Source organism: Cupressus sempervirens, chromosome 2, assembly GCF_028749045.1.
Source record: "Cupressus sempervirens isolate cs-2001-9-10 chromosome 2, ASM2874904v1, whole genome shotgun sequence".
In the NCBI taxonomy this organism is placed as follows: Eukaryota; Viridiplantae; Streptophyta; class Pinopsida; order Cupressales; family Cupressaceae; genus Cupressus; species Cupressus sempervirens.
This window is the reverse complement of record NC_143119.1, coordinates 197,910,165-198,054,343: the sequence shown is the minus strand read 5'-3', so window position 1 is coordinate 198,054,343 and position 144,179 is coordinate 197,910,165. Positions and strand designations below refer to the sequence as shown.

General features: G+C 36.1%; 1 protein-coding gene across 1 annotated transcript; it reads left to right on the top strand.

The window, feature by feature from the left end:
* The first annotated feature begins 38,650 nt into the window (after positions 1–38,650).
* On the top strand, positions 38,651–98,329 carry LOC149571761 (zinc finger protein BRUTUS-like). The gene is made up of 14 exons (XM_089813167.1): positions 38,651–39,131; positions 69,222–69,443; positions 85,960–86,154; positions 86,259–86,653; positions 86,775–87,012; positions 87,122–87,290; positions 87,892–89,157; positions 89,393–89,564; positions 89,656–89,874; positions 89,980–90,117; positions 94,537–94,771; positions 94,861–94,920; positions 97,486–97,557; positions 97,680–98,329. The coding sequence occupies exons 1-14, from the start codon at positions 38,844–38,846 to the stop codon at positions 97,779–97,781; spliced, it is 3,771 nt and encodes a 1,256-aa protein (XP_089669293.1). The 5' UTR covers positions 38,651–38,843; the 3' UTR covers positions 97,782–98,329.
* The last annotated feature ends 45,850 nt before the right edge of the window (positions 98,330–144,179 follow it).

The following is a 144,179-nucleotide window of genomic DNA, read 5'->3' as shown; positions in this document are numbered from 1 at the left end:
ATTTCTTGAGGAGATTTGTGCCTAATTTCTCTGAGATAGTTAAATGTATAGTTGATATGATGAAAGGCAATAAAACTTTCAAATGGAGTGATTTTGGGAAAAAGGCTTTTGAAGATATCAAGGATATCATTGCCAAAGCCCTTGTGCTTTTCCATCTTGACTACATTAAAGAATTCATCATTTACTGTTATGCCTCAGAACATAGTCTTATGCCTCAGAACATACTATGTTAGCCACATTGATGCAAGAAAACAAAGACAGAATACAAGCTCCAATTGCTTTCATGAGTATACCACTAAAGAATAAAAAATTGAGATATTCACAAATGGAGAAACATGAATATGCAATGGTGAGAGCCCTTAATAATTTTAGATTTTATGTATTGCATTCACATTCAATGATATATGTGCCAAATCCTATTGTAAAAATTATTTTGACACAACAAGATGTTGGTTGCAATAATAGAGGAGTTTGGATAGCAAAGGTCCAAGAATATGATATAGAAATTAAGCCAACTAAAATTGTGAGAGGAAATATACTTTGTAAAGCCTTGGTAGAAGATTGACAATGCAAAGAAGAAGATACTCCAAAAGTTCTTATGGCAAGTCTTCAAGATCCTTGGTTCTCAAACATTGCTTATTTTCTGACATATGGTGAATGCCCTAATGGATTAACTACTAAGAAAAGAAGGGATCTAAAAATAAAGGCCTTGAAGTATGTGATTCATGATGATGTCTTGTATAAGAGAGCAATTGATGGTACATTTCTAAGATGTACTGCATCAAGACATTTGTGGAACTATGTTTACCTAAACCAATGATTAACCTATGGGTAGATAGTATGTCATATTTTGCCAATATCATATATATGATGCAGTATTTCATATAATTATCAAAATGTGTGTTCTTATATTTGAATTTAATTTGAAAATGCTTATTTTAAATTATCTATGCATTATAACTAACCTATTAGCAATGAAGTTGAAGATGATTGGAAGAATTCAAAGATGAGCGAGAAGATAGCCAATAGCATTCAAGGAGAAAATAACGTTGAGGTGTAGCCACGGTGGAGGAAAGTCATAATAGTTTCAAAGGACACAACAACGAGTATGGAGGAGCTATGAAGACTTATTACATTCCCTACATTTATTCTTATGGCAAGCAGATGTTTAGACTTTATTATTCCCGCCTTAAGCCGTTATCTCTTCTTCTCGCCTTGAGTTGTTATTTTCCTTCTTTCTCTCTTGTGAATTTATAGCTAAGTTGTTTACTTTTCTATTTTGGAATAAGCATTGATCTCCTATACATAGGAGTTAGACCAAGTGTGTTAGTTTAGTTAGAAAAAGGAAAAGTTTATGGGAACAAACTGTTAACTTTTACAATGAGTTGTGTTTTTACAATTCTATGTGTTGTTTCCATGTAATGAATTTATGAAACGTAATGAAAGAGTTTTTGGCTTCTATCCTATGTTAGTAGTTTAGTTGAAGTTGACCAAGGGGGCCCACTTGGAAGGTGGATTAGATTAGAGTAGCATATATTTATTTTCGAGTATTTTTAGTATTGTAAGTAGAAGTTGTAAGTTCCTTCCTATAGCATCACACTTTGTGAATGTTCCTACAGCATCTGTGAGAACAATTATAGTGGATGAACTTAGTTGAAATATTTATTAGCCTTTCATTGTATTTCCAGTATTCATAGAGTTAAGTGTGTTAGTTTCTTGCAGCAATAGTGCAAGTTCTTTTCCTTACATTTTACTTTCCTGTAGCATAAGCATAGTGACTCATTAAGAGACCTAGTCCACATACTATGTCGACCATTTCAAGTATACATCCTTGGGTTGACAAGATTAAATGCATCTCATAGGGGGGAAAATAGTCCTTAGATTGAATACATTATTCCTAAGTATGGCCCAGAGCATGACTATGATACACCTATTGCGAGGCAGACCATTTTTGGCGTCGTTGCTGGGGATGGTGTCAAGCTAGGAGCATTTTTGAGTCATAGTTCTTAGATAAAGTTTTTTTAGAAATTTTTAGTTTTGAAGCTTCCTTCACCAGTGTGAAGAGTTTAATTGCATGCATCGAAGAGGAAGACAACAAGATGAAAATGGCAGATTTCTTCCACAGGAGTCTGTTAATTTGAATGAAGAAATTGAAGAAGAAGAAGTTGAGTTGCCTTTTGAAGATGCAAGCCCTATTTTTCCTACAACATCATCTTCAAGAGCTGAACCAATAGATACAAGTGGTTTTTAACCTTTTACTGAAGTTTTGGCCAGTTTTCTTGATAATATTGCTTTGAATCCACCAATTGTTAATCATCTAGTACCCAATGTGCATTTTCAACAACAACCTCATAATCTAATACCTCCAGTAATGGCACAACCTACTTTTCTATTTCCTCTTCCAAGTCTTATAAATACTGATAATCTCAAGAATATACCTACAGCTGCCCTTCCAAAGTTCTATGGCCTTGCAATCAAAGACCCTGATACTTTCTTGTTTGAATTTGACATACTTTGTCGTAGTTTTGACTACAACATTGATGCCCATAAGCTCAAATTGTTTCCAGCAACATTGAAAGAATCAGCTCTACAATGGTTCATGGGCTTAGGAGCTAATGCAGCAGGAACTTGGGATGAAATACAAACTTTGTTTCTAGATAAGTACAAAGAGTATTGCAAAGCATCTATTTCAAGAGGAGATGATGTCTTCAGGATATCACAGAAGGAGGAAGAAACATTGGAAAACTATGTTTCACGTTTCGTATATACACTGCAGAGGAACCCTCAGCATGTGTTGTTTGAGGATTCACAAAAGCTAGTTTTTCTAAGAGGTGTGAATGATAATTGTCTAGAAGCACTAGACCTTATGGCTGGTGGTGATGTATATAAAGCTTCCTAGGAAGACCTTAAGAACATCTGTCAAAACTATTCAAGGTCAACCATGAAGAAAGGTTGAGGACCTTGTTCTACAGTTACTAAAGAAATCAGTCAAGGTATTTCAAAGCTCAAGATATCTAACCTATTGTCAAACTTCATACAGGACATCATCAATGATGTCGCTACACATCTTCACACAATGACTGCAAAGAAGAAGTATGTAGAAGCTAAGGTACAACTAGTTGAATACTGCCCTCATTGTTGGAAGCAAAAGAAGGATTACCAATGTAAACCGGTTGCAAGCATGGAGAACCACCATCTTTCAACTGAGTACCTCAAGATAGATGGAGATGATGAGCAAGTATTTTTTGTTGCTCAATACCGACCATGGGACCAATGTCAAGGTATGCCTCGAGGCCCTTTGTAAAATTCTAATTCATATGGTAATCAATGGAAAAATCGCAATCCCCAAGGTCCTCCATAATATCAACCTAATTGGAATAATACTGGGCAAAACAACCCACAACAATCCCAATGGCCTCAGAATTCCCAACCACCTTGGCGTAACCAATAGAGTAACCAATGGCAGAACCAATAGAACTACTAGCAAAACTCGCAGAACCAATGGCAACCACCCCAAGGGAATTGGCAGTCTACAAATCAATGGAGGGGATCTCAATAGTGGCCTAACCAAAATACCAATACTCCACTATTACCACCTTCAATTCAACAACCTACTCTAATGCCACTACCTACAAATCCTAGACCTCAAAAGAAAGCATAATTACCTGCACAACCTCAGCCAAATCCAAATAACCAATAGCCACAGTAGCCCATGTATAGTGATGATGCTTAGCAATATCTTGCTTACGCTTTGAGTGTTGTAGATATATATATAAGATCTAGTACAACTTTACTAGTGCCTAAACTGCCTCTTATAACTAAAATACTAGATCCTCTTGTAGCATCAAAACCCTCAGTTGCTGAAATGGTTGACCCAACCAATGTCACCATGTCAACCCAAGTTCAACTAGTGGTGGAACCTCCTTTTCCATAAAAGTTTGTACAAAGAAAACCTATACAAGCATAGGAACAACCTTTTGATATTGTTGATTAGTTACAGAACATACATATCTGAATACCCCTATTCCAAGCCATTAAAGATGTTCCAATCTATGGAAAATCCATTAGAGATGCTTGCTTGAAGAAGCCTAGAAGGAAGAAAAAGGACCCCACCATAGTCCATGTTGTGGGACAATTGGCTGACATTATGTTAGGAAAATTGATCACACCAAAATATTCTGATCCAGGAAGTCCAGTAGTGAATGTCAGTAAAAATGGTCAGTTTGTTAAAAATGCTTTAATAAATATTTGTGCTATTATAAATTTCATGACCAAAGACACTATGAAGAAGTTGAAAATAGAAGGACTAAGGGCTACTCCAACAATTCTGCAACTTGCAGATAGTTCTACCATCACCCCTGAGGGGATGATAGAAAACATAGTTGTAACCTTAGATTCTCTAGAGTATCTTGCAGACTTCATGATTTTATCCCCCAAAGTTAATCTATATGGTTACCTTGTCATCTTAGGATGACCATGGTTAGTCATAGCTGATGCAAATATAAGTTGTAGATCAAGAAATATGACCATATCCAATGGCCAAGCAACAAAAAAATTTGATTTATATCCTCCAACACAATCATTACTAGATCTGAGCACATTTGTTTGGCCAAATTTAGGAGATGAAGAAGAAGAGTTAAATTCTATAGTATAGCTCATGATGTTGCATAGACAATCCTTTCTAAAGTTGCAAGAGGAAGATTTAGTACTTCAGAGTATCCTTACTAACAGTTATGTGGTAGAAAAAGATGTATCCAAAAGTTTTGTGTTGGAATTAATCACATATGAAGAATGTGATGAGAGTTACACTCTGCTCAAAGAACCTGACATTGTTCATCCACTCTTACTGTGTGAAATAGAAACAAGTTCAATATCTAAAGCTACTATGATAGAGTTTACCACTATAGTTGAACTGTCTAAAGGTCATAATCTCCATGTTAATCCCAAATTAACACCCACACAGATGGAACAGTTAAAAGAGTTACTTCAAAGGCATGAAAAGACCTTTGCATGGGACTATAGTGATATGAAAGGATTGATTCCTACATTGTGCACCCATAGGATGTACATCAATGAAGGTTTTCTACCACTTCGTCAACCCCAGAGAAGGATAAATCCATGCCTTAGAGAGATAGTTAAAATTGAATTGCAAAAATTGCTTGATATTAGTTTTATTTATCCTATATTTGATAGTAGATGGGTGTCACCCCTGGTCATAGTGCCTAAAAAGGGAGGAAAATGGAGAATTTGTGTAGATTATAGAGAATTGAATAAGGCCACCAAAAAGGATCACTTTCCTTTACCATTTATAGACCAAGTTCTAGACACTCTAGTTGGAAAGAAGTATTTCTCTTTTCTAAATGGGTATAGTGGTTATAATCAAATAAGTATTGCTCCTGAAGATCAAGAAAAAACCACATTTACATGCCCATGAAGTACTTTTGCATACTTTGTTTTATCATTTGGTCTATGTAATGTTCTTGCAACGTTCCAACAAGTCGTTATTAGCATCTTTACTAATATATCACATGATTGTATGGAAATATATATGGATGATTTCACAACATTTGGAGTCACTTTTGAGGAAGCAATGATGAATCTTGAAAAGGTTTTGGTAAGGTGTTAAGAACATAATTTGGCACTTAATAATGAAAAATGTTTCATGCTCATGCAGTAAGGTGTAGTACTGCAGGAATACAAGCAGATCCAGCTAGATAGAGGTAATTCAAACATTGCCCATACCTACAAAATTGAAATATCTAAGATCTTTTCTAGGTCATGTTGGATATTACAGACATTTTATAAGAGATTTCAGCAAAATAGCTAGTCCCTTGTATAAGTTACTCAGAAAAGAAGTTGAATTTAGTTGGACATCTGAATGTGATGAAGTCTTCCCGCAGCTTCAAAAACTTCTGACTATAGCCCCAATTTTACAAGGCCCTGATTGAAATTTACCTTTTCATATATATACAGATGCCTCTGATTATGCCATAGGTGTAGTTCTAGCACAACAATCTCAAAATCTTGAAAATGTAATCTATTATATTAGCAAGAGCCTTCATGGACCAGAAACTTTTGACTACAGCCCCAATTTTACAAGGCCCTGATTGCAATTTACCTTTTCATATATATACAGATGCCTCTGATTATGCCATAGGTGCAATTCTAGCACAACAATCTCAAAATCTTGAAAATGTAATCTATTATATTAGCAAGAGCCTTCATGGACCATAATTAAACTACATAGTGATATAAAAAGAATTGCTAGCAATAGTTTATGCCCTAAACAAATTTTGGCATTACATAACTAGCTATTCCATATTTTTTCATACTGATCATGAAACAATTAAATATCTTATGAATAAACTGGCTATAACCAACAAGTTAGCAAGATGGTTACTGTTGTTGCAAGAATTTGATATAACTATTGTTGATAAGCCTGGAAAAGCCAATGTTGTAGCTAATTATTTATCAAGAATCCATCATAATGATACTGACACTACTTTGGTAGATGATGCATTTCTAGATGAGCATTTATTTCATATTTTTGTTCAAACTCCATGGTATGCAGAAATTGCTAATTACATTGCAGTTAATAAAATACCAGAACATTTTTCTTACAAGGAAAATAAGCTACTTGTAGAGAAAAGCTTCTATTTTTCTTACATAGATAATCTCTTGTTTTACACTGGACCTAATCAAGTTATGAGAAGATGCGTGAGAGAGGATAAGACATATGACATTCTACATGCATGTCATAATGAACCATGTAGAGGACACTTTACGGAAAAAAGAATAGCCTTGAAAATCTTGACAACTAGTTATTATTGGCCTACACTTTACAAAGATGCAGCCAACTATACACAAAAGTGTGATAAGTGTCAAAGGATGGGCTGACCAACAAGAATAGATGAAATGCCTCTTAACCCACAGATGGCATTAACACCATTTAACAAATGGGGCATGGACTTCATTGGTCCAATTGATCCTCCATCCAATGGGAAATCCTATTTTCTTGTGTGCACTAATTACCTAAAAAAATGGGTTGAAGTCAAAGCCATGAAGCATGCTCGTGATGAAAAAGTTGCAAAATTTCTGTATGAAGGAATTTTTACTCGCTATGGTGCACCCAAAGAGCTATCACTGACTAAGGTGCACAATTTACCTCTAATCTAATCTCAAAAGTAATGAAATAGTATAACATCAGGCACTAGAAATCCAGTCCTTATCACCCTCAAGCTAATGGACAAGTAGAGGTCACAAACCATGAGTTGGAGAACATCCTAACAAAAATGGTTCATCTATGCTGTAGGGATTGGACCAGTAGATTACAAGAATTTGTTTGGGCTTGCAAAACAACATGGAAGACTACTACAGGATTCACACCATTTAAGCTCCTGTATGGAAAGGTAGCAATGCTCCCCATTGAATTTGAACATAAAACTTTGAGAACTGCATTGGAGCTAGACATTGAACTTCCTTTAGCACAAAGAGAACATCTTTTGCATCTTAACTCTTTGGATGAAATGCACAAAACTGCTTTGGAATGTAATGAAATTATACAGAAATAAAGGAAACAATGGCATGACTCTCATATTATCAATAAACAATTTCAAGTTGGTGACTGGGCACTACTATATGATTCCAGATTTAAAGATATGCCATGAAAGCTGCAGATAAGATGGTTGGGTCCATATGAAATTAGTCATGTCTTTGATAATGGAGCTATTCAATTAATTACTATTGATCCACTACCTTTCAAATTATTAGTCAATGGTCACAGACTCAAATTATACAAACAACCCCAAATAAAAGAGGACTTCTTACTGTAGTTCTAGTGGCCAAATTCAAATACAAACAAGGTAACTTTTCCTACAGCCCAAGGTGTCAACCTTCCACCTACCGCTCTTCAACACTAATTTCTTTGTGCATGCTCATAAAAAAAACTTTATGCCCACATAAAGTTCCAAATTTCTCCATTCACTTTCTCATTCCATCTCATTTCTTTATCTTCCACCCATCCACCTCATCTCATTTCTTTACCTTCCATCCACCCACTTTCCACATCATCAATTTATAATGCTTTCAATAAACCCAACGAGATGCTGATGGATGTTGTAACTGCTGATATCACCTCCACTATCTTTTGGTATGTGCGACGATCAATTAAAAAATATAAAGTTTTCAAATAATAATTCATTTATAGTCCACAGATTTCGTCAATTATATTTAATACTGCATTCTTTATATTATGGTGTCATTATGTTAGTTTTCTACCCCGTACTAAGTCTGACAAGTGTGGACACTTGTCCTTATTTCATAGGGGATAGGGAAGGTTACTAAAACCCAATGACTACATTTATTCATAAAGAATTGAAAAATTCTTCATATTTCCTTAAGTACACAAGTGGCTAGGTGTTGTACCCCTTATTTTTGAATGATTTTATTGTTAGGCTATGATGTGACTTGTGTTTAAATTTTAAGTGATTTGAACCCCATTTTCGGACAATTTTTACACACTTCCATGATTTACTCTCATTAAAGAAATATTATTGCTCATAACGAATCGTTATGACATTAATTACCTATCAAATGAAATGTGAAATGGTTTGTAAAAAAATAGAAGAAGCCTAACTTTGTAAGGGAGAAACAGTGAAAGTGTTAAAGAAGAATGGGTGGACAATTGCAGAGGCGAGAACTAGTGGAGCATACCATTTTTCTCTCAGGTGCAAAAATTGTGAGGAGGTTTAATGCATGCGACTAGTTAGAGTACTTTTTAAGTTTAACTGCATATGATGAAGAAGTAGCCACAAAATTCACAAGGACATTTGATGAAGGGGAAGCTTCTATATGGGGCTTAATAGTGGTTGCTACAAAGGAACGTATAGCAGAAGTTACTGGGTTACCAGCAATAGGAGAACATTATCCCAACACTCATGATGCAAGGTTAGCCAGAGCTTAGTTTGTCATACCAACTGACCCTCAGATGGATATTACCAAGCAAGGTTGTAAAAGAATGTCTCTTCTACTGCCATACAATGAACTAGCCATGCACATTATTAGGTACCTCACATGAGAAGGTAGATTTTCATATTTACATGCACATCATTTTGAATTACTCAATTGTATAAGGCATAATCATCCAGTTAATGTTCCTAGTTTCTTGTTCAATATGTTGTGTATTAGTGTGCAAGAAACTCAAAAAGGAAAAGAAAATTTTGTCACCCATCATGCCCTAATTAAATTACTCTTAGAAAGGTCACTTAAGGATGTTTCTCCCTTGTCATGGGTAGAATTTGTCCAAGCCAAAACCTTACAACCCCAAGCTACCCTTCATGAATAGCCTAGTGAGGAGAATGTAGCTCCCACTAATGAACCTGTTGAACAAAGAACTCAAGAGGTTGAAATCAAAAATGTGCAAAGAAATGTACAAGAAAATGTGCAAGACACTATGCCTTCACCTATTCAAGAAACCTAGAAACCTACCTCTAGTCGAACAAAGAGAAAAAAAAAAATTGCAAGAAGAAATCTCTATTCTAGGAAAAAAAAGAGCCAAACCCCACAATTGTGAGGCAAAAGAGAACTAAGAAGGGTCCTACAACAGTTACTCCTACAACAGAGACACTAAAAGGAAGAGGTAAGCATAAGGTTGTGATATTAGAAGAAACTCCTATAAGAAGAAGTCCCAGAATGAGAGGACAAATTTCCAAAGAATCCCCCTCATCCAAGCTATCTACTAAAGAATCCCCTATACAGATTGTTGTTGGTCACTCTCCTCCTCACCCTGAAACTGAAAATATTCCTGAAAACCCTAACGAGGAATGTAGGGTTGAGGTTAATAAAAATCCAAATGATACCCCAGCAGGCCATCCAGGTACTTCAAGCTATAGGGATGAAATAGTTTTTGAACAAGTTTATCTAAACACTGACCTAGTTCCTTATAAATCAACATGGTTTATTGATATTGTAAAACAATTATGGAGGGAACAAAGAAAGAGGAAAAGAAACTATGAGGAAGACAACAATTCCATTACCCTGCAAAAACTCCTTTTTTAGTTGTTTGGACAACATATGTTTGCTAAGGCCTTATAGGAAGAGGAGAGGAAAAGAATGAAGAAAGACATCGTGTCTCTGAATGTAGAAATTATAGATTTGAAAGAGCAATTGGTGAATCAAAAACAAAGGATGGATCATGTCCTCAAATTGGTTGATCAAGCACTTGCCTATAGACCACCACCACAAATTTATGCTTTTTGTTTAAAAGAACAAATTCTCTTATTCCAGCTCATGCTAACCCTTGAGAATATAAATGAAGAGTTTAAATCAACTCAAGAATTTTATGGTTTATATCAAACTCTACCATCCTCGTAGCAGAATTTGCTTTGTGAATTATATGTGCATAATTTTGTTATCCCTTCAGAAACCCAATGGAACCCTTTACTTTATATAGGGGATATACATTTAGGAGCTTTGATGTCCTGGATGTCTAATGAAGCAAACTATGATAGGCAACTCAATAATTACAGAGACGAGGAAAGGACAAAACCCTTGCCATTAAGAGTTGAAAGCAACAAACCAGAAGAAGTTCTTAGGGACTGGTTCAAGTTAACTTATGGGGATAAGAACAAGGGAGTAAGGGATAGAATATTCACTACTAGAGCCAAGGCCTATGCTGATTATGAGAACTTGCCCTACTTTTCTTTCCAGAGAGCTATGGCTAGTGCTAGAAGTAGATGGGCCAGATTACCTGAGTCAATTAAAAGGTCAGAGCTACATAGTCCCATCAACTTGGAAGTTTCCCTTCACCAAGCTCCAAAGTATCTAGAGCTAGGGAAATAGGCTAGACCCAAATTATGGTGCCCACTCACTATGAAACCTCCAATGCTCATGTGGCCTTTATATGACATTAATGCTAACAGACTTGACAAGCTGTAGGAGGACAACAAAAGAGAGGTCTAGGAAAGAACAAAAGGATTCTATTACACCTTCAAGAGCAGCAGGAAAGAAAGGGCAGAAGTGGGGGGATTCAGGTCACTAACTAGGAAATGCCATGCTTGAGGACAAGCATCAGTTTACCAAGATGTAGATGTGTTAGTCTTAGATTGGTCTTGACATTTGAGTGTTAACACACTTAACCAAATTATCAAGACAATGCTGAGTATAATACGGAAGCTAAGCTACAATGTATGCTGAGCCATAGAATTCAACAAGTGCCGAGTGAACTTTATGTGCTAAGAAATCTTTAGGTGTCAAGTAAAGTTCAAGTGCCGAGCAAAGTATAGGTGCCAAGTCACTATAGATGCCGAGTGAAATAGAATTGCTATAGGAGCTGAGTGAGCTAGTTTTCTATATGTGTCGAGCATCAACAACTAGTATGTGCTGAGTAACACAAAAATTAGCATATGAGTTTGTGTCTTCACAAACTTAGATGTAAACTATTTTTGGAACCAACATGGGATGAATCTTGAAGGATCTTGAAGATAAGATCGAATCTTTTGCATTACCTATGCAATTAGCATGTAACCAATAAGAAAAATGGAGAAGGCATGCAACCAATAAGAAAAGTGCAAGTAATGAGCGAGAAATGAAGATTTAATATTGATCGTAGATTCATATCTATTCATATCTAATCCTAAGTCTTCAAAATCTTTAAAAGGAGGATGAAACCCCATTGTATGTGTGGAAGAGAGAAGTCTATGGGTGAACTATAGAGAAATTTAGAAGGGTAAAAGACTTAGTGGAGAACAGAGCAGCATAACAGAATCCAATTATTAAAGAACAAAGTACTAGAACATCACAGAGTGGCATATCAGATCAAGCAAGGATCAAATCAGCAAGAGCAGAACAAGGATCTACAATCAGCAATTGAAGATTGCAAAGCTATCAGGTCAAAGGTTTTTCTAATACTCTCTAGCAATTGTATTAGATATGGAAATCCTATGGACTTAAGTTGGCCTACCAACCATTTGTAAATCTTTTAACAAGCTGGCATTCCAAGTGAATGTACAAAAATCCTTTAACCAGACCTAGTTTTAGCAGAGTAGTAAAATCCTTTAACCATGTCACTTTTGACAGAGTGTAAAGTCTTTAACAGGATAGGCCTTTCACAGGGCAAACCATTGGAAGTGGTCAAACATTGTAAACTTGAATAGTTACACATTGCTGTAGTGATATTTTATGAGTGTCATTCCCACCCCAATTTTACCTTCTCATTTTGGAGGGTTTATAGGTTACTAAATTTGTGTGTTGTCTATTTTCATGCTTGTCTTTACTTTCAAGTTCATTAGATAGATTGGATGCATGTGAATGGTTTTAGTTAAGAAGAATTTGAAAAGGTTAAAATTAGTTATTTTTTATTCACCCTCTGGCGCCGCACCCCCCCCCCCCCCCCCCCCAGAATTCCCACTTGTTAATTCCAACAATTGGTATTAGATCCAAGTTCTCATAAGAAGGAGCCTTACAACTTGGAGAAAAGATATGAAAATGGAAGTCTACAAACTTGAAGATCATAGAGAATCAGGGAATTGATATACAACTTGCTTTACATGCTTTGAAAGAAGCTAGAGGAGAACTGAGGAAATCCTTAAAAAGAAGAAAAGAGATTGCCATAGCTGAGAATGACACATAGTACAAGGAGATTGACACCTAAAATCTATTTTCAAATGGAGATTCCAAAGAGTTTGATGCAGCAATAGAAAATCAGATGGAGAAGAATAGAGCTCAAGCAGAAGAAATCAGAATACTCAAGCTTGAACAAGAATCACAAGCCATGATGCTTTGTAAAGTAACTGAACAAAAGAAAAGAGCCATTGAAGACAAGGCTATGCTAGAAGAAGAAAAGAGAAACCATGCCAACAGACTAGAAGAAAAATTAATTGAGCTTGCAAGAATCTCAAACATGCAGCTGGACACCTTAAGTCAGATGATGTATGCACATCATTAACTAAATGTCAAGGACATTGAGATCTCTACACTAAAGATGCAAAATGAACAACTACAAAATGATCTAAAAAGAGAAAAGGAGATTGTAGACAACTTCAACAAACCTAATGAGGCCATCAAATACTTTGAGCAACTATTGAAATCACCAAGGGCTAGCAATGATACTTCAGGACTAGGTTACATCAGCATTGAACAAGGAGAATCATCCAAGACTGCAAAAGAAATGAGTAACAAAGGTAAGAACACTAAACCTACTTGTAATTTATGTGGTAAAAAGGGACATACTTCTAATGTATGCAGGAGCAAGAATGCCCATCAACATGAGAATGCAAGTTATTGTCATAAGTGCAAAAAGTAAGGAAATCAAGCACATAACTGCAGGACTAGGACTATCAGTACACCAAAATTTGAAGGTCACTACTACAATTGCAAGAAGTATGGACATAGAGCTTTTGAGTGCAGATCAAAGCATATGTGGACATCAAATCAAGTAGCAAGGAAAGGTAACCATGGTCATCACTACAATTGGGACTACAACACCAGGTATAGTTGTCATTACTGTTAGGAATATGGACACATTCCTGAAAATTGCATAAGGACACATTTCAAAGGGAACTACAATAGATGGTTGAGCCAAACCACATGTTTCAGTTGCTTGAACACTAGTCATATTAGTAGGAGTTGCTCAATAAAGTCAAAGACACCCAACTCAAAGAATGGGAAAGGTAAAGAGAGGGTAGATGTTGAACACATCAGAGGAGAAATGAACAAAACATGGAAGAAGAAACATGAGGTTATCACATCAAATGAAGGGATCACTTCACCTAACAGGTCAAGTGGTCATACCTCATCCAACTAAGAAAGAGAAGACATAAGGGACTAATTTACAAAGTGTCATCATGCATCAGTTCCTAGAAAGAAAGTACTGAAAAAGAATAGATCAGCATGAGCAAAGATGCAAAGTTGAAAATTCAAGATTTCACAAGTGTTGCCAGGTTTTCCTCAAATGCTGAGTAAAATTCAGTATGAGCCAAGTTGATTGCCAAAGACTATACAAGTCAAATGATAGGTGGGAGTTGAGTTGGTAGAAGAAGTCAAGTAAAGAAGAAATCTCAATTGAAGCTGAGCAAATAATACTCCCATGGAAGCCGAGTGATGGAAAGACAATAGAAGTTGAGTAATGTAGAATTCTTTAGAAGCTGAGTGGACAGATGTAAACGTACTAAGCATTAAATGCAATGAAAATTGGGTATATTATCGTATTTTCATTCATTTTTCTTCATCGAGAATGCAAAGCAAAGACAAGAAAGAGCATAGAGCGAATCCAAGGCAAATAATCCAATGTATACAAAGATTCCAACAACATTCAATAATGATTCCATCATTTTTAAGGTATTTACGAGTGTGCCAAGCTATGTAGCTTCATGTTCTCATTATGTTGAAACCCTAGTTTGTGAAAAATGGCATCTAGCTCAAGAAAAGCTCAGGAAAGGAATACATTTGAAGTTCAATTAGTGTCTAAGGAGCTTAGGCAACCCAATTTTCATCCAATCCTAGAGGTTGCATACAAGAGCGATCCCATCGGAGCCCTTTCCATCATACCCCCAAAAGTTGTAATGGTTCAAGACTTAAGGAAATGTTATAATTGCAAGATAGGAGCCATAGGTGATATGGAAATGAGGGAGGAATATGAGAAATTGTGCAAAAATGGAGTGTTGAAGGAAGAGTACAAGATTGTTGAAAGGAAGGGTTTAACACGTACCCTAGATTTTCCCACAGTGTTTAAGACAAAATGGATTAGATTAGTATTGAACCGAGTGCATGATGACAGTTTATGGTTGGAGAATGGTCCTATCAAAATTGCTAAGAGGATAGTACATAAAGTGACAGGGTACCCAACCCTAGATCAATCGAAGACCCTTAGAAGTGATTCTAAGGAGACAATTGAGAAGAACACAAGTGCAAAATGGAATAAAAGAGGGATAACAATTGACACAATCCAAGACCCTCTAGTTGACTTTGCAATAAGGGTCATTGCACACAAATTCTACCAGTTTAGCAGACTCAACAGTGTCCCATGTATAGCAGTGGATGTTGGATATAAACTAGTAAAGAAGGATCACACATATGATCTTGTAGAGCTGCAACTACAATAGATCAATGAAAATTTGGCAGCAATCAAAAGAACAAAGGGAACATAGTGTAAATTTGGTGTAATTTTGATATGTATTTTCTTTTATGTACAGAATGAATTCCCTTCTTTTGGTAAAGTAGCATGGAAGAATGATAGGTCAATCATAGCTCAGGTAAATGAATACATAGAGCAGATGGGAGCTAATTTTGAAACCTTGATGACTAGTTATTTTGAAGATTTTAAGAAATCAATGAAGCAGAGGCTCAAAATTCCAGTACCCTTGGTAGAGAAACATGTAAATGAAGTTTATTTTCTTGTAGATATTGATTACACATACATACAAGCAACCATACCAAGAGTGAGATGGTTGAGACCTCTTGGATATGAGATAAATATAGATGAAGCATCTGCAGCAACAACTACTTTATTAGCAAAAGAAATTGACAAGGATACACCACATTTTGGAACATATGAAGTGGTGAGATCCAAAGTGGATATATAGTTGAAGACTACCTCCACTTTAAAGAAGAAAGACAAGCTTGTAAAGAAGTTGAAAGCAAAGTTTGGAGAAGGCACTACAGAAGAAGTAGAAGAAGAAGGTGAAGATGTCGAGGGAGATGAAGAGGAACAATATCAAGGGTCACTTGCCCTAACCCAAGGCATGGGAGAAGATGCAGATGAAGAAGAATGTGCTGAGCAGGAAACTCCAAAGGCCAAGTCACAGAAAAGGAAAGCTCAGAAGTAGCCAGTTGCCCAACCCAAAGGGAAGAAGAAGAAACCTGCAAAGCCAAGTCTAGCCAAACCAACTACAAGGGTTGACACTAGGGCAACTATACAAGGGGCAAAGGGGTAGGAAAAATAAAAGGCAATAGAACAAGTAGGACCTGCCGAGCAGAAAAAGAGGAGGAAGTATGTTGCACCTCTAGAATCAAATGAAGAGAGAACAGAGTCTGATGAAGATCAATTTAGATTGATAAGATGCTCCACCACATCTAAATTAGAAAATATTTGCAATAATATTAGAGATAATGTAGATTTATTTGGTCTAAAGACCATAGAATTTAATAAGTTGCCAAAAGAACAATAAAACATAGTGGAAGAATCCATTTACACTATGATGGCTAAGTTCAAGACAACCCCACTTGAACTAGACACTTCAATGCCTAAAGAGCTAAGTTCATTGGTTGAAAATAAGTAGCATTGTTGTCCTAAGATGGAGAAAGAAATAAGAGAGTCTACATTGGCTCATGTAATGCCAGACCTTACTAAAGGTCAAATAACTAAGGTTAGCAAAAAGCATGGGAGAAAATTTGCACCCAAATATAGAGCCTTTAGTATTTTGCAAAATCAAATTGAAGATGTTGTCCAAAAGTCCACACAAATGTGGAAATTAATCTATGGATTGACAACTGTAAAGGAAGGACAAGAAGACCCATTTGAGGGAAGGAATGATGAGGAAGAAGAAGAGAATGAGAAAGAAGATGAAAGAGAGAAAGAAAAGGATGAAGGAGAAAAAGAGATAGTGAAGACACATGGTGAAGAGGTAAAAAGTGTAGAGCAGTAGGTAGAACAGGGTGTCCAAGACACCCAATTGCCACCACCAAGTCCTCCACACACAACACCTGTAGTTATAGTCATTGTAAAGGATGTTCCTAACACTTTAGCTTATAACATCAATCCTTTAACTACAAAGGATCTTAAGAAGATCCTTCACCAATCAACATTGCAAACACAACTTTGCACAAATCCAGTATTGGTGAGTGTTGATCAGCTACAGAAAGCTTTAGTAGAAATAACAAGGGAGAAGGAAACCACACAAGAACAATCTACACAACCCCCCATAGCTATAGTAGAGCAACCTAAAGAGCAAGAAGAACATGAAAAAATTGCTAAGGTTGATTCTACAATAACGGTGACAGCAACTGTCAAGGAGGAAACAAAGGAACAAATAGGACAAGATGTTCCTACAGCACAAACCCAAGGTGCACCTCCACAAATTGTCATCATTGATCAAGGCAGTAGAGGAGAAGAGAAAGAAGTGGAGAAGACCCCTAAGGAGCAGGAGGCATTACAAATGTTGGTAAACTTGCCTACCTCAGGGACTCCTCATAAGAAGCTGAGCACTGATGCAGTACCATTGTAGATATCAACACCAGGCTTGAGCACTACCAAAGTTGCAAGGGTACTTCACTATGGAGACCCTACATTGACAAAGAAATAGTCATACCAAGCTATGACTCCAGAACCATGAACCTGAAATAGATAAATGAAGTGCAAGAGGCACTAGAGAGGAGAAAGAGACAGGAGATACTCATAAATGACTATAGGCAGAAGCAAGCACTAGTGGAGATCAAAGAAATATTTCTTGATGCCTTCAGCTTGTAGGTACTTGATGAAACTCAACCATAATGGAGCAACTGTCCAATATTGGGGACCAGGTATAGAATGAGGACCTAGGAACTAATGTTAAATTATTGGAATGGTCAAAAAAGAAATTTCAGATGAAAGTGAATGAGAAGATTTCAAGTGAAATAGTACTTTCACATGTTGAATTGGCGAAGAAGATTGAAAAAGTGAAAAAGGTACTTGAGAATGTATTCTCACTATACACCAAATTGTGTGATTCCTCATATTTCACGCAGGAAAAAAGCCAAAGGATACTGAGCTTGGAGTGAAATCTAAAGATTTCTAGCACTCAACTACCAAAAGATCCAGCTCAGAGTGAGAAGCATTTTGCAGCAACATTTCACACACAGAAAGAATTAGTTGTGTTAACAACAAAGAAGTCAATATTAAGGCAAAATTGATGCAGATTCAATCCTTCATAACTCCACATCTAGAAGTACTTCATAAGGAGCAGGCCTATGTAGAAAATGTACTAAAGAAAGACCCAAATCTTTTTACTTTAGAAGGCCTTGTTCATCTTGCAGTAGAGACAACAATCCATCACAAGTCATTGGAGATAGCTTTGAATAATTGGGATGCTTATCTCAAGATGATCATGGAGGTAAATAAAACATTTTTGGAAAAGTATTCTATTCATCCTTAGGACCCTTTGACATATGTGTCAAAAAGGGGGAGATATACTTAAAGGGGAGAATAAGAATATTCATTCATTATTTATTGCATCTAATAAAAGAGGGATTATAATTCATTGAATGGGGAGATGTGAATAAGAATGGTTACTTAATACATTCTTTGATGGAAGTAATAAAAAATATCCAAAGGGGAAGATATTAACATTCAAATTGCAAGAAGATGTGATAGGGAACAGATTCAAAAATAGGGTACACAGATATAACACAGGCAGTTAAGGCAAAGAGTAAGTAGATATATCAACATTAGACATATTTAGCACAAGAATTTTGGTTACAGGAATGGAAATGGCACATCAGCTCAGGGGGAGTTACAAGATTTTGAGGTATACAAAATTTTGAAAAGTTTTTGAAGTCTTGTACATATGCTGAATAGAATATGTAGCATACTCATAAAGATTAGAGTTATAATGTCTAGTTAAGTGTTTTTGCCACTCATGTCAAAGGGGGAAGATTGTTAGTCTCGGATTGGTTTTGACATTTGAGTGTCAACACACTTAACCAAATTCTCAAGACAATGCCGAGTATAATACAGAAGCCGAGCTACAATGTACGCTAAGCCAAAGAATTCAACAAGTGCCGAGTGAACTTCAGGTGCCGAGCAATCTTTAGGTGTCAAGTAAAGTTCAAGTGCCGAGCAAAGTATAGGTGCTGAGTCACTATAGATGTCGAGTGAAACATAATTGCTATAGGAGCTGAGTGAGCTAGTTTTTCTATATGTGTCGAGCATCAACAACTAGTATGTGCCGAGTAACACAAAAATTAGCATATGAGTTTGTGCCTTCACAAACTTAGATATAAACCATTTTTAGAGTCGACATGGGATGAATCTCGAAGGATCTTGAAGATAAGATTGAATATTTTTCATTACCTATGCAATCAACATGCAACCAATAAGAAAAATGGAGAAGACATGCAACCAATAAGAAAATTGCAAGTAATGACCAGGAAATTAAAATTTAATATTGATCGTAGATTCATACCTAATCCTAAGTCTTCAAAATCTTTAAAAGGAGGATGAAACCCCATTGTATGTGTGGAAGAGAGAAGTGTATGGGTGAACTATAACGAAATTCATAAGGGTAAAAGACTTAGTGGAGAATAGAGCAATATAGTAGAATCCAATTATTGAAGAACATAGTACCAGAACCTCGCAGAGTGGCATATCAAATCAAGCAAGGATCAAATCAGCAAGAGCAGAATAAGGATTTGGAATTAGCAATTGAAGATTGCAAAGCTATCAAGTCAAAGGTTTTTCTAATACTTTCAAGCAATTGTTTAGATATGGAAATCCTATGGACTTAGGTTGGCCTAGCAACCATTTGTAAATCCTTTAACAGGGTAGCATTCCAAGTGAATGTACAAAAGTCCTTTAACCAGGCCTACTTTTAGCAGGGTAGTAAAATCCTTTAACCAAGTCACTTTTGACAGATTGTAAAGTCTTTAACAGGATAGACCTTTCACAGGGTAGACCATTGGAAGTGGTCAAACATTGTAACCTTGAATAGTTACACATTGCTGCAATGATATTTTGTGGGTGTCATCCCCACCCTAGTTTTACCTTATCATTTTGGAGGATTTCTGGGTTACCAAATTTGTGTGTTGTCTATTTTCATGCATGTCTTTACTTTCAAGTTCATTAGATAGATAGGATGCATGTGAATGGTTTTAGTTAAGAAGAATTTGAAAAGGTTAAAGTTAGTTACTTCTAATTCACCCACCCCCTCTTAGAAGTAAATCTTCCCACTTATTAATTCCAAGAAGATGATGAGGCTAATTATTGCCTCTATTTCATGATAGTTTTTAAACACTTTGTTAATACTCTGTTTCATTTTCATCAAGACATTTGTGGAACTATGTTTACCTAAACCAATTATTAACCTATGGGTAGATAGTATGTCATCTTTTGCCAATATCATATATATGATGTCGTATTTCATATAATTATCAAAATGTGTGTTCTTATATTTGAATTTAATTTGAAAATGCTTATTTGCAATAATCTCTGCATTATAACTAACTTGTTAGCAATGAAGTTGAAGATGATTGGAAGAATTCAAAGATGAGCGAGAAGACAACCAATAGCATTCAAGGAGAAAAGAATGTTGAGGTGTAGCCATGGTGGAGGAAAGTCATAATGGTTCCAAAGGACATGAAAGTGAGTATGGAGGAGCTATGAATACTTACTGCATTCCCTGCATTTATTCTTATGGCAAGTGGATGTTTAGACTTTATCATTCCCACCTTGAGCCGTTATCTCTTCTTCCCGCCTTGAGTTGCTATTTTCCTTCTTTCTCTCCTGCAGATTTATAGCTAGGTTGTTTACTTTTCTATACTAGAATAAGCATTGATCTCCTATATATAGGAATCGAACCAAGTGTGGTTTAGTTAGAAGAAGGAAAATTTTATGGGAATAGACTATTAACTTTTACAATGAGTAGTTTTTTTATAGTTCTATGTGTTGTTTCCATGTAATGAATTTCTGAAATGTAATGAAATAGTTTTTGGCTTCTATCCTGTGTTAGTAGTTTAATTGAAGTCAACCAAGGGGGCCCACTTGGAAGGTGTATTAGATTAGGATAGTATAAATTTATTTCCAAGTATTTTTAGTATTGTAAGTAGAAGTTGTAAGTTCCTTCCTATAGCATCACACTTCGTGAATGTTCTTGTAGCATCTGTGAGAACAGTTATAGTGGATGAACTGAGTTGGAATATTTATTAGCCTTTCATTGTATTTCCAATATTCATAGAGTTAAGTGTGTTAGTTTCCTACAACAATAGTGTAAGTTCTTTTCCTTGCATTTTACTTTCCTGCAACATAAGCATAGTGACTCATTAAGAGACCTAGAGCACATATTGTGCCGACCATTTCAAGTATACATCCCTGGGTTGACAAGATTAAATGCACCTCATAGTGGGAAAAATAGTCCTTAGATTGAATACATTATTCCTAAGCATGGCCCAAAGCATGACTATGATACACCTATTGTGAGGCGGACCAACTGTCACTACATTCAAAATTTTGAGACAATGTTATTATTGGTCTAGTATGTTTAAAGATGCATATAAATGGGTTACTAATTGTGAGAAATGGAAGATGTTTGCTGGTAAACCTCGATTAGTTGCCTTACCTCTTAGACAAATGGTAATTGAAGCTCCTTTTCATCAATGGGTTTAGATTTTTTAGGCCCAATTAATCCTCCTTCCAATCAAGGACACTCTTATATACTGATTGCCATAGATTATTATAGTAAATGGGTTGAAGCCAAGCCAATGAAGAATACTTCATTAGAGGTGGTATGTGATTTTCTCAAATAGCATATTTTGATCAAATTTGGAGTCCCTATGAAGTTGATAATGGATAATGCATCTTATTTTTCTTCTTCAAAAACCATTGAGTTTTGCTATGATAATGCTATTCAAGTTGGGCATTCCTCTGATTATTTCCCTCAAGGAAATGGGTAGGATGAGTCTAGTAATAAGAATTTGATTAATATTTTGAAGAAATTGGTGATAATAAAAAAAATTGGCACAAGAAGATTCATGATGCTTTATGGGCTAATAGAACCACAACTAAGAGCCATAGGTATTTCACCTTTTGAATTAGCCAATGGAGTGGAAGCTAATTTTTCATTAACTCTAGAACTTGTTGCATGTAAATTAAAGACTATCATTAAAGAAGATATTTTCAAAGATGGATTAAAGAATAGTATCATGTATCTCGCCAAGCTACAAGAAGAAAGAGAATAGATGGTTGAAAAGATTATTGAACACCAAGGAAGGATAAAGAAGTTTTTTGATAGAAGAACAAGGCCTAGAAAATTTATGGAAGGTGACTTAGTATTGTTATGGGATAAAAGACATGAGCCAAGAGGTATGCATTTTAAGTTTCAATCTTTGTGGAAATGACTTTTTCAAATCATTCAAGTGAATCAAAATAATTCCTTTAAGTTGTCATATCCCATTGGAGAAACCCTACCATGTGCTTCTAATTGGAAAGATCGAAAGTTGTATCAAATGTAGAACTAAAAGTAGATAACCCCTACATAGTAGTTAGATAGGTAGGATTTCCTTTCCTGCTTTTTGCTTCAGCTTAATTGTTTCTTTCTAGGTAGTTTATTGTTATTTCCTAGTTTAGTCTATCCTTTTTGTTTTGAAGTTATCACCTTTTGTGTAGAACGAGAGATTGCTAAAATTATTTCAAGCATTATCATGTTTAAATCCCCAGACAGAGCTAGTTGTTGCCCAAGTTTCAGTTCATATGTTTTTGTTGGAAATGATTGAAATAATTATAAGAAAAGTTGAGGGAGATTGCTGGAATAAAATATGGAACTAGTAAAGAATGTCCTCAATCATTGTTTTGTCATTGATGTCAAACTTGCTACTTGCAGGGATGACAACTGCTTTAGTGATCCAAATACTATCAATTAGTTGATTGTCAAGATGGAGGCAATTAATAAGATGTAACCAAAATACCTAGAGAAAGGTTGAAGTTATGATGTTGGAATGAAGTACAAGGATCAGCTAAGCCATTGATGAAAGAATGTATTTGATGACATACTACAAAGAATGGGCACACTGGAACATATCAAAGATTTAAGGTTTTAACTAAGTCTTTTGTGAAGCTCAAACTAAGTTCATTAGAGAGAAGGAGTTGGGCAAGCTAGTAAGAGCCAAGCAAGTTCTAGTTAATGCCGAGTAAACTTCAGATGCCGAGTGGTGCCGAGTAAGTTCAAGTGCCGAGCAAGTTCAAGTGTCGAGCAAGTTCAAGTGCCAAGTAAGTTCAAGTGTCGAGCAAGTTCAAGTGCCGAGCTGGTATAGGTGCCGAGTAACACAGAGGTGTCGAGCACCAGTAACTCAATAATGCCGAGTTGTTGCATTATTTAGGAAATCGAAGATTCGCCAGATCTAAGCCGACAAGGTTGTTATCTAGAAATTTGTGAATTAAAAGGAAGATAAGAATGATGAGTTGGTGGCACAGAACACCATGTAGAACGTTTTTAAGATACAACTGGCAAAGTTTCAAGAAGAAAACAAGATATGAGGTAGATACATTGTATCCTACCTAATCAATTTTGAAACCCTAAAATTGAAGAGGGAAAATTGAGCGATAAAGGCAAATCAGACTTCTATATAAGAAGACATAAGTTGATGAATAAGAGAGAGAGAGAGAGAGAGAGCGAGAGGGGATAGAAGAAAAAGAGACAGTGGTCAAGCATAAAAGCATGAAATGCTGAAGAATGTGCCTAGGAGAAGATAGCGCAAAAATTTTATTTGTATAGACGACCACAAAGATGATTGCATTGGTAGAATGAGTGAGAAGACTCAAGAAGACAAAGCTTGAGAGGAAGACAAGCCGTCAGAGCTAAAGAGATTAAAGCCAAGCATAAGGATTGAACTGAAAGTGTGATCTGAAATCTGCAAAGTGTGTTGTAAGTTATATCAGATCAAAAGACCATTATTGTTACTTTCTAGCAATTGTAACTGTAAGTCTAAATCCTATGGACTTAGGTTGGTTTAACAACCATTAGAAAAATCCTTTAACAGGGTGACATTCCAAGTGAATGTTCTAAAGACCTTTAACCAGGCCCATTCCTAACAGTTTGGTGAAATCCTCTAACAAGGTCACATTTAACAGTGTGTTGTAAGCCTTTAATAGGGCAGGCTTTTAACAGGGCATCACTTCAGAAGAGTGAAAATCAAGTAGCATGTTAGTGGTGGTTTTTCCCAAATTGGGTTTCCACGTAAATCATTGTGTCATGTGTTGATCTTGAGTGTTTTATCTTTGCATGCTGATTTACTATAACTTGCTTATATGATTGATTTAAGTTTGATTAGATGAAGAGGATATGGTTTCATTAAAAGTAGTAAAAAGGTATTAATAGGGCATTTGGACCTTGAATAACTGATTCACCCCCCCCCCCCCCCCCCCCCCCCCCTCTTAGTTATTCTAAAGAATTCTAACAGTTTTGCCTTGGGGTTTTGAGTCAAGTAAAGTGTCAATGTCTTGAGATTGAGTCTAGACTATTTATAAGATGATCTTTCTTCTCATCATTCTTTTGAGTCAACCTAATGCGAGAATCATATGAGCAATGCATTAGTCCAAAGCTAGGTGATTAGGGTTTGGAGGGTTTTGTTATGCATCATCCTGATGAGAAGAAGGTTTGAATATTCTGCTCATTCTATTAATTTGTTTCTAATCATGTTGAAGATAAGGATTCATGTTGTAAAGTAGTTCTTCATGAAAACATTTATAAATCTCTGAGAGTTTCTAATTTGATGGTCAAAACTATGTATCTAAAAGAAGAATACACTTAAGAGATCATAGGCATATTCAAAGCAAACACAGTATAGAACATTGAAGACTAGGGCTAGAAGATTGATATACAGATAATGAGAATAAGTCAGAAGCAAGATCCGTTGAACTAAATACAGAGTGAGAACTCAAAAATGCAGAAATGGTGAAAGAACCAAGTCCAAGGTGGTATGACTCTTTTTGAAATGAAATCAACAGTTAATATGTAATCTGCGCGTATGCATGACAAAGTTGAAAAGTCAATTGAATGAAAGAACACATACTATTGGCTAGTTGAAAAGTCCAAATGCTTACCTGTCACATCGGGTCTCATTTAAATATTAAATGAAAGTTGGATGCCTTTAGTTGTCAAATCTTACAAGATCTACGATCATCATTATGTCGCTATAAAAATATACTCAATCCTTATTCGTAGCAACATAATGATGGATCAACACGTGTCTCAATGGCCCCATTATATTCCATAGGGTATAGATAGGCCAAAGTTAGATTCTTCAGTCAATAAAGTACTACCACATGTATGCCACGAGGTATATAACTGGAAGGTGGACCCACACTGCAAATAAAACATAAAGTTAATATCTTTTGTTGCCATTGTTGGATCAAAATGGATCTATATTTGTCACCATCTCACTATGTAAAGTTGTCAAAAGAAATGTCATAGCAACATAATGATGACTAGACACGTGGAATAAACAAACCCATGATCCAAAGGGAAATCAATGAGTTAAAATCTTTAAATGAACACCATCAGATTGGAGATCGATCTATGTCTATCACTATCTTGCTATGTAAAGTAGAAAGGAAAATAATCTACGTGACAAAATGATGGGAATACATGTATACATTGAGGGACCTGGGAACAAAGTTATAAAGGAAGCTCATAATGTTTTAATTGTGATCGTTAATTTAAGATTGACGACCATACATGAGTTTGGTGTGAAACAAAAAAATATGAAGAATAAAAGATTTTCTACAAGATTTTCTGAGATCACATGAAGAAGAACAGTCATCAGGTGTTTTCATAAATACCATGGATTTAGAATCGTCAATAGAAGAGATACCACATGCTCATATTATGATGTAGATTAGATAATTTCATATTTTATTCTTATTTTGTTTTCTATTATATGACTATTGCTCTCCCAGAATTAAGAAATGATAGAGAACTATAAATGTGACCTCATTTGACAATACAAAGGTCGACAAACTTGATGGTGAATTGGTCTGTGATTCCATTTACCTTATTTGTTTGTCATGTTTGGTTGCCCATTCTTAGATTAGTTTTTTTTGCATTAAGAGTAGAAGAACAATTATATGTGATCCTGTGATTATCAGGCATATTTCATTTCACTTTGATGTTTATAGTATAGGTGATTCCAGTTACTCTTTTCATGTATGATTCTACTTCTTCTCTAGTTGGTTTCATAATATGTTAGATAGTTTCATTGAGAAATGAAAGATAAATTTTTATGAATTTATTAGTTATTGGTTGGATTCCATTTCATTCAAGGCTAATAGTGAAAGCAATTCCATTTTCCCATCATGTGCATATCTATTCATTCCTCCTGTGCATTTAGATAGTTTTTTTTTCCCCTTTCTGCATGTAGAATAGAGATGAGAGTCATAAATCTCAAGATAGTCTATTTCAGTCATTCCATTGGGTGTGATAGGTTATTCACATATATTTTTCCTAAATTTTTTGTTCCTATAAACAATTTGGTTATCCTTTACTGCTCTCAGGTTAAGAGCTTATAATGTCAAAACTTTTGATCTCATAAAAAACATATTTGCATATCATTGCAAATCATAAGGAGTTGTACCTAGTCAATTTAGAGGGCAGTGATAGAATACATACATTGATCCATTTGTAGGTAAACATCCTTTTGCCTCTCCAAAACATTGGGTATCAAAGAGTTAGATTATAAAATATAATAGGAGGACAAACTGTTAACCAACACAAGTGAACTACTTTCCCAATAAAAGAGTGTAGTCAAGAGATCAAGATAACTTTTTTGACCAAAAATAAGGTCCTGGTATGCTAATATAGATCATGAAGATGAAAACACCAAGAGTGCTAAGACCAAAGATCCATTTTAAGCAAGTCCAAGCACTAGAGACATAGAAAAACAAAGTCAAATGATGAAACTCCCCCAAGCAAGAAAAAAGTTTTTACTTGGAGAAAAATGTTTTGAATTTTTTTTTTGAGTTTGTTTTATGTATTTGAAGTTTTATGATTTTTTTGAGATTTTTTGAAGGAAAACACATAATGAAAACATGAAAAATGGAAAAATTCCTAAGGCTTAATTTGATGGATGTGTCCCCTTTTGTTCCAAGTGAGGAGGATTTAAAACATTAAAGCACACCAAACACACCAACAACCTTTTTAGGTTTCTACAAGGATGCACAAGCTAAACTAGGGGATATCCTTGATATACACAAGGTACATGAGGCCCAAATCCATAGATGAAAGAGAATACTACCAAACAACTGGGAAGAAAAGGTAACCCAATCTCCACCTTCACTTCCCAAAGGTATAAAGTTATTTGGGGCTTAACTAAGAATGACATTGTTGCTACTCCCAAGAGACGTGTCTTTAGATTCAAACCCCACTATTTATACTCTGCCAGAACATGAGAGTTGAGGTCATCTCCTAAAATGATCACTTCTCTAGGCAGACCACCTAAAATAGAAAGCAAGACTCCCTGCTTATGTTCCTCTCAAACTCATTAACAACGATGCAAGAAAGAAAACACAAATAAGAAAACCTTGGTTGGGATTAAAAGACAAAGGGGTTTATTTTAAGCCCAAAATCTGAATGTGAATGGTGGATTTTAAGCCCTTTTTTCAATGATGGGAAGGCACACCAAACAAGTTGACAAAAATAAATAAAATGATTTTACAATGAAAAAGAAGACAATGATAACTTTTTACAATTCAAATAAGAACATTTGAATGTGCACCTTGATTTCACACTTTCCAATTTTTTTCCATTTTTTGCTCCTTTGACCTCCAAGTTGCCTTCACAAACTTCAATCAAGTACATACAATCAGAAGAAATAGGAAAATTCAAATAAAAGACATTGAATTATTTTATCCCAAATGAGGTGACAACTCATATCATGCATCAAAATTTGTGCAAATAAAAGTGTAAGCTAATCCCTAAAATATCTTCTTTTTTTTCTTCTTCTTTTTTTCGCTATTTGACCTAGTCAACAAGATTAGATTTGTACGCTATGATTTCAAAGCCAAAAAATGAAAATATAAAGAAGAGACCCTTGCTAAAAACTAGATAACTTTCCAAAAATGCAAGAATTTTGGGAATATCTTTAGATTTGTGCCCTAGGGACCCATTTTCTCAAAACAAATCAAATTTTGTAAATCAAGCTATTGAGCCCTTATATAACATCTACATTCAAAACACAAAGAACTAAACCCTGTATAATTCAGAGAACTTTCCAAAAATGAAAATTTGTCTAAACAATTTGTTGATATTCATCCAAAACTATTTTTTCATGAAAAATAAATAAACAATTATAACTCACGCAAATAAGCTCAAATAATCTAACATTTGTTCTGAGCCATCTCTAGTCCATCACCAACATACAAAAACAATTTTAGATCTAAAGCCCAAGCCGTTTGGAAGATATGATCAAATCTTTCAAAACCTAGGGTTTTGGCTTTCAACTTAACCTGCACAAGGGTTAGGCTTAAAAATCAAAGTAAGAATCCTACAAAACCACTTGATTAGATCCAATAAAATGCTATGAAAAACTAGAAGTGTGAAATACACTTAAAATACAAGCAAGTTAAACTACAAAACTAAAAATATATATAAGAAAATGGAGCTAGAGACCTGGTTCTAGTCCCGTGGTAGACGCTAACAAATATATGTCAACAATGTGGGCACACTTCTATAAACACTTATTCTTAAAGAATCTCATGAAAAGAGAGACTTGCAAGGTGACTTATAGCTTCCTATCTATGATGTACAAGAGCTATGATATGGTGGCTCTCAAATGAACCTAGCTTATGTAAACTCTTGTAAGGTGCACCATAGAATGGAAGATTCAAAGGCAAAAACAAGGATGCTACTATCCAAGAATCCACAATGGATGCAATGCAAATGCGAGATCTAAGCTAAATGAAATGTAATATGCAAGGTAAGCTAACAAGAATGAGAGTATTACAAATCCTCCTAGTTAAACTATGTGAGCTAATCTAGAGCATAATAGAAAGATTAAGCTAAGAATGGCATGATGCAACTATGAAAATACATGTGTGAAAGTGCAAGTGCAAGAATGCTCCAAGTCCTTCAAAGCTCCAAAGTCACCAAGAAAACTTGAAGCATAGCATTAGACTAAGAGTGCAAGTTTGAGAGAATGAGGAGAGAGCCTCCTTTTAAGGAAAAATGGATGGTATTGATTAAGAGGCAGAATAGGCATAATCAAGGGTGGAGAATGAACCTTGAGTGATTCATGTGCACACACATCTCACCTAAGCAAGATCAACGGTTGACTTTAAGAGGCAAAATATGTGTAGAGGAGAATTAAAGCTATTTTGAAAATAAAAATTCCTCTCACATAGAAAAGTGTGCCCCTCATGTGAGACAAAAAACCTTTATCTTTTAAATTTAAAAATAGGAATAATACTTTTCATGTGCACACTTAGGATAAGTGGGATTTTATTTAATTAAAAGACTTACAATAAAGTGTTGTGATGTGGAGCCTAATCAAACTCAAAGGTTAATTTTTCCCATTTTGTTCAGCATGTTTTTCCCCTAGATTTTACTATGGGTCTCTAGGGGTCAAGGGGTAACACCCTTTGCAGGTTCCTAGGTCTATGCCTCTTGTGGGGTCCTAGGGTTATGTAATGTCCCCTCTTTAGTTCGACATGGCATTGATCATGGATTTGCCTATTCGAGACTCTCGTAGGCAAATGGTGTGGAAAGAGAGTCAATTCTGCGGATCAGATAGTCATATCTTGCTCTTGAAGAAGTGTTAAGAGGTTATATTTTATCATTATGTGATATTGGGGCCCACATGTTATAATTTTAATTTGAGTTGCACTTTTTATTTTATAAAATTACTTTATTATAAAAAAGTGCATTATAATGAGAAATTATAAAGGATGTTTCTAGAAGTTCTAGCAACTTCTTAGAAAAGTGAATAAATAGAGGGCTGGGCCTCTCATTTGGACATGCTTGGATTGGAGAACTCTTCTACTTCTTCATTGTGAAGACATTTGTGGACTTTGGATCTGCAAATTATTCGATCTTTGGGAACGAATCACTCCCTTGGATTGGCGACTTTGAGGGTGTGAAATATCACCTGAATTGTTGCATAATTGGAGTTGGTATTCAACCATCTCATTGGAGCTTATTGAGAATTCATTGTTAGGGTTTGTTTTTGGTTGGAATAAGGATTTCAGATTTTCCCTATCATTGGAGAAGCATTTGACAAGAGTTTGAAGACAGAATAAGTGCATTTTCAGAATTGGCAAAGCAGGGTTCGGAACCACATAATTGCTCATATCTCCTCAACCCCTTGGAGTTATTTTTTATGGTTTTACAGGGTTACTACCTAACCCTAGGTGCCCATTTTCCTTGCATTTGGGGGTCCCAAAACCCTAATATTATTTTATTACAACAGTCGTACAGGTACAGCCTGGTACGGCCCTGCTAGTTTGGGCAGCAGCAGCAAATTAAGGACAGTTTGGGGGTGCGGTTGGAGGTCTTCATCAACGATCTGCAGCAAAACGTGGTGTTCTTCCATAGTTCTTCAAACCAGGTTCTTGCATTCTGAAATATATGTCAATTTTTGGGTAAATTTGCTGTCATACAGTCATTGTAATAATCAGTCCAGAATTGGTAATAAAATAATTTCAGAATTTATTGCATTGTAATTGAAATATAGTTCAATGGCTTAATATATATATATATATATATATATATATATATAAATTCTGTGATTATATTCTGAAAGTATCAAATCTGAAATTACCATATTCTGAATATTGTTACTGTTACACGCCAAGTGTTTGACAAAATTCCTAAGTTCATTTGAGGGTTTCTGTGGCCTTTATAGAGAAGGTCATTACAGTGGTATCAGAGCAATAAGTCCTGCCATCCTGTGGAGGTCTTATAGGGAATTTGGAACAGCTAGATAGGAGGGAAAGTGTTTGACGAAATGTCAAAACACTAAAATCAGAGCATGCGACAAAGGCCTTATAATTTCCGCAATACCAAAGCAAGACAAGATAGGATTTCTGACCTGCAGAGAGAACAGTCTAGCTCATCTATCCAGGTGGACATAGAATCCAGTCATACTGACACAGGGGAGGTATTCTTTGATCAAGACTACGACTACAATATGGATAGAGGTGGGAATATTGGTCCAGATCAGCGAGAGGAGAGATTTTTACAATTATTAGACACTTTGGCACAGGGACAGTGATTAGCAGAACTGAGAGCACAGGAACAGAACCAGAGAATGGAGCTTATGATGCAGATGATGGCTCGACAAATGGGGTTGAACGCTAACATAGGTGGAGGAAATAATCAAAATGGTCACAATCAGAATGAGAATAATCAGGATGAGATACATAATGGAGGCGAACGAATTGGGAACAATTTCGGTCATGCCCCCCAGCAAGCTAGGACAGTGAGTTCGAGGCCTATGATTCCTACGTTCCTTCCTAGAGCTCCAGAGCAGCCGGTACCAGAACCCCAGATCACTGACATACAGGATCAGCTAAGGAGAGATTGGGAAGCAGGAGGTCCAGATTTTACAGCTGCAATCACCTTTAGAGAGTATATGGATGTGCGGATGAAGCATATGCCCCGTGGACAAGACAGGACTCAGAACTATGAGCTACGAAAGAAAGTAGGCAAACTACAGTTACCATATTATGATGGCTCGGGGAAGTCTACAGAAAGAGCTTGGGTTCAAAAGCTTGACACATACTTTCAATTGAATCCTATGTCTGAGGAAGAAGCTATTAAGTATGCAACAATTCACCTGGATGGGTTAGCACACGAATGGTGGTATCATGGTATGATCACTATGGGTCATGCACACATTACCTCATATGTGGAGTTTACGGAGAGACTGATTGAACGTTTTGATAAGAAAGATCCAGAACTCCATTTCAAGGAATTAGCCCAGCTTAAACAGTGGGGCTCATTGGAAACATACATTTCAGAGTTTCAGAAACTTGCAGTGTTAGTAACAGATGTATCTGAACGAAGGCTATTGGTTTTATTTATGGATGGGTTAGTTGATCCGTTGAGAGGGTGGATTAAAGCTCTCAACCCTCCCACTTTGCAGGAAGCCATTAAGAAAGCTCGTGACATGGATTCCTCTTCAGCTTCTAAAAATAAATTTCAGGCAAAGAGTTTCCCTTCAGGAAAAGATAAGGACAGGAAACCCTTTCATAGAGAGGCACAGCTACCTAAGGAAGAAAGTAAGAGGCTGGACAAGGAGACACTTAATGACTTGCGTAGGAAGAAGCTATGCTTCTATTGCAAAGGCCCGTATGAGTACGGCCATGACTGTCCTATGAGGCCAAAAGGGAAGGCCAACCGGGCAATGTGGGCTTATTACGAAGGCTCAGATTCAGATGGTTCAGAATATCATGATGAGGATCCTGATGAAGCAGAGGGAGAGCAGGAGATAGACAGTGCAGGGCAAAGGCAGGAAACATAGCTACATTTACAGGAAGCACGACTATCTAGTATCCAAAGAGAGGGATCTTTCAGACTTCGGGGAGTCCTGGCTGGACAGAAGGTTATTACATTGTTGGACACAGGTGCCACGCATAATTTCATTGATGCACGATTTGTAGAGAAGCGTGGACTCATTACTGAGGAGTTCGAAGGACTAAGAGTCAAGGTAGCTGATGGATACACTCTTCGTTGTGACAGGATGGTACGAGACTTACCTTTGCGCTTGAACAACTATGAGTTTAAGGCGGATTATCATGTGGTCAACATGGGTGACATGGACATAGTACTTGGAATGCAGTGGCTACATTCATTGAAGGTGGTTACCCTAAGATTAGAGGATATGGAGATACAATTCGAAATGAATGGTAGGACTTATGTGCTAAAGGCTATCCGTAATGGAGACATCAGGACTATCTCATTTAGGCGGCTGGAGAGATTAACTAGGCATAATGATATAGAGTGGGCAGCAGTTTGTACTTTGATACCTACACAGGAGGAGCAACATAAGGCGAAATATCATCCTGATATTCAGAAGTTGAGGATTAAGTACGAAAAGGTATTCAGTGAGATTCCACCAGGCAGGCCACCGGACAGAGGCATTGAGCATATTATTGAGCTGGAGGAAGGTGCTAAACCTATCATGGTCACACCATATCGACATCCAAAGCGACTCAAGGATGAGATCGAAAGGACCATTGAGGAGTTGCTAGCGATGGGGCACATCCGACCCAGTAAGTCACCTTTTGCATCTTCTGTTGTTTTGGTAAAAAAGAAGGATGGAACGCTTCGGATGTGTATTGATTACAGGGCATTAAATAAGAGAACCATTAAGAACAGGTATCCTATTCCTCGCATTGATGAGTTGATAGATGAATTGCATGGGGCCTGTTATTTCACGAAAATTGATTTGAGATCAGGATATCACCAGATCAGAGTCCGTGAACAGGATATTGAGAAAACTGCTTTCAGATGTCATTGTGGGCACTTTGAGTTTGTAGTCATGCCTTTTGGCCTGACCAATGCACCTGCCACTTTCCAGTTCACTATGAACAGAGTTTTCCACCATCAGTTGAGGAAATTCGTGCTGGTGTTTTTTGATGACATTTTGATCTATAGCCGATCATGGCAGGAGCATCTAGAGCATTTGGAGACGGTGTTGAGCATTCTACAGAAGGAGTCCTTGTATGCAAAGGAGTCCAAATGTGACTTAGGGATGACCGAGCTGTTATATTTGGGACACATCATTAGTGCAAAGGGAGTGCGGATGGATCCTGAAAAGATTCACGCTATTGTTGATTGGCCTCCACCAGAGAACCTTACACAGTTGAGGGGGTTCCTTGGTTTATGTGGTTTTTATCGCAGGTTTGTCAGTGGCTACTCACGACATGCAGCTCCCATGACAGATTTACTGAAAAAAGGAGAATTTGTGTGGACTCAGAAGGCACATGACTGTTTTATGAGATTTAAGGAGATAATGACTACGTGCCCAGTTCTAGCATTACCTGATTTCACGAAGCCATTTGAGCTTCAATGTGATGCATCTGGAGAGGGAGTAGGTGCTGTACTTATGCAGAATAAGCACCCCATAGCTTATGAGAGAAGGAAGCTCAGAGGCCCTGAGCGTTCATTCAGTATATATGATAAGGAGATGTTGGCCATCATGCATGCTTTGGCCAAATTCAGACAATATCTTGTGGGTAGCAAGTTTTGTATTAAAACTGATCATAACAGTTTGAGGCATTTCTTGGGACAGCAGGACCTGAATGATGTTAGGAACCTGTGTGTTCCTTCTGTTTATTTTGTTAGAGTAGTGTTGTTGGACGCATATGCTTTGTAAGTCATCCCGTGAGTATATTTTATTATCCCACATGCATAGGTAGTATTACTTTTCTAGATCGTACTCAGTATATAAGAATAGGTTGAGGCCCTTGATGGGCACGGAAGAATTTATTGTATTGAGCTTGCTCAAAGGAGGTTACCCCCTCGAAGTGGCCTGCGATCAGTAGATTCATTCTGAGTTCTGCTATCACTTGTATTCTGTTATTTTGAGCATTCTCACGATATTGCTATAAGGAGGTTCATCACAAATGATCGCCAACAAAAGTGGGTAAGTAAGTTGCAGGCATATGATTTTGACATCTCATATGTCAAGGGAACTCAGAATGTTGTTGCAGATGCTCTATCTCGAAGGCCACACCTCACTCTTATGGTTCAGATATCAGAGGATTGGCGACACTTGATTATAGCAGAGTATGCCAGGGATACATGGGCCTCCGATATAGTAGAGGGAACAGTGATTGATACCCGATACACACTTGTGGATGATTTGATCATTTACAAGAATAGGATTTACCTAGTCCCAGGATCGAAGGTTAAGCAACTGATTATGAGAGCACTTCACGACTCACCGACAGCAGGCCATCCCGGGTACTTCAAGACTTACAAGTCGGTTCGAGAGCGGTTCACTTGGAAGGGGCTGAAAGCTAATGTTTTACAGTATGTTCGAGAGTGTCATGTTTGCCAACAAAACAAACAAGAACACAGCTATTCGGCAGGGCTCCTACAGCCACTTCCGATTCCCGACAGGAAGTGGGAATGCATCTCCATGGACTTTATCACAGGTTTGCCCAAGGTACAAGGACGAGATTGTATTTATGTGGTGGTAGATAGATTAACGAAATATGCTCATTTCTTTCCTATCACCACTACACATTCAGCAGCTCAGGTGGCAGAGGTTTTCTTTCGGGAGGTTTTCAGATTGCACGACTTGCCTCAGAATATTGTGAGTGATAGGGATAGTCGTTTCATGAGTCACTTTTGGCAGGAGGTATTCCGGTTATGTGGCACGGAGCTTACACCTAGCACTAGCTATCACCCACAAACCGATGGTCAGACAGAAATTGTGAACAAATGGGTGGAAGGGTATTTAAGGAATTATGTGGCAACTCAGCAGCGAGCTTGGGTCAGATGGATATATCTCTGCGAGTATTGTTACAATACTACATATCATATGACTATACAGATGACACCCTTCATGGCACTTTACGATTATGAAGCACCTAGTTTCTTGGATTTGTTGTTGAGCGACAGCCGGGTACCCAGTGCAGGTGAATTATTACAGGAGAGTAAGGATATAGTTGCTACCCTCAAAGACAATATTGCAAGAGCTTAGAACCAGCAGAAGCAGTATGCAGACCAGAAGAGAACTGAGCGTAGTTTTGAGGTAGATGATATGGTTTACCTCATGTTGCAGCCATACAGGCAATCTACTCTTAAGAAGAGTGGGGCAGAGAAACTTAAGCCACGCTATTATGGACCATTCAGGATTATCAGGCGAGTTGGTGAAGTGGCTTATGAGTTGGAGCTTCCCGCAGACAACAGAGTGCACAATGTGTTTCATGTGTCACGCCTCAAGAAGGCGTTGGGTTAGAATGTAGTGCCTTCTGTAGTATTACCTCCTTTAGACGATGAGGGAAAATTGATTTTAGTACCAGAATCCATCCTGGAGAGCAGAGAAAAGCAGCTTCGTAGAAGGGTGATCAGAGAATACTTGGTTAAGTGGAAAGATTTACCTGTTGAGGATGCTACTTGGGAGGGGGAGGCTATTTTGCAGCACTCGGCGTTGAGATTGCTTGAGGCCAAGCAATTTCAGGAGGGGCGGACTGTAATGTCCCCTCTTTAGTTCGACATGGCATTGATCATGGATTTGCCTATTCTAGACTCTCGTAGGCAAATGGTGTGGAAAGAGAGTCAATTCTGCGGATCAGATAGTCATATCTTGCTCTTGAAGAAGTGTTAAGAGGTTATATTTTATCATTATGTGATATTGGGGCCCACATGTTATAATTTTAATTTGAGTTGCACTTTTTATTTTATAAAATTACTTTATTATAAAAAAGTGCATTATAATGAGAAATTATAAAGGATGTTTCTAGAAGTTCTAGCAACTTCTTAGAAAAGTGAATAAATAGAGGGCTGGGCCTCTCATTTGGACATGCTTGGATTGGAGAACTCTTCTACTTCTTCATTGTGAAGACATTTGTGGACTTTGGATCTGCAAATTATTCGATCTTTGGGAACGAATCACTCCTTTGGATTGGCAACTTTGAGGGTGTGAAATATCACCTGAATTGTTGCATAATTGGAGTTGGTATTCAGCCATCTCATTGGAGCTTATTGAGAATTCGTTGTTAGGGTTTGTTTTTGGTTGGAATAAGGATTTCAGATTTGCCCTATCATTGGAGAAGCATTTGACAAGAGTTTGAAGACAGAATAAGTGCATTTTCAGAATTGGCAAAGCAGGGTTCAGAACCACATAATTGCTCATATCTCCTCAACCCCTTGGAGTTATTTTTTATGGTTTTACAGGGTTACTACCTAACCCTAGGCACCCATTTTCCTTGCATTTGGGGGTCCCAAAACCCTAATATTATTTTATTACAGCAGCCGTACAGGTACGGCCAGGTACGACCCTGCTAGTTTGGGCAGCAGCAGCAAATTAAGGACAGTTTGGGGGTGCGGTTGGAGGTCTTCATCAACGATCTGCAGCAAAACGTGGTGTTCTTCCATAGTTCTTCAAACCAGGTTCTTGCATTCTGAAATATATGTCAATTTTTGGGTAAATTTGCTGTCATACAGTCATTGTAATAATCAGTCCAGAATTGGTAATAAAATAATTTCAGAATTTATTGCATTGTAATTGAAATATAGTTCAATGGCTTTATATATATATATAAATTCTGTAATTATATTCTGAAAGTATCAAATCTGAAATTACCATATTCTGAATATTGTTACTGTTACACGCCAAGTGTTTGACAAAATTCCTAAGTTCAGTTTGAGGGTTTCTGTGGCCTTTATAGAGAAGGTCATTACAGGTTAGCAACCCCAGACATGTTGCTTGTTGTGATATAGGGTGGGGTCAATGGGCAACACCCTTGGAGCCAAAAATGATTTTAATATTGGAAAAGGCGTCAGGAGTTATATTTTTCTATTGTTCCACTTATTCTATCCCTAATTTTGTAAGTGACAAAATCTTGTATAAAAAGACTTAGGGTTAGAGATTTTATTATGTATGATGAGATTGTAGCTTCTTGCAGCAGTATTGAGCTATAAGCGATTACATATTGTAATCATTGGATAGTAAGAATATTGGACTCGCTGTTTGGTGGACGTAACATATGGATTAGGTGAAACACGTCAAATCTTTGTGTCTTGTATTCTCTTCTGTGCAAATTTATTATTTTTTAATATTGCTTATAGTTGCATGCAATTGTTATTTTAGTCTCATTAATCCTAACATAAGGTGGTCAAACCATAGGTTATAATCAAATAAATAACAAAGTGATGATTTGATCAAGAATAAATGATTAATAAATTAAGTAAAAATGACAGAAATGAGGCTCATAGTCTAGATGACCATTTTTGGGTGATTACAACTACCATTTTCTTGTTTTTATGCAACATCTTGTTGCTTTAAAGTTGTAATAGTTTAAAGTTAATTACTATTTATTGTTATTCGGTGTTCAACTATTGAGCATCAATGGTTTTTGGTATTGGTTGTGTGATTTCCTTTTCTCATTCCAATTGTTTATCACACCATACTGGTATAATGAGTTTCTTTTTTTACCTTCATATTGTTGGTATTTTAAGAAAGAATGGTGCAATCATTAAAGTTTTGATGTTCATCAAATTTGATAGGTAGCTCATTAATTTAATTTACATTAACCCTAGGTTCTAACTCCAAATCTTCACCTACATAAGCTTTTCCTCTCCCATTTTGTAACTATCCATTTATCAAAGTGATCCTGATTTGAATCAAGATTTTTATTGTCCAAATTTATCATTTTGACAAAGAAAAATATGATATTTTACATTATACTTGTCCATATTCCTCTAAGAATCCGTACACTAAAAGATACAAATGACTTCTAAACATAAAGATTGAATTTATAATTACATTTATGAAAACACATATTAACTTCCTTAATAACATAATAGAACTCACACTAGATTTTTAAATTACATATCCATAAGAAACAACAACAATCCAAACTTGAATGCCCAAAAAAATCCATATTAAAAAAAATAAAAAATTCCAATTCAATATTCATCATTGTACTTTTTTGACATATCAAAATTTAAGTGATTCTAAACTATACTTAAATAAAAAAGAAAAAAATTGAAAAAAAATTAATAACACCCTATGCTTTTCCAATTCTTCTCGATTGTCTGCCCATGCGGTTGAAGATCCGGCAAAGACTTTTCTAGATTTCAGATAAATCAAAGAAAACTAAAATTAGTGTGGTCACGGAAACATAGTCAATCCACGGCAGCCGCGCAGTAAATCCACGGCACCTCAGTAACTCGTGATTTCACCGCATTTACCGTGGGGTAAAAAGCGTTAAACACACACATATACGAGGCAGGCACTCCTCAACTTAGAAAAGGAAGGAAAACCGGAGAGCAGTTGTTCAGGCTTTTAAAGTTCTCTGAACAAGAAGAACCAGAATTGTGGCCATATAAATATGGCCTGGCAATAGATTTCAGATCTGCAGGAATGAATTTTATCGTGTGGCGGAGAATTCTATTTATCTTTATCTGAGACGCGTTGTGCTTCATCTTTATCATATGGCGACTCCATTAACGGGACTTCATCAGCAGCACACGCAGCTGCTGCTGGCGCCGGCAATTGTAACGGGGGGTTCTTCGAGAGGGGGCTACGTGCACCATGCTGCGCTGAAGTCACCCATTTTGGTGTTTCTCTTCTTTCACAAGGCCCTTCGTTGCGAGCTCGAGAGGCTTCACATGGAAACGCTCGCAATCGAGAAGGAGAGCGGTGGGGAGATTCGAACCCTGCTCGAACGTTACCACTTCTTGAGAGTCATGTACAAGCACCATAGCAATGCAGAGGATGAGGTGACGTTCATTCTTTTGTCTTCTTATTACCTTGCATATGGTGTTTTCTCAGTTTTTTTGAGGTATTCGAAACCACGATTCTTTTCCGTTTCTGCATGAAATTCTCTGGGCGTTAATGCAAATTTAAGATATCAAAAGAGGAAAGGGCTTTTTGTAGTTTAGGATTTGAACAGAGGTCTTCTGCATGGTGAAATTATCTTTGAATACATGACATGCTCTTCTTATGAAGCCTTGGGATCTTTCTGTTCCTTTTTATGAATCTTGTTTTCTTTACCTGTCACAAAGCTTGCTTTTCATTATTTCTTTTCAGATATGGAACCTTTTTTCCCCCTAGTGTAAGTGGAATCTTTCATTTAAATTCTCAAATTTACCTCACCAATGACGGAGATGTTTTTTTTTCTAATCCTTGTTTAACATAAGCATTTCTTTTTAATGGAGGATAAGCACTTTCGATGAGAACTTGAGCTTTTTCGGTTCTAATTTTTCAATTTTTCACCTTTTCGTATCACAAATTGTCTTGTTAACTAATCGATCTGACCTAGGAACATTTGATACCTTGAAATTTTCTTTTGTAATCCAGGTTTGAGACCTTGAATTTTTTCTTTTGAAATTCTTTGGGTAGTTTCTGAGACTTATTACCCCAATATATAGTAGGGCTTTTTGTAATCCAGGTTTCTACCCAAACCTTTTGTACGGCAGATATTCATTTCTTTTTGACATAGGATATACGTTTCCTATGAGACGTTGAGATGTTTCTGTTTTATTCTTGAAATATATTGCACTAAACATTTAAATTCTGCCCTTCACCAAACTGCTAGAGCATCTGTCTCATGGACATGTTCATTTTGGTTCGTTAAACTCTCAAAATCAGCACACTCATACATGATGCCGTATGTGTTTTGAGGTCAGCTCTCTTGGTTGGTGATGCCTCTTTTTAGTTGTTATTTAACAAGAAATAGTGAACAAATCCATGCCTTGGGCAAGCTGTGATTTGTATTTATGTTTATCATTTCTTGACATCGGAATGCATTCCTTTCTACATTTTTATTGTACTTAGGAAGATATAAGATATGAGATTTTCAATTTTTTAAATTTCCGGTGCTAAACTTCCAAGTTTAGTAGGACCATATACTAAGGGCTTTATGCACTCCGAGGTTTAAATGTTGGTCTTGAACATCTACTATCGGTTTCCAAATAACAGTGCGGCCAATTTATTTGCTTTATCTGTTTTTTTTGATATTTTATTTTATTTATTTTTGGTTATCGTATTGTGAGGGAGCTATATGACCTTGAATTCTTTTTTTTCTTTTCTTTTTGGGGGTGTGTGTGGGCAGGGGCAGGGATAGCGTGGGGGGTGACTTATTGAATTCAGAGTATATCTGCATTCAGGACATATATTATGATGTGTGTAGCAAGTTTACACAGCTATACTCTGTCTCAACCACTATATCAGTGTTCAATCTTGTTAACAAAATAAATAAGAAGTCAAGAAATGATTGTAGAACATAAACCCTGTGATCATACATTTGATTTAATTGTTTTTGACATCAAATTGGAATTGTTATCATTGTCTTTCCTATCAATGGTGCAAAATTTCCATTTAGATAAAAATATATTGAAGGACCAAAAGGAGGTGAGAATGTAAATCGTCTCTTACATGCTCAGCTGCAACTTTACTTTGACAATCCTTTGTGCAAGAGAAAGCATTGATAATGATGTGCATTGTTTGAAAGGGATACTTCTTTGTTTATTAATCATACACATTCTTGGTTTAGATTGATTCCTGTGTGTGTGTGTGTGTGTATATATATATATATATATATATATATATATATATATATGCCACTTATGCATTTGCAGGCATCAATTAAGCGTATGCCAATTTCGCTCAGCTGAAGAACTTGCAACCTTTTGAGTTAGCATGCAACATTCAGTTTTTAATTTTTTAAGTTGTTCAAGAATCAAAACATGTCAAGTCAAAATGTTAATTATAAAATAAAAATATGTTAATACGATACTATCATGGTCAAAAGAAAAATGATAAAAATAAAGATACATACTTGGGAGAGAACTTTAATTGCAAAAGTTTGTAAGAAAATGGAGCCTTAACCATGTATATAGTCCGTCGAAGTGTAAATCTGCAAAAAATCCGGATTACACCCAATTAATCCTAATTCCTGGAGCTTGCCATTTTTTTCCACGAAAAATTTCTGATTTGTGAAAAAGCCATTGACCCAATTTTCAATGACCTTTTTGCATTTAAAGTGCATTAAACTCCTTAGAAAATGACATCAAACATAAAATATCATTGCAAAAAGCTATGAAACCCTACAAAAATCTCACAAAATTGATGAATCACTTAGAAATAGGGTTGATTCTAGGATGGAAGTCAATGAGGAATTGGCTTGGAGAAATTTAGTAATTTTGTCCCTTATGTTTCTTCCTGACCTTTAGAGAACCCTAATAAGAGGAGCGGGAGGAGCAATGGCGGTCATCAATGAAATTTGGAATGGCCTAAATCATCCTAAAATATCCAGGGCATATGAGATAGTGTTGAAGCAACAAATTAATTTGTTTGAAATTGCAGCTTCTATATGACTTGAGCTCTTTGCACACCTTGCCTCATGAACTTTGATGAGATCAACTATATCATTAATATTATAGACTAATTTTATAATTAAGCCAAGAGGCTTTCTACGGTGACATCAATCTTCAATGTAAACATTTTGGCTTTTTGAATAATTTTGATGGTTGATTAGATGTCTTATTATTATATATGATTAGATGTCTTATTTATTATATATGATTCAAAAAACTGGCTTGTGTTCAATTCAGTTGGCAGGATACATATTGTTACAAACGCATGCTAAATAGTAAAGAATATGAAATATATGAAAATGAAATTCTTTGCATACAAATGCATGTAATCAGGCTGTCATATTGTACCTCGGCTCTGTTAGGGAAATTGTGTATAGTCCATATCATTCAATTGAAACTCTGTTCTTTCGATGATCACTGTATGAAAGTTTCAGATTTAGTGTTAGGTGGAATGTGCACTCTGTCAATTGTTTAAGTTAAACCTTTGTAATTAATAAATCTCAATACTTCTTTTGAGTTAAATCATAGTACATCTAGGTAAGTTGATTGTACAGATATGGGCAAATTGTTGTTCGTAATACTGCATAAGGTTAACTTTCATTTCATACAAAGTGGATGGTTGTTATTTATATCCTTAAGAATAATCCTGTGTTGAAAGTTGGTCTATGAATTTTACAGTTATTAATCTTGTGATGAAAATGAGAATGTCCAAAGATTGCCACAACTACAATGGGATGACCCCTGTGATTTCTTTTAAGGAGTTCCATTGAATGTTGTGCATGGGAGATTAGATGCTGGATGTGAGCACAATTGACTTGATTCTCACCTCCACTGAGATTTTGGATATTGAGCCTGTCAGCCACATAAACCATGGGTCCATTGTTGCCCTAACTGCCTTCTATTTACAATTTCTTTCATTTGTACTTTGAATTCTTTCTTGAGGTCCAAAATCCAAGCTTCTTATTTTCTTGATACGGTTTTGTATCATCACAATGTAGTTTGGCTGTATTTTTTTGGGATATGAAGACAAGATCGAGGGTATTTATTTTGTCAATTTCTTTTGTGTACAGTTCTGATCTTTATTTTTGTTTATACCATGTTTTTTTCAAGCAGCATTCTAGTCGAACTCTAAATAACAACAAATAGAAGATGCAATCTTTTCTCATTTATGCGTTTTATCCTTTACAACTGGAATGCCTTTGTGTTCGTGTTTTATTCCTTTGGCATCCTTTTCTTTTAAGGGGTTTCATTCCACATTTTCATTGTGTTTGTTTTTCTGATTGGCGACCGCCCAGATCACAATTCTTTCTATAATTAATGCACTATATTTTAGATACCATGGCTTCATTTCTATTTAATCTTGTTAAGGTCAGTTTCTTTGATTTTGTTGCATTAGTCTAATCACTATTTCTTTAGTGATGTTAAACAGTGACCATGTCCATTTTGTTATTTGTAGGTGATAAAAAAGATTGTCTCTTATTGTGATACGAGTTGCGTTCCTGTCTTCCTATGTTGAAGATCATCAGGAGGCTATTATTTTTATACTGCAAGTGTCATTTAATCTTCCTATGTAATGTTTTACTATTGTCCATAGGCTGGTTATCATTTTTGTTCGGATACTTCCCCTTTTTCATGGGTCTAGCACTTGGAGTTTTTAATTGACTCTGTTTGTGGATTGAAATTGGAATTGGATAGTCACAAGTACATAGAATGTAAGGTGGTTGTATGTTTTTCCTTTGTGGTAATTTAACAAGTACTATGCTTCATTTGCTTCATTTCTTTTCTTGTCTCTTTTTTTTTCTCAATCTGCATACTCTTTGACTTTCCTCATGGAATCTTGTTGCCATTTTGTCAGCTTCATTTTTATGTTCTCCTTTCATTTTTCATTAAGTTTGTTATTGATATTTGTATCTTGAATAAACTGTTTAATAACTCTTGTTCTTGTGTATCATAATTGTCGTATTAACACCTATTGAAATATATATAGCGCCTTTGGTTTTGTTAATGAATCATATTTTTATTCTCACTGGACATTATGACTAGAGGTTACTTTTAGGTGTTTAAGAGTTGTATTAGTTCAAATTTGTGTAATATTCAGTTGGAGTTAAATTCAAATTGGTTTTTCTTTACTTTTACAACTCTATGTTTTGTTTTCCAAAATTGATACCTCTCGGCTTTTTTTATATAGATTTGATAAAATATAGGTATGGTAGTTTACTTATTCTCATACTAGCTTTTAGTTGCATTCATGTTAAATTAGAATTCTATTTATTTATCTAGATTAATAGTTGTTTTTCATATCATCTAGACTAGATTCATCTTATTGCATTGAAAAAATACAAATTAGGTTGCATTTTCATAAATCATTATAGTCTCTAGTCATTGAATGCCTTGGTTTTGAGAGCATTTAAACTCTTACTAGATAGAAGGAAACATGTCGGTATGCCTGAATTTCTCATGATGAATACATTGATATTCATTCATGGATAATCTAGCATAGAAGGACTATGTTGAAGTGTTTCTGAGGTACCATGCCAAATTTAACACATACATCCACCGTATCAATCCGACATTGTCTCATCTACATTTCTATGACAGTTGTCATAGTCTTTTAATGGACAAATATCTAGGTGTTCTATCTAGACTTTTGAGAATCAAGTCTCATTTTGGGGATGGTTTTGCTTTTATTGACATATATCTAGGTGTTCTATTTGGACTTCCGAGAACCAACCCTAGTTCTGGGGATTGTTTTTATGGACAGATATCTAGGTGTTCTATCTAGACTTTTGATAATCAAGCCTCATTCCAGGGATGGTTATGTTTTTATGGATAGATATCAAGGTGTTCTATTTGGACTCTTGAGAATCAAGCCTCCTTCTGGGGATGGTTCTGTTTTATGGACAGACATTGAGGTGTTCTATTTGGAGTTTTGAGAATCAAGCCTTGTCTTGGGGATTGTTTTGCTTTTATGGATAGGTGTTCTATTTGGATTTCTGAGGATTAAGCTTTGTTCTAGAGATAATCTTGATCTCTTTTCAATGGACAGGTGTTTAGTTTCTTGTAATCCACATCCACTGAATTCTTGAGGATTGACTTTCGTCCAACCAAGTTCGGAATCAATTCTATCTCATCAATTGATCTTCGTATCATCAAGCTCGGAACCAAATCTCAGTGCTCGACCTATGCTTCAGAATTAGACTATTCTTTGAAGCCATGTGCTGTCCGCACATCAATTCAAAGAGGGGCAAATGTAATAATCTAAAATTGGTCTCCTAAACCAATTTGCTCCTAATCTCAAATATTATTCGACAAAGTCCTAACTCATTAGTCATTTCTAGTTTTGTTGTCTCTACTCGATCTGAGTATGAATTGCATAAAACCACTAATGTGCTATAATCTTTAAACATTAATAAATTTTTAAATATGGACTTTTAATTGGCTATGAAACCTCTTTGATTGATTAATTTAATATAAAGTTCTAACACTTCTATTAAATTAATCCCCTTTTAGCCAACTACACATGAAATGGGATTTATTAATTAATTTAAATTAAGTATCTCAAATTATCAATTATTTGAATTTAAGTATTCAATAATTGAGAAAGATCATTTTAATATTCAAATAAAATCTTCGAATATTCTAAAAATCATCTTTTGAATAAAAAAGAGAAACAAACTAATTAACTAATTCTCAACTGAGTAGTTAACTCCCTCTCAAGTGGAAACCTCTTCGTTATAACTCAACTATGGATTAATCCCAACCATTCATTAGATTCAATCATGACCATCGATTTATTTGGGTTTGTATAAAATGAGGCTTTCTACCTCTCATTTGATATGTGCAATTTGAGTAATTAAATTTTGCTGAATTCTCGCTAGACTATTGTGCATCTTGCTATTAGATCGTTATTTAGTTATTCTCATACTAGCTTTTAGTTGCATTCATGTCGAACTAGAATTCTATTTACTTATCTAGATTAATACTTGATTTGCATATCATCTAGACTAGATTCATCTTATTGCAGTGAAAAAATACAAAAAAAAAGCTTTAGATTGCATTTTCATAAATCCTTCATTCTAGTACAGTCTCTAGTCACTGAATGCCCTGTTTTTGAGAGCATTAAAACTCTTACTAGATAGAAGGCAACGAGTCAGCATGTCTGGGGATTTCATGATGAATAATCTGATATTTATTCATAGATAATCTAGCATAGAAGGACTATGTTGAAGTGTGTTGTTGAGGTACCATACCAAATTTAGCACATACATATATATTAATAGAATAGAAATAAAAACCGACAAAAATTACGATTATACATGATTAATCGGATTCGACATGTGCAATGATTTATTTCCCAAATAATCAAGATTTTTTGGTTAACATCTTTCAGCCTTTTTTTTCTTCGTGATTTATCAAGTGATTAATTGACAAAAAGTAACAGTTGATCAACAAAAAAATTGTGAGAAACGAGTAGAAATTCTAAAAGTGATGTTGACGGGAAAAACCTGCAACATGACAATGTTGTCTATGAAATTGATGCTTTATGCTGAAGATGCAGCTGGGAAAGTTAGGTCAAGTTTTGCAAAGTCCCGAAGTGTTGTAGAGTCTAGAAGTAGCACATGAGATAGGCAATTACAAACAAAATTTTCCTCTCCTTCTACATTGAAAATATTGTATAGCTTAATCGATACTATTCCCTTTTTACATTGGTTTTGTCTGTGTAAATGTCAAATATTTAAATCGTTGCAATATGAAAGAAAATAAGACCATAACACGTCTTATTTATTTGTTGTGATATGAACTAAAAGAGAAACGCAACGAAGTTTTGCTTTATTTATTTAGGAGAAAACAAAGAACCCATGACAATCATTATAATCATTTTAGGCTTGGCAATTATGACATATAAGTTCTGACAATTAGTCATATTTTTAGATATTTATCACTTTACTCAAAATTAAAATTAAATAGTTCATGCAATTTAGTCTCGAAGTTCATATATAAAATTGTTTTGGTATATACATGTGCATATATCACTTCACACGTGTATATCATGCCAACTTTGCAAATAATTGTTTATTAATTAGATATAATAAAAAGAAACTGGAGAGAATTCTAGAAAGTGAATTCTCCTACTTATCAATTGATGAGATTAAGGGGCTTTCTAATGTTTGGTTCATAAGGCACTACACTTACTGAAGTGCAAATGCTGTTAAGTGCTCTTGAGTTGAAGTAGTACTAGGATGCATGACCTTTCGAGAAGTCTTGGCTTTTCACCTCTCTGAGCACCACCTAGATGCAATGAGTACCAAGTGTTCTATTGATTCTCATGAGAGATGGATTCTTGTGAACCACTACTCATGAAACTTGGGTCAATGAGGTCGAGTCAAAAGCTATATAGATGAATCGTGATAATAATATCACGATTTGACTTGCTGTGGAAATCTCTCCTACTTCTCAATTGATGTGCTTAAAAGGCTTTCTAGTGAATGGTTCATAAGGCACAATACTTGTTGAAGGTTTTTAAAATGAGGTTGCAAGCAAAGTGGGCTTGACTTTGGAGGAAACTCTTGGTTAAGCGCACGTGAGCTGGAGTAGTGCTTTGATGGGTGATATCTTGGGAAGTCTCGATGCTTCACCTTTGTGAGCATTATCGAGATGGAATGAGTGTGAGTGTTCCATTTAGTGTCATGAGAGATGGGTTCTTTTAAACCACTACTCATGAAACTTGGCATATTAGTTTGACTGAAATACCGCACAGAGGAATCTTGATAGCAATGTCACAATTGGACTTGCTATGGAAAATATCTTCTACTTATAAATTGATGATCTTTAGGGGCTTTCTAATGAATGGTTCGTAAGGCATGCCACTTGAGAAAGGTTTTGCAAACGAGGTTGCAAGGAAGTGGACTTAACCTTGGAGGGAACTTCATGGTTAAGCGCACTTGTGTTGGAGTAGCGCTGGGATGGATAACCTCAGACAAGTTCCAATGGTTCACCTTTGTGAGCATCACCTAGATGCAATGAGTGCTAAATGTTCCATTGATTCTCATGAGAGATGGTATCTTATAAACTGCTACTCGTGAAACTTGGGTCAATGAGTTTGACTCACAATCTACACATATGAATTCTGATAGCAATATCACTAATGAATTCTACTTATATGAATATGAAAATTTTCTTTTATTGACAATATTCTGCATATTTTGGTGCTACTTCAAATTATAGCTTGATTGAAACTTATAGAACTTTGAGTCCTCAGAGTTTAACATATATCAAAAGGAGGTTGTGCAAGTGCTTTTAATCATTATATAACTCCTTTATCACCTATTCTATGGAAATATCTTTTAATTTTAATAAAATGTAGAATTTTCACATTTGTTTTGTAAATCTGATTTTTCAAAAAATCCCACTTGTTTTGTTTGTTGATTTATTTCCAAAATGGTGGTTCTATGGTATATACCACCACTCATCAACATTCATCCTATATTGAGCATGAAGAACAATAGTGTAATGATATTTGGAAGATACAAATTGGCCAAACTTGGTCAAGACAATATTTTGAGTTTTATTATCATTATACATATTTCTAAATGCAACCTTGCAGCAGCACCCTTTGCATCTCTATATGGGCTACCCTCCTTAGTTATAAAAGCATTTCTTGACCATAAAACCTTGTCCACAAAAGGTATGCAAAAAGATGTTTGGGGAGGGCATCTTCTTCCAACAATCAACAATATTCGTTCATCAACTTTGGAAAATGTATCCATATGTTCCTTGGCCACTATTATTGTTTTTATGTTCTCTTCCATGGTGTCCACACCATTATAAATAACAATATTGGTGATCAATATCAACATACTTAGTCATGCCCATGATGGGTGTTGTTAGTAAAACTATACTGTAGCCGATGAGATTAGTTAGTGTTCGAAAGGTTGCGTGATGGTTGAGTCACCCCATTGGGAGGTATATGTACATTGTCTGAATGGAATTATGAAGTATTATTGTACTTGTGATTGCATATCTGCTTATATGAATACAGTACTATCTTGTTTTGTGCTACATTCTAGTCTCTAAATGCAATAACTATTCATTTACCCTATACGGTAAACATTTGGCACTGTTGCCTATCGAACCTGATTTAAAAGATGTGTTATAAAGATTAATACCGAATTTGCTCATTAAAGATCGGAATAAAATAACATAAAAGGATGATGTACACACAACATGGGAAGCATTAATTCTCACACAACAGGCAGAGCGAAGGTCGAAATTTCAATAGCTCGCCGACAGGTACCGAAGTAGGGGAAGGAGCACGGACCGACGGAGTGCTTTCACCAAGCAAATCAAGGAGTGCCAAGAACTTGCTTGAGGAGACGTGATAAAGATTGAATTTAACGGAAGAGACAAGGGGGAGTTCCTAAACTTGTATACGCCAAGGGTAGAGAATTTGGACGGAAGAGAAGAAACCCACCTGGCTTGAGGTGTTGAAGGAGCACAAGCGTGGGGTGAACTCCTCGTTCCCGATTGGATACAAGTTGAGAATTGAACAACTTCGGTTGTAGAAGACCTCTTCACACTACAGAGTAACGCGGTTATCTAGAGTAATGCAGTTGTCAGGAGTAACATGGTTGTGTAGAATAACACAGGTGCTCAGAACAATGCAGGTATGCAACAAGTACAACAAATACAAAGGAAGTTAACAATGACAGGGCCAAAGGAAAAACTACCAAAATTTAATGGCGACGGGACGGTCGATCTAGTTTGACATTGTAAAACGCGTGAAACAATCTAGACTATGAATGGCATAACGGATCAAGATGACTGGATCGACTGTTTCCAGCTACCCTACGAGATGTAGTGATTGATTGGTTTTTTATACATCGACCCGAAGAAGCTAACTACATGGATGGACGTCAAGAAGGAATTTACAATAGAGTTTTGACTACTCAGGGATGACAATGAGATCGTAGCGGAAATTTACAGTACAAAATAGGGAAAGAATGAAATAGTTTGTGTATACGCGAAGAGACTAATTGAGTTGGTAGGAAAAATGGAAAGCCAACCACAGAGGGGTTGAAGAAAAGATGGTTCATTGAAGGGCTATGACCAACACTGTAGAGAAAGATGGTAATACTACCCCCAACATCATACATTGAGGCATATAATCACACGATGGACTTAGAGAGCGAACACAAGAACGACTAAAAGAAGAAAGACAGATCGTTGGATTCAAATTACTCATCTTCCGAAAGCAGCATTAAGGAATCAAGTAAAGGTCCAGGCATTACAAAAGGATATGGTACGTATGATGAAAGAGTTTAAAAACATGAAAAAGAACCTTGGCCAAACGAGAGAAGAGGAACTATGGTGTACAATTGCAAGGAGGGCCACACAAAGGGTTCTTGCCCTAAGAACCAGTTTTGTGATATTTGCCAGATTGCGAGACATTCCACCAAGGAATGCTCGTTCAATATGAAAACAAAGGGACACCAACAAGTGCTACTAATGCAAGAAGCGTCCACCTTAGGAGCAGGAACAAATACAAACAATGGTGCGACAACCTCAGGGGGGTATCGAAACAACAACCAACACTGATGAGGCGGTAACAACAATAACAATAACAATAATGGGGGTCGTAGCCAAATATAGTACGATCCAATCGGATGACCAATGATACAATGTTGTGTGTGCAACTTTTGGGGCCCCTCTGCCAAAGACTGTACTGTGAAGGGAACACTACAACTGTTGTGCAGATGGTGTGGTCCAAGAGACCACAATGACTCAAAATACCCTAAACCCGGGGTGAACTTGTTGACCATAGAAAGATGTGATGAAGAAACATTAGCAATCACTTGTGCACAAGCAAATAAGGCAACATACCTAGATTTGGAAGAGGAAAAGAAAAGGGTGTATCAAGCGAAACAAGAAATAGATAAAGAGATGGAGTTCGAAAAAACGTAGTAAAAGACATTTTCGACACCTCAAAGAGGATCCGGGCAGAACAAAACATCATACAACAGGTAATGCAAGCTAAGGTTCCATGAAACTGAATGACCTTCTTGCAATGCCTCAGCTACAGACCACAATCTTAAACATGACACCATTCCCAAGGGCGGTGGAAGAGCTAGGGAAGAACACACAAGGTAGAAGTGGAACGACCACGGTAGACTTAATGCTACTTGCGCTGAACACAGGAAGACACCCTATAGTAGTTGAGATGGGTATTCTCAGGATTATCCTCACGGACACTATTGTAGATGGAGGGTCGAGCGTAAATGTATTGCTTGAAGAAACATGGAAGAAGTTGGGACAACCTACCCTATGGTTGCCTACATTCCAACTGTTCACCATCGATCAACATGGAATCAAACCCCTCAGAACTCTAATGGCGCAACTCGTAACAATCGGAATACAACCCTTCTTACTCGACTTTGTGTTCATTCCATTGAAAAGGAAATGCTACAACGCCATCCTTGGAAGGCGCTGACTGGTGTAGGCAAAGGTAAAACATGACTGGATAACGAACATTGCCCATGGAGAGAGGAGGTCATAGGTTCGTAATTTATCTACACATCCAAATGGTGGAAGAAGATGCAACATCATCAAATTTTGAAGGTGAAGAAAGAGACGATGAAGGAAAGAAAAGAATGGAACCCAATGAAGAAGGAATCCTGAAGTTGGAAGGAGAGTCCAACGATGACAACTTGGACTCGGTGAATGGCTTACTCCATTGGCAAATGGAGGACTATGAACTCTTTCCGAGCTGTTAGGGGTAGAAGAAGGAAGTAAGGAAGAGGAAAAGAATGGATTTCCAACAGAATATAAAGAAGTCAAAGGAGAGGTGCAGATAGATGAAACACCTACACATACATTCATCAACGAGAAGCCTATTAAATACGAAGAACCCACAGTGAAGACGGTGAACTCAAGGGACGAGGCTAATCCAAAAAACATATTTGTCAGAGATGACTGGAATCTAGTTTTGAAGGCAGCAACATTTAAGATATTCATGGAGCATAAGGATGTTTTCGCGTGGACATACAAAGACCTGAAGGGGGTACTTCTAGAATTGTGTGTGCACCGCATCCCACTGATACAAGTAGTACTCATACGGAAGCGACCATACTATATGAACAAAAGGTATGCCACACGGGTCACAGATGAGATTAACTGGATGCTCGAGGCATACATTATTTTTTGGGTACACACAAGTGAGTGGGTATCCCCAATTGTGATATCTCTGAAAAAGGATACCACTCAAATAAGGATGTGTAGACTTTCGCTACTTGAACACAGTAACAATTAAGGATCCATTCCTGATACTGTTCACTGATAGTATTTTGGAGGAAGTTGCAGGGCATGAAATATATTCATTCATGGATGGATTTTTCGATTACAACCAAATATCCATTGCAGAGGAAAATGAGCTCAAAACAACCTTCGTAGTAGAAGATGGAGTGTACGCCTACAACAGAATGTTGTTTAGTCTATGCAACACCCCGACATCATTTCAAAGAGTCATGCTGCACATCTTCAACAAGATGTCAGTAGGAAACTTCAAAGCTTTCTTGGATGATTGGTTAGTTTTTAGGGCAGAGGACAAGCATCTAACTGCACTCAAGGAATGTATGGAAAGATGCAGATGGGCACGACTAGCACTAAACCCTAAGAAGTGCAGATTTATGGTACCTCATGGAAAATTGTTGGGACACATCATGTGCAAGGCAGGATTAAAGATGAACTTGGGCAATGTCCGAGTGATTTTGGAAATGCCACCCTCGACAGATGTGATTGAAGTGAAATCATTCCTAGGACACAGGGTATTATTGGAGGTTTATTAAAAACTTCTACAAAATATCTTACCCTCTCGACAAGCTAACTTGCAAGGGAGAACCCTACAAATGAGAAACATAGTAGGATGACGCCTTTCCGGGATTGAAAACACTGCCTTTTTCTCTCCCTTGTCTCCATGGGGTTTGAAAAGGGTTTCCAATACTTCTCATTCCATATCGGTTAGACATTGCACCAGTCTCTTCAGGCAGCGATAGTCCTACAGTGGCTCTACACGACATTCTAAGACTATGGATTGTTCACGGGTTTACCCCTCTATCTCTAATTTCTTTGTGTCAAGGAAAGACCCTTAGTCTTTACCTTGTCTTCTCTCTTGTTTTGTTTCTTGCCTTTTTTCTTCTTAGTCACTGTTTGGTGCTTCTGCTTGGCCAACTCTTCTGTTTGTATGCTCAGTCCCATAAACCTTGTTGGTTTCTCATGGACATTAATATTATTATCTTATGTTATCTTAACAATTCAGACGAGACACAACGAATCAATTATATGAAGGCAATTTTAAACTAGTCTAGAATGCACTTTAACTCTTTTGATATGGAGACAAACTAGACATAAATATGGAAATAATTAAATATTTCACAATATTTATGTTTATCAAGTTTAAAATGCAATAATGACCGAGTCCACTTGTCTGAACATTAAGACATATATAGAATTTAAAAAATAATTATACAAGACACAACTTAATAATATTTCAACTCCGAAATTTAAAAATAAATAATTATGCCGAAAATAAAATTGCAATAAAGATACTCCTTACAGATGGTCTATCTACCGCGAATCCAAACCACATAAAATTCACCCAATAATTCAAATCCACGAACTTTGTTCAATCGCTCATTCCTTTACCAATGAAAAAATATAATATATCATAGAGCATATAGTGTGTCAAAAAATTTAGGGAGTAATATGAATTGTATATGTATATGAATTGTTTTGTAAGATTTTACATCTTATATTTATAATGGACGGAAAGGTATGTCCTCAACCATCGCACCCTTTTACATACCTAATTCAACTTTAATAATTATAATCGCTTGAGTTATTCAATTTTGTAATTGTTTTGCAATGTATAACAACTCTGTAGAACTACACAAGGGAATAATTTATTCAACAAAATGGATGGTAATTCTCTCAAAATGGCTGAGAATGATTTGTTATATGTTATCGACGCCTTTAAAACATCTCCGATTTCTCCATAATAAAGCCACGCCATTATTTACCAAAACTTGCTTTGTGTGCAGTGACTGAGGATCCTCATGTCACAGGTGTCTCCTCTTTTCAATGCTTTTACTCTCCAATCCGTCAAACAGCAATCACGATTATGAACCCATACTTTTGCAAACTCCCCTCATTCCATGTGAGTACCTGCAGCAGATTCAAAGAAGCATTAAATACAAATTAATAAGGAATGAACTCCAAGATTAAAACGATTGTGGAAGTTAAGAAATCCTCCATCGGGCATGATAATAAATCTCTCAGAACCATTCAATAAGCTGCCATGGTGAGCTGCTCATAAACTATTGTTGTTGTATCTTGTGCATCACCCACAACAGTGCATGTACAGAATATGCTGGATCAAACAAACATCATCCCTGAAGAGATAATTTGAAGAGATAATTTGCACATTCTTTTATTCTCATCATTCAGTTTGATAGTCAAAAAGTCTTCATGAACTGCCAATTACAAAGTCTGTTAATGAGGTTGTTGTAGGTTACAACATCAGGTGTACGGCCTCTGACTTACAACATCTTTAACCTCTACCGCTTATTTTGTTTGCACAACTGACGAATCAGTAGGTTGTGCGTCACAGTTTTAGGAAAATAACCTTGGCACTTCATCTCATCTCTTTAACTTGGAAGCCTCCTGCACCTGACTTTGCATATTAAGATCAAGGTTTGAAAACACTTTACCATAGCAGCAGCCGTATCTATATTGGCATCTTTGCAAACATTTGTTCGAATCTATCTTACTGTTTTGAATTTTGAATTTGAGTGCTTGCAGATTTGATTGCCACCCTTTCAATCCTGTCTTTTATCCATATGAGCAGAATGTTGTTTTCTGATTTGTCTCTCTATCCTGCACTTATGATGCCCTCTTGATTTTAGACTCATACAACAGGTAATACCAAAAGGCATATGCTCACTTGAGCAGATTCAATAATAAAAAGATAAGTATTTCAATGCCCCTGCTGATTAGGTTGTTGACTGTGTATGTATTTCACAGCTTTGCCTTTGAGCTTTATGATCATATGAATTTTTTAATCTCCAACACCATCGATGGATCCCTGGATTTTTCCCTGAAAAATAGGGGTCCATCAGTGGCTCTTGTTGGGGACATATGCTCCTTGTGAGCATAGTGAGATTCCAGTTATCTCTGGAGGAGCAGACCGAACATCCATGCTTAACATGATGCACGGTGAAATTGGGTGGCCCCAGGCCCCCCCAAAAAATAATCATCAATTCTTGCCTCTATCGAACACCTGGTTTTGATTGTGTAACACTTTAAACCTGCTGAATATGATATTATATTGTTCCTTAATAAAATCTGATCCATTAACAAGTGTCAGAAAACAATCATTACATAACATGTGCATCTAATTTACATTTGCCTTACCAATAGGATCATTTGAGAGGAAATAAATTTCACCATCATTTAATCCCAAAATCTGATCCCTTGCTTTATTGATTCGATCAATATACATGGAAGAAAAATCTTCAAAAGAAAGATGATGGAAACTTGAAAACACTTCCCTAAGCATATTATTAACAAATATTATCATAGACTTTACAGGGATACTTACCTCGGTATGTTGCTCATACTTCATACATGTATCAAATGCATCATTCTCATGTGCAATACTTACTATCTCTGCTTCGTGAATGCAATCCTTAGGGGCATTATATCTTTTATTAAATGCAAAATCTCTAATGTCATGCACTTGATCTGTCATAAAAGTATCAAGACAAATGTTCTTTGCTTGGTAGTCCTCTTGTATACAATCTTCTCTATCTCCACGCTCCAAATGTTGATTCCTCCCATAAAAAGGTTTTGAAAATGACTCTTCTTCAAGGGATGCAACTTTTCTTTTACCAAGAATTTGGTCAGATATGAAAGTTGGAAGATATTCGGAACCATGCTCATATGATTGCATTTCTTGTTCATATGATGAACTGGGAGATGTCTCATCTTCTAAATATATATCATGAGTTGTGTCAACTTCAAAATCATTTTTAGGTGTGTTATCTTCATCATGGTGCTGATATATTTGACTGCATAAAACACCTTCTTCAAACAATGGACTGAACATAGAATGCTTGGGCATATCTCTGTGAGATAACATTTCCTTGTGCTCATATGCCACATGTTGTTCTACTCCATCTCCACAAAATACTTTGTCAAGATTCTCTATTGTTTCATCGCATAAAAGATCTGAAGTGATTTTGTAATCCTTACTAGATGCATATTCTTCTTTATGTATGTTCACACTGTCTTGAAAATCGAGAAATGTATAAGGGCTATATTCTTCATTCTCTTCTGCTAGTTCATCATATATGGAATCTGAAAATTCTTTGAAATTGTATCCAAATAGATCTCTTTCTATATTTAAACCATAATGCACATCTTCAATCAACATGTCATCCTTTTAAGAAATGTATGCCCCTTCTGGTTCATTGGTTTCCTCCTCATGAAAGTGATGCATTTGACACGACGACTAAATTTTCTTGTTCATTGAATGTTTCATAGGACAGATCAATTTGTTTCTCCTTGTGTATGGGAAGAAAGATTTGACCACCCTTTTCGACATACTTTTGATATTCCATATCTAACAAGGTCGAAATCTCATCCACACTAAGAGAATCCTCCTCATCATTTCCATTTTCTTCACAATCTAATTCCTTAACGGTCTCATCATGATCGGATCCTTCTTCATTTTCTTCCACATTTGAATCTGAAACATCATAATGTTCTTGTATTATTTAGTATCTTTTGCTTCATTTTTAATAGCTTGATCCCATATGTGAAGAAGAAGCTTTACATTAGGGTTTTTGGTGAGATTCTTAACTCAAGAATTTTGTTTAGAAGTTCCTTGTAAGGCGGCTTAAAGCTTGATGGAATCTCATGATAAGTGTTCATCACCCTTAAAAACAAATGTGTCACCCTTATACCTTTCTATATTGAAAAAAGCATCAAGTGGAGACATCTCAGGACCCTCTTCTACGCTGCAATTCTGATCTTCATATTGTTCATAACACCTCTTCTTCTTGGTCCGCATCATGAAATACAACAAGGAATCACTCCTTCAAGTCCCTCCATGATGAAATACCTTGTGTCGGCAATAGGTCAAATGCTTCCTTCGCAAAAATCTTTCAAGGTTCTGACAAAAAATCTCATTGCATGACTTTCCAAATCCACCTTGTATGCATGTAAGAACCCGTAGAAAGCATCCAAATGATTGAGAGCACATTCATTGCCATCTCCATAGAATTTGGGGGCAATAAGTGAGAGCCTTAAATATAAATCATTAGGATCGTATTTGAATCTTCCCTGGTCCAGCAGTCTATCTTCACTTGGAAGATATTGCTTTCTTTTCTTTGGTTGGAACATTTTGCAATAACAATATCTGCTCTTTCAAGAATAAGAAAAGTACATCTCTTTGAGTCACTTCCCTCAATAGAGTTACTAATGATCCGAGCACTCCTTTTTGTTAAAGTACCAATCAAAATACAATAGAGTCGCCACCTCTAAATGGAGGAAATGTATAATCTTCAAGAATCTGAGTTCTTCCTTCTAGCAGAGTATGCCTCACCAAAGATCGAATCTGCAGAAAAGATTAAAGAAAAGCATACAATGCTTCTACAAGATCAAATCTTGATTATGCAATTTTAAGATTTATAAAATAATTACAATAGATTGAAATCTTCAAGAAAATTAAATGCACTGTAAAAAACTTATCAAAATGTTTTAAGAGATTAAATAGAATCTAACTTTTACTAGTCTACAATTAGAAACTTTTAGGGTTTGTTTTGTAACTCTTCCCAGTAGAGTCGCCAATCTGTTGGTTTCCAAAACCACAGATTGGAATCCTACGAGCCTTGCCTGCTTGATGTTGGGATATCCAACTAGTTAAGGCCAACTTGACAGAACTGAATAGTGGGGTCCGAGTTCCTTGCACTTCTGGCTCTACATTAAATACGAATTAATAAGGAATGAACTCCAAGATTAAAACAGTTGTGGAAGTTAAGGAATCCTCCACCGGGCATGATAATATCTCTCAGAACCATTCAACAGGCTGCCATGGTGAACTGCTCATAAACTATTGTTGTTGTATCCTGCGCATCACCCACAACAGTGCATGTACAGAATATGCTGGATCAAACAAACTTCATCCCTGAAGAGATAATCTGCACATTCTTCTATTCTCAACATTCAGTTTGATTGTCAAAAAGTCTTCACGAACTGCCAACTGTAAAGTCTATTAATGAGGCTGCTGTAGGTGATAACATCAGGTGTATGGCCTCTGACTGACAACATCTTTAGCCTCTGCCACCTATTTTGTTTGCATAGCTGACGAATCAGTAGGTTGTGAGTTACAGGTTTAGGAAAATAACCTTGGCACTTCATCTCATCTCTTTAACTTGGAAGCCTCCAGCACCTGACTTTGCATATTAAGATCAAGGTTTGAAAACACTTTACCATAGCAGCAGCCCTATCTATATTGGCATCTTTGGAAACATTTGTTCGAATCCATCTTACTGTTTTGAATTTTGAATTTGGGTGCTTGCAGATTTGACTGTCACTGTTTCAATCCTGTCTTTTATTCATATGAGCAGAATGTTGTTTTTCTGATTTGTCTCTCTATCTTGCACTTATGATGCCCTCTTGATTTTAGACTCATACAACCGGTAATACCAAAAGGCATATGCTCACTTGAGCAGATTCAATAATAAAAAGATTAGTATTTCAATGCCCTTGCTGATTAGGTTGTTGACTGTGTATGTATTTCACATCTTTGCCTTTGAGCTCTATGATCATATGAATTTTTTTAATCTCCGACACCATAGATGGATCCCTGGATTTTTTTCTGAAAATAGGGGTCCACCAAGACCATTTAAAGCTTCGACACTTGCTATATGATTACTATTTCCATATATTTGTAGTCTTCTCTATAGAGATGCATATATTTCTTTGTTTCATCGGTGTTAATTATTAACCTTAAATCAATCTCCTTGATTAATTAGATCACTAATTTTATTGATTAGTTATTTATATTTTAATATTTTAATTTTATTATTATTATTTATTATTGAATCCTTTCATGGTAAAAGCCTTAATCAATACCCTTTAGTTGGTTGCAATTTTGTCTTAGGGACTACACAAATTTGGTGTGAAAAGGATGGGGGTCCCATAATGAAGATTTCAAACAGTGGCCATGACAGAGAAACGATGATGTGATTTAGGGTTTTCTTGTTGATCTGCTTTTTCTTGCTTAATAATATATTGCACAACTTCGTGATTTTGGATTTCTTGGGCAAAATTTGATGCCTTATCTAGGGGTCTTGCACAAATGGCCTTGATTGTACGAGCTTGAGTATCTAATATTGCATTCACTATAAATCCAAACATTTCCCCACCACTTGGATGATGTTGTATCATTTTGTCATATTTCTGGTATTCCTGCCCTTGGAGTTGTGTGATCATCTCCCTTGTCACTTTGGGATTTTGGGTACATTCCCCTATTGCCTCAACTTCTTGAGAATGAGAGGGATTACAGGGATGGCTTGACGTCTGCCACAATTGTAGGATGCCCTATCATTTTTTTACCATTTCTGCTTCATATATTTAGCTGTCCCCTGCCATCCCCCAAAAATGGTCCTTGGGCTATAGTCTTTGGAACACATTCTTTGCTGCCCCTCACATCCTCGTTAGTTGGGCAAGGGTTCTTGCCAAATTTGTCCTACTCACTCGAAATGAACTTGCAGTGGACCCAAATTTAGGTTAGATTGGATCTTAACCTACTAGAAGCTATAGGCTATAGATATTGATCAATCATTTGAGAGTCCTCTTATTAAAGTACTATTGTTTTGAACATTGCAATGTCTCGGTATATGCTAGATATTTTCTTTGATGCGAGTGACACCTAGACGACATTGAACTTAGTAGTTGAATTTAAATTAGGGATTCTCCAGCATACTAATAAATAGTACTGCACTTATGTGTTGGAGCTTGTGCATGATAACATATGAACCTTGGCATTAGTGGGAAAATTTTCCCCATAAACTCAAATCCTCCAGTTGTCATTAAGCAAGCGGTTGAGCTATGTCTATCAAGACTTAGGAATATAGAATTGAAACCAAGTGATTTCTGAGAAAATGAGTTAGAATCATTAGAGAATCCTTGTTCCAGCTTCAGTTTGACCTAAAATAGCCAGGACAGGTTGTGGGAGATAACACTATTGAATCTTGAAATTTGGCTAAGCCTAGAATTTTTTGAAAACCCTCAAAATTTAGAATTTGCATTTTAACTTCTATGAAACCGAAACCTATCTCAAACATCCTGACAATATTTACATAAATATAACTTAAAGTATAAGAACTTATTATATTTGTATTAATCCTGCTGCCCCCGAGCTGAGAAAATTACTAAATCCTCTTGCAAATAAGAAATGAACTTCAAAAATGATATTTTTCTTGCTTTTAGAGTTAGATGCTGAAAGAAACATTGGTGAGAGTTTTTATCAAAAACTTGCAATTCTTCAGTGAGTTTTTGTTAATTTTTTCTAAATTTGCTTCCTCCTTAATCTGTGAGTTTTTATCTAGAAAACTCAGTGAGTAGTCTGCAAGTTTTCATCGATGACTTTACTTACACATTCATTTGATGATTTAGCTGTTCTTCTGCTTAAACCTCATAGGAAACTTTGATCTAGACAAAAGTTTTATTTAATTAAATGCATCTTCTCTTGCAACCCTCTCCCTTGAGAATGATAACTCTATCAATTCTATGACTAGAATAAGTGCTTTGAATTCCATAACATGTTGCTAGTGATATCATTCATTTGTCAAAGAGTCATAACATGGTAGTGGATGGCTTGATTAGGATTTGTAATATCTGTTTTTGGATTGTTCTAAGTCTTGCTCTAAAAACCCAAGTTTTTGTATTAACATAGTTTAAATATCTGGGTTACATCACTGATTTAGAAAATATCGGAGTTACAAGACAGATTCACATCTTTAAAAAGAACAAAAACTCAGAGTAACTATTAGGTAGTAGCTACTTATTCAGTACAATTAAAACAACATGAAGTAACCTACAGTCTAGTATATCTGTTAATACAAAAATGAGTCAAAATTTGCTTATGAAAGGTATCCTTCTGATTAGCTGATAGCTGACTGTCTTCCAGCATTGGTCATATGTCCAGGCACTGTTTGAACATGAGGCACCTTCTTGGTATGAGAAAGTCCGTCTTTAATGCATAAACTCTTGATGTACTGGTTCAAGTTATCAAGTTCTCTTTGATTGAGCACATCCTTGTGAATAGAGAAGTATTGGCATGAAACTAGGTCCTCCTTCTGAATCAAGAGTTGGCCTTCCTGCATCAGCATCATAAATCTGTCTCTGGAAATTTCTAGAGCAGCAGCAACCTGTGACATCATTTGAAAATGTATGAGTTTACATCCAAACTCAGTAAGCTGTCTCCTTCTCTTTTGAAAAATCTCTGCATTTCGATCCTTCCAAAGGAACCATAGAATCTCACAAGCTAGAATAGACCAAGAAGTGTTAGTTTTTACATCAAAGAATTCCACAAATCCAGCTAAAATTTCACTTCATGAAAGGCCAGGTCTACTGTTCCAAACAATGGGTGATCCAAATAAAATCGACCAAACACCACGGGCATAATCACATTCAAAACATAAATGCTCAAAAGATTCGGGAACAAAATAAACACCACACATATGGGACTGCTTAAACGATGGGGTAAAGTGTTACCTACAACAAGTTTTCTTAACAGTAGTAGCCATCTAAAACAAGATTATTTTGGTTCACAAGGAATGTTTGCTAGAAAAAGTTAAAGATAAATTGCCACCTCGAGACTGACCACCCCAGCCCTAGTATGAAAATCGCCTATGATACTACCAATTATATAAAAAATGAAAACCACCTATGATATGTTCATGACTCTTCAAAACACATATGAAATCAATAATACAAACAGGTTCCTTACCTTGAAACAACTTCTTCTTCATATCAAGATGAATAAAGGGGAAATAATTATATCATAGTTTATGAGAATTTCAGGAGTAGAGGATCAACTTTTAACTATTGGAAAACATGTAGATGATTTTTTTAATCCTTGACAACCCTAAAAGGGTTACCAACTTGGGAATCCTTTATCCAAGGGTTCAGTCCACGGCCTGAAGTACCTAAATTTGATCAACTTAAGAATGATTGCACTTAGGGAAGCATCAAGATTAATTACAGGAGAAATCAGTCCAACTAAAGAGGGTGAAATACAAGCCCTACATGCAAACACAAACAATAAAGGAAAGAAAAGAAATTTCAAATGAAAAAGGGGGTAGAATAGTCCTAAACAAACTTACAAGAGGAGAGATATGTCTAAAATACAATGCTACAAGTGTGATAAATTCAGACACACTCACATGTACTGCTAAGAAAGAAAGAAAACTCATGCCTCTATAGATGAAGTCAAGGAAGCTGAAAATTCATTATTCTTTTTAGCCTTATTAAGTGAACTAAACACTAACAAGAATACTTGTATAATTGATAGCGAAGCATCTAAACATATAACTGGATTCAGAGATCAATTCAAAATTTTTGTAGGTCACTCAACATAAGTGACAATATGGGATAACTCTCCCTATCTAATGAAAGGAATTGGGACCTGTTTGATAAAATTGAAAACCAAAGTTACCTTGCGTCTAAAAAAATGTATTATTTGAACCAGAGATCAAGAGGAATTTGGTCTCCATTTTTGGCCTAGTAGACCAAGGATATCATGTCACTTTTTAGGAAAATAAAATTCTATCTCCACCTAAGAATTCTAACATCAAGAATGCAATCACTATAGGATTTAGAGATGGATGTTTATATAAACTTTGTAACACTTGAAACCAAGCATTAAATCTTGAAGTTTCCAAAACTAATGAAATTAGGCACAAAAGGTTAGGACACCTCCATTTTCGTATGCTACCCTCTATAGAAAAGATTGTGATAGGCTTACCTAATCTAAAATCTGAATATATTGGAACCTTCAAGGGATGTGCTTTAGGAAAGAACTCCAAAGGATCTTTTCCACATAGTGAACATAAATAAAAAATTATATTTGAACTTATTCACACTGATCTATGTGGTCCAATGACAATACCCTCATTAGAGGGATTCTTGTATTACGTACTTTTTGTTGATGACTATTCCAGAATAATCCAGATTTAATCTCTAAAGCTTAAAGAGTCAAATGAAGTATTATTGAAATTTAAAGAGTTTAAAGCATTGGTCAAAAATCAAATTGGAAAGAAAATTAGAAGTCTATGATTAGACAATTGGGGAGAATGCATTTCTGAAAATTTCAAAGAATTTTGCATCTCTCTTGGGATTAAGAGGGAGTATACAGTTTCTTATAATTCAGAAAGAAAAAACAGAACCATTATTGAAGTAGCTAAAGCCATGATCCACGATCAAAACCTTCACACAACATTTTGGGCTGAAGCCTCAAATACAATAGTGTACATTCAAAATAGATGCCGTCATTTAATTTTAGAGAATATAACATGGAAAGAAGCCCTCACAGGAAACAAACCAGACTTATGTCACTTAAGAATCCTTGGCTGTCCTGTATATATTCATGTTCCTAAAGAGAAGAGGTCCAAACTAGATCCCTTACGTAAGAAAGGCATATTTGCTGGTTATAGCGAGTCTTCCAAACCCTACCGAGTATATATTCCAAGACAGAGAACAATTGAAATCATTAGAGATGTTAAGTGAAGAAGATGTTGCATACAAAACTTTAAAAAATATTGAATAACCAATTGATGAATCAAGCGCATACTTAGATGAAAACCATACTATTGAGATTCAGAAGGAGAATTATTCAAAAGATCATGGACCCATACAATCTAATACTGAAAATCTTGAGATTGCACCCAATGGGAAAAGACCACTATGTGCAAGGAAGATGACCAAAAAAAAAAAATCTAGCCCTTGAAGAAATGTTTAGAGAAAGTAAGAAAATAAGAAGTCACTTATTCTATGCTGCACTTATAAGTGAGCTCATCAAATCTGAACAATCAAATGTTGAAGAAGCCTTAACATGCCGAGCTTGGAAAGATGCTATGATTGAGAAATACCAATCTATCTTGAAAAATGATGTCTGGGACATCATAGCTAGACCTAAGAATAAATCAGTTGTCTCCTCTAAATGGCTATTCAAAATTAAACATGCATCATATGGAAGTATTGGAAAACACAAGGCTAGATTCATTGCCAAAGGGTCCTTTCAGAAGGCTGGAATTGATTATGAAGAAACATTTGCCCCTATTGCTCGATATACCTCTGTAAGAACTATAATTGCCATTGCTGCATCTAAAGGATGGAAGATACATCAAATGGACCTATTGATTGCATTCTTAAATGGTTGTTATTGATGAAGAAGCATATTTAGAGCAACAAGAAAGCTTTGTCATCTATGACAAGGACTCCCATGTGTTGAAGATTGTAGCTGCAATACAAATCTTCATCTCTGATTTTATGAGATAGAAATATGTTTGTTATGACCATCATGATCATCTTCAGCTGAAAGAGATATTTATAATTATATGTAAGTTAATATTATGCAAAAGGACATGTGTCATATGTCATGCGAAGAGGCATGCATATGGAAATGTGAAGTGTTAAAAATGTAGAAATATGAAGGGTCTTATTTTTTGGGACTTAGAGACCTTTGTGTGAAAGATAAAGAGTTTGTATGATTGCTTGGTACATTGTAATTCAATCAAGTGAAATCCTTGTACTATGAACATTTCTTGATTAATAAATTTTGTTGGCGTGACTGGGTTTTTCCCCTATGGAAGGGTTTTCCTAGGATAAATATTTTGTGTCTTTTGTGTATTGTTTATTCTCTTTTATTGTTGTTTATCTATATTTTTGGGTCAAAACATTTACACCATGTGTAAATTGAAGAAAGCTCTCTACAACCTTAAAGAAGCCTCTAGGGCATGGTATGGAAGGATAGACAGTTAACATACCAAACTAGGATACTCCAAAAATGAAGTAGATGCAAATATATACTTCAAAATCTTAGAGGGTGACATATTAATATTTGTTCTCTATGTTGATGATTTATCAATAACAGGGGAAGATCATCTCATCACGAAATGTAAACAAGACCTTGTGACTGAGTTTGATATAAAAGACCTAAGTCTCTTGCACTATTTTTTGAGACTAGAAGTGTGGCCAAAGGAGAATTACATTTTCTTAGATCAAGGAAAATATACTCTTGAAATTTTGAACTAATTTGGAATGTTGGATTGCGAACCCTTATCTACACCAATGGAGACAAACCTTCACAAGCTTAGAAGCGATGCATATGAATCTGAATCTACAAATCCCACACATTACAGATAGATAATTGGTTCATTAATGTATTTAGTGAATACTCATCTTGACATCTATTAATCAACAAATGTATTGTCCCAATTCATGTCTAAGCTCAAGAAATTCATCCTATGATGGCCAAACATATTTTGAGATACTTGCATGGAACCATTGGATTTGGTCTAAAGTATGACAATGTTGAAATACAACTTCAAGGGTATTCGAATTCAGATTGGGCTGACAATTCTGTGATAGGTAACATATCCTTTTGGTAGGCATCATGAACCTGATGCATCATGGTGGAAACACCTTGATACTCCAAGAGGGCAGATGGCTATTGGAGAGAAGAGGTTGCGGTAGGTGGTAGAGAACTCAGAGCATGGGAACATTGATGGTGAGAGGCAGGATACATCCTCCAAGACATTGACGACTTGGAGGATGATGAGGATGTCGAGGTTATCACAACGCCACCACTATTATTTCTGAGGTCCCTCGTAGCTACATCTCACTCTCACTTACTCCCAGCAGGTGTACACATTCCTGGATTTGGACAGTTTAGGCAGCTTATGGTTATGACTCCGGTCACTATAGCAACCAGACTAGCAGTACGACCAACACCCTTGCCATCAGCCTAACCAGCTTCAACACCTCTAGCAGTTGCTAAGCCTTTAGTCGACTGAGAGGTTTTTCCAGCTACAGCCATAGTTCTACAAAAGATAGGGGCTGAGACACATACAGCTACTTCTTGCGTAGGTAAAAAAATGCCTGATGCGAGAAGTAACCCCAAAATGAGACTCTATTGGCACACATACATAGGTAGAGTAGAGTTGCCTAATGCAGATTGATGAGATACCACAGACCTTGACCGATAGCACTGTAGAACAAATGATAGAAGTAGCGAAGACGACTATGGGTACCCAACAATGTACAGTGGGGCCCGGAGACATTGATGGGAGAGGATGTTGAGACATTTTTGGTTGACATGGTGACTCGGGCTCCCCTAGTGGTGATCTCTGTGCAGAAACATGCTTTGGATTTAGTGGTGCAGGAGTTGGAGCACATCATATCCTTCATGAGAGGAGGGTGCTTAGCTGCCTCTTCAGGCTTCTTTGAGGAACGCGGGTGGCCTAGAGTAGAGACTTCGGAGATGTGCCAGGATTGGGCCACCACCAAAGAGCCGGTTGTGGAGAGCTGCATAAAGACTTTGGCTCATAAGGTAGTCTAGATATATCATGATGCTTATTATGCTCTTTAGAAGAGCCAGGAAAAATAGGAAGCGATAGAGAGGGCTTAGGAGGAGTCAGCTACCAGGTTAACAACAGTGAAGGCGGACCTAACTGTAGAGAGCAGCTCAGGAGTCAGAAAGAACAGCTTGGGAGTTTGAGAGGATAGCATTTATAGCTTAGCTAGATGAGGCTAGGTGGGAGAAGAGTCATCTACAATAGGAGTCAATAGAAAAGGAAGCAGAACTTGGAGAGATTGCTAAGATGATGCAATCAGCCTTGGAGATTCAGATGCAGGCCAAAGCAGATTTGGAGATACGGACTAAGCAAGTGTGTGAGCTACGAGCACAACTGAACGAGATTAGGGCACAAAAGATGTCTACCACATCAACACTACCAGGGATGCATCCCTCTACTTCTTAGTTTGTTATGAGTCTTGATGTAATTAGTAGTTTGAGTCATATTTTGAGTTTTGATGTATAATTGGTCTCTATTTTGTCGTCTGGAGACGACTTTACTTTTTGGGGGGATGATGTTTTCGGTAAAAAATATATTGTAGCCGACGGGTTGAGTTGGTATTTGAAAGGTCACGTGACGGTTGAGTCATCCCTTCGGGAAGTATATGTACATCGTTTGAATGGATTTATGGATCATCATTGTAATTTGAATTGCATATGTGCTCATATGAATAAAGTATCTGTTCTGTGTTACATTCTAATCTACTAATGCGATGAGTATCTGTTTACCTTGTACGGTGAACAATGCTAGTGCACATACCACAATAATATGAGATTGATAAATTTCATATGGATGATATTACTAGTTGCAAACTCTATACAAATTTAGATTATCATTTTTAGATAGTTGTGTTGAATCCTCCCTTGCTAAGAGAGGGAGTGTTGAAAATATAGCATCAGTCAGATTATGAAATCTGATTGACACACATATACATATACATTATGTAATATACACACACAATTCTGATTATGTCAAACTAAACATAATATGATTTCATACTGATTGCATGTATATATGAACATACAAATCTGTATTTGACAATTTGTATCAGCACCCAATTAGTGTTTGCAAACTGGAACGGCATCACAAATTGCCGTGTCTTATTTGGTTGATGATCGGGGGTCATTGTAAGTAATAAACAAACAGAGAAATAAAATAAAAAATAGAAATGAAGATGAAACACAAGAAGCTGAATAGTCACTGTGACCATTGGGCTTCATATCTCAACAATCTCCCCTGTGAAGTCCAACTGGTAAAGCCATGCACAGTAGCATTCCCTGCTCCTTATTTCAAATCTTAGCGAAGAATGAGGCCTTGAGATGATCTCAAGGTTGCGAGACTTTGCTGCAGCACACTCCAGATTAGTTTTCTCCACATTTTATCAGACTTGATAAAATCTAACAGAAGAACATCTTCTCTTGCAAATTTTACAAATTCAGCCATGAGTCCATAATAGGAAGAAATCCTTTAATGAATTCAATCCATACTTCTCTATCAACATGATCCATTTTTGTGCTCCTCTTTCCTGCAACACAGAATGGAAAATCTAGACGATCACTACTATCCGATTGTAAATTTTCCCAGTTCCAAAATTGTTCCCTGACACCATCCCATGGTTACAACACCATCGTGCAGATCAATATACAATTCAGTGACAAAAGCACTCTTGATTCTGTATTACCATCTAATTTATGCATGGCAACCAATTCCTTTGGAGCTTCATGATTTAAACTGAATGTACACTGCCGACAATCAAACTTCTGCATAGAATAATCACCATCTGGTTGACAAGGCAGAGCATATTGTATGGCTGAAGACTGAATTTCTGCAGAAACACTCCCAACAAACTCCCCCGAGCTATCAAAGACTTTTCCATCACTGTTTGACAAAGCTAAATTCCTTTTTTCTGGTTTGTTATTGCACACAGGCTATGTAAATTGTTCTGTCCCTTTACATGTACCAACGCATGGAGTATCATGGGGTGGAAATGTTGCAAGAGAAGTGGGAAAGGAGTTACCCAATGTTATATTGTTGACCACTGTGTGCCGGTGTGTAGCAAAGCACGTGCCTGAGATGTGGGGAATATTCCCATCGTGAGCTGTTTAAAAGGAATTGCCTAATGCGTGGGTTCCCAATATGGTCCTTGGTGTCTGGTCACTCATTCTTAGTATAGAAAATAGTGATGTCTTAGAGTTAAGCGAATTCCCGGGAAAGGAATCATTTTTTTCGGGTCAGATAAGGAGTTCCAAATATCCATGTCATCAAATGAAATAGTATCTTATTCAACTTAAGATGATTATTTTAGCAGAGATTCTTTGACTATATGAAATTATTGAAAATATATATATATATATATATATATATATATATATATATATATATATATATATATATATATATATATATTTAAAAATAAAAATAAAAATAAATTCTATTAAGCATTTGAGATTATTATTTAGTAGTAGTGAGTCTTGTAAAGTTTTGCCCGGACACATTTTTTTCCATGTTATAGACATGCTTTCTAATTTTGAGTAGTGAATTATATGAAACTAATGAAAATGCTGTAAATATTATATCATTAATACATTTGATATGGCCATAATTTTCTGCTGTATTAGTACTATCTTAGTAAATATCTTCTTTCAATATCCATAATGAATATATTTTAGAAATTATATTACTATGCTTAGCACCATGATTTATGTAACAACTGCATCAGTATGAGATGAGTTAATAACTTTCTTATCTCTTCTTTGATAGTTTTATTGGCTTTTGTTTGTGGTGTTTGACACAGGTAATCTTCCCAGCGCTTGATTCGCGGGTAAAGAATGTTGCACGGACATATTCTTTGGAGCATAAAGGGGAAAGTGATTTGTTTGATCAGGTATTCGAGCTCTTAAATTCAGCTCTGAAAGACAACCACAACGATTCTCTGAAGTTACGACGAGAGCTTGTGTGCTGCACAGAAGCTATTCAGACATCTCTTTGTCAACATATGTCGAAAGAAGCAGAGCAGGTATGAGTATTTCTGTGTAGTACTTTTTTTTTTATTGTACATGTAAAGTAGGTCTTTTAATTGAAAATTCTGCATCAGAACATGAAGTAGCTGCTGGGTTTAGTTATGCTATGATTGTAAAAGAAAACAGGCATCTTATTTTTTATGTTAAAATATAAGCTCTTCTGCTTACTGCCATAGAGACTTTGGAGCCACTTATTGCATGCTGGACATCATCTGGGTTACAAGCTCTGCTAAATATTAATTTTCTTTATTAGTTTTGTACATGTAACGCCTCTAACAACAAGTTAATCATTGTGGCACATAACCTGACGGGATTTCCCTCTACAATTATCCTTTTTAATGCTGTTTTCATTGTCTTGCCGATTTTAATTTTCTCACAATATGAAGGAGATCACTTGTATCATCTTTCGTATCATACATCTATGTGAAATTAATTCAGAAATTTCAAAACATCGTGATCCAAATTATATCGAAGATCAAATGTTTGAAAGTATTTTTTCATAATTTAAAAAAAAAATTCTATATCTTTTTATTTGGCCTTTTCGGAGGTCTTCTGCTCAAAATTTCAAGCCAAAACTTTCATTGGTTTCTAAAACTAGGCAGCCGTAGGCTCACTGTTTTAGGGACTGAAACTAGAGTTTTAGTTCTTCTTTCCAATGGTGTGAGTGGTTTCAAAATCCCAGTTCTAGGTCAAAAGTTATGACCCCGACAAGTTGGGGTAATTAAACACCTAGTTTTAAATAGTTTTAGTTTAATTTTGTTGTTTTTATTATAGCCACATAAACATTTCAAATACATGGCTATGGTGATTGTTGATATTCCATCATTGTATATATTCTTTCAATTTCAATCAATAAGATGGCTTTTGGTTTGCATACAACTCTTTCGAGTTTTGCAAGATTTTCCAGGACTTGAACATTGGTATCGCAGATATATTGATTCACCGGATATCGTGTTTGTAGCCCACTTATTAATTTCAAATCAGTGGTATCAGAGTAGGAATGCCCCTATATGCCAACAAATACAAGAACTTCCTATGAAAGAGTAGGATGGACCACGAGAAATTTGTTGGAATACCTTCCTTTGGGGTGCACAAAACCATAGATGTCGGATAATTCGGCAGATTTTGTGAAGAAGATGGTGGAAGAGGCTTTGGCTAGGCAACAAGAAGATATGTTGAGTAAGTTTTCAGAAATTTTGAAGACCCAACAAGTGCCCAATTCAATAGCACCGTTCCATGGGAACACCCCTTTTAAAGTGCAGGTGAATTTTGATATCCCAAATTTTGAAGGAAAAGTTGATGTTGATGCTATTGATAATGGTTATCCAAGTTAGAACGATACTTCTTTGTAAATAATTTTTCGGATGTGGAAGAAATAACATTTGCCCTCTTGAAAGCTGAAATCCATGTCAAACTAGCATGGGAAACAAGATTATTGAATAAGGAAAGTGAAGCTGGAGAAGAGTTGGAAATACTCTCTGATAATAAATCCACTTGGGGAGAATTTGTGGAATACATAAAAGAAGCATATTGCCTGAAGATGTATATGAATAGAAATATATAGAATTGCAGTTGCTTCGACAAAAGAGGGACCAATCTATACAAGTTTACACCAATACATTCCATGCACTCTGCAAAACTTGGTATAGAAGTTTCAAAGAAGCATCAAATCCTGAAATATCGTAGTGGGCTTCATAGATACATTCAAAATGAAATGGAAATCTTGAATATTGAAACATTGGCAATTGCTTACAAATATGCTACAAAAATTGAACTCAAATAGAATGGAAAAAGAGATTACTTTTCAAATAATAAGCCAAAGGGTGAAGGCAGTAATAAATTCGGAGGAAAACTAGTGGGGAAGGATCCTTCCTCAAATCCACCCAAGAATACCTGGTGGGCTACTAAAAAGACACAAGCAGATACTGGCATGTGGTGTGAAATACATAGGATTCCAACTCATAACACTAAGGAGTGTCGAACAGTTAAAAACTTGATGACAGAAATACGAGGAGATGAAGCGGAGTCTCAATCCACGCCAATAGAAACTCCTAACAATGATTCGGTGATAGAAGTAGACCCATATGCCATAGTTGCAACAGCAAAAGTAGTTCCACATGAAGATGAAGAGAGATTGTTCCGTTCACAGATGTGGGTTGGTGGAAAGCCTCTACGTTTTATTGTTGATAGTGGTAGCTGAAAGAACTTAATTTCTATGGAGACAACTAGGAGATTCAGGTAAATCAGCAGTGTCACCTATCATACTCAATCAAACCATTCAAGGATAGTAATTTGTGATGTAGCACCTTTAGATGTATGTGATGTTTTGCTGGGGCAGCCATATATGTATCAAAGGCATGGGGTGTATGAATCCAGAACAAGCAGTGTCATAATCAAGCTTGGTGAAAAGAAATATCGAATACCAGAGGTATGCCCAACTCAAGCTACTTCTTTAATTAGTGCTAAACAATGTAAACGTTTAATTGGTCAACCTAGAACTTTTGTACTCATGATTCATTTTGATAAAGAAAAATCAATGTCCTTAACACACACACTAAGGTGGCCACAATACTAGACCAGTAAAAGGAGATGGATAAAATCTTGATAGAATACCATAGTGTGTTATAATCACCAGCAAGGGTCCCAACACATTGTCAAGTCAAGCATTCGATTGATCTAGTTCTAGGAACACCATTACCACACGAGCCAATATATAGGAGATTAATTATGGAAAATGATGAAATTAAGAGACAGATTCAAGAATTGATTGAAAAGGGACATATTAGGCCAATTGCTTCACCTTGTGGCAGCCCTATTTTTTTGGCAAGAAAGAAAGATGGGACATGGAGACTTTGTATTGATTATAGGGCACTTAAGAAAATTATTGTGAAAAACAGATATCCAATTCCTTGAATTGATGATCTTTTGGATCAACTTAAGGGGGCTAAGTTCTTTACAAAAATTGACTTGAAATTTGGACAATACCAAGTACCATTTGATCTAGTGGATGTATGGAAGATTGCATTCAAGTCCAAGGAAGGTTTGTTTGAATGGTTAGTTACGCCTTTTGGTCTTACAAATGCTCCCGCTACATTTATGAGGTTGATGAATGATGTGCTTAGACCATTCATTGAGTCTCTTGTAGTTGTTTATTTAGATGATATCCTCATTTTTAGTAAAACTTGGTCTAAACATTTGCAACATGTTGAACAAGTACTCTTGAGTTTGCAGAAACATAAACTCTATGCCAACATAGACAAGTGCTCTTTTGGTATGCAAAACATCCAGTACTTAGGGTACATCATTGATCGTGAGGGTGTTCATGTGGACCGTACAAAGATACAAATAATCAGAGATTGGCCACCTACTAAAAATTTCACAGAACTTCGCAGTTTCTTGGGTCTAGCCAATTTCTATCGCAGATTTGTATTTGGTTTTTCACATTTATCACGGCCACTTAATTAGTCACTCAAAGATGGAACACATGCAAAATTTCGGTGGATAGAGGACAAACAAAAAGCATTTGAGGAATTACAACTCAAATTATGTTCAGCTCTAGTATTGGTCCTTCCAAATTTTCAACAATCATTTGAAATAGAAATAGATGCATCAGATTACACTCTTGGAGTTGTACTCATGCAACATGGTCATCCCGTTGCATATCATAGCGAGACATTTTCTGAAACAGTTCGAAGGTACCCCACCTATGACAAGGAGTTGTATGCCATTGTTTAGGTCTGTAAACAGTGGAAGCACTATATTTTGGGAAAGGAAATTGTGATACATACATATCATAAAACTCTTCAATTCTAGCGAACACAAGGGAAGTTGCAGAATGATAGGCATTAGAGGTGGTCAGCTTATTTGCAACAATTTCATCTCAACATTCGTCATAAAAAGGGAAGTACTAACAAAGAAGCAGACTGTCTAAGTAGGCCTCCAATCATAGGTTTGACAATGGTGTTGGATTCATGTGGCCATCAAATAGAAACTTGGGCCAAACTATATGGTAATGATCCTAATTTTTGTAATATTTACAATGCAGTCTTAGAAGGGAAGCATGTTCCTGAATTTTATATACAGGATGGGTTACTTTGTCATATTGGTCAGATATGTGTACCCAGTGAAGAAAGACAGAAACTGATATGGGAAGCACACTATAGCCGGGTGGTAGGACATTTTGGTATTGGTAAGACTACTGCAATTCTCCAAATGTATTTCTATTGGCCAAAAATGAAACATGATATTATATTATATATAAAATCTTGTGTTGCATGTGCAATTGCAAAACCTTGAAACTATAAATTGGGTCTCTATCTACCATCACCTATCCCTAATAAACCATGGCATTTTGTTTCAATGGATTTTATGTTTGGGCTCTCAAGTAGTAGATAAGATAAGATAATGATATTAATGTCCAACAAAAGACCAAAAAAAGGTCTAAGGGACTGAAAGATTACACAAGTGATGCAAACACCGGTAGGAACACACAGAGGTGTCCGAAAGGAAATGACTAATACCAAAGCAACAAAGACAACAGATAAAGAGAGAGAGACAGAGAAACTAAGAAAGACTAGGAGTCATTCTTAGACGAAAAGAAATTAGTCACTGAATGATATGCATGCCGATGTGTAGAAGCACTGTACTGTCTCTGGTCTCTCGCAGAGGAGTGTCGCTGGTGTAAATATCTGGAATAGGATTTGACACATCTGGATAACTCGACAGATCTAATAGAGCTAGAAGGCCTCTTCACACCACGTAAAGGAGATAATGGTGTAAAAAAGGCAGTAATGCGCTGAGTAGACGAGTGCCGATGCGGAAGCAGTGACTGGATCGTGCTATCGCAGAGCGTAGTGGCCTCACGAAGATGAAGTGCAAGGAACTTTTGATCATAATAGCTGAAAAAGTCGTAGAGAGAGAAGCATTCCCAGAACAAACAGAAGAATCTCTCTCTGATCTCATAGTATATAGGGCATCGAAAAAAGAAATGAGCCTCAGTCTCTACCTCCCCTAAAGTACAGAGCAAACAGAACCGTTCCCCTCTATCAATATGGTTATCATTCTGAGCTTGAAGACGATGAGAACCAACTCTGAAAGAACCTAAGGAGATCTGCAGGGAATGAGACCACCGCCGGAAAAGGTAGCTAGGGCGAGCAATAATGCCATCTGAAATCTCTAAAAAGTGCTTCGCATAAAAGGATATCCACGGGTGTAACCCACTAGGAGAGTTAACCCAGGTAGTGACAATGTAACATCTATATATGTCAAGCCGAACATGCTCATTCAACTCCTGTCGAGAGGGGAGAAGATGAGCAAGGGCATCCAAAGAGAACTGAAAAAGGGGGGAGACAATCAATATCAATCCCAATCGAACCTAGCATAGAAGAAGCTTGTGCATACCAACAACGAGCACGAGAACTAGACTTAGCCATCGTAGTAGAAACAGTTGAGCAATAAGCTAAGTAGGAATATTGGTCACGATCCTCAGCTTTATCCACAAACCCACGAAGCCGATGGAGGAACCAAACCAAATCAAAGATGGCCACAAGATTGAAGGGATGAGCACCAAACTCCGCCAAAACAGTACTATGAGGAGTGAACTTGTGACATCTGATGATGCGCCTCAAGAACAAAGTCTGAACTCGCTCAATCGAGGCCCAATCCGAGCTAAGAAGAGAAGGGCCTCAAACCGCAAAACCATAAAGAACATTCGGTCGCACAGGAGAGTCTAAGAGAGATAGCTTAGACAAGGTATTTTGGAAGTGATGTCTAAAACACTATTTCTCAAGCAAAGCAAGAGAACCCATACCCTTATTAACTCTGGGCTGAATAGCTGGTCTCATACTGAAACACGGGCTAGAAAACATAACTTCCAAATAAGTGTAGGATGGAGTGATCTCAATCTCTTGACCTTGAAAAATTAAGTGAAGATGAGAGGTCTTTAAGCAATTAAAGACCATGACCCAAGTCTTACCCAAGTTAACTACAAGTTGTCGTTGATCATAAAATGAAGCCAAGCCATCAAGAAGTCTTTGTAACCTGTTTGGAGAGGAATCAAGGAGAACCACATCATCTGCAAAAAGAAGGATGGAGATTAGAACTTGATGAAGATAACAACCATCTCCGAGGAGTGAAGACTGTAGAAGGAGTCCTCAAGCTCATCAATATATAGCCCAAACAAAGTAGGAGAGAGAGGACAACCCTGTTTAACCCCAATAGTGCTATGAATCGGATTCGAGAACCCCTCAGGAGTCCTGAATCTGCCAACTACAGTCTCATAATAGCAATACGTAACATCTCAAAAATACCTTCTCTAAGTCTCTCAAACAGAGCTACCCTAGGAACATAATCCAAAGCTTTGCAAAAATCAACAAAGCAACAATACACCTTCTCTGATCTGTGTCTGGCCTCCTCAGTAATAGCCTGTAGGGTGAAAATGTGATCCATAGTCTGAAAATCAGCCTGAAAACCCGCCTGCCTTCTAGCCCTACAACCATTCTTGTCTAGCTCTGTAGAAAGCATAACATTAAGGGCTGTCGCATATAGTTTGGCAAAAGTGTGCCCAATCATGATAGTTCTATAGTTCCTTGGATCCGATACAGGGCCGGTCTTATGGATGGGATAAATCAAATGCCTAGACCAAGAGACCGGAAAACCAGTATGAATCACTCTATTGAAAAGAATAGAGAGATAGGGTCCTAGAATTGAGGCGCCGAACTTGAAAAGCTCAGCTTGAAAACTGTCCTTGTTAGCAGCTCTACTACACTTCATGGATCTAATGGCCTCATAAATGTGGGAGGGGGTAAAAAGGCGGGTGAAATGAGGCGAAGAGGGGTAAAGGCTGCCCAGGAATGTCATAAAGAGCCTTGGTATGCAAGGTAAGAGAGCGAAAGTCGAGGGTGGAGGGTGGAGGAGAAATATGGGTGAAAAGAGTGCGCCAAAACAGCTGGGGATTGCAAATCAGCGTGGAGTAAAGAGACTTGCACTTAGAAGCGACGTGTCTTACTCCGAAGAAAGTGGAGATAAGATGAGCGAATGCGGGCAAAATTAGTGGAGCGAGCCTCAAAAGCAGAACACAAAAAATGGTGAAAAGATTTGCAGTCCCAATCAAACCACTGGTTCATAGGGCAAGTATTACGAAGCTTGCTGCAAAGGGACAAAGAAGTACGATGAGGAATGGAAAGGGTGGCCGACTTAAGGATAGCCGACGCAAGCAAGTCAAACATGGAGGTGGCCTCGAGCAAATTCGAGAAGCATGATGGGTTGAGGAGTCTCGAAAGATGAGCAAAAAACATCACAATTACCATCGATAATCATGGTGGTAGATAGATTTTATAAGATAGTCTCGATAGTCAAGAAGGGGATTGATTGTATTTATGTGGTAGTAGATAGATTTTCTAAAATGGCTATCATGGTGGCCTGTAAAAAATGATTTCAGCAAAGGAGACTGCCAAGCTATTTTTTGAACATGTTTGGGTTAACTTTGGGCTGCCAAAAAGTATTATTTCAGACAGGGATGTTAGGTTCCTCAACAATTTTTGGTCTTTATTATGGGCTAGAATGGACACGAAGTTGACAAAGACTACAACATTCCATCCTCAAACAAAGGGCCAAACAGAGGTAGTCAATAGAATGATTATCCATTTCCTTTGAATGTACCACTCCAAACACCCACGTACATGGGATGAGAGCTTGCCTTATGTGCAACATAGCTACAACCATGCACTCCACACTACCATAGGACATAGTCCATTTGAGGTTTGTCTTGGGTATCGGCCATTGGCACCTATAGATGTAGCACTACCCATCTTGCAATCTAGTCAACCACTAAATACTAAAAAGGAGGCAGATAAAGTAGACAAATTTATTGAAAAGATCAAATAGTTACAACAACAAGTTCATGATATTTTAGAGCAGAGCAATAAGAAGTATAAGGAAAGACATGATCAGCATAGAACTCTTGATCATTTCCAGATTGGTGACAAGGTATGGCTACATCTTTAGAAGGAGTGCCTCCAAGGACCTTATAGAAAGCTTCGTCCTATTTGGGATAGACCATATACCATTAAGAAACAAGTTGGTTAGAATGCTTTTGAACTTGATCTGCCACAGTTTTTGGGATTGCATCGAGTTTTTAATGAGGAACTGTTGTGACCTTATTTTCCTCCATTATTGGACGTCTCTCAAGCTGCTGAACATATTCATGCTACCGAATTAAATCCATCCACTACTACTCCATTACAGTGTGATCATGTCATTGAAGTCATGCTGAAATCTTTTAGAAATCAGAAAATTCCGCTATATAGGGTGGTTTGAGTTGGTCAATTCTCTCATCAGGGCAAATGGTTAACCAGGGAACAGTTTGCAGCACAATTCCCCCCATTGCCTCTTAAGGGGGGAGGAATGATCTAGATTATATCGAAGATCAAATGTTTGAAAGTATTTTTTCATATTTAAAAAAAGTTTTCCTATATCTTTTTATATGGCCTTTTCGAAGGTCTTTTGCTCAAAACTTCAAGCCAAAACTTTCATCGGTCCCTAAAACTGGGCAGCCGTAGGCTCATTGTTTTAGGGACTGAAATTAGATTTTTAGTTCTTCTTTCCAACGGTGTAAGCGGTTTTGAAATCCAAGTTCTAGGTCAAAAGTTATGACCCCTACAAGTTGGGGTAATTAAAGACCTAGTTTTAAATAGTTTTAGTTTAATTTTGTTGTTTTTATTATAGCCATATAAACATTTCGAATTCAGGGCTATGGTGACTGTTGATATTCCATCATTGTATATATTCTTTCAATTTCAATAAATAAGATGGCTTTTGGTTTGCATACAACTCTTTCAAGTTTTGCAAGATTTTCCAGAACTTGAACATTGGTATCGCAGGTATTTTGATTTACCAGATATCGTGTTTGCAGCCCACTTATTAAATTCAGATCACATCGTGTACCATACTGAATGCAAATTAAATATTTTTATAGTATCATTAAGTAAAAACTAAAAGAGAGACTAGTGGTCTCAGAGATTAGAGAAAAAAACTTCTTCCAAGGATCCTAAGACGTGATTCAAGAGAGAGAAAGCTGATACACCATTCCCTCGAAGCAGAAGTCTGAGCAAGTTGAGATCAGGAAATTATCACAAATCACTTTTGTTTGTTGAAGTTGCTATTTTCATTGATTTTTGGTTGAATCAGATAACTAAGTATGATCGCCTGCTATATTGTATGCTCCATTGTCTATACAACGCTATAGGCATCTGGAAAGAGTATCAGTGTGCTTTTTTAGCCTGATCTGAATGTTATATACTGCCGATAAGATTTACTGATGGACTTATTAATGTTTGATCTGAAGTCTGCCACTTCCTTAATTTGGAATTTTTGCTTATTGGATGATTGATAGGCCTCTTTAATGCTTGAAATGAACTCTCTTTTATACTTATTTAGTGGAAGTGTCTTCACTGTTCATATGAACTGAGTCACCACTTTTAGCTGTTGCCTTTTGAGAATAATATTATGTCCAAACTGACAATGGATGATTTAATTTCTATTTATTTTTCATTGCTCAATGAATCTCTCTATATCCCCCCTCTTAAATGAATTCTCCTTCCTTTTATAACCTCAATATGAGGGAGAAGTCATTTAACTTCAATATTTCTGCCCTTTTGAAAGAGTCATAACTCTTAACGATTGGCTTAGACTTATTTTCATTTTTTTAAAAATTGTTCTACAAAATGGCTGCCTTAAAATGCTTATTTGTTAAATCAGAGATAATGAACACCATCATTTCTTCTAACCTTAGTGCTATTTTATCTATTTTCTGTACGAAATCACAGGTTTTTAGATTAGTGGGTCGGCCTCTCTCATTTAGTCGCTTATTAATCGTTATGCAATCCTTAATATGGTTGGCCCTTCCAATATTCATTACTTATCTGGGTTGGCCTTGCACTTACCATTTGACCCCGAATGAAATACCCCGAATGAAATTGTTATTTATCTTTTGCCCTAGTTTAAGGCTGGCTATGACAAAGTTTATGTTCTTAGTTAGCTTTTTAGCTAAGTTGCAGGGTTTGGACCCTGCAAACTAGGTCCTAGTCCCTGTGGGTCCGGGCACGGTCTGTGGACCCACAGTCAATGGCAAGAACCTGCCTAGACCCACCACAAACCTGCAAGGACCCTGCATGGACCCACTGCTCATGAGGCCAAAAAGTATGAAAAATACACAAAATATATTTTAGTATGGTGTGTGTATATGTGTGTGTGTGTGTGTGGGTTAATAGTTCGTCTTCCTTAGTTTCTTGCTTTGTACCTTGACTCTTAATGTGCCCAATAGTGATGGAAAACAAAACAGTTAACGACATAATGGGTCAATGTAGTAATCTATTAGAAACCCTTAAATTGAAAGCTACAACACCCTTATGATGCAAAGATTTGCAATGAATTTGTTTTAGGTTTTGGGCTATGCTCTTAACCAGAGAGCAAAAGAGGTAAAACCAGATTGCTTAATACTTCAAACAATCTAGGCAACTCTTAAATTTTACACCTAATGCAATTTACTTTACCTTGGATGCAAGATTGAAACAATGTAAGACTATCTACCACAACATGAGAGGAAAAGGAATGATTAGTTTGGCAATGCCTGGATTGCTAAAGTGACTAAGATTTGACAATACTCGGATTGTATCCTATTCAACTGCTTCATTAATCAAATCTCAAGCTTCTCATACAATCAATGAAATGCATATGAACTAATACGCACAAAACATGGGAATAAAGTAATACTGTAATGAAGAAAGTAAAGCTTACAATCTACTGAAATGAAAGAAACAAAACCAAGTTTATTTTCAATCTTTCAGTTTTCATTAACATCACATTCATCCCAAGTACCATACCGAAACTAAATGAGCAACAAAATTAAATGTAGACTCAGATTCTCACATTGTAGTCCTAGCTATAGGGGTTTGTCCACAAAGTCATTTGCCAGTCTAATTAATTTCTCAAATAGTTACATATATAGGCCTCTTAGGGATGGCCGGTTACATTCGATGATTAAATTGCAGAGAATCTCTAAACAGAGGAGGCTAAAAATGGGACTTGACTAGGTCATTGCCCGTTACAGAATCTAAGCCTATGGAGAAAATGCCAAAATATCTACAATAGAAGAATTCGAGAAAGAAGAGTAAGTTACACTTGTTATAGAGAGTGTCAGAGCATCAAACTTTCTTTGGGGTCACAGCCTTAGCTTTGTATGCTTTCACTACATTAGTTACATTGTTCAGATTCATTGACACTTGGAATCATGATATTATCAGCTCGAATCATCTGGTAATCATGCATCTTTGTCAACTCTTCCACTCTGGTGATCTTTGATTAGGATGGAATCTGCCGCTGAAAGCTCTTGGATCTTTGACACCTGGAAGTTGGTTGGATCAGTGGCTTCTTTAAAAAATGCTAGAAATTTGGCTTTCATTTTCTCAATGTCCACCAATTGATCATTATTGGTGACATATGATTCCATATGCAACACCTTTGGATATTCAAATATCTTTTCCATGACTTTCTGCACTAGATCATGCACATTGTTCAACTCATTTTTAAATATCACTGAGCTTTCCACGATGAACACTAATTATTGCTTCCAGTAAAGCAATGGTTCTTGACCTGTTTTGAGAATCCCATGGGTCAAGGCGACGTTGGTCTTCATATCAATTACCTCTTGCAACAAGGCTAGTTGCTTTGTCAAGTTTTCTGATGCTTTGTGCATTGAAGTTTGATGACTGGACACTGCTTCCCTTAACTTGTTAGTAACTAAAAACAGGTTTTCAATGAGAGGGGGACCTTGGGCCTTCATTTGATCAATCCATGCGTGACCAATTTGATCGAATTGCCTCTCTTGTTGTAGCTTCAAAAGCAAGTTCTTGTTGTCCTCTGCACTTGGGTAAAATGTACTTGTAGAGGTGCTTCCAATTGCAGCTCTGATGTAATCCACTAGTTTCGTGTTCAAGGCCTTGAGTACCTCTTTCTCTGCCCTTAACTCTTCTAGTCTATCTTCGATTGTCTCATTTGTTGATTTTCATATGTTGACCATGGAATCATGCACAGGTATACCAAGGTCGATAGTTGTGATCTGGAAATCATCAACACTCAGCTCATGAAACTTACCCTCCTTTTGAGGCTTTGTTGTCTCCATTAGCATATGACTAGTAGAAGAATCAATGGCCAATGTTGCTGTTGTCTTCTGCTTCTTCGTCTTCTTTGATTGTGGCTGAGATGAGATTGCTTGCGTGATGAGGTCTTTGGATGGGGAAACTTACTCACATCTTCGCTTCTTCCTATCAATAGTCTCTTCCAACCATGACTCAATTGAAAGGACATTGATTGTCGACTGAGGGGCAATGGGATCAAAAAGCTTCGTTGCCACTAGGGGTGTTCCTTTGTTTGAGTGGCAGTGGGGAAAGCAGTCACCTGAATAATTGAGAGGGCCAAGTTATCACCTTGCTAAGATGCATCTTGTTCTTGACCATCCATGGGATTGTTGTCACCATCAAGGTTGATGACTTGCATAGGGCAGGCATGCTTAGCCACTAATTTCTCCTACTCCTTCCCTTTGTTATTTTCCTTATCCCCAACCTTTCATGTGTCTGGCAGAGATCCTCCTCCACAAGTTGGGGTAGTTTGGATATTCTTTTCTGGAGGTTGATCTTTGCCTCCATTGATGGACTGGAATGGACCTGCTGATGTTGAGGTAGCAGCAGTAGTGGAGGTAGCTGTAGTTAGCTGAGCAGTTCCGAAAGCTACTTTACTAGTAGAGCCTATACTTCCCGTTTGTTTCTTTCTTGCTCTGGTCCAATCCTCAGTTAGGAGAAGGTCAGAAATTGGATAAAAGGGGATCCAGACTGGCCTATAGCCAAAATAGCTTTAGGTGAAAATCTTCACTCAAGGAAGCCTTGCATTTCCTGTCACAACCTCATTGTGAAGGCGTCATTAACTTTCACATACTCTTCGAAACTCCTCTGCAACTGTAGGTGGGGATAGAACTCATACACCTTTGTATTTTCATCATAGTCTTGGATCTTGGGAAGACCTGGCCAGAGGTGATGTGTGGCTAAGGCATATATTAGGTATGAAGACATATAGAACTATCTGAATGCCTTAGCCGAACCTAGCGAAGAAGTAAGCTCGTCACATATGATCTCAACCTAGTCGCTTTGCAATCCGTCGGCACATATTGCATGCACCAAGAAGAAGTGGTGTTCGATGAAATCTAAGATTTCCTCCCTTCCAATCTCAGCAATAGTGCCAAGATGTCTAGAATCTCTTTTTTTAAATTGGTTCCAAAAAGAGTTTTTGGCATCTTACTCTTTTTGGAATGAGGTGTCTGAAACCAAGTTCTCTGCATGTCTTCTCTTCTTAGTGTCTTCTTTTCATTGAACATTGACGTAGAGGAAGAGAAATCAATATCACAGTATTGCTCCTTTGATGGAATGCCTAATGCAGATTGCATTAATGCCTTGTTTATAGATAGTAGGATGGACTGATCAGGTAGCAATATTTGCTTTGTCTCCAGATTGTACCTTTCGATACATTCCTTTACCAGTTTTGGTGCTTGCATAGCCATGGGGAATCCGATAGCTTCAACTAATCCACTTTCCTTCAATTTTTGGGTTATTGGGTGAATTGGCTGGGAGTTGAGCCTTCTATGCAGGTCACCTAAATCGTAAAATTTGAATGAAGTATTTGAGACGGTCTTGAATTCACTTTCCAAACCAATTAGACGATCATACGTTGCTGCTTGGATTGCCATTAACTTACAATTTCATAAAGGGGATAAATGAACCAATTGATTTTGACTTAATTGGAATTCCCCTATTTACTTCGGAATTTGGAATGAGGGCTTTCACGATAATTCTTTGTAGGTGGAGAAGAAAGCATAGACCCATCTTTCTACAAGCTTTCCTTCTATGATTTGGGATTGCAGCGCGAGCAATACTCCTTCGATACCTTGGGCACTTTGTTTCTTTGTTTTCTGCACAAGGCTTCTTTGCTTAATTTCACAACCTAACTTGGGGAAGCCACCAAATGGATTCTCTGCATCGAGCATTTGAGCACTTGACTTCTTTTATATCCGGGGTGCTTCGTTATACTTATGACTAACTTTTTTTAGAAGCATCTTTTTGGCATCTCTGCAGAATTATCTCATGTTGTACTTGCATAGTTCTTTATTTTTCTAGTCTTTCGGAGAAGTAACCTTAAATATTTCTGAAGTATGGAAAAACACCATCGAGAGCATCGCTTTCTGGAGGGAGAACTACTTCAAAACATTTTCCTTTGATTTGGCTAGTTACCTTATGTATCCTCAAAATGAAATCTTGGTCGTGAATTCACCATCTTAGTGATGCATAATAGAGGCTCGGATTTATTACTTTTCAACACTGCGCTTGGGTCCCACTTAATGCATAAAATCTTTGAATGGAGCGCGGGCTTTTCCTAGCATTCGGGTACAAAACATAAAATGTTCGTTTCCAGCGGACGAGTAGTTGAAAACATGCAGCCCCGTCTCTTTGCACAAAAATAAATTCTGACCTCGGAACTTTTATTTAAAACTTTCTTAGCTCTGGCTTTCACTTCTCTTGGTCTTTTCATTGTAAAACGAGCGGGATTTTGTTCTTCAGGTTCCTGCTTGATGAAGTTCGCCAAAGCGGCTAGCTAGTCGAATGATTCAGAATCTGAAGGGAACAAGCCTTCTGAGGTAGGAATAGAATCATGGAAACAAGACTCCCTTCTCATTAGGAAGACGCTTAAAACAAGCCTTCTGAGGTAGGAATAGAATCATGGAAACAAGACTCCCTTCTCATCAGGAAGACGCATAAACAACATCCCATCCATATGTAGATCACCTAAGACCTTAATGCATTGGAATGACAAGAATCCTGCATGGAGGTATAAGAGGAGGTGGAGCAAGGGAAACTTGGAAAAGACACAAAGTGAGAGCCTTAAGAAGCTTGATGAGAAGAAAGCCACCTAAGGGCTGTCTAGACAAACAACTGAACATAATTGCAATGAATCCCATCAAACTGGAAGCTCAAAAGGGATAGACTGAAAGTTTGGCAACAATATATGCAGAAGTCCCCACCATTAATAAAATAAAAATGTGACACTAAATATCAATAGCAATTGAATTGATCCAAATCCAACTCAAAGATGATTTAAAATATCATACCAAATTGAAATATATGTTGAATAATTGGGAACCATATTGGCAATCAAGCCTAGTCCTAAATATTGTCTTATATATATAGACTCAAGAACCCAAATGGGAGTTTTTTTTGCCTGACCCACAAACCCGAATATGTGCATGAACCCACACACAAAGCGGGAACTTAGCTTTTTAGCCGATAGGGTTCAATTTGGACAAGTCCTTTATAATGTACTATAAAGTCATTCTCCTCTGGTCATCTATTGGCATCATTATAGTTTCTTTCATTCTTTCTTGGCTAGCTGGAGTCAGACTTTGAGGCTCCTTCTTGGAGGTAATTTTTAGCTTTTGGGGCACACTGTAATGTTAATTAAATGAAATTATGACAGTTGATTTGTTTTGCATTAAAAACAATTGAACTCAACTAGTGTCCAAGTGTGAAGGATATTTAGTGTTTGGAAAGGTTAATTTTTTTTCCTATTAGTATGAGAGTAGACTCCCAAATAAAGTCTAATTTGGAACCATGTGGATTATCCAGTGATTTGAACTTACACTCAGATGTTGACAGTTGACAGGCACTGTCAACATCTGTCAGGCACTGTCCATTTTTATGTAGTCATGTCACCATTCAATAGTTCAGAATCTCAGTTCATCTGGTCTCTGCTTTTATAGTTAGTTTCAGTATGCCACAGGGACGCGTGACCCCCCAAATCCAGAGCATTGCAGGATGGGGATGTCCCCAAGATGTGGGGATGGCATTCCCAAGTTTGCTCAGTCTCTGCCGGAACAGGGGGACTTCCCGGCATTCCCAAGACACTGAGGGGGGCGACTGTGCGTCCCTTAAGTGTCCCAGGGATGCTTGGGTGTCCTTCACAGCGGCAACTTCAAGCACATGTTTAAAAAAACCATTTATTATTATATCTTTGGTTCTATTTAAACCCCAAGGGTATGTGGGGGTCATCTGTGGCCTTTCATACCTTCAAAGGCCCTCCAACCTTCATTTATATTCACATTTTCATTTACTAATTTGCCGATTCGACAATTTTAATTTTTATATATTATTGAGTATTCTAATTTCTAATTAGTAATTCAATATTGAAAATTTCAATGTTCAAGTATTTATTATTTAGCATTTGACATTTGCTATTTTACTTCTTATACATCTTTTCCTAACTAGCATTTTAACTACCATATGTATAGTATATAGTATCTTAAAAATCCCCCATGCCACCGTCCCCAAATCAAGGCCTCTTTGACACCCCACCCCTGATGGTGGTGTAACTATGGTTAGTTTTTTGTTACTCAGTCATATGTTTGACTGGATGCAGGTTTTCCCATTGCTTATACAACAATTTTCCTTCGAGGAGCAGGCTGCGCTTGTGTGGCAGTTCATGTGCAGCATCCCTGTGAACCTGATGGAAGAGTTTCTTCCATGGCTTACTTCCTGTCTTTCTTCTGATGAGCGACAGGATATGATTAAGTGTATGAGAAAAATTGTTCCCGAGGAGAAGCTTCTTCAACAGGTAACCATTATAAACATATATATTGTAACTCCTTTGCCAATTGTTACTCTCAGGTTGTCTATTGAAAGTCATTTTCTTGACACGTTTCTCATTTATTGATGAAGGTTGTGTTCACCTGGCTGAAAGAAAAAAGCTTGCTGGTTGATGTAGAAGAAGTTTCCAGAGAAGAGAATAAAACAACATATGTTTCAGAAAGATTGTTGTCTTCAGAAGTTACCAAAACAGAAAATCAAATTGAACAATGTTCCAGTTTAAGGGATTGCTGTAAGATTAGATGCAAAAAGTCACAGCCAGTTACAAATAATTGTGTGGATAAGAATTCCAATGGGCTGTTTGAATTTCCAATTGATGAAATATTACATTGGCATAATGCTATCAGAAAGGAGCTGAAAGAACTTGCAGAGGAAGCGCATAGAATACAACTTTCAGGAGATTTTTCAAATTTGTCCTCTTTTAATGGTCGTTTAGAGTTACTTGCTCAAATTTGTATCTTTCATAGGTATATTGTTTGTCACTTGGTATTTTTTGTAGATAAAGCCATTGGTACTTACATTCTGACAATTCCTTTTATTCTGTATATCCTTTTAACTTTATCAATGAGGGTGGCCTCTTGTTTTCAGTGTTGCAGAGGACAAGATTATATTTCCTGCTGTTGATGAGAAGGTTAAAAGGGGCATGTCTTTTGCGTATGAGCATGCCAAAGAAGAAAATCAATTTGATGATTTGCGTCAACTTATAGAAAGCATTCAAAATGCTGGTGCCAGCTCAAGTACATCAGAATTTCATGAGAAGCTCTGTTCACGGGCTGACCAAATATTAGAAACCATTGAGCAGCATTTTCTTAGTGAGGAACACGAGGTGTGTTTTAGATTCTTTGCATTGTAAGAGCTGCATAGTTCCCGTATCATGGATCTGTCAATTGCTGGCTAGGATTACGAGTTTTAATTATTATTGTCATCTTATTTAGGTTATTCCTCTTGCACGTGAGCACTGTAGTGTGACAGAGCAGTGTGCTCTTTTATACCAAAGTTTACGAGTAATGCCTCTGAAATTGTTAGAACGTGTCCTACCATGGATTGTGGGAACGTTAGAGGAAGAGGAGGCCAAAAACATGCTTAAGAATATACGTCTAGCAGGTTTGTTATCTGAAGCTACCTCATTTGTTTTTCCATGTCAAAAACAAGATTTCCTGGGCATGGTGTGGAATTAGTTGCTTTTGGAAAACACATATGAGAAGCCCCAAAATGTCGTTATATATGGCAGGCGTAGGGTGTAATGGCAGTTTTGTGTGATAAATACAGTGGATGGATTTTTTTTACTATTATTTGATTGCTGTTAAATCATGCTAAACTATCGTGCTTCAGTCAGCAACCTATATATGAGTGCAGAATTCCATTTCTTAGGTGGAAGAAGTGTGTAATAGCAATTTTATGTAATATCATGGCTGGAATTCTAAATTTTATGTTAGTACCATTGACTAACAGTAATCTAGTACGCAGTGTCATGCTAAACAATCAGACACTAATCAACAGGAAACTAGATATAAATATATGAATTTCTTCAGACGATGAGCTTTTCTCTCTCCGTATATGTGGTAACCATGGATGTTAAGTTGGTCCAGAGATGGATATAATGACATGTCTCTCTGACTGTTTTCTCTATATTAATTTATTAACAAATATCAGTTTATTGCTGTATCTGAAGGGTGTTTCTTCTTGATGATGTTTGATGATGCAGCTCCTGCTTCTGATATGGCCCTAGTCACATTGCTGTCCGGTTGGGCATGTAAAGGGCGCCCGCAGAATATGTCTAGATCTGGGAGATTCCAGTGTATTTCATCAAATTGTTCAAGTGATTGCCATGTTAAAAGGATTAGTGAAATGGGATTAGGCACAGACGAAAACTGTGGTATTTGTTGCATTGTGTCAGATAATAGAGGTGATTGCCCCACTGAGATTTCTGAAAGGCCACTCAAACGACCTCATCATGGAAGAACAGAGAGAGATAATGATATTTCTGATCAAAGCACATTGGAAGGTGCTACTTGTTTATCAGTAACCTCACATGCAAGGCAACCTTGCTGTGTTCCTGGGCTGGGAGTGACTAGTAACAACCTAGGAGTAGGAACAATCTCTTCTGGAAGAAACTTACGTGCTCTTTCCTTCAATTCTCCAGCTTCTCCCTCCCTAAGTTCTAGTTTGTTTGGTTTTGGAACTGATATTGGCTCATATGATATAGGTCAAGCACCAAAACCGATTGATCATATATTTCAGTTTCACAAGGCCATTCGTAAAGATCTTGAATATTTGGATGTTGAGTCAGCAAGGCTTACAGATTGTGATGAGGCATTTCTTCGACACTTTAATGGACGCTTCCGTCTGCTGTGGGGGCTCTATCGTGCTCATAGTAATGCAGAAGATGAGATTGTCTTTCCAGCCTTAGAGGCCAAAGAGGCTCTTCATAATGTTAGCCATTCATACACTATTGACCACAAGCAAGAGGAGCAACTATTTGATGATATTTCTTGCGTCCTCAAAGAGCTCTCACAGTTGCATGATAATTTGACTGGGAATGAAAATCTTTCAAATGTTGGTGGAAAGGAGATGTGTTTGCATGACTGTCAACCGGAGGATTGGATACAGAAGCATCAAGATCTGGCTGCAAAGCTTCAACGCATGTGCAAATCAATACGAGTTGCATTGGATCAACATGTGTTCCGAGAAGAGTTGGAATTGTGGCCATTGTTTGACAGTCATTTTACTGTAGAGGAACAGGACAAGATTGTAGGACGCATAATAGGGACTACTGGTGCAGAAGTGCTGCAGGCAATGCTTCCATGGGTGACGAGCGTTCTCACTCAAGAAGAGCAAAACACGATGATGGATACATGGCGGCAGGCAACAAAAAATACAATGTTTGATGAATGGCTTAGTGCTTGGTGGAAAGATTCGCCATCTTCTCAGGAAATGCTTTCCATAGAGGAACAACCTCAACCATTCTCAGGTATCTGATTCATTGCATAATGCAGTTTGTAACTTATCTAGAGTGTCACATCTAATCTAACTTTTGGACATTAAATAAAACAGAAGTAATTCTTAGAGAAAATTCATCATTTTAAGAATTAGCTATATAAAGTTCATTATGCTTAGTCAATTAATGATACTTATAAATATAAGCTTCAATTTATAATATTGTAATTTGTCACTTATTTAAATTTTAATGCATCATATGGATATAGGGCAAATTATCCATGAATGTTTTGAACAAGGAACACAGAAGTTCAAGCCTGGGTGGAAGGACATCTTTAGAATGAATCAGAATGAGCTTGAATCTGCAATTAGGAAGGTGTCAAGTGATGCTTCCCTGGATCCACGGCAAAAAGCATATCTTATTCAGAACCTCATGACCAGGTTGGTTTTGCTTGCTTTCCTCACTCTGTTTTCTTGGTCTGCAGTATGTAACTTATTGTATGTGTTTTCGCTTTTATGAGGATGCATTTAGTCGGTGGATAGCTGCCCAGCAGAAGTTGCCCCAATCAGGAGCAGGCCACTCTGGTGATGAAGATATTCTTGGCCGTTGTCCATCTTACCGAGATCCAGATCAGCAAGTCTTTGGATGTGAGCATTACAAACGGAACTGCAAGTTGCGGGCTGCTTGTTGTAACCAACTTTTTACATGTAGGTTCTGTCATGACAAAGTCAGTGACCATTCAATGGACAGGTTAGTGTTTCAGTGGCTTGTATTTGAATGTTATATAGCTTGTTTTGTTTATAAGTGAGTCTCTTGTTTTCTTTAGCTTCATTCCTTATGGTTTTTTTTTTGCAGGCGAGCAACAACAGAGATGATGTGCATGAAATGCTTACAAATCCAACCAATTGCATCAAGTTGTATGACACCTACCTGTGAAGGATTCTCTATGGCAAAGCACTTCTGCAACATTTGCAAGTTCTTCGATGATGAAAGGTGATGCTTATTTTCTGTCTATCTAGATTTGATCATAACTGCCTTTTGTGGTGCATTGGGGAATATGGTCCTATGACACAATATGGCATTAGTAGAACTTTTCATTGTTGTCTAGGAGCTTTGAATTTGTTTTTAAGCATATAGCAGTGCAGTTTGTGTGCATCATTTAGCTTTTCTACGTTAGAATTATTGCTACCTTTCTTTAGATTGGAAGGATGGTAATATTCTAAGTTATCAGTTTGAATCCGGATGCAGGTGCAGGTACAAGAGCTTGGTACGTGGATATGTGAATTTTTTTTTTGGATTTGGGCACATTACACACACACACAAAAGAAAATAAAAATGCAAGAAATATATAAAATTAAATTATTTGATAGTATGATATTTCATCATTGATTAATGCCAAATGCCAAAGATGCAAAAAACCAATTGATAGTTCACAAATACTCAAATAAGCTATATTATATATGTCTATGTTCACGATTCCAATGAAAATCATTACAACTATAGAATGTAGCTCTTGATTCATCAATCAGAATCATAAGGCTTATCAAAAAATTCATCTTCTTCAGCTCCTGTAAGTTAAGGATTATTTGAATCCAAAGCAGTTCCACTTGCACTAGATGCACCATGTGTCGTGATGTTATCATCATCATCATCATCATAAGCCATAGCAAATCTAGTAAGATCCTCAATAGTTGCCCAAGTTGGTGCATTTAGGGTACATCCTGAAGCTTCACTGCCCCATCCTTGTAGTTTGGATTCTTAAATGTCAGAAGTCATTAGTTGGTATAAATAGAAACCAAGTCTTCACTTGTTTTTGAACCCAACCTGTGCTTTATTGAGTGGATGAAGGAATATGTACTCCAATTATGTTCAGTGGTAGAAGAACTTGCCTCTTGGATAGTTTTTTTAACCATTAGTAATAGAATACAAGTGGTAAAAAAAACTAAACTTGGTGGAGAAAAAAACAAAAAGCTTTCTTTTGAGAGGATTTTGATTGCAAGAGATTGGAGGTACAAAAATGATTGACGATGGAGGTATCACCATGTGCATCTTCCATGTCGTATTGGTCATTGATAGCTGTTGGAGTATGACTAATTGAGGCAAACAATCCAAATTCTGCCCTAACCTGTTTATGCACTTATTCACCTGGGAAGAGTCTATCAAATGTCCACTACACATTAGCAACTTCTTCTCTATATGGTGCTAATCTCCTTGGCATAGAAAGTACTTTCTTGCTATAGTACCTCAAAGATAGGGCATATGCAAGGAGGTGAAATGGGGTGGTCATTTTTATCCAATGATGATGAATGATTGATTCCACCTTATTGTGTAAGGTTCCACATTCTATGGGGCCATTCTCATGTTTTGTATTGCAATTTTTATTCTCTCTACCATTATATCTGTGCCATCTTATACACCCCCCAAACAAGGTGCATCTATATCGACAAAGCAGAGCATGGTCATGATAGGCTCAGTGATTTCCAATACATATTGAGCATGAGCACACAAACCGTTATCCAAGACCAATGTATTGCCCTTAGGGGCCCTCTTTGTATGTGAACCTTCCATACACCCCATTGGTTGGAAATAACCATTTGCCTCAATGCCACTTGCACCTTGAGAATTCTTATGATAATAATATATGAGATGCAAATTGGGTCTCAACAACCTAAGTAACTAACAATATGTCAAAATATAAAGCAAATTTATATACAATTTGATAAATGAGCATGAGAATTTTTTTTACTAAAATTAAATATATAAATTAAATTTAGGAATTACCTTCAACAACTGCAATTTCAATAAATTTTTGAATATTAATTGTAACATTTGGTGGTTCGTCACAAACATTTGGATCTTCTCGCCCTCTTGGCATATTTGGTTCACCCACACTATTTTAGTGCCAATTTGTTGCATCATCAAGTTGAGGTAGTCTATAGTGTATGATGTCCATAAAATATGCTCATATTGGCCCTCAACCAAAGCACCTATACCCTTGCAATGTTTTGGATTGTCTGTGATTACTTGGACCACTACCCGCCATTTGAATGGACTCAACGAGAATTCTGGAAATGAATTGTGCTTCTTTCACTTCCCCTTCACAATTAATTGCCTTAACATTGCCCCTTTGTAGGACACTGGAATAACATTAATTAATGGATGGTTTTTGGTACCTTGCCATTCATTGGAAACAATAGAAACACCAAAATCAATCCAAGAATTTCTAAATGGTTGATGGGGAGGTCTCTACAAGATTCCTTTGTCTCTTCACAACATTTTATACGGAGGATTTGTGAAACCGGCTGGTGCTTTATTGATCGCCGACACCATTTCCTTCCAACATGGTGATCTCACCAAGCTGAAAGAAAGATCATTGGCATAGAGGCAATGCTCAATTTTTTTTTCTTGAACAATGTTTGTTGCTTCCATTTTAAATGCCTTTTCTAATAAACCTCTTTTGTGGGTTGTAATTTGCACTTCTATTCATCTTCCACTTCCAGTATAGTCAATGCAAATTAAAATCATACATCAAAGAAAAACTTATCATAGATCATTCTCTTTCCACGTGGTTACTTTTGCAGCGTGACTAGAAAATAGAGTTTTTATTCACTTATACTATAGGCTGTTTCTTATGTTAGTTCAGACCAAAATCCAATGAAGGAATATCAAACAGAAAATATGAAAAATGACTTGATGATCACTGTGCACTGGGGTTATATCATTTAAACATCCCAATTAAACAAAAGAAAATACTTGCACCAAAACAAATTCACTAACCTAACTATGAGAAAGCGATGATATACACCAATTTGTTTCTAGCAACAATTTATAACTGTGATGCGTATGGGTGGCTGCATAGCTCAATACTTCTGTGAATAATCTCCACATATTTAACTTGATATCAATATTTATTGAAATGACACTGACGACTATACTGCTCCAAGTCATCTATGAAGAATTTTAGTTAATAAATATACATTGTTTTTCACTTCCCTTAGCAAGTTCTCCTGTTTTATCAGTTTTTATTATAACACTGTACGATTTGGTGTTATTGTACTCTGGTGGCGTTTATTCTTATTGACTCAGGTCACATTGTGAAATTACTTTTTGCCTGGACTTTGTGGAATGGAACATATTGACAATTTGTCATACTTGTCTTAATGATTGGTTTTCTATTTCTATGTTTTTTTGTGTGGAACTGTTGCTTCATGTCAACCTCCATTCATGGGATGCCTTGGAGATTCTTTAGCCTACCTCAAAATTTGTTTCTTGTTTGATTTTAAAATTTATTTTAAGGCCCCTAACCATTTGGGAGAAATGTCTGCATGTAATTAAAATTAACTTATTGAAAGGACATTGGACTACTGGTTTTAAAATACAAATCAAAGAGTCTTCTTGCTTATGTTAGTGATTGATCTTTTATTTCTGTGATTTTTTGAGTGGATCTCCTGCCTCATGCCAATGTCTATTCCTTGAATACCTTGGGGATTCTTTAGCTTACCCAAAATTTGTATCCTGTTTGATTTTCACTTCCCTTTGCCAGTTCTCCTATTTCATCAGTTTTGTTATAATACAGTGTATGATTTGGTGTTACTGGACTCTGGTACTGATTATTCTTATTGACTCAGGTCACATTTTGAAATTACTTTTTGCCTGGGTTTTTTGGAATGCAACATCTTGACTATTTGCAATCTCACTTGTCTTAGTGATTGATTTTTTATTTCTATAATTTCTTTGAGTGTAACTGTTGCCTCATGCCAACCTCCATTCATGGGATACCTTGGAGATTCTTTAGGCTACCTCAAAGTATGTTTCTTGTTTGATTTTATGGCCCCTAAACATGTGGGAGAAATGTCTGCATATAGTCAAAATTAAATTTATCATTAGAACTTTAAACTACTTATATTTAAAATACAAATTGAAGAGTGCATATGAAGTCTTCAAGAAAATTCCAAGCTTTTGCAATTATAAAGAAAATCTTAGATCTTTTTGAATGAATTGCGAATTGAACTTTAAAATACTAGTTTAAACTGAGAATAACAGAGTTTGGAGGATATTTTTCCTCAGAAGTCAAAGCCCTGAATTTATAAATATAGACTAGATGTTGTTCAGATAAACTACTTTTATTTTTGCTTGAGGCATTAGGCCTAGGCATATGTGCCTGAATGAAAAAGAGACTATTAACTTTCATACATTATTGGGACCTTGTTATCAAAAAACAAAAAGTAGTTGTATCCATTTTGTGGAAAAGAAAATTTCCATAGTTTAGTGAAATGGAATAATAGGACCATGCTCAAGCAAAGTATCAATAGATGAAAAAAGTTGTATAAATTTTTGTGGAGAATAATTTTTAAAGCATTTTTGCATTTCTATGTTTTAATGAGTATAATTTGTCCTTTATGTAAATGCCAGGGAAATATACCATTGCCCATTTTGCAATTTATGTCGTGTGGGGAAAGGACTTGGGATTGATTTCTTTCATTGCATGACTTGCAATGCTTGCATGTCAAAGACCCTAGCTGTGCACAGATGTCGGGAAAAGGGCCTGGAGTCAAATTGCCCTATATGTCATGATTTTCTTTTCACTTCAAGTGCTCCTGTTAAGGCACTTCCCTGTGGGCACTTTATGCATTCAGCTTGTTTTCAGGTATGCTCACCTTTTTTCTTGCTACCTGCTATAAAATTACTAAACTAGATTCAAGGACTAATTTACTATGCGATTTGAAATGAATGCAGGCTTACACTTGTAGTCACTATACATGCCCAATATGCAGCAAGTCTCTAGGAGACATGGCTGTAAGTCATCTTGTGTGGTTATTTTTCGTAATTTCATATCTTGTAGTTTTACTCTTTTAGTAATTGGCGACTGATGTAAAATTCAAAAATGGGCTTTAAGGTTGTTTTTCTGTGGGATGCATCATGGAGTCTGGATGCGTGACTGATTTTTAGTCTGAGATTTAGTGGAAATGATCAAGTCATTATATATTAGTGAAACGGGTTGTACAAGATACGCCATATAAAGCTGCACCACTGTTGGTTTTGATGTTTGTCATACCCATCTGAAATGACTATTAACACAAATTGGCTTGAAACACAGCATCCACATTATATCTAGTAATTTAGGACAACCAAAATCCAATTTCATCCTAATGCTGTGTTTGAGTTATGATCGGGATGAGTATTATGATATTAGAGAGTTTCTATTTTCTCTCATCTATCTTTTTCTAATGGTCATTCTGTTTGTAGTGTTTCCATAAATTCCTGTTCGTTATGGAAACTGTCTTTTTTACTCTACAAGAATGTTTCTATTTCCTCTCTTGTTTGTTATAGAAACATTCTCTTGTATCTTGTATATATAGATCATTCATGATCTTTGTTTAACAACACATTTAATATTTTACAATAATAATGAGACCTACTTTTTTGTGTGTGCTAACTATGTTTTTTACTTGTGATGGTTAGGTACTAGTATATTACATAAATATTAAAAAATCATTTCAAGTAGGCCTTTTTCTGTTAACTACATGAAACAAATAGACAGTTGTAATTCAACCCTTTTTCTGCCACAGAGAGAGAGAGAGAGAGAGAGAGAGAGAGAGAGAGAGAGAGAGAGAGTTGGTATATTAATAACTATGGGACAGTAAAAAGGAAAATTGCCCTCTTTCTATACTGCCCTAAGGAAAAATTGCTGACAATTGAACCCATATTCGGTATTCGTAACCATGCTGTCGACTTAGATACAAAGAGTAAATATCATAGTTACATCACCCTGGGGGACGGGGGAACGGCGGAATAGGGGGGACAAATTTCAGGGATGGGGGGATAGAGGGGCCTTAATTTGGGGACGGTGGGGGGACGGTGACGTGGGACAGGAGGGGAGTATATATATGTGCATGTGGTACTTAAAATGCTAGTTATGAAAATAAGTAGTGCAATATAAGATATAAAGATGTAAAAGAGTAAATACTTGAACATTGCATTGAATTGGAACATCAAACATTAAACATAATAGTCGAATCTGCAAATAGTCAACATCGGATGTCCCCCATCCTCGGTGGAGGTGGTAGAAGTTTCCGAGAACATAAGGGTATCTGTAAAATAAATCCAATCCCCAATTGTTCCGAAGAGACCACCCATAAAAATCAAATCCAGATAGTCAGAAAGTACAAGCTTAGACATAGATAATGTATTTAAGAAAATAAAAATCAAGACTGTACCTATAGCACTCAAAAGTACATTGGTTCTAAAAAATTAGTTTTAAAAAGATGTGCAAGTATAAGAACTGTAGAGATAACTTTACCACACTGATGTTTGCATTAATAAACATTAAGAACATGAAAATAGTTGTATTGAAAAATTGAAATTTGAGCATTCAGTAATGTTGGATAGAGTTTTGGGACTTTGGGAGTGAAGTGCAAACCAAGAATAAGGATTGCAAACGGAACTTTAGGTGAAGTTTATAGTTATAAACATAAAAAACATGGGAAATGATTGCATAAATAAGTGAGTTATAAAGTTTTAAACTAGTAAAACCTAGTAAAATGTAATAACATTGAAATAGTCACATGAGCAATAAATGATACAAATCATTACCTACCAATGATGTGACATTTAATTTGGATACGATAATAGAATCTATTTTTAAAACTGGTAATCCAGACAAGCTTCCTTTTTTTCAGCTGAGATGTTTTTGCAAGAATCTCTCTGTTTATTCAACTCCTGAACTAGCAGATCCTTTTACTTTGCACAATTTAGTAAGGCCTTGTTTGAATCATTAATTGAAAAAATTCATGTGGGGGTTTGATACAGCTTAAAGGAATATATATTATTATTTGGCCTCAAAATTTAAGAAATTTTGAGACGGCATATTTCCTTTAAAAAGTTTGACTACTTATCATACAGGTGGTGAAGCCAAATATTTGTTCCGAATGCTTTTCCAGAATTTAGTAAATTGAGTCCTGATTTTCAGTAGGATTTTTTTGTTTATCTGATACTGTTTTCAACTGGCTTCAACTCTGTAATGAGAGCAATATTGGAGCTTATTTATATAACTGTAAATTCCATACACTATAGTATGGTGATAAGAGTTCTCCTTGTCAGAGTCTGGTAAAATAAAAAAGCATTTCTGGTATTCATTATCAAGGTTCCAAATGTTGATGTATCTACTGTTTTTTGTGGAAACCGTATCTTCTCCTTGCTTAAAAGTGGTATTTTTTTGGCATATGTAGCTTCATCAACAATCCAGGTTATTTTGGAGAGTTCATGTGATTTTGATATTAAATAATGCCTTGGCTGTTGCAATTTCAAGTTCGATACATATTTAGACTCTAAGACAGCTGATAGGTTAAGTTTTACTTGTAGGTATATTTTGGAATGCTTGATGCTCTATTGTCTGCAGAACAGCTTCCAGAGGAATACCGAGGGCGTACACAGGTAACTTCGTCATGATATTGTTCTCATTGTTTAACTGATTTTGGGATTAAGTTATCTATGCATCTATTCTATTTTAGTATTTAGTGCCATCTCATGAAAATAATTTCCATAAATCACTGCAGGATATACTTTGCAATGATTGTGAAAAGAAAGGACTGGCACCATTTCACTGGTTGTACCACAAGTGTATTTCTTGTGGTTCATACAACACAAGGGTGATTTAATATTGGAAGTCAAGTCAAATTCCACAGGAGTCTGAATGCATCTCTAAGTAATTTTGCCTGGGGGAGTTCTCTGGCAACATTATCATGCAGGATGTGTAAAAACAGCAATGAGCATACAACCATGAAGCACAATTGGGATAAGCAAACACATTGCCCAGAATGAGAACAAAGGTAGGAGCTACTTTATTTACTGTTGTCGTGCAGAAAAGAATCTGAAGAACATGCAATTAGGAATTGAGTATCTGAAGCAATGTTATTCAGGATGGAAGCAAGGCTCTTTCAGTATTTAAAGTGGTTATAGTTCGTTATGGGATATGCATATATTCATCTTATGATTGAATGTTGGGCTGAGTGAAATTGGCAGTCAATTTGGATGCCATAAAAAGCTTCATCTTTAGAAGTTACAACTTCAAATGATAAAATACATCTTCTGTTGTAATGGGTTCGTCATACCTAGCAAGATCATGAATAAAGCCTGTAACATATGTAATCATTTTACAGTGGCCTCGAGAATGTACATTCCAAAATATCATTTATTTTTCTTTGCATATCTTTTTTGGTAGAATCATTTTGACATTGAAGGTGGCGTTGATGAAATTTACTCTGAAAGTTCAGCCTGCAGCAATCTTATTCAATAAACAAGATTTGTGAAACTAGCTCTTGCTTCTAGTTATTAATTGGAAGGTGGTGTTCATTGAAATCCACTTTGAATGCTCAGCCTGCAGCAATTCTCTCTCTGTCTGCCATCTCATCTAAATTACTTTTACACAAGACACCTGTTAGTATTTCATCAAGGTAAGTGTGATATTTAATGACAAGGACATACAATGCTAATTTTGTGTTGAATTTCTGCTGATACAGAATTTTAAAAGAAGCTATGGAGATAAAAGTATCTTAAAAACCTTTACCAGGCACACAGCAGTCAAAAAATATAATATCACAAGAAGAATGGATTAATGGTGGCCTTTTGAGTGTTTTTTTGGTAAATCATGACTGAACTAAATAATCTATTATTCATATACTCTATTTTGAGAAAACAAATATTTTATGTTTTTGATAAAGGAAAAAACAGGTTTTGAAGGGACCCGGAACCCTTAAACAGCAATTACATAAAACATGAAATAGACACTGACAACAGGGAGAGGCAGACCCAACCCACCTACAACAAAAAGCCAGCATAACACCAACAAGAGATCACACGTTACATCAGAAACAAACAGAACAAAATTAGCCCAAATGTTCCAGTCAGCAATTTCCTCTTCCAGCTGATTCATCTTCTGAGCAACATTCTTCAACTCAATGATGTCTTAGAGTAACCTTCCTGTTGGCTATTTTCACCTCCATTCAGCCCATTACAGATATCCGATCAGATAAACCTTCCATGGGTTTTTTTTTGTTTTGCAGTGGGTCATCGCGCTAAAGTTGACTCTGTTTGTTCTTTTACCGAGCTACAGTTTGTTCTTTTGACTGAGTTAGCTCAGTTTGCTCTTGGTCGGGCTAACTGGCTACTACATCCGACAACTCGTGTTTTCGCAAGCTATCTGCCCATCTTCATGAGTGTGAGATGTTGTCACACGTCTCCATTCTGGAGTTTTCACGATGCAATGTTTCGGCAAGGTCCTGAAATCCAGAATTTTGCCATGTGGCAGAGGGTCCCATCTCCGGTGCTTAAGTTAGCCCAATGTGCACATGCACAAATCGATGACAAAGATTCATTGGAGGATTAAAAGATTGCCGTCTGTTCCATAAAACAGTAAAGCACATTTACAACCCTCGTGTTTTCATGAGATGGTCTTCTCGTCTCACGAAAGTGCGAGATGTTGCCAAGTGTCGCTATTTTGGCATTTGTTCATATTGCGGAGTCTCCGCGAGGCTCTGAAACCCGGAATTGCATGACAGCTGTTGGATCCGGCTCATCTTGGGAGTTTCCTCGCTACATCTTAGCCATTTGTTTTGAAGGGAGAATCTTGATCAACGGCTGCGGCTTAATTCCTTCGCTGGGGAGATTCTCACCGCCTTTGAGCTATCCGTTTCAAATGCAGACCACCATCGATAGCCATCATTCAATTTCGGAAAAATCAGATTTCCTCCCGTGGTCAACCTTGCATGTTGCGGGAGGATAACATGCCCTGTTATTCCTCCTTGTGTTTTTTGCTAGTGGCATGAATCAACTTCGTGTGGCTATGACACACAATCAGAGCTTGTTCTTCAATGCCAAGCGACTTCTTGGGCTTTGTTTGCATGACACCATTGCACACCATCCCTCTTCAATGCATAAAATAATCAAATTTTCGGTGATTTGATCTCTTGCGACTAGGTGCACTTGTTTTGGTCTCTTCCTGTCACTTCTAGCATCATATTGCACTTCATGATCAATTCTTTTTCTTTTGATTCTTCATTCATGATGTACTTTATAACCTCAACTCCATTGTTGTTGGAGTTTGAACTCAAGGTTGTATATGGGTTATGCCTGCATCCCATAAAGGCAAGTTTTGTTGTTATTTTGGGATCTCTTTTCTTTGATCTTTTGCAGATTTATCCTCTGTAAATGCTTTTGCCTCTTATTCGATAGAAATTACTGTTGTTTTATCCATTCTTAGCGAGTTAAATTTTTGCAATCTGTTATGCCTTATTTTCTTGGATGTCTTTTGGCGATTGTATCACCTTATGATTATGTTCACTTCAATTAACTAATCTGTTAAGTGATCTATTGTATTCCTTGCATGGTTATGTTGATTTCTTGGTTTATGGTGTTAAGGTTGAAATAATACATTAGTGTTATGTCTTGTATTGTCTATTTGATTTTAGTGCAGTTATTGGAAGAAGTAGAGCAACAATGTATCTGGTGCATCACCTCCCTTTCCTTTTATGCACATTTAATTACAGTTCTCCTCCTTTTTCCTCTCAAGTTGTAGTTTAGGTGCACCCTAATAGTGAAGAAGTCGGTCTTCTCTAGAGATTCAACCTCAAAGTGCAAGTCTCACACTTGGAGGTTGTATCCATGTTACACAAGGTTGCTTGAGGGTCATACCTCAAGCAAGGGTGTGGAGCTTTGTATCAACAGTTTTTGACACGCCTGGTGGGACTACTTTTAAGCTTACTAGAAGTATATTGGTTTGTTGGCACCAAAATAAGGACTTCAACTTTAATGCTGAGAAGATAGTGTTGCTCTTAGCATTTCAGCCTTCAAAAGGCTCACATTCAAGCACTTGGCGACTCTATCTTTATATCTTGGTTTTCAGATTAGAATTGTTGTAATTCATGCGTAAGGTTCAAACAAGGGCATCTTTTAGAGGCAATTTTCAGTTTATTGAGCTTTCATTTTCAAATCCTACAAGAACAAGAAATAGACTCTCTCTATCACCAATTAGGAGTTTAGAAGTAGCACATACACTTAAATCTCTTTCTACTCCTCCAGTTGATAGATCCCAGCCTAGGGCATCATCTTTTCATTTTAATATATCACTATTTCATGTGGTCCTTAGTAGAAATTAGGTGTTTGCTACCTTTAACGGTGGCAACCCTCTTATTTTAGCTCAAAGACATGATATCCCAGTATCTGCTCTTAAGAGTCTACCAGATTTTACTAGTGAAACTTAAATTTCCCCAATGAAAAATATTTAGGAAGTTTTGAATATCTGTAATATACATGGTATTACAGAGGATGATGTTGTTAGAATGTTAGCTTCATCATTAAAGGGAAAAGCCTTGCAATGGTATGGTGGATTATCGCACAACTCTATCCATAATTGGGATGAGCTAGGAGAAAGATTGTGCAAGCATTTTGAAGATAAGAGTGGTTATCTATCACTTTTGGAACAACTAACTACAATCAAGAGAACACCTAATGAGTTTATAACATACTTCAATTATTGATTCCAAAAAACATGGGATAGAATCCTTGTTGCAGTGAAGCCTATTCTTGGTAATGCTTTCTTGCATTATCTTAAAGCCTTCAATAGTGAAATTGCTGCCACATTACAAACCATGGGGGTGACACTTTGGCAACTGCTTATGAAATTGCTATAAAGGCAGAGAACACTCTAATCCAAGGGGGAACACTAGCTCTGAGGCCTCCAATGCCTCTATTCCTAGATATGTCTACGCACCAACCTACAATGGCCCCCATCCCAACTACGACCACAAATCAGCCTCTTGTTGCTCCTTCAAGTTCCACATCTTTGAATGGGATAGATGAAATTAAGGCCATGTGTAGTTTATGATGCAAAATATGGATAAAAAGTTTCATGATCAAAATTCAAATATAGATAAAATTAAGGATCATAATTCTGATATGGATAAAAGATTTCAAGATCAAAATGCAGTGATGCAAAAAATGAACAACAAATTGGTGACTTTGGAGAGACAACAGGCTCAAGGTAGCAAGCTTTTCAACCCAATTATCAAAGTAATTCATTCAATAGGAAGCCATATCATGGTCAAGCTCCATACAACCAAAATAGACTCACCGGTAATGCAACCCCTACAAATGCAAGTGCAAATCCAGTAAGGACGGTTGTTGCTCAAAATAATTTGGCTCAAGAACAAGAATATTGTTCAACTTGTAACTTTTCATATGAACAATGCATATGCCATAGAGTGGAATCTTCTCAAGCCTTGGTTACACAAGAGAAAACAATAGGGCAATAATATGATCCTAATCAACCCACTATTGGTTTCCAATCTCAATAGCAAGGAGATTGCACCTTCATGAATCATCAGCCTGAAGATTATTGCCATTTAAATCATGATGGCAATGATGACATAGCTCATAACACTAGGAGCAAAAGGAGAGCTATAGAGGATGCTCCATCTTCTTCATCAAATTAGGCTGCAAATTTGAAGGCTATTCCACATGCCACAAGTGCAAATGTACAACACAATGTTGTTGCTCTATTACAAAATCAAATAGCAAGGAGACTGAAGGACCACATGTTCTCCCATTCATATACCAGACCTTGTGGTCACTAAGGTTCTAGCCAAGTCAACATACACCCCTCTCAACATTGTAGATCAAATGAAGAGAACCAATATCAATGTTCCTATGTGGGACGTTCTTTCAATACCATCTCAGTTGGAATTACTATAACAAGAATTAAAGACTGTCAAAGTGCAAAATGGACCAAGTACCATGGATGGAGCAACAAGCTTTGTGCAACCTCTAAGGAAAGAAGAAACAAGTAAGACGAGTAGGCCTTCCCCCTTTTACCTCTCTTTGATTATGGGAGATAATTTGGTTCACAAGTGCATGATAGGCTCTAGAGCTAGCAACTTGGTGATGCCAAAGTGTGTCGCTGATCTTCTTGGTATTAATATGAACCAGTGTCTAAGGGAGTTGTTCAATTGGATGGTAGTTCTATTACAATAGTAGGGGTGTTAAGAGGTGTAAAGATCACATTATATGCATGTCCTGGTTGTACAATTATACAAGACATATTTGTTGTTGAGCTTCCTCCACACTTTTTTATTTGCCTATCTAGGGAATTCACTGCACAAATTGGTGGTTATATTGTGTTTGATTGGTCCTACATGTTCTTTGGAACTAGATATGGAACAAAGGCTTCTATAAAGGCAGAACCATTGGCCCTTAATCACATAGAGACTTGTATTCCTAACATGAAGAAGATGAGGAATGCATTCTCTTAATAGAGGTTCTTGATTATCTTTTAGATGAATGGGTTAATGCTTTTCAAATTGACCCAATAAAATAAGCTGAAGAGACAAGTCTTGGAACTTAGTATATATTCAAGGAGGTTTCCCCTATTTCCAATCTCATAAAAACACAAGAAGATACAAATGGATTGTGGAATATGTGCTTTGATGGGTCGAGGAATAAGAATGGTTCAGGTGCTGGTGTAATGCTTGTTTCCCCTAGTTTGGAGAAATACTACTTTTCATATAGATTCCAATTCAACCACACTAATAATGTGGCCGAGTATGATGCCTTGATTCAAGGTCTCCAACTTGCACAAAGAAGAGGTATAAAACTCTTGAAAATATTTGGGGATAGCGAGTTGATTGTGAATCAAATAAAAAATCAAAATGTCACAAAAAACAACCTTCTTAAGTCATACAAGCATAGAGTTTTTGATATGCTTGAGCGCTTACAGACATTCAATATTCAGAGTATTCCTCAAAATAAAAACAAACATGCTGATAGACTTGCAGCAATCGGTGCTCACTATGATATATTAGAACATGTTGCTGATGTAAAGGAACAACATTTCAGATTGGTTGTAAGGCCTATCGTCCCAGACAATTGCATGAATTGGCAAGTCTCTCATTCTGATTTGCAAATTGTTAAGTTTTTGCAAAATAAAGCAGAGTTCTCTGGTAAAAATTAGTCTAAGCTACAAAGTCAGTATGGAGATCAGATTGTGAATCTTAATTCCAACAAGTTGCATAAAGGTCTAGTTACTTTAGAGGGCATATTTAATTTTGATGATAAAGCAAAACAAAGGCTCAAACTTGACTGCAAGGAGGGATGACTGCATATATGTTTCCATTGCTAATGGAAAGACTCTTAACTTGGGCAAGGTATGCTCTGAGGCTGAATAAGAAGTTTTTATTATGTTAAGAATTCAATGATGTTATTGCTTGGACATATGAAGACTTAAAGGGTTTTGAACCAGGCTTATTTCAACACACCATAGATCTAAACCATGATGCAAAGCTTGTTAGACAAAAGCAAAGACTAGTAAATCCCAAGATTGAACCCTTAATAAGAAAAGAGTTGTCCAAACTCATAGAAGCCGATATTATTTTTCCTATTAAGCACTCTTCATGGGTAGCCAATCTTGTTCCCGTTAGAAAGAATAATGGAGAAATTAAGTTGTGTGTAGATTTGATGCAAGAGCATTTTGGGTTTGCTCAGTGGCTACTTTGGAGTTCATGGGAAGAGGCTTAGTAGTTGCTTTGGATGGTTCTTGGATTGATACTCAGTTGAAGGATTGGTGCTCGACATGCTCTAGGAGCTTGGCATGCTTTGGGAGCTCGGCATGGTCATGGAACTCGACATGGTCTTTGGTTGCTTGGCATGGTCTCGGAATTCGACCTTGGTCTGGGAACTTGGCATGGTCTTTGGAGTTTGGCAATGCTTGAGAATTTACTGGTGCTTGGCTTGGTTTTGTTGGCACTTGGTTTCGTCTTGATTTCTGTGGGTGCCAAGTTGTCTGTGAGCCGACATTTGGCATTTAATTTATGTATGGTATTTAAGTTAATGTTGTAGCCAACTTGTGGTTCGACCTATATTTAATGTAAGGGATTTAATTTAGTTTGTAATGAGCAAGGCCGACTTGTGGCTTAGTTGGGTATAAGAAGGGGTCTTGTAGAGTCTTTTTGGTATGAGGGTAGCATGATTCATCTAGCTTGGAGAAGGGGATGAAGTGTAGATGTGAATTTTGAAGAGCTAGGGTTGTGGCTTAGGAACCAGAGGATTGCTTGGTGGACCTGAGGGTACAAGTGTGAATTCTTCTTGGTATTCTTATCTAGTTGTGGATCTGGACTAGTTGGAATTGGCATGTGGTAACTGGATCTTGCGAGATCTTGCAGGACTAGTTTTGTAATTGTGGTTTGTATTTGACCCTAACTCATAAGGCCTTATAGCCGGGCATATTGCATGTAATCAATTATATCTATGAATAAAGAGTTGTGATTGGGTATCAAATCTTGCATTGTTGTTGCTTTGTTGTTGTATTTTCATTGTGTTGTTGTTTGCTGGGGGTTTGGACATCTCCTTTGGGGATTCTCCTACCTTTCACTGCATCAAGATTTTAGGAACCTTAATAAGGCTTCTCTTAAAGATCATCATCCCCTTCCTTCTATGGAACAAATTATGTCCAAGGTGTTGGGATAAATTGTGGTTTTAATATTGATCATAAATGTTCTAGTGTATCTTGTATCTAAATGTCAATTTGGAGTCGTAAACTGATGAAAGGTATAGTGACAATTTGCTCAAGGGATAAAGATAGCATGCCAAGTGGGGGATGAGTGCAACTACATCACACAAAAGGAAACCTACAATAAATAAAACAATTCCAAAGATAGGAACTGTCACTTCTTAGGAACTGGAACTACACACACATCAAATAGAGCAAATAATTTATTAAAAACATCTCACCAAATTAATAACACTAAAATCAAACATTAATCAATTTCCAAACCAAGCTCAAAGCATACATATTTAATAAGAATCTAAATCTCATGATCATTAAAGTAAATTTAAACAATCTTAATTAAATAAAATCGTACTAATTAAAATCATACATATATTAAAATAAATTATAACTATCTTAATTAAACAAAACAAATTAAAATAACATAACTATTAAAACAATTAGAGCTAATAAGAATAAAGTAATTGAAATAACATAATTATAAATGAAATATATCTTAATAAAATAAAATAAAACCAAACAAAAATGCATAAAATAAATATCATCGAGCTTCCCAAGGAGTGGGCCCATGCTCCTGGTTTGCATAGCGATTAAATTACAACTTCTCTACACAGGTCTGATCATGCAAATTCCAATATCCATGTATCAAAGAAGTGATATAAAAGATTATTCTCCCCTTTTTCCTCTCATGTAGCTCATATTTATATTATAATATGGCTGCAAGTTATTCCCTATTTTCATGCCACTTTTCTATTCTTTTGTGGCTCACATTTGGATTTTCTATTTGTTGGAAATAACTTCCCTAAAATGTAGGAGCTTATTTAGCTCATAGTTACAACAAAATAGGATTTTTTTTGACGTGAATTCTCTTCCATTGAGTCATAAACAACATATCAATTTAGTTACAACAAAATAACAAAAGTATCTCATGGAAACTAATAATATGGCACAAATTCATTTGCTAGAAAATAAACCCGTGGGTAACACAAAGTGTATAGAATTTGTTTGGCGACAAGAAGTCTGGCAGGCGACAGGAAGTTGCAAAATGTTCTTGTAGCATAACATTTCTGCAATAGGTATGTTGCAATCTTGATTTTTCAAAGGCTTAGGTTTATAACTAGTAAAATAATCAATAATGTATTTTCTATATTTAAATCCCAAAACCATATTAAATACTACTTACATATATCGTATCATATGCAACATAAAATGGTATAATATGATGAATTAGAATAATAATAAAACATGGAAGTGAATATGAAGACACATGAAATAGATTAAAATATGGCATAAAAATGGATCACAAATGACTCTCATCGTTCCCCCCAACTTAGCGTATTACACGTCCTCGTACAATCATTATGATTAGGAGGTCTTTGGTTTGAATAAAAGCACTTTGAATTTACGATTTTGGCTTTGTCTCCACCATGAACCATGATAAATCATATATAAAAACAAATCCGTTTGACAAGTTGTTATTTTTTTGTTTTTTTTGTTTTTATATTGGTTCGATAGGGATATCTCTTTCAAATTTTTATAATCTATTTTTTTCTTTGCTTTTCATTTTTTATAGCATCATGGTTCAAAAGGTTGCATATGGGAGAGTTCATGATAATGATGCACAAGCTTATTGAAAATAGGAGAGATGAGAGACAAAACAAAAGCTATTGTATGATGGAAAGAATGGATAGTGTGATGGAATTATTAAAGGTGATGGATGGAAGATAATAGGATGACATGCCTCCCCCCAACTGGAAGGTTGACCATCCATGGGAAATAAGGAGAGGATAGGGAGGAGTGTTGCATAATGATTAACATGATAATCAATACAAATAAAGTTAAGAGATAAAATAATGAAAAACAAAATTAATTGTTTTATCAACATGAATGTGCAAAGAGAGCAAGGCTAGAACATAGAGTAACTCAGCAACTGTCGCCACCAAAAGAGAGGAATCAACATCAATGAACGAAGAAAGGCATCCAGAATTGTAACACCACAAAATACCACCATCTGACTGAAAGCATCGAAGAGAAGACCACTGGAGGGAACCATAAAAATGGAACATAGAGGGCAAGTTGAGGCTCCACCATCATCAATTGAATCACTAGAGATCATATAGTAGGTAGAAAATTCCATCGAAACACCTCAAATGATCATGCAACACATATTAGGGGTGATCAAAGATTTGAGGATCACACTGAGCTACAAGAGTGAGTGATAGGAGGTGCCAAGAAGGAAAGAACCATTGAAGCCAATGAGTGTTCTAGAAAATAATGATTAGCAAAAAAATCAAGAACACCAATTATTGCATTATTATTTTTCATTATTTTTTTAATTTTATATTTTAATAGGTTTTCTTTCTTAGAAGGTTTTTCAAGCTATAACCAAGTTTTAGTCCAGGAACCAGAACGATACAAGACAACCTTCACTACTAAATGGGGTATTTACACCTATTGCAAAATGCCATTTGAACTAACCAATGCACATTTCAAAAAGCAATAGAGATGGTTTTTAAGGGTGTGTTGGAAAATTTGGTGCTAATATGTCTTGATGATATAATTGTCTATTCAAAGCATGCATCAAATCACATTGATCATCTAAGGTGGGTGTTAATCAAATGTAGAGTATGGTGTATCTTTAAATCCAAAAAAATATGTTTTCGCCACTAATCAAGGAAAGCTCTTGGGACACATTGTGTCAAGAGATGGGCTAATGATAGACCCAGAAATGATGGAAGCAATGTATCTCTCCCACTTCCTAGTCACAAGAAAGGATTGCATAGTTTTCTTGGTAGGATCAACTTCGTGAGAAGGTTCATCCCTGATCTTGCTTCTATGGCGAAGCCTCTTACAACCATGTTGAAGAAGAATATGATGTTTACTTGAACCAAGGAAAAACCAACTTTGAAGAGATCAAGAAATCAATTGCATCAACTACTACTATTGTCGATCCCAACTTCAATAAGGATTTCATCCTCTATTCTCTTGAAGGAGAATCAAGTATATTAGCTATTTTAGCACAGTTAAATAAAGAGAATTTGGAGTAGCCCATTGCTTTCTTTAGTAAGGGGCTTAAAGACTATGAGAGCAAATATAGCTATGTAGAAAAGCAAGTGCTTGTTGTTGTAAGGGTTCTCAAAAGTTTAGACATTTGCTATCCCATAACAGGGTCCAACTCTTGGTTCCACATGCAAGTGTGAAGGAATTCCTTTTGAACAAGGATATTAATGAAAAGAGAGCTGGATGGATCACCAAGGTCATGAAATATGGCATTGAAATTAAGATCACCAAGTTTGTGAGGGGCAAAGGATTGTGTGAGTAGATGGTCTCATATTTTGAGATGCCTAAGGAGGCGGCCCTCTTAATACATAATGAGCAACTAGAAGAGAATGAAAATCAGAATGATTGGTTGCATAACATGACTACCTTCCTAGTAGAAGGAAGATATCCACAAGGCCTAAATAGAGCTCAGAGAAGACGATTCTGTTTGTAGTCTATCTCTTATGTCTTTGTGGATGGAATACTATTCAAGAAAGATTCTGATGGAGTCCTTTTGAGGTGTATCAATATAGATCAGATCAACAAGCTATTAAAAGAATTCCATGATGGCCTTGTTGGCAGTCATTTCTTAGCTAGGATTACAACAATGAAGACGATGAGGGCTGGTTATTGTTGGCCAAACTTATTCAATGATTCTTATAAATGGGTGAGGAAATGTGAGAAATGTGTCTTCTTCTCAAGAAAAAAAAGATTGGTTACCTTTCCTCTTCATCCTAATCAATCTAATCAACCTTTTGCTCAGTGGGGTTTGGATTTCATTGGTCCCATAAACTCACCCTCTAGTTCTAGTCGCAAATGGATCATGGTAGCCACAGAGTACCTCACAAGATGGGCAGAGGTAGTATAGCTTTGAGAGATGCAACAAAGGCTTCAGTGGTTGAGTTCCTTGATGGAATAGTGACCAGATTTGGTGTTCCTTCAACTATCATATCAAATAATGCTAAGTCTTTTGTTGGAACTCACATATGCTCTTTGGGTTGTTAAACATGGAATATATTTGAGCACTTCCTCAAATTATTATCCCTAAGGGAATGGTTTAGCTAAATCTTCCAACAAGAACCTCATCAGAATCATGAAAATGGCAATTGAAGATTAGCAAAGGTGTTGGCATATTAGGTTGAGGACTGCCCTTTGGGCTAATAGAATTACACACAAGAGAGCAATTGAGAACTCACCCTTCATTCTAGTATATGGAAGGGAAACAAGGCTTCCTATTTCACTTGATTTTTCCTCTCTCAAACTAGCTCATCAATTGGAGATTGTTGAAAATGATGCTATAACAGTCAAGTTGGCTGAAGTAATGGAGCTAGAAAAAAAAGAGACAACAAGCTATGCATACACTTGAGCCACATCAACAACAGGTCAAAAGGAATTTTTACAAGAAGGCTAAAGTTGGAATCTTCAAGGAAGGAGACCTTGTCCTCAAGTGGGATGCTCATAGAGCTAAACCTGGTAGGTACTCCAAATTTGATGCTATGTGGAGTGGCCCATATATTATCACCAACTGTAAAGAGGCCAATGCTATTTAGCTATCTAGGCCCAATGGTGGTTTTTTTCCAATTTTAGTCAATGGGATTCACCTTACACCTTGCTTCTAGAGGAGCTTTAAGGTCTTATGTACATATTAGAGTAGGTCTCTTGTCTTCCAAGAAGTGCACGTGCATAGTTTTCTCATTTTCGGAGCTCCCTGGAGCTTTTGTGTTTTGTTGGTTACATTTTTTGTGAAGTTGTAGGTGGGACAATGTGTCATTCTCTTTGGTGACTCCGTGTCCAATGGATTTCTTAAAGCCACTAATCTATGCTTAGCAGACAAGCATTCCCTCTGAGTTGCCAAGAATGTAGGCTATTTTTGCCTCCATTTAGCCCATCACGGATACCCAATCAGAGAGACCTTCAATGGGTTTTTTTCTTTGTAGTGGGTCATCTCGTTAAATTTGGCAACTAACATTTCATGTTAGCTCGATCCATTCTTGAATGAGTTGACTCAGTTTGTTCCTTTATCAAGTTGCAGTCTATTTTTTTGACTGAGTTAGCTCAATTTTCTCTTTGTCAGGCTAATTGGCTACGAGATCCAACAACTCGTGTTTTCTCAAGCTATTTGCCCATCTTCATGAAAGTGCAAGATGCTACCACGCATCTCTATTCCAGAGTTTCTTCATGTTGCAATGCTTCAAAAAGGCCGTGAAATTTGGAATTTTGCCACATGGTAGAGGGTCCCATCTTTGATGCTTAAGTTAGCCCAATGTGCATACGTGCAGATTGACAGTGGAGATTCATTGAAAGATTAAAAGATTGCCGTTCGTTCTATCAAACAGTAAAACACATCAACAACTTGCATGTTTTCATGAGATGGTCTTCTCATCTCATGAGAGTGCGAGATGCTGCCAAGTGTCACCATTTCAGTGCTTATTCATATTGCGGAGTCTCCATAAGGCTCTGAAGCCCAAATTTGCACAACTGTTGGATCCAACGCATCTTGGGGGTTTCCTCGTTGCATCTTAGCCATCTGTTTCAAAGGGAGAATCTTGATTGACGATTGCATATTAATTCCTTCATTGGGGAGATTCTTGCCGCCATTGGGCTATCTGTTTTGAATGAAGACCTTCATCGACGATCATCATTCAATTTCAGGAAAATTAGATTTCCCCCTGTGGTTAAACTTGCATGTTGTGGGCAGATCACACATCCTGTTATCCTGCCCTGCATTTTTTGCCAATAGCATGAATCAACTTCATGCAGCAATGACACACTATCAGAGCTTGTTCTTAAATCTCGAGTCACTTGGGATTTTTTTACATGACACTATTGCACTCCATGCCTCTTTAATGCATGAAATGATAAGATTTTTTGTGATTTGATCTCTTGCAGCTGGGTGCACTTGTTTTGGTCTCTTCCTGTCACTTCCAACATTAGATTGCACTTCATGATTAGATTTCTTTCTAATTCTTCATTTATTATGTACTTTGTAACCTCAAATCCATTGTTATTGGAATTTAAACTCAAGGTTGTATATGGGGTTATGCCTGCACCCCATAAAAGCAAGTTTTGTTGTTATTTTGGGGATCTCTTTTCTCTGATCTTTTGCAGATTTATTCTCTGTAAATGCTTTTACCTCTTATTCAATAGAAATTATTGTAGTTTCATCCATTCTCAACTAGTTAAATTTGTCTAATATGTTATGCCTCATTTTCTTGGATGTATTTTGGTGATTGTAGCACCTTATGATTATGTTCACTGCAAGTAACTAATCTGTTAAGTGAATTTATTGTATTATGTCTTGTAGGGTTTATTGGATTTTAGTGCAGTTATTGGAAGAAGTAGATCAACAATCTATCTTGTGCATCACCCTCCTTTCCCTTTATGCACATTTAATTACAGTTCTCCTTCTCCCTTTTCATCTCAAGCTGTAGGTTAGGTGCACCATGATAGTGAGGAAGCTGACCTTCTCTGGAGATTCAATCTCAGAGTGCAAGTCCCACACTTGGAGGTTGTTTCCATGTTACACAAGGTTGCTTAAGGGTCATACCTCAACCAAGGATGTAAATTTTTGTGTCAACACTTCCCTTTACCCTTATCATTCTTTTCAAGCTTATTTCCCCCACTCGAGGGTGAGCCCTTACCCTTACTAGCTCTAGGAGCACATTTTTAGCCAAATTCATGGGTAGGGAGGTGAGAGGCAACATCCTCCTCTTTTGAACCATTACCCTTATTGGCTTTAGGAATCGCTTTTGGAAACACAACTTTTGGCTTTTTGACCAAGGGAGGGGCATCCTCCTCAATTCCCCAACCCGTCATAGCAGAGCCACAACTATCTTCCCCTTTGTCCTTAGTGACAAAGAGCCCTAGAGGGGGTTTCTCAAAAACCCTAGCTTTAACATGCTCATAAATAAGTAGAATAAGCCCTTGGTGTAAAACAAGGTTCTTAAGTGGGTTCTCCCTATGTTCAAATGTGCTGACATTAAGCAATGAGAGCAAATAAAAGGGAAGAGAGATCAACACCTTGTCTACAATGGTTATGCATATCCAAATGGTACTTATAACCTTGAAACTTTTGTCCAAGGTGAAATACTCCATAATGGGCTTGAGGAGTTCATTCCATATAAGGAGTTTACTCCATATAAGCCTTAACTAACTTCTCCTCATATTTAGGGAATTTCTTCACAACTCCCTTAGATGATATTCTATTTTTGTAAAGATTTATGCTTGTCATAAAGAAGCCAGTCACCTCAGCCACAAAACATTTATCAACCACTATATTCTTGTCAATCAAGTTGAGTTTCTTGTTCTTCCCTTCTTGAACAAATATCTTTATTGCTTTCTCGTCATCATGAAACCTCTTAAGTTAAAGCATGGAACCTCATTTCTAAAAATAGTACCACATTGTTGCGTTATTCCTCCACCCTTCACAACTGACAAGGTCATCCCTTCTCTCACCACCTCCCATCATCACAATCCCAAAACAATGCATTCTAAGATGAATACTCAGATAACTACCCAACAAAGAGCCAACAATCCCAATTAAGGAAAGAGAAATCTAGAAAGTGGGCGGATTATCAAAAGCATTAACACTAGCTAGGTCATTTGGATGACCACAACGTGTTGCAATAATTTCAAAATTAACATGTTAGCATCATCATTAATTGGAAACTTTCCAACTCTACCATGTTGTTGATCAAATCAAAGAAGGGACTTCACTTTCATCATCCAAGAGTATCTTCCCCATACAAACTTTTTTTTGTATCTTAGATCTAACCACTAGGTTAACAAGACGATTTGCAATTGTTTTAATTTCTTGATAGGCATGAGCAATGCAATGAAGCATTTCTTGAGAGGTTTTGAATTATGTTAATATAGACTTTAATAATATTAACAATGATCCAAGAAGTCATATATTCCCTCTTTAGGATATTGATTATGTTATTTGTGTCTCCCTCAATTTAAACCTTTTTGCAATTTAAGCATTTAGTAATATCCAAACTTTGATAAACACCCATGACTTTTGTGTGGTGGTTGGTCTAAGTAGCCATAGGGAGTGCCAAAAAGAATATTTTGTGTTGATTTGAACTAATTTCTGAAATATTCTATAAATGAAATCATATTGCAACATGTTTTTCATTGTTTAGATAATGAACTGGCAAAAGGTGTGGCTTTAGCATAGAGAATACTTATTGAGCTGGAATTCTATTGTACACCCTTTCTTTCATTTACTTGAGAAGATCGAGTATATTGTACAACAAGGCTAAACAGATTAATCAATGCCTCTTTTAAATTAGTAGAACCCCTTCATGAGGAGGCTCTTCTTGCTAAGGGTGCGAGGTCCAAGACACCAAAGAATGGGTTACATGTGTTAACTAGGATTGCTTCTGCAAATGTTATAATATTGTCATTATATTTGATGCATTCCAAATGCATATCTGAATGACTTATAAATATGTGAGAATGAGACATGTCTCTATGGTTAATCATCATTAAATAATATATTAACAATAACACACACATAAACTTATATGTATGTGTGTGATGATTTTCCAATAACCACAAAAGAATTATCTTCAGGGGAATTCAATTTGACTAAAGCTACAATCTTAACACTCCGTCTTAGCTAGGGAAGATTGGTATAGAACACATGATGCTTTTAAGCATATTGAGAGATATCATCTCAATATGATATTCCTAGAATGACATATCAACATATATCCATCAACTAAGATGTTATTGTTCAATATAATCTAAAGTGTGAATCAACAAGTATTATCAATCACAGGATATTAATCATACTTATATTCTTTTGGTATGTGCATTGGAATCAAATCCTTGATGTCTACCAAAATAATATGTTATATCTTGGAAAGATGTGTTATATCTAATCTCTGGCACTCTGGGACAACAACTAAATGTAGTCTATCAAATAACAGAACAAGAACAACAAATACAAAATCATTAATGTCATGAATTGGTAATGGATACATGAGAGGAAATATCACAGTATATATATTAATATATACAACCTGATTAGGGAAAGATCATAAGTTATTGAATAGTGTGAGATATCAATATGTGAAGTAAATCAAGCATATACATATATGTATATTCCATATATTGATATCAGATCCAACCAAAGCTATTATTTTAACACTCCCTCTTAGCGAGGGAGGATATGATTGAAATTTCTTAATCTCAATAATCTCATATTCAAATTTGTATAAAAAATGCTTATACACAATTATATCCCTTTAAGAATATTTACTATCTAATCTCTGACACATTCCAAGACACAAACATAGTCAATGTGATAGCCAGTCTTGATCTCATGATTTCCGACTCAGTCCAGGATTATCATGATTTACTTATTGTCATATTTTCCAGCATAGTTAGGGACAACAAGTTAATGTAGTCCATCATGACAATGGATCAAGAATACAACACAACAACCACAATATCATGACTTCCGACACAGTTCGAGACAACAAGTTAATGTAGTCAATCATTATACATTATTTTAACATGATTACCAACACATTCTACAACAATAACTTAATGAAGTCTATCATGATAACATGGTCAATCTATTGCTAAAATCATCACCTTACAATAGCGACCTTACACATATATCAAATGAAATATCATCACCCTTCATGACATAAATCACAACAACATCATGTAGTAACTCGCATGATTCCACCATGAACCAAGTCAAAGGGTGTACCCACCATAGCTACTCCTAGAGGGTGGAACAAGGGTTTTCACCGTAGACTTTTCTCTCATAGAGAAGAGTACATTACAAAGAAAATTATTTTGAACTTCTCCCTTATAGAGAAGAGATCATTAACAAGGGATCACACTTCAAAATTCTTTCTCGAGAAGAGATCATTAACAAGGGATCACACCTCAAAATTCTTTCTCTGAACAACAGTCATAGGAAGTCAAGTCCTTTAGTTACTCCTGTAGAGGTTCTCTTCACTCAAGTATGCATGTTGGACTCCCTCTAAATATGATATCAATCTTTCAACTTTCTAGTGACAATCATTACTTCTTCATGATGTATATAGGGGTAGGCCAATCACGATCATGTAGTAACACACATGTATTTTTAGACTCCCTTTGAGTATCAATCATCTAAGCTCTTATGTTGCCTTTGAAGAAGTGTCAAACTCTCTCTTAATATAGAAGGATACTCATAATCTCAATCATCATAGATATTTGCTTCAAGAGCCTCACTTTATCCAACTTGATCATCAAATACTAATGAATTCTAGATAAAAAACTTCTTTGGATCTATTGTCATACAATTGAGTCTACACAATATTTGGTAGCATGTGTAAAGAACCAACCTTTTTTTTCCTACAACAACATCCCCAGACACAAAGGAAAATATCAAGGCAAATTAATTCTTACAGTATGTATAGAATTACAAATAAAGTACAGACTACAATAAGCAAGTAAATATAATACTCAAGGATAATAAATACTTATTTGCACATTAATGTTCTTGATATAAGTTCTCCAATGAAGGTCCATATGCATCAAAAAATAGAAAATGTCTTTAATGGGAATGAAACATTGGTTAGGGTAATTGTACAATTGACTAATTTTCAAAAAATTGAAAACATCATGGATTTTTCTGAAAATTTTGAGCATTTGATCTTCATGATCTGCATAGTTTGTAATCGAAAACAACAAAAAATTTCAAAAAAAAAAAAAAGCATTTCCGTGAATCTAGAGAAGAAAAAAAAAAAGTTCAACTTTATTTTGTCTTTAGTCCATCTTGTCTGGAGATTAACCTGTCCCATTCTTTATAAAGAGCAACCTTTTTCTCATAATTGTTTTTGCAGTATCTGCAATGATAAAAGTTGAAAATCTTACACAGATTAGCAACTGAAGCTTGCGGACCTCCATTTAATTATCTTTGTTATCCACGCAATCTATTAGTACAATAGAGAGTAAGGGAGATGAATCCATTTCCTTGAGATTTTAACCACCTCCCATGTAAAATTATCCTTTGCACACCCGCAATCATTCATTTAATGCAATTTAGGCATTGTGCTAAACACTTCACAACCATGAACTATCACTCTTCAGTCTATCAACATGTTCAGTTTATGCTTCCACACTTTGGGTGTTCTTCTCGAGAGAATTGCTTTATAAAATGGTTGAGAGGTTCCTTATGAAGCCCATTACGCGCATCTTCTATAATCACCTTACTCGGTGGCATACTTTTGAAGTGATTAATATCGAATATCATATCCATTTCCATTGCAGTCATATTATCCAGAAGACTGACATTATAGTTGTCTATACCCTCTGTGCATAGTTGTCTATGACACAATATTTAGACCAGACATTTTTAATTTTTCATACACTTCTCGTGCATTGTCTATCCTTCCACATGTAGTGTGCATGTCAGCAAGAACACTCTCCATCAGTAAAACAAATATGCCATATCTGTGTTGTACTATGGAAAATTTTAACACAGATTACATAAATGAGAGGTTCGAATAATATAGTATCGAACCAAGTCTTGAGGATTTGAAAAGTCCAACTAATAATCTGCCATAAGTATAAACTTAAAAGATTATGTGCGTGAATCTTGCATTTCCTTAAATATTTGAAGAGCTTCATTTTGAAACCATATATTGTGTACGCTAACAAATAGTGTTGTCTAATGACCTCAATGTGGGAGTTTATATCTTATATTTTCCTTTCCTTTGTAAACACGTGACTGAATATATCTCTTCTTTCTTACCTTTGTAGTTTGGTTGCGATACCATGTTGAGTAACTAGAATCACTTCTTCAAATATAATAACATTGCCATTGTATTTAATGCATACCAAATGTCTATCTGAATGACTTATAAATATTAGAAGAAGATATATATATAATATACAATTATATATAATATAATACATATATATGTCTAAATGATAATTTCCTAATAACCACAAAAGAATTATCTTTAGATCAATTCAATCGGACTGAAACTACAAAGCAATTATAAATATACAGATGATTCTAAATAACAATTTCAATAACTTGTACCACCCATATCTTTTTGTGTTCTTTTTATTCGACAAGCTTAAATTAATTTTTTTGGATTGATTTTAAATCTATTGTTGCCAGTAGAGAGCTAGAAGAGAGGATATTAAATACACCATTTCTTTTGACAAGGTTCTTAAGTAACAACTATAGCGCATTGAACATTTGACACCTTTTGTAAGACAAATTCCAAACAAAAGGCTAGATCATGAAAAAGCAATTTGAGAGGCATTGAAAGTATACTAAGAAGTAAGCAGAAACCAAGCAAAGTTACGGTATAAGTAAAGCAACTTCATAATTTAGAACATGCATCTCATATGAATACATACCATAGTTTGAATGCACACTTGACAATCCAAATAGAACTTGGACTTTGAGCTCGGTAAAAGAAACTCGACAAAGATAAAAAGGAGAGGTAATGTATACATCTTTGTGAAGGAAAATATACTTGAGGCATGCTTAATCTAGAGCCTAATTCAACTAATAAATAAGAAGTATGGGAGTAATAATTGACAATTAAACATAATTTTGGGACATCGCCAAGAGGATATGATAGCTTGGCTTGATATGGCGTTATACTTTATATGCTTTGTATGCCATGGATGCTGGGAGCTGTAATCTCTAATTAAATCTTAGTTTTTTTTTTTTTTTTTTTTTTTTTTTCCTTCCCTTAAAGTGAGTAATATTATCAAAATGTAGCTTTCCTCATATTATAAGCCTTACAATTGGGGGTGTTACTTTTATTAATTAAAATTGTTAAAATATTAATACTATAAATATAAAGTTTCTTTAATTTTATTTTGTGAGAGCAAAATAACGTTTTATTGTTTGTCTTAAAATTTGTTGATTTATGAATGCAAAAAAAAAATAGTAGTTGTAAGAGAGACATTTCTTCTACTTTTTGAGCATGGCGTTGCTAGCAAGATATGAATAATGTGGAAGATATATCTTTCTTTTTTAGCTAAGGTAATATATTTTTCGCCTTCTTTTCTACTTTATAAATATATAATTTACTCCCTCAGAAAAAGGGGGATAATGTTGGATAGAACCTACTTGCTCATATCTAAAGCTATGCTTGTTTTTTCCTCTTTTAGAATATGCTTTTTTTCATGCACCAATGCTTATGAATTTTATAAGCTATTTCTTTCTTTTAATTTCTTCTTGTAAGCTTTAAACATATTTCAAAAGAGATACTGGTAACACAAATGGTAACTATGCACATTCAACTAAGTTGTTGGTGTTTTGAAACGCTACAAGTTTCAAATTATCCCAATGAGAACAAGACACATCTAGGGGCAGCTAACTCTCATCTTCAACATGTCATTTCAAACATCGGGCCAACTATAAGGCTTCACTTCTTCTTCTACTTCAGGCTCTACAAAACCTAGGTGGGTGGACCTCATATTCAATTATATGGTACCAGTGCAAAACATATTCCTGAATCTGATAAGCAGATTTAGCCCTTATTTCTCCTATTAACTCATGAAATAACATAGATCTGCGGTAGCTAAATGCAAGATAATGAAATTCATAAGCTGAGTAAGGGCATCCCTTTTAGATTTTCAACATGAAAGGGAAATACATTTGATTAATGATGTTGATTCTCAACAAGACTTCAAATATGCAGCACTAAGAACTAATTGGTCCTATAACTGATCGGTGCCTAATCCATTGGGCAATTCTTTGAATCAAATACATATATATGGATACTTGAGACGTATTTATATATTCAGATCTCTGATCTATCCATTCACATCGTACGTAGACATCTATGTTCATAAAGATCTCACTACTTACTGAATATCCTCCTGATGAAACCTACAACCTTGTCAAGGTAAATAAGCATTTACTTGGCTCTTTGTTCCAATAACAAACTTATCCGGACATACAACCTTAAGGGATTGCAAATGAGTTTAAGCTTTTTTTTCTTAAACACAAAACATTGCAGATAACAGAGGAAGGAGATGAGAATCCGAATGAAACTAAAGAGATTTCTGCTCAATTGAATTCGTTTCCTTGAAATTATACATTCATATGCATGAAATCAAAACATAGAAAAACTTAATTGATCTGAACTTTTTGCATTTATCTTCATTACTGCTATTCATACAAGAGAAATATTGAAGGAAATTGGTGTCACACTAAAGAAAACATATCAAAAACTGGAAGCATTGGTCTCATAGATCTGAGAAAACTCAAGATTGGAACCCCCATGGTATCACAACAGTGGGTCCTTTTTTTTCAAAATTGGAACCATTAGAAAGAATGAGAAAGAGAATGATATAGAGGAGAGTGAATTCCCAGATCTGTTGTGAAGATGACATGTGTCCACTTGAAAAACCTCTCCTAACAATGAAAAGAATCTCTCTAATCTCTCTCTACAACTGGTGAATCAAATCCTTAATCATCATTGAAAATTGGAGCCAAATTATACCAAAAAGGCATAATATTCTCAAAATTAATCCAATAGACCTTTTACCATGTATTTTCACTAGGCCTGTAACTACATCTTCAAATTTTTCTCATTTTACTGAGAAGACCCAAAATTTACTTTTCTGCCTATAACTCGAACTAGTGAGCACCTGTGCAAAAAAAACTCCATAATCAAAAAGTTCATCTTCTTCTGATTCCAACGATATATAATAAGCCTATATTGGCTTACTGGGAACTCCCAGAATCTTGATTTGAAAATTGGGCTCTTGCTAGGCTTCAAGATGGCATTTGCACAAATATTTGATTTTTTCAATAGTTAAAACTATAGAATAAAATCCACATTTATTTAAAAATCTCTGACCTGCATGTGATTCAGGGAAGATATAATAAAAAATTAATTTTTGACTTTGAAATTTTCCTCATTTTTCTATTCAGGTCAAACTTGGTTTGACCACCCTTGCCACATGTCAACACTAGATTGGCTCATTTCATGCATAGTCATCGGACCCCTCTAATTGGGTGCCACATGGCATCATTTGATTTGTCCTATGTTCTGCCATGTCAGCACACCATGTCATCATGCCATGTCATCAATCGATATGTTGCTATCCCAGTTAGCATTATGCCACATCATTAGTGACATAGCGACCTTGCAACACGTGTTGTCCTCCACCATGTTAGCACCCAATCATTGGTTCACCTCATCATGCCACATTAGCGCCACCTCGTCGCCATCTCATTGCCACGTGTCAACTTTTTATTGGGTTGCCATGTCGCTATGTTAACAGTCATGCATCTTCACCTTGGTGACATAGTGATAGATGTCGGATGCGCCATGTGTTGCCATCTGGTGCATCATGAGATCTAGATTGCCACATCACATCAAATCGCCAAGTGTCTTCCTATGGTCTATTCTCAAGCTACCACTTGTCCTTTTGTTACTTGCTGACATTGCCACATCATCCAAATGGGACCCACGATTGTCTTGCCAGATTTTCATGGTTTTTCAGTAGTTCGTTATGTCACTACTGGAAAACCTTGTCATTTTCCTATGGCAACATGGCACCTTGCTGGATTTTGCAACTTTTTTGGCAATGACGTCAGTGTACTTGTTTTGCATGCCCATTTAAAAGTTCTCCTGGGTGCCTCCATCTGGCTTTGTCATCAAGGTCAGGTCCCACAAGCGAGCCTTGCCTTTCCAAAAGGCTAGTGCTTTTAAGACACTTACCATAAGAGTGCTGGAGTATTTGAAGATTATGAAATCCCCAAACCTGGGCAATGTGGGGTTAATGTTTTTCATACTTTTCCCTTTGACTGCGAATTTCTTTTGCAATGCAGGACTCCTCCTCAATATGCAAAAACACGGAGCAAATTGGAGGCCCCTCTCACTTTTGGCATGGATTGCTTTTGTTGTGCGTGAATGCCTTCCTCATTACTTGGCATGGATGTCTCTTTAGCATGCAGTTTTATATCCTACCCCCTTCCTCTGTCGCTTCTTGCCTTGAAACAAAGAAAATTTCAATGTTTTTAATGATTATTTTGGCTTGAATGTGATCCTCGTACAATTGTACATGCCAGAAAGGCATCCTTGCCTTTGACCTGCGACTCCTTCATATCTTTTACCGATGGAAGGAGACTCTTAATGCCCCAGCTTAGTCTTTTCCTCCTTGCGTGGACTACCCCCTTGCTTAGTCTACCCATTTTGACGCCTTGCTAATGGTTTTCTTTGTACATGGCTTTCTCACAAGATTTTTTCATGTGGCTTCATTGTTTTGTGTTTACTTTAACACAGCCAACATCCTCCTCTGTGCATTCCCACATGGGCTATGCCTTTTCTCCTGTGAGTTTCCATTTAGTGTGGACATCCTTTTAAACTTCCTTCAATGGCGTGGGAATGTCTTGTATCACTGCTTGGACTCTTGCGTGGGTTACTTTCTTTGCATTGGTGGCTTCTTCTGTATATTGGTCTGTAGCTTCTTGTATGTCATGGTTGCTTTGTTGTTTTATAGCAGCCACCCTTAATAGAAGGTGGGATTTTAACATGAGCTTTCATTACTGTAGCCTTAATAATAGAGTGTCCTGCATACATCCCATGGCATTCCGTCTTTGGGGTGCATGGTCTCCTTTGTTTTATGTTTTGGTTTTAAAATGGTGGCTTCTTCTTACCTTCTCCTCTTTGTTTATTCGGTTATTGCAGGTGACTCAAATTGCAACATAGGTGCCACTTTTCCCAATCAAAATCGCAGGACTTGGTGTTTCAAAAATGCAATCAAATCCCTTCCCAAAATAATTGAAATTCTTCAACAATAATCAACTTCTCAGATACAATGTAAATGGTAGAGAAGTAATAGCAGACTTGCACAAGTTCTTAGCACCAAAGATATTATCCAAAGCCACAATATTACAAAAATGGAGATTCAGCCAAAATATCATCTCCTCTTTGTCTTGGCAGCTTCTCTGCCTGTAGATGCTCGTTTGAGTACGAGATCCACGGTGGAAAGTTGTATTAGTCTTTTTCAATCATTGCAACTGATGTTGCTAAATGCTGAGAGATATTATGTCATTGACGGTGGACTTTTAGTCCAGCTCTTGCCATGGTTTTTATGTTGTGCATTAAGCATTACTAGTCTAATCACAACCCAACGAGATGCTTTGTCAATGGGCAAAAAATAAAATAAAAAATATTCCTTCTTGCTTGTGAGTTCTTCTTGTGCGGCCAATACTTCTTAATGCTAACCTCCAAATGAGTTGTTAGCCTAACAGCATGCTTAAACTATCAATATACTCTTCATTAGGAGCTGGGATTCCTTACACAATTTGTATGCCATTTATTGGAGAAGAGTAGATCCATGTAATTGCCTCACCTCGTGTGAGCAATGGAAACTTCCCAAGAGTGCTCATCCATTGTAACCTCTGTTATGTTAAAGTTTACTAATGTGGCACTAATCCATTTCTTTACTATTCATGTTGTGTATAATCCATACACTTTTTTTTGATCTCGAATAAAGATATAAGCATATCAAGATATTTAACAAATACAAACATTAGGACCAATAACATAACCTTGATATACATGTTATTAATTGATTTGATGGAATCAGTTGGCCCCTAAAGTGGGTCTGACTAAAAAAAATTTCATTTTTGGACACCTGAAGTGCTAAATTGATCCATTCACCCTCTCATACTGATTAGAAACAAGTTTGATCATTGAACTATCAATTAAAGCTCATTTTACCATTAATCTGCAAACTATCAATTTAATGCCAAAGGGCCCTTTGACCGGCTTTAAAAATTGACCCAAACCTCTAACTGAGCTTTGAAATCAAACATATCGATTCTCTGTTCCACATATTCATACCTTGTCAAATCTTGTCTCATGAAGAATTCTCAGTCAAAAGATATTGACTGTTAAATTTTCCCTCTCAGAATTACTTGCAAGAAAACATGTCAAAAAGTAGTAGATCGTGTTTGGATTTGGCTTTGAAAATTGGGTAAACTGACACTTGGGGGAATGAAAACTGGGGCGTTGGTTCACTGTCATGAGGAGAGTATGAATCTACAATTAGGGCTCATGGAAAATAACAAGGCACAAATGAAAAGTGTTCAAAGTAGGCAGAAAAGCATTTTTTGCAAATGGAATTGACTTGGAAAAGTGTGCAGACGAATTCATCAAGATTTAAAAATTGGTGCACTTGAAGTATTTTTAGAGGAGAACACAGTGGTACAATCCCTTTGATCTCACCTATCATAGATTTAAAGTTATAACATTTCGAACAGGGGTATCAACAAATTTGCACCTTTTGACACCAGTAAAAAGTTACAAGTTGCATTTGGAATCGCGTTAAAAAACAAATCAAACGAATTTGTCAAAAGCTCAAAATTGAAACATAGAAAGTCTTTGACCTCTAAAATGCAATGTAAAAGGAAATTTCTCAATTCAGTCAATTGGGTCAAAATTATAACAACTCAAACATGGCTTCCCAGAATTCAGAACAATTCATATCAGCATGATATTGATAAACAACCAACTTTGAGGGATTCAAAACCTAGTCAAACAGATTCAAAATGACTTAAAATTTGAAACATAGGCTCTCTGGATGGACACTAGACATTCTCAAAGTGGTGAGTCATGAAACATTATTGGGTGCGAGATAGCCACATGCAAACATGGCCTCCTGTCGCTGTTTGACACTTAGGTGAAAATGCAGAATTGTAAATTGCTCAAAACAGGACTTCACGAAATGACTCGGAATGGCAATTTTTCTTCATGGAATAGATAGATGCACTAAATGAAAGGTGTTAGAAACACTAAACACCTCTTATGCCTCAAATGGATAGCCAGGTACACATGCATCAAAAAGTGTTTATAGGGCGATTTTTCAATGGTACTCAAAATCAGGGCTTCAATTTTGAGTCCCAACATAAGTAATAATGAACTCAAGATCAAATGTCAAGGCCTTCCTATTATTTTTGAGAATAACCACTTGTATAATTTAAAACCATGTTTAACAAGATTTTGAAGGTAGTAAAGTGAAAGATGTTTAGAATTGTTTTAACATGCTACTCGATTTTAGAGCTTTCTCATACTCACAACTTGAATGTGTAGACCTAATTGTTAGAAACAATTCTTTAATTGTATATTGTCATTGATGTTTACACAAATGTTAGTATTAACTGAGCAATGTAGAGTTTGTAGTATTAACCTTATATATCTCAGTATTAACCAAGCAGCTAGGTAATGAAGACTTTCCAGTAGTAACTAAGCATTCTGTTAATGAAAGCATTCATGCTTGCAGTATTGACTAAGTGGTCAGGCATTAAAGGTGTGCAATATTGACCGAGTGGTCAGGCATTGAAGGAGTCACAGTGTTAATCGAGTGAGAACAAAATGTAATTGTCAAATATTTTATTAATTTAGGCCAACTATTTTGGATGTTTATTGATGTTCTGGAAGGGTATTCAAGCTGACTTTTCCTAGCTTATGATATATGAGAAAGGTCAAATTAAGTAGACAAAAAAGGAAGAAGTAGAATATGAAAAAGATGGATATGTGAGTGAAGGTAAAAGGTAGAGTAGGAAAGTGTGGAAGATAAATTGCAAAGAACATTTGATTAGGAAGGATCCAGAGGTAAAGCCAGAACAAAGATTTGAATTTGCAAAGAAAGTTTCTTCATAAATTAGGTCAAATTGTCATTTCTTTCTAACCTTTGTAGTAGTAAATAAATCTCTTAATAGAGTTGACTTAACAATCATTTTGTAAATCCTCTAACAAGGTGACATTTCAAGATTGAAGTGTTTGAAGACCTCTAACTAGGCCACTCCTAACAAGGTGATCTGAATCTTCTAACAAGGTCATACTGAACAATATGTTTTGTAACATTTAATAGGGTTGGCTCCTAATAGGGCTCCCTTGAGAAGAGTAAAAATTATTGTGACTAGTTGCAAGGTGGTTTTTCTCAAATCGGGTTTTCATGTTAAATCTTGATGTCATTTGTGTTCATGTTATTTTCTTATGCTTTACATTTTTGCAACTATGTTACTAAAGGATAAAACAATTTAATAATCTTATGATTGCTTTGTTAACCGAGTGATAGTGATATTCTAGTGTTAACCGAGCTATCCAATATTACACGATAAGTGGAAGTTTGTATTGACATATAAGGGAAAAGGATTTATTTTTTTTGTAATTGATTCACTCCTCCCCTCTTAGTTACTCCTCTTACATTTCCAATGCTAATCTCCAAAGTACAAAATTTAGAAAAAAAATGTTTGTGATTTAACTCATGATGCATGTAAAGACATTTGAGGTTGTTCATCTTAATATTCTAATATCTTAATTCATGTAGAAAATGGTGTTTTGATTAAGTAAAAAGAAGTTTTGAAAGGGCATAAAACCTTATACAAAGAGAAAGGAAAGATATAGCAATGAAGGATCTTAACACAACTGTGGTACACCACCCAGGAAACTAGAGGGACACACCATGGTACCCAAAAAGAGGGCTAAAAACTGACCCAGAAAAAATAAAAGACCATCAAGATTTACATTTTGGTCCAATCTTTTGAGATCATAAAGACATGTCAAATGAAGGTTTAGAGGATTTGACTTTTTTTCCTTTAACTGATGTCCATCCATCCTCCACCTTACTAGCAGTCGTCTGCCAATCCAAAGATAAACCTGAAGAACCATTGCAAACCACAAGAGTATCCATAGGATGGAAATGGGTAGTACCCTTGCTAAAACCCAAAGCCCTCACATAAGAAACATGGGCATTAATATCCATAGCACTAGGAGATAAGACAATTGAGCTAGCTCTAGCAACAAAGTTATGGGCAAAGCCAACATCTAAAGAAGGGACAACCTTAACATTTTGAACTAAAGCCGCCTTAAAGACAACATCAGTATCGTCTACCAAAGAAAGATCATTTCAAGGTGAGAAATCCACCCCATCTCCTTCCTTGGAATTTGAAACCCCTAACTAGCAAGAAGGTGATTTCTTTGATCTAAACTTATTAGAGAAATACTGCACAACGAGATGACCAGTCTTGTGACATTTCTTGCACCTCAAAGGAATACCTTCATTATCAAGATTCTAGGTCCAAGAACCATTTGGAGAAGCCAAAGTAATCTATTTTGGGAGACTCTTAGAAACATCAACCTCCACAAGAATGTGAACATACATCATTTTATACACATCAGAAGATTCCACATCAACGATCAGGAAATCCCCAATGGCCTCCCACATAGTGTCCAAGACTGAATCCAACCAAAAGTGAAGGGGAAGATTCGACAATCTTACCCATAAAGGTATCTTATTTTAGGATTTAGTAGTTGTATCAAATCCCTAATACCAAGGTTTGGCCATCAAGGGAAACCTCTCCTCCCAAGAGAAACAACTATTACACAAAATGGATTTCCTATCTACAAAATGAGCAAATTTCACAATAAAAAAACCCCTTTCCATAGGCTAAATCTGAACTATATCAATTATGATTGGTTCCCAATGTTTGGAAATCCAAGCATGTAGCTCTAGAAGAGAGAGACAAAAAACCCTAAAATTAAAAATAATAGTAGTAGAAAAGTAATCCTCTACATATTTGGAAATCTTATCAAGATTTTTTGAATCAAGATTAATCACAATGGGTCTACTCATAGAGACATGTATAGCTGATGAATGGGGTCCTCCTCTCCCAACAAAATGACCACTGAGACCTACCTCAAAAGTAGCCACATCTACATAAGAGATTGCAAAGCTCACAACAACAACCATAGATCCAGAGATGGTTGTTTGTGACCACCCAAAAAACCCACTGGGAGATGCAGTAGCATGGTCCAAGGTCTTTTCCCAAGCATCACCCCCAACCATAGCAACATGTAAATGTTGGGCAAGAACTTCAGCATTTTGAAACGCAACGAGAACCATCAAGCGACCCAACAGGAACCTATTGAAAGGTAACATAAGGGAAGTAAGTAGACAATGGTGTTGTTTACAAGTCCAATTTATAATTTGTTAATTTGAAAGGGTTGCTTTCTTCTAAATCAATCATCTTCTAGACTACATTTTACATTAAAAGCTAACAATATAGTCCACTAATATAACAGGGTATAAGTAACTACCATGCTTAAAATATTAGGCATTTCTTAACAAACCTAATATATTTTTGGTAGAACCCTTATCTTATTTTCCATCCACATCTATACTAAAGTTGTAAAATATATTTTAATATTAAAGATTAATTTAAAACATCCTATTTATGATCCCTATAAGAGAAGGATAAGTGTATGGATGTTTACTAGTTGAAAATGGGGAAAATAAGATGTTGATATCATATAAACAAACTGTGCCACTAGTAAATAGTACTTACGCTTATAGTATTATAATATAGTTTTTGTTATGTAGATGAGATAACATATAATAATTTACATACTTGTTTAAATATCAATTAGAATCACTATATTGCTATTAGTTTAGTATATTAAGTTATTAATATATAACATTTAAAAGTTAAACTTTTTTTAACATAATATAAGCATCTTAAGTACATCATGGAAGTGTTTGAGTTCTTTACAACTTATTGTATCAAAATAAACTCAAAAAACCAAAGGGTAGTACCAAGGTAGCTACCAAATTGAAAACTAGCTACCCATTGAGTATATTTAATCACAACTAGAAGTGTCAAAAAATATATACTAACTGTTAATACAAAAATGATTCAAAATTGATGCATAATCAGAAGATCAGCCTTATATATCCCTCCTACATGGCTTGTTCTTGTGTTGTGTGAACATGAGGATCATCCTTGGAAGAAACAACTCTATCTTCAAGTCTGAGATCTTTGATGAAGTAGTTAAGATTATCCATTTCTATGATTGGGCATGTCCTTGTGTATGGAAAAATATTGGCATGAGACTATGTCTTCTTTGTGGATTAGTATTTTCCCTTCTTACACTAGCACCATGAACCTATCTCTGGATATTTCTAAAGCTGGAACAACTTGTGACATTATTTAAAAATGTATGAGTTTACATCCAAACTTAGTGAGTTACCTCCTCTTTTAAAAAAATCTTTCCATTTCACTGCTTCCAAAGATACCATAAAATTTAACAAGTTCAAACAAACCAAAAAGTATTAATTTTGAGATCAAAGGACTTCACAAAACTAGCTAAAGTTTCACTCCAAGAGAGGCCAGGTCTACTGTTCCACACAATGGGTGACCCAAAGAATACGGACTAGACTTTACAGGAAAAAGGAAAATTAAAAAATATGTTCAAAAGACTCTGGAACATAAAAAACACCACACATAATAGTATTACCCAAATCCTAGGGTAAAGTATTACTAACAACAAGTTTCTTCAAAAGAAATAACCATCTAAACCAAGATTTCTTAGGCTTGCAAGGAGAAAGCCAAAATAAGTTAAAGATAAAATGCCATTTAGAAGTTGGATACTCCAACTCCTAGCCATGGTTCACCCCATCAAAAATAGAACAATCCTCCTTAAGCATATTATACATGTTCTTAGTAGAAACTATACTAGACTCATTGTCATCTTTCCATTTTAATACATGGCAAGAACTTATTAGTGTTCGTAGTATGCGTGGGAAAAAGGGCCCACAACTTTAGAAATAATGGAGTATGTTTTCTTTTGAGAATTGGGGATGTTAAATTTATCAAAAATTTCATTCCAAAGCCCTAACATATTATCAACCAAAATATCCTTGACTAAAGAGATGCCATATTTACTCCATTTTTTAGTAGAGCAACTTTGGATTAATGCAATAGGTTTACAATTAACTTCAACCACCCATCAAATAGATCTATCCAAAATAGAATAAGTAGGAGAACAATCACATGCACCCCTGGATAGGACACGACTTCTAACTCATGGCCAAGTTTTCCAAAAGGATTGAAAAACTTTGGAGCCAAAAATGGATAACTGAAAATTACCAAAAACTTTATCACATAGAGGAACATTGTTCCAACTTTCACCTTTTTTTGATTCCTAATGTAAGGATGTTATTTCTATTTAGAAATTTTCATGGTTCCTCCTAATGAGGCCAAAATTTGCCTTTATTTTATGATGTTTAAGATAATTTTTTGATACTCTAGTAAAACATTTGTGGACCTATGTTTACCGAACCTATGATAAACCTATGGGGTAGAAACTATGCCATCTTTCGCTAATATTATATATAGTATGTAGTATTTCATATAGTTATCAAAATGTGTGTTCTTATATTTGAATTTAATTTGATAAATGTTTATTTGCAAACATGTTTTGTGTTATAACTAACTTGTTAATGAAGACTGAAAGATGATCGGAGGAATTCAAAAGCTAAGCATCAACAACATTTAAGGAGAAGAGAATGCCAAGGAGCAACCATGGTGGAGGAAGTTGTAATGGTTCTAGAAGACACGACAACGAGTAAGGAGGAACTATGAAGACTTATTACCTTCTTTGCATTTACTCTATGGTGAGCAGATGTTCAAACTTTATTATTCCCGCCTTAAGCCATTATTCCTTCTTCCCTCCTTTAGTTGTTATCTTCCTATTTTCTCTCTTGTGGATTTTAAGCTAGGTCATTTTCTTTTTTGTTATGGAATAAATGGTGATTTCCTATATACATAGGAATCGACCCAAGTGTGTTAAGTTTTAGAACCAGTTAGAAGAAATAGTTTCTAAGAACAGACTATTAACTTTTACAGTTGTGTTTTTACAGTTTTGTGTTAAATGTAATGAATTACTAAATTGAATGACATAGTTTTTGGCTTTCATATTGTGTTAGTAGTTTAGAGAAGCCGACCAAGGGGGCCCACTTGGAAGGTGGATTAGATTAGGATAGAATAGATTAATTTCCAAAAATTCATAGCATCTTAGTTAGAAGTTGTGAGTTCCTTCTTGTAGCATCACACTTTGTGAATGTTCCTACAACATATGTGAGAACAGTTTTAATGGATGAGCCAAGTTGGAATATTTTTTATCTTTTCATTTCCAGTATTCATAGAGTTATATGTGTTAGTTTCTTGCAGTAATAGTGTAAGTTCTTTTCCTTTCATTTTTCCTTTCCTTCAGCATAAGCTTAGTGACTCATTAAGAGACCCAGTGCACATACTGTGTCAACCATTTCAAGTATACGTCCCTGGGTTGATAAGATCAAATGCACCTCATAGTGGGAGAAATAGTCCTTAGTTTGAATATATTATTCCTGAGCAAGGCCTAGTGCATGACTATGATACACCTATTGTGAGGCGGGTCACCTCCCTTGAGAGGGCTTCAATGATCCATTTAGATGCTAATGCCATACCCTAAGACTTGATATATTTAATATGAAATCCACCCTTCTCCCTAGGTAAACAACACCATTCCCATTTGACACAATGTATTTTTTTGTTATCCAACCCATCATACCACAAGAAGTAAGTCCCTCATAATCCTTTCCAAACCATTAGTTTGATAATTGACAAATAGCCATGCTATAGAGAAGTAAATATGATGAGCTGATAATACTTTTTGAACCACTTGCACCTTACCTGCCAATGAGATGTGTGTTTTCCATTTAATACATTTCTTTTCAATTTTAGAGAAAATCCAAATCCACATACCCTTTAAAGATGGGTCAATAGAGGATGGGATCCGTAGATACCTAACGATATCATTTGGCCCCATCCATTACCATCCTTTGCTCACAAGCCATTTTGGGGAGGAGGGAGACGACCCAATAGTGGAAGATTTATTAGGAGCCACTTTAGCCCCAGAGACCACACAAAAGAACTAAAACCTGTTAAACATGTTATCAAAGTCATCTTCATCCAATAAAATGAACGTAGTAGTATCATCAACAAACTGAGCATTGATTAACACCTCTTTATTAGGCGAAGTAATGACCCTAACCAAAGGTCCTACTTGAGAAGATCTAAGAATATAGTAAAAAGTGTCAGCAACAATAACAAATAGAGGAGAAATGGGGCACCCCTATCTTATAGACCTTTGCAAAATAATTTTTTCAGTGAGCTCACCATTCACATCTATGATTGTAGATGAATCCTTAAGGAGAATGCCACTTTACTTGCAAAAATAAGGAGGAAAACCAAAATCTTGAAGCATACCCATAAAAAAAGGCCATTCAATTATGTTATAGGCTTTTTCAAAGTCTAACAAGACCATTACTGCATTTTGATCATCATTCTTAGTCCAATGCATTTCTTCCCAACTAGTAATAAGGTTTTCAAGAAGGAACCTACCCTTAATGAATCATGTTTAAGTAGGTGAAATGAATTGAATTAGAAGTCCTCCTATTCTACTGACAAGCACTTTGGCCACAATATTTTAGGAAATGTTTAGTAGTGTTATCAGTCTCTAGTTCTTCACTTGAGACTTGTCACCACCCTTTGGTAAAATTTTAATAACACATTTGTTGATGTCCACACCAAGTGACCCTAAATGAAAGGCATCTTCATATAATTCCAAAAGCTTGGGACCAATCCATTCCACATTATGCTTGTAGAACTGGGCTGGGAGGCCATTAGGCCCTAATGACTTATCATTTGCTAAGGAGAGAGTGGCATTCTTAATCTCATCAAGAGTTATAGGCATACTGAGCTTCATAGCATCACAATTAGAGATTTTTTTGGGGATAAATTTAAGACATTGCTCTAGACTAGCCTTATTATGTTCTCTTTTTTGGAGGTAAATAAGCCCTTATAAAAGTTAGAAAAAGCCTTCTTAATAAGATCATTGCTTTGTTCTCCACTAATCTGGATATTTTCAACCAATTCTCTTTTATGCTTGACTCTTATGATATTAAAAAATACTAGAAGCCTTTGTCTCCCTCTTTAATCCAATTCATCATAGCTTTGGTTTGTTTCCCTTTAATCTTATATTGTTGCATCTTCCTAAATTGGCATTTAACCCAGACTAGCCTCTCCTCTAGCTGAGAATCACAATCTTTAAGTTGTAGATAATTTTAGTGGAATTTAGTGTACTCCGTAAAAAATGTTCCTCCTTATTTATGTCCATGGCTTTCTTTTTACCAATTATTTGATATTGTTTCCTCCAGAATTCCACTAGTTAATTCCACATTTCTCTAAGACTTAGTTATGGATTGCATAGTTTACAAAGACTAGTCATCATATTAATAGGCACCATAATTATCTTCATCATTAAGGAGGGAAGCATTGAGTTTACAATTACCATTTTTCTTTTTTTTGATATTAGAATACTTGTCCAAAAATACATTAACATAAATTGGGTGGTGATCTGAAAGAGATGAAGGAGCAACACAAACTGAAGCATGACCATTATGTTTTTTAACAGAGAATACTGATTCTTCAACATACACCCTATCCAATCGATAATAGACTTTTTGATGTATTGATTGGGTATTACACCATGTAAACCATATATCAGAGAAGGATTTTTTTTTGAAGAGCTTGGGGGTCAGTTATTCTAAATTTTCTCCTAAAATTGGACCAAAAGAACTGTTTGTTACCTTTCCAACAGTGAGTCACCCCACCCCTCGCTCCCCCTCGACTCTTATCCTCTCTTTTTTCCACCATATTGAAGTCTCTAGCAAAAATCCAATGTGCTTTAGGAAAGCCATTAGTTAGCCATTCCCATAAAGTTTCTTGTTCTCTATAACCATTAGGTGCATATATGTTACATACCCAATAAGCATGTCATTTTTCTAAAAGATAACTCACAAGGCTTTGTTACAAGGGGAGGAACCATTTAAAACAACCTTATCGGCCTAATGTGGACCAACTAAAATAGAAATGCCACCTTTTCCTCTAGGGTGATTAGAATAAAACCCTATAGATTGGTCCCAAATAAATCTCAGAATGGTGTAGGCTTGAAACCCTACAATCTTAAGTTCTTGCAGACAAATAATATATTTTAGCTTGAGTTTGTTACACCATTTTCTAACCATATTTTTCCTGTCAGACATCTCAAGGCCTCTCACATTCCAACTATGCAAATACATCATTTGGATTGTCGAGATTTAGAATTATTATATAGTCTATTAAAACAATCAGTAATATAATTCTTGGATTTCTTACTATCATTAGAAAGGGACTGTATCTCAAAGATTTTCATCTTTTTCTTAGAATTTTTGCTCACGACTTCCCTAAATGACTCCTCATTCATTAATTCAAAATTATTATCAATGTTCTTTTGAACAACAACTAATTCTAGGGTGCCATTTAATTTCTTATCTCTACTCAAGGGTCCATTATTACTTCTACTAATATTCCCCTCTTTCATTAATGGTGTTAAGAGCCAGTTATTGAGCATTAAGTTTAGGTGGGAGTAAAGAATTGTCATTAACCTTAGAAATAACCTTTACAAAATTGGAATTTGAATGGAAAATGGTTAGGGCATTAGAAAAACTAGACCCAGTGGCTAGAATTACATCAAATTCATCTTCAAACAAAGGGTTATTCAAATTGACATATTTACCACTATCCATAGGCTATGTTACTACATCTTCAGACACTTTTTTATTAGAGTCCTTAAAAGGATCCTTTTTACTATCAAGAATGTCAACCCTGGAAGAGTTATTAGCATTAGGATTATCTTTTCTAGAAAATTTTGGCTTACAGTCATCCTTAGAGTTAGATTTAACATTAATATCAAATTTAGGGTTATGCAGATGATGCATGTTCAAGCACTCTTTCTTTGTGTGACCATTTTTTTTTACAATAAAAACACGACCCTAAATTTCTTGATAAGGAAATTTCCAAAACAAATGTTTCTTCTTCTAGATCTATTGAAATGAAATCTAGAAATTATATATGAGGTGCTAGGGCAAGTAGAATTCTAGCATTCAAGTGAGGTAAAGTGTACCTAGCACCTTTCATTTGTAGCACTAAGCCTAAAGGCTGAACAATCTAAGCAATGAAAGGCCAGAATTCTAGTAGAAGGTTCTCGATTTCAATCCAATGAGAAAGGGAACAAGTGACAACTTGCTCGACCTTGCCTCTAGCCAACCATTGATAAGACCTAAATAAAGACTAACCCACATTCCAATAGTTCCTTTTTAACACCCTCTCTTGCATTCCGTGATATTTAAAGAAAACCACAAAAGCCCCTTTTGAATCATTCTACAGAAACTTACTTGAATCCCTAGTTTCCTTCCCCAAGTGTTAGCAATCCATTCACCAAATAATTTTTGAGAAGGCAAGGATTCCTTATTTGAACAAACAAAAAAATAGCAATATCCTTTAGTTGCATTTATTCTTTTCTAATGGCCAAAATCATATCTTCGTTAGGAGAGAGAGAGAGAGAGAGAGAGAGAGAGAGAGAGAGAGAGAGAGAGAGAGAGAGAGAGAGAGAGAGAGAGAGAGAGAGAGAGAGAGAGGTCTAAAGTCACGAGGGGCTGACTTACCACCTCTATCTTCTCTGGTGACTCCATCCTCAATTGATTCCCCCTCCACTCTATCTTCATTGGTTGTGGGTCATTAACACCCTCTTTCTTTCCTGCAAAAAAATCCATTAAAGGTTGCAGATGGTGGACAATCTGGTTTAGAATGGTCAGAAAGCACTACCTTGTATGAGGGTCAAATGTTTCCACTATCATTCCCAAGTGGCGCCTTATCACTCTTGCCATGAAAATAATTATTCACAACCCCCTTGTCAATATCCATTTTGGAACCCAAATTCTCTGCAATGAACCTTGATCAAGTCATGCACTAAGTTATATAGTGGCACTAGACCAATACATTCTCATTTATTCATTCCTTATTTTAATATAATTTATTCCTTTGTAAGATTTAGACTTTTATTTGTAAATAATAATATTCTAAATAAATAAATACTCACTTCATGATATATTATTAATATAAGGATGACTAAGTTATATGTACCACACGAATGATTATTTACCACAAACATGTGCTATAAAGTAATAAATAAGTTACATTGAAAAACAAAGAATACAAAATATGTCAAATGGTGGGAACCGACGGGTTTCCCTTAAGCCACGTCGTGTAGCGGGACCCAGGATATATTTAAATGTCCTCAAATGTACGTACGGGGGGAAAGAGGATTAGAACTAGAGAAGATTCATAGTATAGAGCATTGGAAGCATTCAACGGTGGGCACAAACATATGAAGACGTTCACTTGAATTTCCAAGTTAGACTTGAGGCATTCACTCAATAGATCATGGATCGAGGTCATACTAGAAGTGAGAGTTGCAGACATATTTCAAGATTTGGTTAATACGAGACAAGTCTCACCAAACCTAGGAATTGAGACACGTTAAAAGGAAAGGAAAGGAAAGGTAAGGTGATTTTATAGTCCACAACACTATGCCATAGTTTTTGGGTTTACATATGGTGACAGTGATATGGGACTACCCCGTACTCTTTTTCGAGAGGCACTTGGTGCTACAAACGAGGCGTACATACCCTACCCCCTAGTGGGATTTGAACTTGCGACCTCTCTTTCAAGAGTACAAGTTCTCCACCACTAGGCCAACTCAGGCTGTAGTGCATTAACTATATGTTCATGTGGTAGTGCATTTAAAGGTATGTATGTTCATTTAAAGGGATGAATATTTATGTTTATATGTTTAAGTATATTCATTTAAAGGTATGAATGCTTATAATGTTTATATTAATTTAAGTATATTCATTTAAAGGTATAAGTTCTTCTAATGTTTATATTTAATGTTAAGTATATTGGTGCAAGCATAAGGTATTAAGGAAAATTCAATATAATTAATAATTACGATCAAGAGAGTCTATTGGAAAGAGAGTGATCTTAATAGGATGATAAGGCCAGAATATTCTATAGATGTTAAAATATGCATATGTTATAAGGTCCATGGTTAGAGAAAGACTCTTTGAGGAAGAATCTTAAAGGGAGCACTTCATAGAAGACAGAGAGGTAGCCAAGGTCTGAAGGGTCCTTAAGAGGGTTGTCAATCCCGATACGGAGACATCTTTAAAGTTGGGCTAGGATAGAGGGGTAGAATAGTGAAATAAGATTTATTATTTTATAAATTCTAATTTTGGTTTTGAAGGTAATCTTACCCTAATTAGCAGGGACATTACAGTTGTATCAGAGCACAATCCTATCATCCTATGAGGACTTAAGGACCCTATTAAGAGCTTAATAAAACCTCTTGAACCTCAAAACTTGGAAGAAGCCATTAGAAAAGCTAAGAATATTGAGATCAATACACCTAAAGAAAGGTCCAAATATTCTATGTATAAAATATCTCACCAAAATTAGAAACCTCAAGGGGGAGCAAGGAATATATGTAAAGAACCATGGAGCAAAGCACATATATATCCAAAAAGAGGAGTTTTATCAAAAGACCCTATGCTTTAAATGTAAGACACATGGAGCATCAACTATCAATGCAACATAGGACAAATGAATAATATAGAAGAAATAATTAAAGAAAATACATCCCAAAAGAAAGAAAAAACTAAGGAGCAAGATCATGGGGTAATAAATGTTATTGCATAAGAGAAAGAGAATAGAACCTTTTGAATAAAGGGGACACTCAAGGGTAAAAAAAAATTCCCTTGTGGATTCAGGAGCTACACATGACTTCATTGGAAGACATATAATAACAAGATGGAAGCTAAAGATTGAAGGATTTAAGGGATTCAAAGTAGCCTTTGGGAATGGTTCCATAGATCATTGCACTACTATAGTACCCCAATTGGAAATAGACCTAGGAAGTTATACATTAAAGAGGAAGTTTTATGTAGCCAATATCGAGAATTATATTATCCTAGGAATACCATGGATAAACTCCTTAGGGTGATTCATAATGGACTTTCCAAACTCATAAATATGTTTCAAACATGAAGGGGAAGAAATTACATTGAAGGGATTACTAGATTCTTCCCCAAAGGTAGTCTTTTGTAAGAAAATGGCCAAAATACTTAGTCATGACCAAGGAGAAAGGGTCACACAATGTATGGTATTAGATAAATCTAATCCTTAAGGAAAAAAATTCATGTAGATATCAAACCAACATTGAAAAGATACAAAAAGGTCTTTGAAGAAATTCCCCTAGGTCTCCCCCAAAAAGAGGTTTTGAACATTCGATAGAATTAGAAGGAGAAAAACCCATGATAACTACCCCATATCAACACCCTAAAAATTCAAAGATGAAATAGAAAAATCAATTCAAGAATTATTAGAAATGGGACATATCCATCCTAGTAGTAGTCCATTTGCTTCTTCTATAGTACTAGTTAAAAAGAAAGATGGTATAATGAGGATGTGCATTGGCTACATAGCCCTAAATAAGAAGACTATAAAACATAGGTATCCCATCCAAAGGATTGATGAACTAATGGACGGATTATATGGAGAGTGATATTTTTCAAAAATTGATCTAGAATATGGATATCATCAAATAACAATGAGGAAAGAAGATATTCCAAAAATAGCCTTTAGATGCCACTATGGGCATTTTGGATTTTTAGTTCTTCCATTTGGCCTAACCAATGCACCAAAAACTTTCCAATCTTGTGTAAACCACATCTTTTGAAAACAACTAATGAAATTTCTACTCATATTCTTTGAAAATATACTCATTTACAGTAAAACATGGGAAGAACATCTGCGACATATTGAAGAGGTACTTAAAAGTTTGGAAACATAATCATTATATGAAAAAATGTCAATATGTGAATTTGGATTAGAAGAGATTATATACTTGGGACACAAAATTAGTGCAAAAGGTGTATGTGAAGATAGAAAAAAATTAAAGCTATTAAGGAATCGCTAATACCAAAAACCCTAACCAAAGTCAGGGGATTTGTCAAGTTATGTAGCTACTATCAACATTTTGTAAAAGGATTCTCCAAGATAGCATCCACCCTGATAGATTTAACAAAGAAATGAGCCTTCTCATGGAATTATATATCTCAACAAGCTTTTGAAAAACTCAAAGGGACCATGTGTTCTTGCCTTGTGCTATCTATTCCAAATTTCACCAAACCCTTTGAAATACAATGTGATACATCAAGAGGAGTCAGAGTTGTATTTATGCAAGAGAGACACCCAATAGCCTTTGAAAGTTGTAAGCTCATAGAGGCAGAACAATGTTATTTAGTATATGATTAGTAAATGTTTTCTATCATGCATGCCTTAGCAAATTTCTGACAATACTTAGTTTGTGGAAGATTCATTGTGAAGACATATCATAATAGCTTAAGATTCTTCTTAAACCAAAATGATCTCAATGATAGAAAAAAAATGGGTTAGTCAAATCCAAGCCTATGAATTTGATATAGAATATATTAAAGGAGTCAACAAAAAAGTTGTTGATGCCCTCAAAAGAAGACCCCATATTAATACTATTACAAGCATCTCCAAGGATTGGAAAGGGGACATCATAGTAGAATATGCCAAGGATCCTCAAGCACAAGAAATATTAGAAAGCACATTATCCAATGGAGATTTCAAAATTTGGGATGATCTAATCCTCTACAAAAGTAGAGTGTACTTAACTCCACAATATAAAAATTAAAGGTAAAATATTAGAGGAGTATCATGAAAACCCACTAGCCAGTCATCAGTGATACTATAAAACATACAAGCACATTAGAGAGAAATATTCTTGGAAGGGGTTAAAAAAGGATGTAATAAAATATGTATAAGAATGTATGACTTGTCAATGGAATAAGGTAGAATTGAAACACCCTATAGGATTACTCCAACCATTACCCATTCCAAGCCAAAAATGGGAAAGCATATCAATGGATTTTATAATAGGACTTCCAAAAATCCAAGGAAAAGACAACATTTTTGTGGTCGTAGATAGACTTACAAATTATGCACACTTCTTTGTCATCTCTACAGAGTACAAGGCACACCAAGTAGCTGAATTATTCTTTAAAGATTTTTTTCGACTCCATGGGCTCCCACAAAATATTATAAGTGATAGAGATAGTAAATTCTTGACAAGTTTAGGAAATAACTCAATTGGTTAGAAGGTACAACCTTAACTCTGAGCACAAGTTACCATCCTCAAACTAACAGATAAACTGAAGTAGTCAATAAGTGATTGGAAGGATATCTAAGGAGCTTTGTTACTAGACAACAAAGTGTTTGGATTAAGTGATTGCACTTAGGAGAGTATTATTATAATACTACTCATCATATGTCAATACAAATGAGCCCATTTAAGGCACTCTATGGATATGAAGCACATCCTTTGGGAACCTAATCACTCAAGAGAGTTTGGTACTAGGTGCACAAGATTTTGTAAAGCAAAGTATGGACATCATCAAAACTTTAAAGGAAAATTTGCATCAAGCACAAAATCAAAAAAAATTATATGCAAACAAGAAACAAATAGGGAGAGTTTTTTTAGTCAGGGATTTAGTATTTTTATGACTACAACCCTACAAACAATCATCAATTAAAAATAATGTTGTAGAAAAGCTAAAGCCATAATTCTATGAACCATATAAAGTACTAAGAAGAGTGGGAGAAGTAGCTCATGAACTTGACCTCCCCAAGGATAGTAAATTACATAATCTATTCCATATTTCTCATCTCAAAAAGGTTTTGGGACAAATGGTAACTCCATGTGAAGAATTACCCCCCTTACATGACAAAGGTCGACTTGCTCTAGTACTTGAAGTTATTCTAGACACATGAGAAAAAAGAATGAGGAATAGAACTATTATTAAATTCCTAATTAAGTGGAAGAATATTCCTATAATAGATGCCACATGGGAGAAGGAAGAAATTCTTAACTTGCTTGAGGACAAGCAAATTTGAGACGGAAGGACTACAATGAACCTTGATCAAGTCATGCACTAAGTAATATAGTAATACTAGACCAATACATTCTCATTTGTTCATTCCTTATTTTAATATAATTTATTCCTTTGTAGGTATTAAACTTCTATTTTTAAATAACAATATTCTAAATAAATAAATACTCACTTCATGATATACTATTAATATAAGGTACCACATGAATGAATATTTACCAAACATGTTCTATTAAAGTAATAAGCAAGTCACATTAAAAAGTGAAGAATACAAAAATACATCAAATGGTGGGAATTGATGGGTTTCCCATAGGCCACATCACTCAGTGTGACCCAAGACATTTAAATTTCCTCAAATGTACCTATGAAGAGAAAGAGGATTGGGATGGGAGCCGATTCATACTACAGAGCATTGGAAGCATTCAACGATGGGCACAAACATATAAAGATGTTCACTTTAATTGCCAAGTCAGAATTGACGCATTCACATAATAGATCATGGATCGAGGTCATACTAGAAGTGAGAGCTGTAGACATATTTTAGGAGTTTCATCACAAACTGAGGTTAATATGAGACAAGTGTCACCAAACCTAGGAATTTGGACACACTAAAGGATAAGTGTTGAATGATATATTTAAAGGCATGGATGCTTATAATGTTTATATTTGTTTAAGTATATTCCTTTAAAGGTATGATTTCTTATAATTTTTATATTTAATGTTTTAAGTATATTGGTGCAAGGATAATGTATTAAGGAAAACTCAATATAATTAATTATTAAGATCAAGAGAGTCTATTGGGAAGAGAGTGATCTTAATAATTTAAGATCAAGAGAGTATAAGGCCAGAATATTTTGTAGATGTTAACATATGCATATGTGATAAGGGCTATGGTTCTAGGAAGAATATTAAAGGGAGCACTTCATAGAAGATAGAGAGGTGGCCTACCAGGTCCGAAGGGTCCTTAAGAGGGTTATCAATCCTGACATGGAGTTGTTAGGATAGAGGGGTAGAATAGTGAAATATGATTTATTATTTTATAAATTCTAATTTTGATTTTGTAGGTATTCTTACCCTAATTAGTAGGGATATTACATTCTCATCATTTTGAGATACACCCTCCTCACATGTGGGAAAACAAGGCTGGGAGTCGAGGTGTAAGGCCCCTCCCCAGTACCATATTATAAACCCTGAATAACATGAATATGGTTAGAACTAGGAAGCATAAGGAGGCGAGATGTCATGTCTTTGTCTCTCATGCACGGTATGTGAATTAGAGACTATTACCATATACCTTATGATAGAATGATGATAAGTAGGTTTCAGGATCTAGGTATGTCATGATTGGCATCCTTGTTATGAATATTGGACCTAAGATCTTATTAAGACTGATATACATTGTAGTCATTATTTTCATAAGTTTCCTATTCAAAATTTTATCAAGTTGGTAAGCTAAGACCCTACGGAATAAAGACTCGAGATTTTATAACTTAGAATCTATGTCGATGGGTTCATAGTATGTTATGATTTATTAGGATAGTTGTTTTGGGTGGCCATTGTGAAAAGATGAATTAACACCCACTCATGTAAGTACTAATAATAATTATAGACATAAATTGTTATCAAATTTGACAAAGGCTTACTTGGTAGAGTTCAACATGATATAAATATAATAAGTCAATTTTTGTGCAAGTAGTATTGGGTGGATGTGCTATGGTGAATGACGATTAAGATGGAGATATAATACATTGATTAATAGATATAACGAGTTACCTAATGACTGATTTTGAACCTATGCAAACATGATTATGGAAACATCCTACTTTCCTCACATTAGTGATTTTAGAGACATATGTCTTATAATGTAATATCTCATTATGATAATGAGATAGTGTTAGTAATCAAACTTTATTTAATTGAATCAAAGAATACTAGTTGTGAGGGTTACACTTAGGTGGTTTTGACCTATGGTATGTAATCGGAACTAATTTTAATGTTGGCTGATTTAGCAATATAGATTCAACATTTTGTCATTATGATAGAAAATGGAACTATGTTGTGATTCAAAATGCTTACATTGATCTTGTTAGGAAAGTCAGTAGTATTCAGATTTTTGAGGTTTAATGATTAAATGTATATAAGAAAATGATGGAGAATAGAAAGTTAGTTATGAAATGTGTTATATGTGAATTGTAGAATAACGAAATTATCATGTATCTTTACTTTCATATGTATTTTATATGTAATTTTTACTTGAATTATTGATGCTCGAGTTTAATGTGCAAGAAAGGGACCATGGAAACATAACGGGAAACAAGGTATGAACACATGTTAATATGACATTGCCAAGGTGAATCTTTAGAAGATTCGTAAACCTTGTTGTGATATCTTTTATTTTGTAAACGTGAGATGTATATGTGTAGTATGTATTTCATGAGTAGATTCAGAACATGTCATGTGTGATGTATAGTGAATTTTGTGTGTGTCGCTTGAAACTTGTACTCATTATATGAAAATGACATGTTCTCTAAAGATGGATCATGTAGCCACCTTATCTCAAGTTAAATTCCTTAACTAATAATTAGACTTAATTTCCTTGGTTTAGTAAGGGAAACAAAGGTTACCCCCATAATAAATTTGAAATTTGGCTTTACCTAGCATTGTGAGGGCCAAAAAGTAGCTCTAAGGTGAATTTGTGATGAAAATAAACCCTACCCATGATAATACTTTAAGTTAGGGGGTTAATAGTGACCACTAAGGTACCTAGAAGACCTAGGAGACCCCCAAAAAAATGCATTTTATATTGAATCCGAAAATGGGAGTCATATATAGAGGCATGGCCAAACTAGAAACCCACTTGCCCACTCTCTAATTTTAGAGACATTTAGGGTTTAGAGGAAAAGGATAAGGAGCTCTACAACAACTTTGATTTGCCATTGCTTTGAGTGAGGTTGGTATCCATGATCCATAGTGTTTCTTCATTGCATTGTAGATTTGATATGGTGTAGATGTGGTTTTGTGAAGAATCTTGTTGTATGTGTGTTGAATGTGAAAAGTTTAATGTGATTTCTTCCGTGAATCTTGATTTGTACATGTTGTTTGTTTGTGTAAATGGGTGTGAAGCATCACTCACCCTTGAGAGGGAAGAGATGCTTGTGTGAAGGGGTTAGTTGGGCTTACACATGTAGTTGAGAAACTCTCCCATGTGTGGAGATAATTTTGATGTGTTTCAATGGTGTATGGACTTCATGACTACTTGCATTCTTGGGAGGTATAAGGAGGTGTATGAAGAGGGAAGATATTGCTAAGCCTTGAAAGGGCATGCTACTTGTGGGATTATGTGAATATATGAGATTCTTGGATTTGAAGTCTCCTCATGGAGAGAGCCCACCTTCACCCTATATCTTGATTCTATTGTTGAATCTATGTGCGAGCCTTTGAAAGGGGTGTATTGTGTAGTGTTGAGTTGTGTTATTATGGTTATGCATAATATGCGAAAGTGAAGGAGTGCAATCATTTGTGACTTGTTTCCCCAAGCTTGGTAGGTGGCCTCCTTGAGGCCTAGGATGGGAGATGAGCCTCCATGGTTCCTGTGTTTTTGTTTTGCAAGTTTTCATGCTCTAGATCCATGAAGATATTAGGGTCTCATCATTTCATTATTGAAGTAGGAAGAAAAAAAAAATGTCATTATGGTATATATATAGAAGGATGAAATCCTCCTCCA

Bases quoted from the DNA above. Each gene is read 5' to 3' on its own strand.
- LOC149571761 (XM_089813167.1), top strand. From the start codon at position 38,844: ATGGCGACTCCATTAACGGGACTTCATCAGCAGCACACGCAGCTGCTG. The intron at 89,158-89,392 runs GTATCTGATTCA...ATATGGATATAG, and splicing joins ACAACCTCAACCATTCTCAG to GGCAAATTATCCATGAATGT. The intron at 94,921-97,485 runs GTAAGTCATCTT...TTTTACTTGTAG, and splicing joins AGTCTCTAGGAGACATGGCT to GTATATTTTGGAATGCTTGA.